The sequence below is a fragment of the Diplotaxodon limnothrissa genome, linkage group LG15 (genome assembly GCF_057381915.1).
Source record: "Diplotaxodon limnothrissa isolate DT_005_m linkage group LG15, D_limnothrissa_male_GT1.1, whole genome shotgun sequence".
In the NCBI taxonomy this organism is placed as follows: Eukaryota; Metazoa; Chordata; class Actinopteri; order Cichliformes; family Cichlidae; genus Diplotaxodon; species Diplotaxodon limnothrissa.
Genome location: NC_140610.1, coordinates 33,931,516 through 34,053,411, shown reverse-complemented (window position 1 = coordinate 34,053,411; position 121,896 = coordinate 33,931,516). Strand labels below are relative to the sequence as shown.

The 121,896-nt window shown below is 39.3% G+C and overlaps 1 protein-coding gene across 4 annotated transcripts; it reads right to left on the bottom strand.

Annotated features, from left to right (window-relative positions):
- Positions 1 to 7,176: 7,176 nt before the first annotated feature.
- On the bottom strand, positions 7,177 to 105,583 carry bach2b (BACH transcriptional regulator 2b). 4 transcript variants are annotated; one of them, XM_085371940.1, is made up of 6 exons: positions 105,440 to 105,499; positions 91,908 to 92,049; positions 46,334 to 46,588; positions 29,812 to 31,323; positions 10,955 to 11,161; positions 7,177 to 8,931 (listed from the first exon to the last, which is right to left on the bottom strand). In XM_085371940.1, the coding sequence occupies exons 2-6, from the start codon at positions 91,944 to 91,946 to the stop codon at positions 8,434 to 8,436; spliced, it is 2,511 nt and encodes an 836-aa protein (XP_085228066.1). In that variant the 5' UTR covers positions 91,947 to 92,049; positions 105,440 to 105,499; the 3' UTR covers positions 7,177 to 8,433. The 4 variants fall into 4 exon arrangements, with proteins under 4 accessions (XP_085228066.1, XP_085228069.1, XP_085228067.1 ...); XM_085371943.1 differs by lacking the exon at positions 91,908 to 92,049 and having other exon boundaries at positions 105,440 to 105,583; XM_085371941.1 differs by lacking the exon at positions 105,440 to 105,499 and having other exon boundaries at positions 91,908 to 92,119.
- Between the last annotated feature and the right edge of the window lie 16,313 nt (positions 105,584 to 121,896).

Sequence of the window (121,896 nt, the reverse complement as noted above, 5' to 3'; positions counted from 1 at the left end):
AGCTTTTGTAAGAGGTATTAAATTCATTTCAGCCGCGTGTTCAATACATTTTCACAGCATCATTTCTCATTATTACCACTAATTTATCAACACGTGGTCTGAGTTCTTTGTATGTGTGGAATTGATGGGTTGTTACTGCCATCTAGTAGGAATTTCATATCAATAGTACCTTTAGAGATACAATTACTTAGAAAATTAATGACATATTCAGTACTTATTTTATCTGCTCTGTCTATAAATTGTGAGCTACTTTGTGGGTAGTTTTGGAGAATTTGGAGAAGTCAGGCATGAATTCAAATGCTATTTGTGTCAAAGCACGTATTTATCAAATCAGTTTAAAAGTCTTCGAAGATATTTGTCAGAATAAACAGGAAATAGGGAAATCTGAAACTGCAAAAAAGAGAAAGAATTCTTGGAATTGGTGTTTATGGCTTATTATTAGTATTATATAATTGTGTACAAAGCAAAAGTGAAGCTAAAAAATATTGCCTGTCACTGTTGAAGATATAGTATCACGTGGTACCACTACCATCTGCGAGAGAAAAATACATTCTTTGAACTTTGTGTTGTTTAGGTTCCCATATCTCCTTGTGAATGCATACCACACATTTTAAAAATGTTATAATAAACTACTAGTTGTCTAGTTAGCTAGCTGGCTACATATCATTTTTTGAAACCATGGAATGTGTATTTTGATTATTGTTTTTACATACTCTTGTATACACCTCCCATCTAGTTCCATAGTAGAGGGGCCTAATAATTGAATCTGATTAATAATAATCAGATACCCTGCTGGGATGGCAAAAGGAGGAGATAGAAACCACTGACATCAAGAGAAGGAAGCTCCTTACTATGGAGGGTTTCACTCCTATACCAGTATCCTGAGACTGTACTGTAAGCGGAAAGAAGGAGGCTTACAGTACAGTACTAGTGAGTGTCAGAACGACTATCCAGGATGAAACAAGAAAGATCATTGTGACACCAATCATGGCAGTACTGGATGTATAAAGATGCTTCTGCGACAATCAAGCATATAACAGCTGAGTGCAAGTGCAATGCTAGCAGGCAGGGCATACATGGAGCACCATAAAAGCTGTCTATCATAGTATACAGGAACATCTGTGCCTGGAAGTCCCAAGGTCAAAATAAGATACGCTCTCTAGGGTGGTTGAGAATGATGGAGCTAAGATCCTGTGGGACCTCCAGATACAGACAGACAAACTGGTGATGGCTAACCAACTGGACATAGTAGTGGTGGACAAGCAGAGGGATATGGGCACAGTGACAGATGTAGCTATAACAAGTGATAGCAACATTAGAACAAAGTACCACAAGACAATAGCAAAATACAAAGGCCAGAGAAAAGTGCTAAATAAGGTGTGGAAGTCGAAGGCAACAATAGTCCCCATGGTAATGATTGCAGTCAGGGCTTTAAGCCCCAAACTGGGTGAGCAGCTACAGCAGATCCCACAAATGATATCTGAGATCTGCACAACAGAGGACCTGAGCTTGAAGGATGAAGACTGCCCACAGGACGAGTGGGGAATTTACACACACACACACACACACACACACACACACACACGCACGCACGCACGCACGCACGCGCGCACACACACACACACACAGGCACTGTTTAGCTAAAACTGAATTTAAAGTTAAGTTACAGTCGCCACAGCATGCAGATTTACCTTTTTTTTTTTTTTTTGATCAGTGCCCAAATCTGCTGGTGTTAAAGTAGCATATAAAAATGTTAGCAGTAGATGTATGCATACTATCAGCTAAAGTAATTTAAATGTGTTTTTTAAGTGAAAAGGCTTAAACACAAAGATTGTTGAGTGGAATAATTAAAGGTAAGGAGACATTTACCTCAAATGTTGACCAAAAACAGAGAAAAACAAAGCACAACACATGATATGCATGTTTCTTTATTTCTTAAAGAGAAATGGTGTCTAGACAAAAAAAAAATCATTTATATAACACTAGCAATAGAAATGAATGAAAATGGGGTTCTCACAATACCGTATTTACAATGGTTATTAAGTCATTTAATTAATTAGGGTCATGTAGCATTTAAAATTAGGTAAGAACTCTTAGTAGAGAATAAGCAAATGACAGTAATTTCAAATTGACAATATTAACACAAAACAGTCATTTAGAAAAATGAGAGAAAAAACAACACCTACAAGCTTAAGAGCTATTACATTAAAAATGATGCACCTACTAATACAATAATCCATATAATCTGTGTAAAAAGCATGTAGAAAAAACACCTGATGCAGTTTGCTGATACAGTCATTGACCAGTTATGAGAGGTATGAAGGATTTCACAGGTAGATAAGTGTGAGAAAGTCCGCACTGGTGACTAAGGGATGGGGGCTCAGGCCCTTGCATACACTCGCTTCACTTAAATGTGAACTATGGCCTCTGCAAGTTCTAAGGCAAATATTGGAGGTGCACTTGTATCCATGTAATGCTGACCCATCCCAATAGTTGGATTAAAGACAAGGTGAGGAAACTCATTCTGTCTCTTCCACAACACCAAGAATCGGTTCAACTGAACCGAGCAAGTTTTACATGGCAAAAATTGATCAAATGTGACATGACACCTATTTGTAAACATATTCTATATTTATACTCTACTCAGTGATCTCAACCTGTGCACTCGACCAGGAAACCAGAATTTTTTTCCTTTTTTTTTTTTTCAAGAAAGTTGAACAATCTGTGAGAAAGGCATGTTTTTGTTCGTATTCTTCAATAGAACAACCTTTGGAGTTAAAAAGCCAGTGTTTGTTTCAGAGAAGCAATGACAACAAACCCCCAAAACAAAACAAATCCAAAATTAAAAAACAACCAAAAAGAGCTACAACAACAGCAAAATTGTGCACATAATTAAAAACTGATGTAATGGCAATAAACACATTGTTTGACTGTAAAAAATATACAGGAAAAGTTCATTTAGCAAAATATCAAATTCATAATTCATTTTACTTGTGTTCAATCACTTTAAAGCTGCACTAATTCATATTTTTTGTGAACATGCAGAGAATGATCGACTGTGCATCTGCCTTTGTTCTGCATAGTTTAATTCATTGTGTGCTATTAGCCACAGAGGGCTGAAATAGACCGTTGGCCACTAGCTGGACAATGGAGCATCAAAGAGAGTGGCTATGTGTGTGTGTAAGTGTGTGTGAGTTTTTAAATTGTGGAGGTGGCGGGGCAGAGTGGTGTGGGTTTCAATTAGCACTGAAGGTTAAATGATATCAAAACCGCTTGAAGGAAATTTTGGTTTGATGCACAAACAAAGCAGGTAAAAACAAACAAAGAAAAAAAAATAGTCTGCTTCAGTACAATGCAGAGAGCAGGTGTAAATGCTTGGCACCCTGAGATATTAAAGGGATGGTTCACCCAAATAACAATAAAACATTTCCCAATTCTACAGATAGCTTTGGTTTGACATGTCAGTGTTTGAGAGTTTATCATCGCATTATTATCATGCAATGAAAGACTGAAATTTTGTTTCCATTATAGTTGAGTGCAGGGAAAAGCACATGCACTAAAATCTGGACAAAATTAAACCAAAACCATCTGTGTGGGTTGATACCAGTAGAGGCAAGACAGCATTTTTTTTTGTTGTTGTGGCATTTTAAACAGCAGTGTTAGCGATAGCAATGGTACAAACTGTGCTGCGTTGATGTTAAATAAAGATGTTTAAATTATCTCACCATTTTTGCTGAGGATGCCCATAATTTGGACCATGCACGGGGAGTGTTGTGTCATCGTTCATTTTCCCTCTATGGGAATGTCAAGTTAAATTAATAACACAGAGAAATTCTGTGATAATATTGGAATTAATCGTCTCCCATGAGACAGCTGTTTGAATTCATTGTGTGCAAACAGCAATATAAAGAGGTTTCCTCAGTTTCTAAACAAATCAAAAGAATTAGAAAAAGAGTTGCATAATGTTTGTAGAAAATGTCAAAATGTCGATTATTTCGCTTTAGTTCTCTTGTTTGAATGTGACAGAATGCTAACATGGGAAAATACTGCTCTGCTTTAGTAAATATGTGCACGCAAATAAAAGAACAAATTAGAAATAAACTGTTCAACAAACAAGAAACAAGCTCAGTTGTAGAGGAGTCACTATTGCTCCACACTCATTCTGTGCCAATACGTGTACGTGTATGTGATCATATGTGTGCATGTGTGGGTCTTTGTACAAAACAGGGACGATTGAACAATTTTAAAACAGGTTTTTAAACTACAGTTACACTTTCTCTGTCTGGCTGTGAAACAGAAATTATCTTACAAACAAGGTCATCATTCAAACTACATCTAGGATTTACATCAGTAAAGGTCATGGGGAGAACTCCGAAAAATGTCATGCAATCTTTAAAGCCCCAATCCTCGAAACATTTGGGTAGAAAACAATAAAAAAAACCCTCAAAATCAGCAAAAAGGCTAGTATGGCTAATTGCTATGCTTGGTATATTAACATCCCCCAAATGTCATGCTAAAATTCTGTTCACTAAAGTAAATTAAAGTGACATTAGAAATGACTTTTGCGATTAAATGAATAAATGAATGAATTTCCTGTCACCTCTAAAATTGAAAAAAGAAAAAGGTTAAGAAAATGAATAAATCACTTTAGTTGTACAAATTTAAATGACATGTTTTAGTCAATTCAATTATTAATATTATTTACTTTTCTTGATGTCAAATGATATATTATTACAGTTTACTCTTCCCCTTTCTGTGTTTTTATTTTATATTGTTAACTGGAATATCTATCCATTCTCTCAACTGGTTAGCCCATTCATTGTTGCAGCAGGGCTGGAGCCCATCTTAGCTGTCAGAGGGTGAGTGTGATGTACACCCTGAAAAGGTCACCAGTCTTTAAGGGCTTTCACAGTTCATGCCCACATTTTAACTGAGGAGGAATCTAGAATACCTCAAGAAAACATACGGAGCCACGGGGAGAACAATTGAAACAAATCGTTAGAAACATGTCGAAGCCTTCCTGATTTTCTAGTGTTTTACATATTTGTCACACTTGTTTCAGATCATCAAACAAATTTTAATATTAGATAAAGATAACCTGAGTAAGCTGAATGATGATTTCATTGATAGAGGTAGAAAAGTTATCCAAAATAATTGCCCCTCTTTTTAAATCATGAATTAAAAGTGATTTACCACATTTTTTGAAAAGCTGAATTCAGTTTCATTAAACACACTCAGGCCTGATTACTGACAGACCTGTCTGACAAGGTGAAGCTGGCTAAAAGACTGTCAAGATCTAAAGAAAATGGTGAAAAACAAAGTAACTGACGTCTGTCAGTCTGTTAAGGGTTACAAAGCTATTTTGAAGCCTTTGTAACTACGGTGAAAGCCATCATACACAAATAGAGAAAACATGGAACAGTAATTAACTGGAGTGACAGGCCTACCAGTATGACTCCAAGAGCAGATCTGTGACCTCCCAGCACTCATCCAGGAGGTAACAGAAGAACCCAGAACAACATTAAACATGTCCATCACATGTTCATGATTCAATAAGAAGAAAGAGACTGGACAAACATCTCATCTTGTGTTATCTTTGTCTAATATTTAAATTTGTTTGATGAGCTGAAACGTGTAATTGTGACAAACATATATAAAAAGGAAATCAGGAAGAGGGCACCACTGTATAACCTGATAAAATACATTTCATATACCTTTTACAGCACTATCAAAAGCTACTGGCCCACTTAAATAGGTTCAAATGATCATATAAAATGGACACTAATATTTATTTAATTTTTGATAACCTAATAAGGAAATGTTTACGGATGGCAAATTAGCTATAGATTCTTAAAACCTGGAACATATTTTTATTAAGTAAAATTATAATCTATTTCTTTAGCATCTTGTATTACAGGTTATTTGAAAAAAACAAACAAAAACAAAACAGAAACACGTTTTATTAATAAAAATGTAAAGCTTTAAAGTAAAGTTTTAAAATGACTTAATTTACTTCTTACATAACTATTGCATTTTCACACATGCATGGAGGAAATTAGGTTTCTAGTATGACAAAGCCAGCTGAATGGCTTTCAGCTAGCCTGGAAGCAGTAAAATAGGGCAATACTGTTTAGACAACAGAGAAAACTTGAAAACGTGAGAACATCAGTGGCTCATAAAAATTTCAAACAAGTATATTTTGTTCAAGTAAGCTATTAAATGCAAATAAGCTTGTGTGTCTCCATAATGTTACTGATTGTACATTTGCGTGAAAGGTCGCTGGCCGGAGACACGGATCCTCTTTGAGGTTGTGTGCGGCGCTACCTGCTATGGTGACCCCTTGTGACAACAGAGCAGCTTTTCAACTATGCTAATAAATGAGTTTAACATTAAGGTTTAGCTTTTAAGGAATTTCATTTTCAAAGTACTGTATTAGATACTCATCTGTTTTAACATAAGCATAGCTTTTTTATAGGAAACATTTGAAAGAAACTACAGTAAAAACATGAACTTCAGCCCTGTTAGGCTAATAGGGAGTGCCAATTTGGATTGGAGCTTTAAAGTGCAATGAACATTTTCATTCAACCTTTGCACTGGAGTGTGGAGCTCTGCTACTTCTGCCTCTAGCAAGGGTTGACATATTTCAGATTCTTTATATATAGAAATGTGAAAATGCATTTTTATAGCAGAATGTTCCAGAGAGAATGCACAAAGCAAAAAAAAAAAAAAAAAGCTAAACCAACTAACTAGGTTTATAGCTATTAGGTAGCATGCATGCACATTACAAAGTAGGGTGTTTAAAACAAATGCACAAGTAGGTTAAACACTTTACTATCTTATATGATTGCTACTCAATCATCTGAACAACACACACACTGCTTTCACGTCAAAGGAACTGAATTAGCTTATTCAATTTCTAAAGAAATAAAAATGTAAGATGAAATATTAGCTTCCTTCGGCATATTTTCATATTCTTCATAGATATTTTTTGCCAATTTAAGTGCTCCAGTCTCTGACTTTTAAGCAGTCTGAAGTAAAGACCCTTACTTGGGGCCAGGAAAAAAGTGCGTGATTTATGTTTGTATGCTTTTTCATTTTTTCATTAGTCAATTTTATCGTAATCAACATAAATTTGAAAAAAAAAAAAAAAAAAATCGGAGAGGCTTTTTGCTGTCTCCTATCATCAAATGACAACATTGTGTATAAACAAATAGGATATATTAAAGTTCTGGGAACAAATACGTTTCCTTAAAAAACAAAAAGAAAACACAAGGATTTTTTTTTCACATTTAAAGAGGTGTCGAAGATTTAGAAGAGCCAGCCTGAGCCACGCTCTCGAAAACACATCTTCAATTATACATGCAAGGGGCTCAAAATGTGTGTGTCGATGTGTGCGTGCCTGTGTGTACTGTGTCTAAATGTGTATCGAGCTGATCTCCTGAGTATAAGAACGCTCCCCTCGTTCGTTAGGCAGGACAGGAAACAGCAAAGCAACAATTTTTCCCTTGTTATAACCCCGGTGAAAAAGAAACATCTAGGCGTCTAGCTGTACAAAATCACTGTTACAGTCATCATGCTATATACACTTCTGCCAAACAAGCACTTGAAAGTCACCAGTACAACATCCAAATACAATGGTATTGCTGATGAGTGGGAAATAAAAATAGCCATTTAACTGCCTGCAAAAGCCTTTTTTTTCTCCTTTCAATTCCACGTGGAAGGCATAGGAGGAATGTTTTCGGTTACAATCTGTACAAATTTCTTCTGTACAGCAATACAAATGAGAGACGTTTGAAGACATTTTTGCATATGAACATTTTACAGTTTGCAACTTCCGTGTGTACAGAAGCCGTTTTCTCATTTTTCATGAATTAGGTTGAACATTCAGAGGATTTTTTTCTTCCTGAGTTTGAATTGCTGTGACCAAAAGTGTCACTCAGATATAGTGAAAGAAGAAACAGACAGAGAGAGAGATGCAGAGTGAGACAGAAAGAGGTAGAAGAGATTGAGAGAGACAGAGTGGCAAGGAGAGAAGAGGAAAAGACAAAGGCAGGAACTGACATACTGCTGGTATGCAGAGAGACAAAGCGAGCTGCAGTTTAGGTCCAATGAGGTTTGACTTTGAGTTGTGATGTGTGACACATGAAGAACAAAGTCTCCACTGTAGAGGTTGCTGCCGGGGCAAGTATAGCACCATCGTAAGGGTTTGGTGAGAAGTTCCACTCTGTCACGGTAATAGGAGAATTCCTGGAGAACAGTATTGCTGTTGTTAAGACAACTTTAGTGTCGACCGTCAAAAAAGATATAAATACAAACAAAGCTTGTTTTTCACTGAACACTGGCAGATGCTGACTGTCTCAACAACCCTGAGAGAGGGTTTGTCAGAAGAGCAAAATTAAATAATGAAAAAGAAAACAAAACAGAGAACGACCACTACTGAGTACAGTCCTTCCTCGGCTGCTCGTCAGTTGTACATTTGTCAGTCATTTCCTGGCAAAAATCCACCGTTACCGTCTGGTTGGATTTTTCCACCGGTGGCCCTGACTTTATATACAAGCTGGTGGCGTCTTGGCCGTTTGTATCTTTGTCTGCCCTGTTTCTGACAGCCACGTCAGGGTCGCTCTCCGAGGGCCCGGGTGAACCGTGAAAGGTTGGTTCTGGTGTGGCTGAGCCCGAGTGGGTGGTAAGGTCAATGCTGGTGGTGGTGTTGGTGCTGAGGGAGGCCTTGGGCTCGTGGGCAGTGTTGTTGCTGGCAGTGGAGATGGCGGGGCGCAGCATGGGACAGTAGTGGTGTAACGACTGGACCTGCTCGGGGCTGAGCTGAACATCCCTGCACACCTCCTGTGACAGGCAGGAGAAGTTCTCCCACAACTCACCCATACATGCCTTTAGCTGGTTCCTCTCAGTCAGCAACTTCTCCTTCTCACACACCTACACACAGACACACATACATAGGTTATGACTCATTTCAAGATGCAATCGATAAGTCTGTGCACAAGAGTACAGCACTACAAAAAAGCTTTCCACTCATTGCCTGTTGAACTTTCCATTCATTCTCGTGCTTTTTACAAACTACTTTTTTCTCTTCTGTGCATTTTTGCCCAGCACTCCTCTTAGGATTTCTGTTTCAGTAAGGCAAATAGATGACAATCTCAGCCAAAGTCAGTCACTTAAACCTACAACTACAGCAATGAAAGACTGTGTCTTAAGTCAACCCCAACTCACCATGGCTTTTGGGCTGCTCCAGTCAGGCTTGGGAATGTTAACACTGATTTAACACAGATTAGTGTGCTAACACAGAATGAGTGAAGAACAAATACACACTCTGAGACAGGATGTTTCTAATTCTAGAGATATTGCCAAAATAGAAGAAAGCAGTCCTACATATTTGTTTAATATGCACACTGACGGACATATCCATATGGTCCCCTCAAAGTCTTCTTTTTGTGTTTCTTTATTTTGATCCTCAAACAAATCCAAGTGTTCCTGGAGGCCAAGGTACTGCCATCCAGAGTAAGCCTGGTTAGATATTTAGGTACAATAACCTCAGTTTTATCTGAATTTAGATGCAGGAAATTAAAGGTCATTATGTGTGTTATCTGGCTTTGTTGATAGATACTCTGCACAGCAGTGAAAATGTATGCTATGCCTTCTATTGATAGAGTTTAAGAGAAGCATTAACGGAAGTCTATCATTAATTTTAGTATGTAAAGATAACACTCTATTTCTATGAAAAAATATAAGTCTGTTAGATAAGTATGATTTAAAACATTGCAGTCTGGTACCTTTAATACCAGCATGCTCTAATCACTCTAATAGGATATTATGGTCAATAGCATCGAAGGCTGCACTGAGGTGTAGCAGGACAAGCACAGAGACGAGTCCAATGTCAGGAGATAGATATCCTATCTGTTTGTGTGCGGCTACATTACATGATTTTGAACACAAGAAATGGTATTATGTGTTGTAATAGATGAACACAGAACCATAATTCATCTGTGATTTTGCTGATAGTTAATTATACTTCATTCCGTAATACTGATCTGGGGTGTCTGTAGGATGGCAGTGAGCGACACCAAAGAGCCACTGATCCAAAAGAATGTCTGACCTAAATGTATGATTTAATAAAAGAAATTGCACTGAATACATTGTGAACAGCAAACAAGGAGTTTTGAAGAGAACAATGTATTTGAATCAAAAGAGAATATGTAAAAATCAATGTAAGAATTAGCTAATGAAATCTAAGTAAGATTGCATAAACTGCATGAAAAATGAACTATATTGATATGTGACTGAATGCTCATATGTAACGGAATCTATAAATTTGAGAATAACATAGAAAAGATAAAAATATGATAAAGTGGTTTTCATGAAGTAACCTTTACCCTAGTTAAAAGTGGGTGAAAGGTTGGAGATGGAGAAGCTGATAAGGTGTGGCTGGACATCAGGTGATTATATGTAAACAGCGTGATTGGATGTCCAGAGAGGAGGACAGAGAAAGGGAGACAAATGGACAAAAAAGTATAAAAGAGGGTGCCTAGGAACATCTTTTTTCGGGGAGTGGGGTGGGGGGTGGGGGGTGGGGTGGGGGTTGTATAGTTAGTAAGTCAACACAACAAACATTGTCGTTAGAAGTGACACCCAGAAGGATGGCTTCTGTAGAAGAGGGATCCCTTGCAGAAGAACAGGATCAGCTCAGTTTAAGCATCAGAATAAATAAACAGAAAGAAGACGGGGGACCACCGCAATCTGACTGCACAGAGAGAGTACAGCAGGGTTAGGGCTCCAGTGAACAGTCATTGGAGAGCAATGGTTTGAAAGTGCTGAGGAGAATAAAATGTTACTGATTATAATGAAATAGTTATAACTAAGGTGAGTCCGTGTCCAAAGAAGAGAGCAGCTTCTCACTGGGTGACGGCTAATGACAGTGTGTTAGAACAATCAATCCACTCACCAGCTTTCTTATCTCGCACTCCAAGTTGAGGATGCAGTCGAGCTTCCTCTTGCGACAACGCTGTGCTGCGATGCGGTTCTTACTCCGCCGCCTGATGTCATGAATAAACTCAAGTTGCTCTGAAGTCAGTTTGTGCATTTTCACCAGCATTTGGAAGTCATTCCTTGGAAGATTTGTGATTTGATCTACAGGAAAAGGAAGCTTGACCTGGCAAAATAAGGAAAATAAAAACACTGCGTAAAGGATAAGCATTTTTTCAGCTTTAAGACCAAAGACTTTCCAACTGTTGTATGGAGTCTGATATGTACCAAATTAATTATTTAACATTAGTTCTACATTCAGTTTTATTTTAAACTAGTATAAACTGACTGAATACTTTATGACTTTAATTAACTCATTTTAAACAAATAACCAAAATAGAAGAAAAGGCACAAAAAAAGCTACTTTCAGCTGCTTCATTGCGACAGATGTTTGATTTGAGAGTTTTTACACCGAATGCCATTACTGATAAAACTCCAAAGGGGATTTATCTCGCTGGCTGGAATCAAATCAGCAACCTTTGCTTGCTAAGCAAACATGTTAATGACTACACAATTAAACAAATAACTAAGATTAAAGACTAAAATGAATGGATATGGGCAATGTTAGTTTGAAACAAATGAATTGTGAAAGAATATTATGCAGCCAACCTAATGAGTGCCATCTACTACAGAGACATTATATATAAACAACATAAAAAGTGTTACAGAAACATGCACCACTGTGGTAAAAAGGAGAAGAAATGAATGCTCTAGCAAATCGCTGTCTGTCTGAGTGGTGTCCAAAAAGCGATGTGGGCTTTATAGATAATTGTGAAACTTTCTGGAGGAAACCTGGTCTTGTTAGGAGAGACGGCATCACTTTGGATGGAGCAGCTCTTATTTCTAGAAATCTGGCCAAATTTATTAAACCCCCAAAACGTGACTATCCAGAGTTGGGACCAGGATGCAGAGTTGCAGTCTTACACGCCTCTCTGCAGCTTCTCTCCTCCTGTTATCCCCCCAAACCCCATCCCCTTAAAGACTGTGTCAGCTCCCAAACAGACAAAAAACAAACAAACAAAACAACAACAACAAATGATTTAAAGATTAATAAAAATCACAAAGAAAGAACAATACAGTATCCACATCTGCACCACAGAGTAAAACAGTGAAATGTGGATTATTAAACACTAGGTCTCTCTCTTCCAAGTCTCTGTTAGTACATGACTTAACAATTGATCAACAAATCAATTTATTCTGCCTTACAGAAACCTGGTTACAGCAGGGTGATTATTAGAATTAGAATCAACACCCCCGAGTCATACCAACTATCAGAAACCTCGAAGCACAGGTCGAGGTGGCGGTGTGGCAGCAATTTTCCACACCAGCTAATTAATCAACCAAAGACCAAAACAGACTTTTAATTCACTGGAAAGCCTGATGCTTAGCTTTGTCCACCCCAGCTGGAAAACTCAAAAACCTATCGTCCACCTGAGCATTATTATTAGGATGTACTAAAAACTCCTTGAAAAGCCTTCAGTTAATCCAAAAGGCCGCAGCAAGAGTCCTGACAGGGACTAGAAAGAGAGAGGATATTTCTCCTGCCTCGGCTTCCCTTCATTGGCTCCCTGTTAAATCCAGAATTGAATTCAAAACCCTGCTCCTCACATACAAGGTCATAAATAATCAGGCCCCATCTTATCTTAATGACCTTGTAGTACCACATCACTCCATTAGAGCACTTCGCTCTCGCTCTGCAGGCTTACATGTTGTTCATAGAGTATTTAAAAGTAGAATGGGAGGGAGAGTCTTCAGTTTTCAGGCCGCTCTTCTGTGAATCCAGCTTCCAGTTTGGATTCGGGAGACAGACACTATCTCTACTTTTAAGATTAGGTTTAAAACTTTTTGCTTCCTTTTTGCTAAAGAATATAGTTCTCACTCACTATGTGTTAACAGACCTCTGAATCACTGAATCATACTTGTTATTAATCTCTGTCTCTCTTCCACAGTCTTTAATCCTGTCTTCCTTCTCTCACCCCAACTGTTCGCAGCAGATGGCCCCGCCCCTCCCTGAGCCTGGTTCTGCTGGAGATTTCTTCCTGTTAAAAGGGAGTTTTTCCTTCCTGCTGTTGCCAAAGTGCTCACTCATAGGGGGTCATATGATTGTTGGATTTTTCTCTGTATGTAATATTGTAGGGTCTTACAATAACATTTTATTTCTAGTTAATTATATCAATAATAAGGGCGCCCTCTGTGATGCTGTTTGTTTCTAAGGTGATGGCTTAGAAATATGACTTAAAGCTCTGAAACTTTAAAATGGATCCATTGAAACATTTAACGTTGATGTGTCCTAGCCTATTAATGTAGCTGTGGAAATTGCTTGCTTGATTGTCCCAGATCAAAGTGTTCTTGCTGTCTTCTGGATTTGAGGAGCCGCAGCTTCGGCAGTGTAAAAGGGACTTTCCAACAGATTTTCTGTTTCCTTAATCACCTAATTAGTACATCCACATTTCCCTGACAATGTTAAAGAGATCTCAGATGGGATCCAAACTAGAGCAACTTGATGTTTCTATCACTTGGTATAGTTAGATCTGTCACTGGTCCTCTGCTTGTCCACTATCACTATGTCCAGTTAGTTAGCCATCAGCAGTGTTTCCTTCTCTTAGCTTGGTCATTCTTGGTCATGACCTCATCTAGTTGCAATAACAATTGCTTCTTTAACCAAAGAAACAATCAGAATCCTCAATGTGCAGCAGTGAGCTTTAGTTGTTTATAATATTTTTCTGGATGTTGGGTGTCGAAAAATCCAAAGATGACATCGCCGGAGCTGCTCTCGTCCCCAAAATAAAGGGAGTATTTGGCAGACATGACCTCCCAAAAACAGTTTGAAGTGACAACAGGGCACGCTACAGCTCATGAGAAGTTTGCAGAATCATTGGATTTTCAGCATGTCACAGCAAGTCCTCAAAGCCCCCAGACCAATGCTTCAGCTAAAAAGACAGTTTAAACTACAAATTGGATATGCACAAAACCCAGAGAGGACAACAAAGACCAGTGAAATACCTACAATCCAAGAGTGACCCCTAGAACAAATTGCAAGCAAAGAAAGCGGCATGCCAATGATGCCAGAGGTTTCAGTACAACAAAGATACCAAATCTTTGTTGTACTGAAACCACAAAACTACATGCTGGAGCGCATATCTGGGTACAGGAGCTCCCGCAATGCTTGTCTACCTGGACCCGATCACATCAAGCCCTAACAAGATATGTAATACAAGTAAATAAGTCCTTGATCTATAAATCACTGAAAGCAACACATACACATATAATACATGTTCAAAAAAGGGGAAAAAAAAAAGAAATCAGTTGTATTTGCATGTTATGTTTTCTTGTGATATACTAAGATCAGTATCTGTGCTATGGTGGATCTTACTGTAGCTTGATGCGATAATATAAGGCTGGGTAAACAAAAATGTGTAGGTGTAATAAAAGCTGGACCTGGATTTACTGGATAGACTAGAAGTCATGATACTTGGTGTTCAGTCCTGATGCCAGTCACTGGGACCCAAACCACCCTAAGGCTCCAAACCAGTGTCTGTCTGTGCCTATTTCCTGGAATATAAAACCAAAGAATAGCAAAAAAGCCAAGACTCTACAAAATGGGAGAAGAAAGTTTGTGGATCAAGAGTACCTGACCAAATCTCGTGAAAAGAAAGACTCATACCAGCATAAAAAAAACCACTTAAAGAAAACGGACTCCGTTCCCAGATGCTAGGGCTCAGAGTGTTTTTTCATTTACATTGGCACACCTGAGCCAATGGAGGAAAAAATGAAAAAGAGGGGAGTACCTTCAGATTGTCTAGGCGTTAAGAGCAACGTAAAAACTACAACTACGGGGAAACTGAGATATCACTCCTGGGAAACAGAAGATTTGACATCACGCCAGTGCTGATAGAGCCACATCAAGTAGAAGTTACGGGGATTTCAAAGAAACAAAGACACTAAGTGAGTGTTCCCTGTGTCTAACTGACACACCAATCAAGAAGGTTCGACGATTGTAATGTAATGTCAAAGAACATGATCACAAAGAAAGAACGAGAATAGCCAACATTTTCTGCTGTACTTCCCATGGTTTCATAGACCATACTAGACACTGTCAGTGCTACTCCTCAGCCTCCTATTAGCCATATCTATGGTATTAATTTCAGAATTCTATGTCGCCTTGTTCTCAAGTTATCACACTCACAAGGTTTTCGGAAAACTTACCCTGACCTTGAGGTCAAGATCACTGAGATTTGAACGTGTCCAGGAGTTTTAGTAAATGCAACTATGGTATCAATTTGAAGTTGAGTTATTACAATCATAAGATTTTCAAAAAACTTGACCTCTGACCTTTGACTCTTATTTATTTAGTTTTGAACTTGTGTAAGATTTTTTTGTAGATGCACCTATAATAGATGATGTTACGTTGTTCTCAGGTCATTGCATTCACAGAATTAGGTGCCCACGCTGTCCACCCAGCAGGGTGACAATAATAACTCATTAGCCTTTTATGGCTGTGAGGTAAAAATGAATACATTGCCTACACTAATATTTCTTTTTTAAATCATGATTAGCTAATAAACCGCTTATCAGCAATAATTAAAGGAGAAATGACAATTGCGTCCTTTCTGTTATTGTAGGGTCTTTACCTTGAATATTAAGCATCTTGAGGCGACTGCTGTTTTCATTTGGGGAGAGCAAGAATCAAGGATTAAATTTCAGGCATTATGGCTACATACGGATACAGGGGGGATGTCTGTGCTTTGCATGGAGGATTAGCACAGAGAAGCACAGCTGTGCATTTTGACTCACTGGTGTAACCCTAATTGTGAAGTATTTGTCATGGTCCTGGGCCATGTGGGCCCAGTATTCTTAGTTTTCATGTATTTTTGTATTTTGTTCTTTATTTAGGCCATGCTTCCTGGGTTGATCTGTTACGTTGTTCCTTATGTGTTTTCCCTTCGTGACTCTTACCCCCTGTGTGCCCCTCTGTGTATTTATGAGCCCTCGTCTCTCTTTGTGTTTTATTCTATGTTTTCCCCAGCCCGTTATGTCTGCGTTCTCCCCGTGCTCTCTCTCCTCCTGTTTGAACCTCTGTGTACTTCCTGTTTTACTTTGCCCATCTCCCATCAGTGTTACGTTCACTCCTGCCGTGTCTTGTTATGATTATCAGTGTCACCTGTGTTCCCCGTGTGCATCCACTTCCCCTGATCATCCCTCATGTGTATTTAGTCTCTGTGTTTCATACAGTCTGGGTCGCGTCGTCTGTGTTCCCACCCCCTGTGTTCCGTATTTCCAGCCATAGCCTTTCCATAGTTTGTCCAGTTTAGGTTTCTGTTGAGCTACTACTCATATGCTGCCTTCACTCTGTTTTGTTCCTTTCATCAGCCATAATAAAAGGCTCGCTTTTGTTTAAATCCACTCCTGCATCCTCGCTTGTGTTCGCACCTGGGTCCACCATACACATTCCAGACCGTGACAGTATTTAGATCAAAGATAAATAAATATACCTTTCCAGTCTTTATTGGGACTGGAAATAAAAGCTTCCAAGAACTTATCTATCTCCACTGCAACATCTTCAGGCATCTAGTAGAAAGAATCCAATAACTTAAAAGCTGAAAGAAAAGCATGATAATTCCACTGGGTGGCATTTGACACAGTTTACCAGTAAAAATGCATAGATGGGTATTTCTTCACCTAAATGTATAGTATTACATAGTTTACGGTTAACATGGAACACCGGACTGTTTCCTCAGGAGACTTAAGACTGCAAGTACGTGAAAGTACTTGGATATCATACCAGTCTGGGACAGAATACTTAAAAAACTAACTTCCGCTTGTTTGTTCATTATGAATACTATCACCATCTTGTTCTACTTAGGGGCTGGCAATGAGTTTCTGGATAAGAATATTGCCTTTCCCTCTTGAGAGACTTGTCTTTTGATATGACTTATGAGAACCCTCTGAATATCAAAAACAAACAAACAAAAAACGAATGAACAATAAATAAATAAACCAAAGGTGGACACAAATGAACCGTAAACCTTCTGTATAGTTATTTGACTGATGTGACTGACGTTTACTTTCTCTTTGAAAAAGTTTATAAAAATAAAGTAAAAAAACAATACAAAAATGCGGAAGAATGCCTTTAATGTTTACGTATGTTAGAACTACAAAATAATATATATCGTGTAGTTCCTAACTTTGCACTGTTTATTTTCTTTAATGATTTAAAAAAAAAAACAGTTTCAAAATTTTAAAATTGAACGTAATTTAAACCCCACAACAGTTAACAATAAAATCTTTATTAATATCTTAAAACTTGGCTTTTGTTACACATCACGAGATTAATGAAGGATTACATTTTAATTTACTGGTAATTTTGAAATTAATCTACCAGGTAAACGATTCTCTCTCTGGGTTTGCTTGCTGTCAGACAGTTTCTAAATCTGACCACAAGATGGCAAAAAAGCCCCACTCCACACGCCTGACAATAAGCGACTTGGTGAGATTTCAGCTCTCTGTGCCTCATATTTAACACACAGCACATCCTCAGCAGATGGGGCAAAGGTGATCCAAGAAAAGAGTCCCCCTCCATCTGTCCCCTAGTACCTGGAAGTGTGCCAGTTTGACAGATTGAGAGGGGCAGTGACTTGTCAACCTGATCTAAATCAGTATCAGGTGAACTGTGGGTGCATGAGTATCTGCACTACTTAGCAGCAGTCCTCTTATGCTGCTGAACAAAAGAATTAATGTGCTAAATAGATCTTTAAATAGGCCAGGAGAATCAAATCCAGAAAGCCACCAGAAGCTTGGTCGCTGATATGACAAGAAATCAAGGTTGTATCTGTTTATTCTCTTTCTCTCAGTCTGGAGAGCAACAATAAGGCAGCCTCTCTCTCTTAGGTGATGGCAGACCTTACAATAAGCATATCACAGGCAGATCCACCCCAGTGGTATCTGTCTGCACCAGAGAGCTGTAGCTTTAGGCAGTGAGGGAAAGAGAAGAGGCATAACAAAGAGCCAGAGGAAGACAGCCAGAGAGCTTGGCAGGGATGAGAGGAGTTGCAGCTCTCCCTTTCTCCTCTCCCCTTCCCTTTCTCTCTCTGTGGCTTCCTCAGTGGAGCACAGGAAGAACAAAGTCAAACAAAGGAGGAAGAGACTAGATAGAGATGCAGCTCCATGCTTCTACTATACTTGGCCGATGGGGCTCGGCAGATGCTCCCTTGAGACCTTTGGACACTTAGATGACTACAGACAGAGGTACGGCAGAGGCAGCTCACCTCTGTTTCTCCACCAGATTGTGTACAGCGGTGGCTGAGGCATCACCTGGTGCAAGTGCTGCACTCAGGGGGATAAAGCACTGTGCCTACCCATGACAGAATCAAAATGACTTCTCACTGAAGAGCAAATTTAGATCTCAGTCTGTCTCTAGGAGAGGAAAAAGGTTTGAGTTTCCTCATTAGAGGTACAGCCCTCTGAGCTGCCAGGGACCCTCATCTCGACTCGACATCTGCATGCAGACACATGAATAAATAATAACGCAAGCTTTCAAGGCCACACTCAGCTCTGTGTGCTCCTCCAGGGCACGACAACGCCTCAAAGACAAAAACAGACAGACCTATGAAACATCAGGAGCAGCCAGGTTCACACAAAGCCAAGGGCAAGATGACTCCTCGTCTATGATTAGAAGGATTATGTACCATAATGTGGAACGGACTGATATTTCTATGTGGCACACAAGCTATTTAAACTACAAGCCTAATTTAACGATTTAGTGAATTTTTCTATGTTCTTTGTATGTAGACTCAATAATTAACCTGACATTCATGTCTTTGGACCGTGTGCTGATTACTCTAGGATCTTTGGCCAAAACAGGCGAAGAAGAACAAGAGGGAAGGGGATGCCATGACCTTGTAATACTTTCTTTCTCGACTACTCACTAGTACACAGGGGATGGATAAATATAACCACTCCACCGCACTAACGAGTTCAGCAGCACAGCCGGGATGACAGAGTACGCTTCAGCCATGGTCATAAATTCACAGCCAACTGCTCTGGATTTACATTTCTTTGCAGCTCTCCTCCCCACCCTTAGTCTACTTCTCTGGGTCATTATGCTGGAAATGGGGTACAGAGTGAAAAGTAGGGCTCATCTGTTATCAGCAGCGGTGCGGTGCCAGGCATGGGCGACGTGTGCTGTTAAACAATAATTGATGTTCCAGTCTCAAATTCAGGATACAAATATTACTTATGTGATGCTTTCGACTAGAGAAGAGACAAGTTCTCTCACAAATTTGGAGCGTCTGCACACCATGCACTAAAATTTGTCTGACTGCTTATACTGTTGTCTTCAGTGCAACATCACCCTATCTGTCTGCTTCTCTGAATATGAACAATCCAGAACATGAAAACAGCAAGATGAACATGACTCAATGTCTTTTTAACAGTGTTGGGACTAACGCGTTATTAAGTAACGCGTTACAGTAACTACGTTATTATTGTGGTAACGAGCACGGTAACTAGTTATTATGCCAAAATCAGGAACGCGTTACTCGTTACTGGGATTTAGATAGGGTCGTTACTCGTTACTTCGTGTGGTGGCATCGCGGAGTTTCCACAGATTCAGTAACATTAGCAAGTGGTGGAGGCAGCAGGTGGATGAAGGAAAAGGGACGCAGAAGGAAAAGAGACCCGAGGCGGCCGCCGGTCCAAGTGTGAACTGAACTTCAGGTAAGAAGTTATGACCTGCAGTCTCTCTGGGTCAGATATAAACCAAGCTTAGGTGGAGTTTATTTTCGTTATTCTGACTTTTTCCGTACTGCGTGCTAGCTAGCATGACGGAGTTTCTACACAGCTGGGTGGTGCTATGAAGTTAATGATGTTGAACCTTATTTTGTTCATAAGTTATTAGAGTTGCCAGCCGTCCCGTCTGGCATTCAGAGAAAATATTACGCGTTTCTTATTGAGGTGAAAAGGAACAGTTTGTCCCGTAATTCAGCTACAATGAAAAAGGCACAAAGCTGGAGTTATTCTGTGTCTTTGCTGCACAGCTGCCTCTTCTTCTTTCATTCTCCCCCCTCCCTCTCCCGTTTCTACTTCAGTCATGAAAACTGATCAATGATCAGCTGATCGGCTCTCTTGTTTGTTTATCGCCCACTTTGCGCCGAAAGAGGAAACCAGCGGATGTCGCGCTAAACAACAGCAGCACGTTTAAGCTTGATCAGCTGTTGTTAGAATTTATTTAATATTAATTTCTAGTATCAGCTGATGTTTGCTGGAGCCACAGCTGCAAAAAAAAAGCTGCTGGTCATGATATGGTTTGGTTATCTGGTGAGAGGGAAACATGAAGATGAAACCAGGAGATGTCCTTACTGGATCATCAGAGCTGAGCAGGTGATGGAGAAACAGGTTTACCTTTTAGATGACATGAATGAGTTGAAGGGAAGTTATGAACTGTTTCTGAGAGACAAATAACCCCAGGATCCTTTTTTAGGTAGCTGACAGCTGGTAACTGTGCAGGTGCGGATCTAGCAAAGTGTGGCCAAGGGGGCATGTAGGGCATTAACAGGGAATGGGGGGCACAAAGAAATACTTTTCTTTCTTATTCTCATTTAAAATGTCTAGCTTTTAAAAAATAATTATCTGAATCTTACAACAAACGATTGATAGATTGATGCATATATACCATCAAAACAGTGAATATCACTGTCACAACAGTGTTTGTTTTCATTCAAAGGCTTTATGATTTTTCCTATAATGGTGGGCCAGTTTCTAGTCAAAATGCCCGGGCCAATTTTCTGTCCCAGTCCAGCCCTGTATGCAGCTCATCTGCAGTCTGGTGTTACCTACATCTTCCTATTCAGAAGGCAGAATTTCTGAGTTCTGAGTACAATCGAAAGCACCACGACTGCAGTTTTTGTGTTGGATGTAAAAGGCGCACATGACTCTGTGACGTAGGCTAGAATCATGGCAGCAGTCAATGACGGTCCAGGCGTGGGATTTCTCTCGTGGAAATATGCACGTTATCATATCCTTTCTATTGGTAGGTGGCACAGTGCACTTGTGGCAAGTAAGCAAGCTAGAAGACTGGCAAAGTTATGGAAGAAACACATTAACAAGAGAATTCTGAGTAAAACCAAAGTTACTTTCCCTAGTAACTAGTTACTTTGAAAGTAACGAGTAACTTGAAGTAACTGAGTTACTTTTGAGAGAAGTAACTAGTAATGTAACTAAGTTACTATTTTAAAGTAACTTACCCAACACTGCTTTTTAATGATGTGAAATGAGGCAGATAAAAAAAATTTAATAAAATAACAATGAGCAGGTGGGTACTCATGTCAGCCTAACAATACTGCCATACAATTGCTGTTGTTTTTTTGTTTTGTTTTTTACATTTGCTACAGATCAGTATCAGTCTCATGCCAGTGCCTTCAGTGTAAAGCAGGATGTGGTAATTTACTTTTTTAATGTTGCAATGTTGAAGCTCTTCATTTGAATAAACACCTCCAACTTCTTAGAGAGTTAACCAGCTCTGTGCCAATGCCAGAATGATAGAAGAAGACAATTACTGTCTGGCCTGTAATATTAAACTGCATTTCCTTTTGTCTCCACTAACTACAGATGTTGCCAATTAAGCTATTTGATTCAATTCGATGCAATTTCATTCATACAGTGCCAAATTACAACTGCCACCTCGAGGTTCTTTATATTTTCGGGTAAAGACCAAACAACATCAGTGGGAAAATCCCAACATTCAGATGACCTCCTATAATGAAGTAAATGACCACAGTAAGAAGAAAAAAAATCCCTTTTAACAGGTGAACGTGAAACATTACACACGCTAAAATGCAATCAGTAGGTAAAATTAGAATTCTTCATTGGTGTGAGTTGTTAATTTTTCCAGAAATCTCTTTGGCTGTAGTGATCTGGACTGAAATAATAATATCTGTATTAAATACATGGGCACGACTGGGACTCAGGAGGAAGAGCAATTTGTTGGATTTTATCGAGAGCTCAGTGGTTTGGTCCCTGCTTTGTTCAGTTACACTTTGCAGGTCAAAATGTGAATGGGCAAGATACTATACAACAAAAAAATGTCCCCAACGTGTGTGTGTGTGTGTGTGTGTGTGTGTGTGTGTGTGTGTGTGTGTGTGTGTAGGGAGTTAAAAAAATGGTATAGGATAAAGTTGATTTGATTTCTTTAGTTTCAGCAACACGCAGGTACCATGAGGAGACCTGCCAGCCAAGCTTGAGTGGGACACCTCGATGGATGATCCCCAGTGGGACAGTTCACTGTGGTCTGCGTTCCACCTGCAGAATCCACCACAACCCTCACTTTACTCCTACACAAATGTATTTGCTCTGGAAGTTTCTTTAAAAGATAAAGCAATTTCCTAAAATTGTCTCTAGTTGATACCTCTGGCATAAGTCCGTGTAATATTTGCCTCTCATGTAATCCAAATTAAAATTGGATTTTATACTGGAATGTGCAGTTTATAATTCTGCATGCGTTTAATTAATCCCATCTCACATGCTTATAAATTAGATTGTAGAGTAGAATTTCCCATGCATGCCATTAGTCAGCATTTAATGAAGATCATGATAATGTTGAGACATTCACTGGTAACTGTTCTGCCCCACTCTGAGCACTCTGCAGTGCCACTGCAAATTAAAAACAATATCAGACATTTAACTGTCAAAATAATGAGTTGCAGAGGAAACAGATATAAAGAAATGGGTTGGCAAATAAGAAAAGTGTGTCAAACTTCATCACAGAAAATCCAAAAACAAACCTTGTAGTACTTGACACTATTACTGGGAATGTGGGTACAAAACATCACAACACTGGTTTGCCAGTGGCTAACAAGTCAACATTGCAAGAATTCTGCAGTTTACCATTGGATGCTAAATGTCTCTGTGCTTCCAGGACCTATGCAAAGCCTCAAAGACGAGAGTCACTGGAGTCATTTCTGTGTCCCAGACAGCCCTGTGTTTTTAGATGTATTGCCCGTATGAAGCATGGAAAGCAATAAACAAACATCCTCCTAGTTGAAACAAGGCTCTCCCATTTTTGCCTACGTAGATGTTCTTACCATCATATTTCTGATTCCATTACAACATTAAACTATAATTCCAAAGAGTACTTTATTTCCAGTTGATGCTAATGTACTGCCTACAATTGCCTGGAGATGGTAAGGTAACAAAGGCACCAGTTACAAAAATTTAATGTGGCATCTTATTCATGTACTGGTATCACTATTGCATGCGCCTAAAAAACAGCTCCAAAGATAACATTATGAATGGCAAATCTTTATTTAGACCACAGCCACATCATATCTAGACTAGAGTAAAGTTTCTTTGGCATTTTGCAAGAGGAGCGGAACTGATATTAAGGTCTGTGCATTTCCTGTCCTATTTTATGTGTTGCCTGACAGGAAAAAAAAATATCAATGTGCTGATGTATCAGGACTACTTCCTTATTCCTCCCACTAGCTCTGAGATCAATATTTGCACTGCTGTGGCCAGACTATACGCGAGAATGAGCTTTACGCCCACACCACAGCCAGAGCTGGAGGTCTGACAGCTACAAGGAGACAAACTGGGGTACTAATGCTGCTTGCGCCAGATGCATGATACATGCTCAGCTTAGATAGTGCTGCTAGTGGAGATTTGCCTGCACTGTCATAAGCAAGTAGGACTGTGGCAACCAACACAGCATTTGAGTGATCGAAATTCTCAGGTCTCTTTATTAACTCAACTAGTGACTAGTCGCGTGGTTCTGGCACGCATACAGCAAAAGAGCTCAAATCAAGACCACTAATGTGATCGCTGCCAATAAATGCAACAATCAGTGACACAATTTCATTTATTAAATATGCTACGAATCTGGCTATGTTCTCCCTGTGTTTGTATGGCTTTTCTCCAGATCCTGGAAAAAGTGAGTGGTCCTGTGAGAGGCTGGCAACACTGTCAGGGGTGCACCCTGCCTCTCGCCCTGTGGCAGCTGGGACACTTTTGTCATAGATGTTTAAGATCGAGCTCACTTTAAACAGTTTGTATTCTGTTTAGTCTACAGAAATGCATTATATCTCTTAAATGATATGCTTGTAGCGGCTGTTATATGTGGACATCAGCTCAGAAAGACAAGCCTACATCTTGATTTCAAAAGTATTTAAAAATACATTAAAAAATTATCTTGATCATTTATTTCAAACATCACAGTTGAAATAAATGGATTGTGCCCTGTGTGATGTGGTTATTACACTGGACACATTATTAATGAAAAAAAAAAAGGCAGAGTAGTAGTGAAACTGCTGGTTAAACTTTGTATATTTGGTCAACCAAGATATTTTTCATACTTTTGCCATTTTTAATTGATGTTGATTTTTTTTATTTCACTAGATAATAACTGCTTGCTTTGGTTACTCTGATGGTGACAGAGCGCCACTGGTGTGTGGCTAGTTGTGTAGTGCGACTTAAACAACGCCGTACGCTGTATGTTCCAATTTACCATTTGGAATTGAAATGTAATTTTTAGGCTGTTCTTCTGGTTTTATAGCTCAGTGCTATAAATTAATCCCATGTTACAGTGGCATATTTAGCAGGCCCTTCAAAGGCCCATAAATCTGATGGTAGAGGCTGGTATGCATCGTGCAGTGAATGTGATTAACTACTCATAACTGCCAAGCTGCTTTATCTCGCAGCTCTGTTTGTGCAGCAGAACAAAATTCTTTCCACAGTAAAGCACAATCCTGTCATGTAGCTCCAAACCTTGCAACGCACTATCTCGCTCTGTGAAATGAATCACCATGGCAACACTCCACTATCTCTCTCTCTCTCTTTTTGCTCTCAAGTTCAACAAAACCAATTCTGCCTACACTTCAAGCAAATATCAGTGAATGTCATATCATAAGACATGTGCTCTTTTGGAGCCTCCTGGAGCCAAAAGGTCATAAGTTCAAACACTGGAGCAAAAAGACTGTACAATCCAGCTGTCTGGGGAGTGTGTCACAGCTTATTTGAGATATATACAATTTAGTGCTATTAACAGCTACTAATCAAAGGTAAAAAAAATAAATAAATACAATACAATACAACAAAATATTTAGAAAGAGACACTTTGGAGATGCAATGTTTTCACCTAACACAGACAGACAATCATTTGCACTCAAATTCACACCAAACAGCAATTTGGAATTACCAATTAACCCAACTCGTAACATGCATGGCTTTGGACTGTACCCAGAGCCACGCTAACACGAGGAGAACATGGAAAAGGCCCTGACCACACCGTGGATCTAAGATTCAAAGCGAAAATCGAAATTTTGCTTGTAAAAAACAGCATTTTTAGGCCATAAAGTTTTTCTCTGAGAACTGATTTTATTATCTTTCTCTCAGATGGGAAATCTCCTCCATGTTATTACACCAAGACTGGACTTTTTCTGAGAATTAAAGAGTCTATGAATGATCTTTACCGGGTAAACAACAGTTGTCTACATTTAGGAGTCTGGTAGACTGAGGGAGGAGGATGTGAAGGGATGGGGTGGGGTGATTAGAGGATTTGCTGTTATGCTTGTCAGCACTGTTGAGCTGTGTTACGGCTCCATCATGAATGTCACACCTACTCACTTCCAACTCACTGCAACCCCAGACAATTAAAAATTTACTGACACAGGACATTGTAAAGTAGTGGTTGAAATTACTTTGCAATATGCAAAGCTTGGTAGAAGTGTGGCCAAAGGGGGCCAGGTGAGGGTCTCTCACTAAACCTTTACTGTCCGCTATCGTTATCATATCAGTACCATATCATATAAGTGGGTAAAATTACAGATCAGACAGATCTATAAAAAAACTATTCTGTCCTTACGTAAATGAAACTACAACAAAATAACAATTCAGTTTTAGCCTTTGGGGATGCACAATAGCAACTGGCTCAAGGCCCCTTATAGGTAAAGACATTAATACAGAGAAATCCCTAACAATGGGAAGACCTCCCTGAGAGCAAGCACTTTTAAATTTCATCTGGATTAAACAGGGAGCAAATGCAGAGAGTATGGGAGAAACAAGCTCTCTCTTTCAAGTCCCTGTCAGTACCCTCACTCTAGCATTTTGGATCAACTGAAGGCTTTTCAGGCACTTTTAGAAGCTCTTGTGCTTGTTAATAGCAGATGCAAAACAAAATATCTTTAGTTTTGAATATGGACTCCCTCAAATCTGCCTCAGTGTTAGTACCACTGGTGGTTACTCACTAGACATTGGACGTCGGCTAGATGTGCGGACTTGTCTATATATTGGTTCTGTTGGACTACGACCAATTCTGGACATCTGTACAACATCCAAACCAGGTCCACAATTTGGACGTCCAACCATGGCCCAACTTTGACGTCAGTATAACGTTAACCATTTGAACTTTATACCAGGCCATTTTTTTGGACATCATCTGGACATCCATGATAGATGCAGGGAATTTACATGATTAGTAAATATAATATTTTTTAATTTACAAATATTAACAATGTTGTTATCAACATGATACATATGAATATGGATTATTTATAAACAAACACAATTTATTATGTGTTAGCCTGCTAAATTATTCAGTACCCATGTTTCTTTGTTGTTGTTATTTTACATTTTCCTGTTTGTCTTTAACTGGTTTATTTTAATTAATAGTCCAGTATGAACTGGACTATCTGCTCAACAGTCTTGTTGATACACACATTTTTCAAGCTGCCTGTGAGAGGCTGAGGAGATTTCTATTTGAAACCCACTGTGGAACTGCTCACTTTTGTTTTTAGCTCAGGTGCCTGCCGTATCTTGGAGATGTCCGCTGATCACACCTTTACACATAACTGTTTCTTTACAGAAAACATGCCCTCCACCCTCTGGAAACATGGCACTACAGAGCCTATAGAAGCAGTACAAAAATGACGTCTAGAATGAGTCTGTTTGACTTTGAAAAGACGTCCACAGCCACACTTTAGCCTGTACACAGAGGTCGTACAATAGAGGCACTTTGGACACTAATTCCCCCACCTCTCCCCCCTCCATAGAGCCATCACCACCTTCAAACTGTTCACCTACAACACCCCCCTCCTCACCCCACACAAAAGAGGATTTCACACCACCTCCTCCCACCACAACTCTTCATATTCATGAAGCAGATGTGAGGAAGCAGTTTAAGAACCTGAATGCTCGGAAAGCTCCCGGCCCAGACGGCGTGTCTCCTGCCACCCTCAGACACTGTGCAAACGAGCTGGCCCCAGTGTTTTCTGGCATTTTCAACTCCTCACTGCAGGCATGTCATGTGCCTGCCTGCTTCAAGTCCTCCACCATAATCCCTGTCCCCAAGAAACCTAGGATCACTGGACTAAATGACTACAGACCCGTGGCTCTGACATCTGTGGTCATGAAGTCTTTTGAGCGCCTAGTTCTCTCCCATCTCAGGACCCTCACGGCCCCCCTCCTGGACCCCCTGCAGTTTGCATATAGAGCCAACAGGTCTGTAGACGACGCCATCAACATGGCCCTACACTTCATCCTGCAGCATCTGGACTCCCCAGGAACCTACGCCAGGATCCTGTTTGTGGACTTCAGCTCTGCCTTCAACACCATCCTTCCAGACCATCTCCGAGACAAGCTTTCCCAGATGAATGTGCCTGATCCCATCTGCCGGTGGATCACTGACTTCCTGACGGACAGGAAGCAGCATGTGAGGCTGGGAAAGAATGTCTCGGACTCCCGGACCATCAGCACCGGCTCCCCTCAGGGCTGTGTTCTTTCTCCTCTGCTCTTCTCCCTGTACACCAACTGCTGCACCTCCACCCACCAGTCTGTCAAGCTAATCAAGTTCGCAGATGACACCACCGTTATTGGGCTCATCTCTGACGGGGATGAGTCTGCCTACAGGAGGGAGGTTGAACGTCTGGTGTCCTGGTGCAGCCACAACAACCTGGTGCTGAATGCCCAGAAGACAGTGGAGATTATTGTGGACTTCAGGAAGCACACAGCCCCACTCCCCCCCATCATCCTGACTGACACCCCCATCACCTCTGTGGACTCATTCCGCTTCCTGGGTACCACCATCACCCAGGACCTGAAGTGGGAGCCCACCATCACCTCCGTCATCAAGAAAGCCCAGCAGAGGATGTACTTCCTGAGGCAGCTGAAGAAATTCAACCTGCCAACACGGACGATGATGCAGTTCTACACTGCAATCATCGAGTCCATCCTCACCTCCTCCATCACCGTGTGGTACGCTGGAGCCACTATCAGGGACAAACAGAGACTGCAGCGTGTTGTGCGCTCTGCTGAGAAGGTGATTGGCTGCAGACTCCCATCTTTGCAGGACCTGTACACCTCCAGGACATTGCGGCGTGCAGCTCGGATCTCAGCTGACCCTTCTCACCCTGGACACAGTCTGTTTGACCTGCTCCCCTCAGGCAGGAGGCTCCGGTCCATTCGCACCAGAACCTCTCGCCATAAGAACAGTTTCTTCCCCTCTGCTGTTGGACACATGAACAATAACCATATGACTGTTCCCACCACTAACACATGACCCTACGCTGTGTTCACTGCATCATTCCATGTTTGGCACTGATCACCACCTGCACTCATGTATATATCTTTCAACGTAGCACTCTTAATTCTTATTCTCATGTATATATCCCATGTATATCTCATGCACATATCTTTCTACGTAGCACTTTTAATTCTTATCCCTACTTTTATTTTTTTTCATGTCTATTTAAGTGCTATTTATGACACCATGTTTGCACTGAAGCACCGCAGCAATTTCCTAATGTTGTAAACCTGCTCAACATTTGGCAATAAACCCCCTTTCTGATTCTGATTCTGATTCGTACAGACGACAACACTAGACCTTCAAGAGATGTTGAACGAAAAAAAGACCTTGCCTGGTGTTACAAAACAACCTCTTCAGTGGACCAAATTTGGATGTCCAAAAATGACTTATAAAAGATGTCACTCCAATGACAGCTATAAATGTTAGACTCATGACACACATCTCTGAAAATGCATAAAATGCATCTATAATATCAAAGCACGTCTAGGTCAGAGACCGAATGATTAACTAAAGGCGGCAGCTTTATTGCTGGAGAACATTCGAACATAAAATACAAGAAAACTAAACTAGGAACTCAAAACAAGAAGCTCAAACTAGAAAACTGGGAAACAGAGAACCAGAAGCACGGAGGAAAAACACAGCATGGTGAAGGTACAATGCAACAAAGGGCAAGGGAAAACACAAGGCTTAAATATACAAGGGAGTAAAGAGGGAATGGGAAACAGAAGGGAAACACAGCTGAGACTAATCAGACATAACGAGACAAGGGGAAGCAAAACTAGATACACTGACATAGGGCACAGAATTTCAAAGTAAAATAGGAAACACAAGACAAGGACAAAGATGCAGACTAGACACTGAGACAGAGACACGACTGACTGGGAAGACAGAAGGAACATGGAGACAAGAGTGACAAGACGAGGAACACGAGAAAGGCAAAGGAACAGAAATATAACACAAGCAGAACCAAAATCCGTGAATAACAATAATCAAAGAATACAACTAAAACACACAAAACACTGGGTCACAGACCCACTACCGTGACAGTTTGTGCTGCTGTAAATCTTGCTTGCAACATTCCTTTTACTACACAATGATTTAATGACCGCTAATGGAGAGCAGGTAAATGCAATATAATTAGTGTTGGTGGACTTGAGTATAATAGTTACACTCTGTGTTAGATGTGAAAAACAATGTTTTATACTCACCTCTGATCCTTGCTCCTGCACGTGGCAGGACTCGCTGTCTCCCTCTGAAAAGGAGCCCGACTCGTCACTAGAGTTGGTGCCATAGGACTGCTCACATTTGATCTTGGGCCTCACCTGGTTAAAAACAACCTCCCCTCCTACACTTTGCTCCTGCTGGTCCACATTGAGACAGCGAGCCACATTAGAGCATGGCGAAGAAGAAAACTCAAACTGGGGCAGGCTGCAGGGAGACCCTCCGCTGCCATCCTCTGCGTAGGAGTATGAGGAGCAGGAGCTGGAAGTTCTGGTGCGAGTCTCACAAGGCGGTGAGCGCGGGCATACTTTGATTGGCACTGGGCAGCTGGTGTTGGGCCTAGGGCGGCACAGGACTTGGGGCTCAGAAGAAGTGGTGCTGGGACAATAGGACTGGGAGGTGGGTAGGGAATGGCTAGCTCCAGCCCACAGCCCCTTTGTCATGTGCTCAGAGAGCTCAATCTCCAAAGAGTTCCCAACAGGGTAGGAATGCGCTGGGTTTCCCAGGCGATTGCAAGCCCCTGAGGAAAATATGACACTGCGGCGGTCGATTTCAACTTCCTGTTTGCAAACCCCATCGCAGGAAGTTGATTTGTGGGACAAACTAGCAGGAAAACCATCCACCTCTTTTGGGGATGCAACAGATAGAGCCACCTCCCCAGTGAAAGGGCCTAAGTCTTTTGTATGATCTCCCTGAGAGTTTCCTTTGTCCTGTGGGCAGATAAGTCTGTTGGCGAATAGCTGCTGTGACGTGTTGGGCAGACTGGAGATGTCAACTCCTTTCTTGAAGAAGGCTCGCAGGCAGGAAGGGGACTTGGGTCTCTTGGTTCTTTCTACAGATATAGGGTTATCCATCTCCATGGCTATTATGACATCCGTATCCCTGGCGTCCTGCTCATCCCCTGACAGGCACAAAGGAATGGCCTCTTCCTCTGCCTGTGGTTCCACTTTGATCTGTGCCAAAGGCAGTGTGCCCTGATTTGCCACTGCCCCACTAATGGTGGTCTCCTTTAATGTGCTTGGAAAACCTGAGGTACTGGTATGTGAGGAGGAGTCATTATTGTGCTTGTTGCAAGCCCACTGGTATTTCCGGTACTTGGGGCATCGCGGCAGATCCGATGCTCCATGGCGATCGAAATCTGGCCGGCTATCTGTGAAGTTACCAGGCATAGCCATCGTTAGCCGATCGTTGTCGGGGTCTCGACACGAAGTAAGGGCATCTGCACAATGTCGGGCCATGGGGGAGGTGGGCCTTTCTGCTTCTGATTGCATGTTCTCATCCTCCAAGTTATTTGCTTCTCCTGCCACCTTGTGGCAAAGCAGCAAGCCGTCCTCCTCACTGCGCAGCTGAGCTTCCAGGAAGCGAAAGCATGAGTCCTCGAGGTTGTGCATGCGCAGGAATTCAGCACAGCGGATGACCTCCTGAATGTTTTCTCTGCTGAGTAACAGCTTAGCAGTGTAGGCAAACTGCAACAATGGGGCGAATCCTCTGGCAGTGACCTGCAAAAAACAGGGAAATTGCCAGCATTACTATCAGCGCAGCTATTGTTCAGAGCACTTGGAGTGTGGTGAGACAAACTGACAGCTCCAATGACATACAAAAACACTGCAAAGTACTGGTTAATCTTTTTATTGGGCCAGCACTGAGCATTCTATACAGAAGTAAAAGAAGATCTGGTGCTATACTGGACGTAGGTACGTTGTGTCCATCTTTGTGCTCATAATACCAATCTGTGGGACATTCCAGCATCAACACGTCTGCTCCACAGTCATACAGAGTTGGCTTTGCCTACAGTCCTGCTACTGCTGTATTTGCAAAATTCTTATTTGCATTGAGATGTATAAACACATGCAGTGGTTTATGTTTAGTTACCTATTTTTACCCTTGACATGAGAACTATAAAACAAAGAGATAGCTGTACTTCAAAGCTATATGATAGTAATTTTTAAAATAATTAGCAATGATCTTCACAAACTGAACAGTAGATCATAGCGAAAGTTTCAATATTGATAATAAATTAATACTTTTTGGATAATAATACATAAAAACACTTTTCCTTTCACATTTTGTATGATTTCCGCCTATTCCCATTGTCACTATGTGGCATTGGCTAATAGAGGGAAGCTTTCCATTCCATGTTTGTATACTTTATGGAGATCAGCATTAGATTCACACTAGGTTGTGTTCAGCTCTTTACTCTGGCTCTACCAACCAATTCCTGCAGGTTTATCCCAGGTTAGGTTAGGTACATGCAGGTTAGGTTACTTCACTGGTGACAAACACAGTGAAGGGAATGTGATAGAAGCTACTTTTGAGTGTCCATTAATGTAAAGTCTTTAGCAGATGCTTGTAGATGAAAAGCATGAGTAACATAATATGGGTTTAATAAGCCCAGTGTTTAGTTGTTTAGCTGTCTTTGCTGGGGGAAGCAAGAAGCTAAATTACCCATGGTATTCGGTGTGCTCGAATAGCAGTAGCTTCCAAAGGTGCTGCAGTCACTGTCAGACACCCCAGAGAGCAGCAGCAACAATCTGTTTTTTATAAGGACTGTTGGGGAAACTGCTTTGACTACCAGTGGCTTAACACTTTACACTGGACTGGTTTTTATATGGCACTTTTCTACTCTCCCTAGCATTCAAAGGGCTTTATACAAGACACCTCATTCACGCCTTTAACACAAGAACCTTTTTTTTTTCTTTTTTTAGCTTAAATGCTTTCTAATATTCACACACATTCACACTCCGATGGAAGCATCAGAGAGCAACTTGGAGTCAGTATCCAGCATCTAAGGATATTTATTAGTAGAGTGGAGCAGCCAAGGTTTGAACCACCAACCCTCCGGATTTTGGCTTACCCAGGTAACTTCATCCTGGGTTTTCTGCACTACAAATGTGGTTCACTTCTTACAAGGGTAGATCCCCATGGATTTTTATTCTTTGTTTTCTTTTTTCTTCTGTTGGCGGCGAACAAATTTATAATAATTTTATTGTTCGTTATGATCCAAAAAAATGACTACTGTACTTGCTGACCTCACATCAAATTTGTACTAATTTGGAACTTTATATTTAGTCTTTACTCTCAAACCCTAAAACAGCACATAGTCTGCAAATGAATGAAGAAGAAAATAAAAACTAAAACTGTCCGGAGCCGGTCATGTTCAGAATTTGGATTTAAAATCAGCTGAAAGAACCAAATTTTCTATGATTCTTTAAAAAAAAAATAACAGTATAAAAATACGTTGTTGCACTTTACCAAAACCACAAAGTGCACTAAATGTGGTATATTAATGCTGTGTTCTACTGAATTCTACTTACCTCTTTCATACTCCTGGCAACAACAATACAGCAATACCTAACCCTCCTAATCAGTCACATTCATTTCACTTTGATGTGCGACAAACCGAGGTGATTTCCATGTCTCTTTTATCAGGCTGTGGGACAGTAAGCTTCAGTGTTTCAGTGGATCCACTTTACATTTTCAGAGCACTTTACATCACCTAAGAACCTAAAGCAACTAAAGCTGTTCATAAAAAGTAGTTCAAACAACTGTAAGAATATCAAATTGACAATGTACTTGTAATATAAACTAGATAGATAGATAATATAATACAATAAATATAATATACCAGCAAATAATGCCACTCAACTGAGTGTATTTCAGACTAAAAGAAAAAAGACACATAAAACAAAAATATTTAACTTTAGTTGTTCATTATGTCCATTACTCAGTTAGCTACTCTGCAGAAAGAAGTCCAAGTAGGAGCAGTGTAGTATGTACATGTACATATATCTTGAGCTCATTTGTTGTATGGAATGAAGAAGATACAAACTGCCATGTATCGGGGTTTTTATCAGTCCAACAAGTACGAGCTAGCAGAACAAATGTCAGAGAGAGTCTTACTCTTGCTTTGGATTATTTCTTGTTATACTACAGACCAACATATTTACAATTTAAGAACTTCCTAGAGTTTTCTAGAATTTTCCACTGCTCACATCCACATAGTTTAAATTAAAATTAGTGATATCTTTGGCACACATCAGTGATAAATCAGTAACTATTTTAGGTTTCAGGTTCTTAACTAAGGACACTTTAGCATATAGACTGGAAAAGGTAAGTCTACCTCATGAATTACAGCACAAGTATGTATTTTTTTATTAGTGGGCTATACAAACTTGTAATCAAATGTAATCAAACCTGTAGAAAATATAGAAACCATACTAAATAAAAAAATCAAATGTTTTGCTGGACTTAGTATTGTATGTTTGATTCTTTTCTGTGCTTATTACTTAGATGGTCAAGTTGGTGTATTCCCTCCGTGTTTTCAATTTTGTTTATTTAGTCTCAGTGTGTTTATTTTATTTACTCAGTGTTCCTGACGTTTCCTTCTACGTCATTCCTCTATGCTAAGATTAGTTTTGCGTCTGCGTTCTCCTGTTTCATTATTGCTTCTTGCTTCCTGTTGTATTTTGGTGCCATTTGTCATTTTTGCATTGTGTTTATGGTAAATGTATGGGTTCTTATACTTCTCTACTCTACTTGAGACCACATTAACCAGACCACATGCCCAATTAATCCATTCATACCAATTTATACAAGCGCTTTTTTCTACACCTATTTGCTTTCTATCTACATTTATACTCTGATAAAACCATTGGGGAGCAACTCGGGGTTCAGTACCTTGCCCAAGTATACTTTAGCATGCAGACTGGAGCAGCCAGATACTGCACTGCTTGTTACTGGTTTGCGATTGATAACTAAATTTTATATTTAAAAAAAGATTGTAATGAAATGAAATACAGTGTAAAATGTTTATTTCATCACTAAATATATTAATGCAGTGTATGTTTTCAATTAAAGTTTATTACAGGTTTCCAAAAGATAATCCTTATTTGGGATTTTATGGAAGTTACATTTTGACTATTATAACAATAACATTTCATCTTTCATGGATCACTCTTCCTTAATTAAAACAAGTCTCTCTTACGACTAAATGACTTCACACTGTAAAAGCTCAACATTCTTCTCCAGAATTTTCAGCTGCCTTTTGCAAGTTTGACTTGCATAATTAGTTTAACTGAGTTTCTCTGTTGCTGTGACATGATTACAAATAGTCTTGTTTATGATCGATAGATATAAGTGTTTAGAATATGAATACCCATTACTTAGGTTACACCAATAATTTATTTTTAAAGTTTTTTTTTTTTTAAATGTGCACATTATCACAGTTTGCAGAAAAAAAACACTGCCCCAATGGTAAAAATTAGGACCAATCATTTAACTTGGCGGCTCTGCAGCTCTTAAAGATACATGACCAGCTGTCACAAAGTCAGTATAGTAACACATTAAAGCAGCACCTGGAGTATTTTCCATCCACCTGAGGAAGCCTGTACTGAGAACAAGCACAAGTACAATCAAAAGAAAGATACATATACAAAAGATGTGTGAATTCTATAATATTTTAGTTTATCTGGTGACTTCTAAGACAGGTAATGGATGATGGTTTATCCTTTTCAAAAAAAAGGTGTCTGCTTATCAAAACTTCAGCACAGTCCCAGAGTTGTCACAGAACTTTCAAGGGTCCTCAACACTGGATTAATGTAAACAGTTGGTGTAGATGTAGTAATAGTTTTAATAGTTTTAAGAAACAAGAACACATTAGTCAGGATATACCCTTAGTTTAAGAATATATCCTGTACCTGCAGGGTACAATGCAACTGCGTCTGGAAGCTATCCCTGTTTATCCAGTCTCCAGATGCCTCTGCTGCAATGCGCCTTAAAGTGGGTTCCTGCTCAACAGACTTCTGAGCACAATCACTGACATCAGTCATTGTTAAAAGCAAACTGCTGATGCTGTATCTGTGATGGTGAGTGTGCCTCTGCTAGAGTAAGTGTGAGTGCGTTCAACTGTGACAGATTGGGGTGGAGGGAGGGGCTTTGACTAGACTATCTGCTAATAAGCACAGCACAATTAATAAACAACATACTTCTGTATTTATCCAATAATGAACTTCAATAATGACAGACTGTGTGTCTTTTACACTGCTTCCGTTCTTGTTGCATCTTAAATCATCTTGATGACAGTATGTTAATTTCTGCATTATAAGGCTACTTTACAGATTTATTATCATAAAGTCACAATTCTGTAGGATAAGAACTTATCTGCCATTGCAGTGAGATAATTACACTTGTAAAAACTTCAAGGCAACAAAAACAAACCATGAACCCTACTCAAACCTCAAAAAGTAAAATAAAGTGCTATATAGATGTATTGTTAAAATGTTGGTGTACCTCCACTTTTGTGCTTGCTGTCTGCTCTGGATGTGGCAGGATTGATTTCACTTTTGGCCAAATAAAAGGCCAGTTTTTTGTTGGAACAATCTGCCTCTTGTGTCCTGCACCTTTACACTCTGCACATCTGCTGTGATAGTGGCAGCCTAAGTGAGGCTGAGTGGCCGGCCTGCTGCATTAACAGCAAAGTTGCTGGAGGAAAAGTGCTGAGTGAACTAGGAATCTATTTTCAGCTAGTATCAGCAGCTGCTGCCTGCAGGAGCACATCTTTATGTGTGCCCTGCACCATATGTGATTACTCCACTGTTACAACCAGCACAGCCACTTAATGAAGGAATGTGTAAAAGGAGCAACAAAGGATGGATGGAGGGAGGGAATAGATACTGAAGGTATATAGAACTAGCACAGAAGAAATGAGATAAAGAGAGACTGTTACTATTGGTAACTAGCTGTTAAAGGGAGAACAGTAGGGGAGGGAAGAGAGCTTCCTTCTCACTGGTGCTGCTAGCAGCTGAAAGTCATGGTAAGTGTACAACTTAACACAAAGAAACAAATTAATCAGTGCAACAGACTGGGCCCATTTTAGGGTAACAGCCCTGCTTTGCATCAGAAGTGGATAGATCATACATTACAGGGCAGAAAATTACAAGCAGTGACAAATCATACACACACGGACAATTCACATGGCACCTTTAGGAAACCTGCCAAATATCCTTTCATAAACTAACAATAGTACACCGGCTCTCTCTCCTTCTGCCCTCACCCTGCACTTGCTCTTACTTTCCTATAATTTATTCAAATGTCCTCCAGTGAATTCCTGCATGTCATGCATGTTAATGAGGACATGGCATAGCATCACAATGAGTGTTTCCCCTGCAAAAGAGAAAAACACTCCATCTCTATTGGTGACAGTAGCTTTTGAAGGAACCTGGCATTATTCTCTGTGTGCTCAAACAAACAGTAAGAAGCCCTAATGGAAATGAAACAGGCCCTTTACTGTACGCTGAGATGACATAAGATAAATCTGAGAAGTGGGAAATTGAGATGGAGATGGAGCACAAAGCTGCAGCATAAACGAATACAATAAAACTATGCTTGTACCTTGCTTTTAGTTTCACTACCCCTTGTCACATTATGAGATTTAGTTCAGCTGTGTCTTGTTTTCCCACTTCCCCTGATAGTCTGCTCAGAGATACTGAGTACAGCATCTCTGTAATTCTGAGACAACTGGTAGCATAAGGAAAGTGTCATCCTCAGTGGCAACAGAAGCTCAGACGTTCCTGGTGCTGAGCTGTGGGGAAGTATACCTCCCCTGACACTGGATTAAATCAGATAGTGTATGTCTAATCTGCTGCCAGTACAGCTTACAGTACAGGCCAGACACTGGGAGGACATGACCTCACCTCCACTGTTTAAGACACAGCAAGATTGTGATTATAGTGTTGTTTTCTAAAAAAATGTAGAAAACCGAAATAAAATGCTAGGAACATGACATTCAGCAAATGTTGTTTATTCACTATGCTTCTATAGAATACTTGCTTAGCCCAAACTGATGGAATGCCTGGTTATGGAGGTTAAAAACAAAGACCATAAACGTGGGGATTATACTCCTCTACTCTCCCTGGCACACTCAAAACAGCATCTTAGGAATGATACGTCTTTGCTATATCATTTCTCGTCCTGGCAGAGAAATTGCCCAAAGTGCCAGTGTAGCTTTAGTCCCTTTGCGCGTGTTGCGATGCAGTTAGGCAGTATTCTCCTGAACAATAGGTGTCATCACTCTTTGCTACCACTAGCACTTTGTCCCGTACTGCCTGGCAAAGGACAAAGGACAAAGCTGTTGGCATATTGACTACTTCTGCCGGTTGTGCACCTCTTGATTTTTGTAACTTGACACATTGTCCTGCTGCTATCGTAGCTGGGTTGAATACATGTTGATTTTTACCAGCATTTTAATGATATGTCAATACCAATTGCGATCGTGGCTCAAGAGTTGGCAGTTCATCTTGTAATGGGAAGGTTGCCAGTTCGAGCCCTGGCTAGGACAGTCTCGGTCGTTGTGTCCTTGGGCAAGACACTTCACCCGTTGCCTACTGGTGGTGGTTAGAGGGCAGCCAGTGTCCGGCAGCCTCGCCTCTGTCAGTGCGCCCCAGGTGGCTACAATGTGGCTGCCATCACCAGTGTGTGAATGTGTGTGTGAATCGGTGGATGTCTGAATGTGTAAAGCGCATTGGGGTCCTTAGGGACTAGTAAAGCGCTATACAAATACAGGCCATTTTACCATTTACCAAAGCTCAGAGATTCACAGATTAAACAGAGTGAGATGTTGCAGCAGTTTGAAAAGATGAACATTTGTGAATGGTGACACTTCTTGTTGAGGGCAATACTGCAGTGGCTACCTGTGGCACAATGGCGAGCTTAGATTGATTTGTCTGGGTGTTGATGCCTCTGGTGGCATTTGAATACAACGGGGCCCAAATAGATGCTCCCTGCTGTATCGAGGGGGTTGGGTGAGCACTACTCCCACTGAAGCTCATTCCCGTAAAGCCGCCTCTTCATCTCCTAATCCCCATCTTTAAGGAAGGCAGGGGTCTGTCTCTGGGCTCTTACTACCACCATCTGTCTAACAAGCTATATATGTGATTGTTCAGCGCCGGTGCTTGGTATGGGGTCAGACTGTGTGAGGCACCTTCAGATGCATTTTGCAGATGGAGTCCTTGATCAAGCTGAGTTGGTGGATGGAGTACCTCAAGACATTTTGCCTTGTAAGTGATTTAAAAAAACAAACAAACTGTAGGCAACAACAACTACTTGGTAAAGCTTGGAAAAAGATGACTGAAGAGCTATTTGTAGTCTTATTCATAAGAAGCAAAATCACAGTGGAACATAATGCTTTTCTGTTCCAGAAGTCACACAACACTGATTTCACCAAACATCTGTCTTTGCTTTCATACCAAGACAGTCAGTTATTGGCATTGCTGCAAGAAGTTGCTTTTAAGGACCAGGTGAACAAGTGTCATCTTAGAGGTGGGAAAATACTGTAACAACAAAACATTAATGTAATTTTCTAGCTGATCATATACTGGGGCATAATTATAATGCCATCTTGCCATAGGCTACAGTAGAGGATGAAATATTCTATGAATTTTGATGCGTCCAAAACTCTCTCAGCCACAGACAGAGTCAAATTTAAACTACGCAAATTTATAATTTCTACATTTATAAGCAAACAGACGCTGCTAATTCATTTCATTCACGGCTCAAAAATGACAGAACCAGTAATGTACTTGGTATACTGCTTGTTTTGTTTTTACTCTCCCCTTATTTTACCTTGACTTGCTGGTTAGGTTTAAGTATTGAAAATGAAAATGTAATGATGTACTGCACATTATTTTTATTTTAAATTTCAAGTGGCATAATGTGATTTTAGCCAGTGGTTCTTTGGGAGTTTGCATGTGCCGTCCAGGTACCCCGGCTTCCTCCCACAGTCCAAAGGTAGCCGGGATAGGCTCCATTGCCCTGTTTTCTAGTGCTCTATAGGTGGAAATGTGCAATTGAATAATACCTATTTCCCCCCCAGAATTATAATACTGCATTAATCCCAGAGGAAATGATTCTACCATTCTAGCAGAGGATGGTTTCCATCAATCGACCTCTGGGTTATGGGCCCACCATGCTTCTGCTTTTTTATCCCTATGATAAACTAGAGTCACCCGTGCAAGCCCACAGTCACATTATTTATAGATGAGAGACCTGGCTACTCCACCTATCATTGGCGGTGGACTTCTATAGCTGAAGAAACACCTGACTGCATACACCTGAGTGTCAGTTAAGTGTTGAACATATGCAGCTAAGCTAAAGGCTGCTGCTTACAGCTGACACAGACAGTGAGGGTTGAGCTAGCAACTCCAGCGACAGAGAAAATGTGGCATTTAAACTAGAGGCAGAGGTGCCTCAGCAGATTTCAGTCACTGAAAGTAAAACAACAGTAATGTAACGTCAAAAAACCCCTGATGTTACATTACAGGAACATCATGGCTGCAGTGTTGGAGAGATATACCATACCATACCATACCACCTTTATTTATAAAGCACTTTAACATAAAACCAGAGTTCACAAAGTGCTGTACATGCTAAAAGCAAATTAAAATGAGATAAGATAAAATAAATAACTAAAAAACTAAAATAAATTAAAACATGTCAAAACAAATTGAGTCAACCCCTCTAATCAATGCCAAAGGCTTCAGCGAATAAATATGTTTTAAGAAGACTTTTAAATTCAGAGAGAGAAGAGGCCTGCCTTACATGCAAGGGTAGATCATTCCACAACTTTGGAGCAACTACAGCAAAAGCACGATCACCTTTAGATTTATACTTAGTTTTTGGTACCTTAAGGAGCTGCTGATTGGCGGACCTAAGGGAACGGGGAGGTGTATATGGTTGTAGTAGCTCCGAGAGGTAGGGGGGGGCCAGGCCATTAAGGGATTTAAAAGCAAATAAGAGAATTTTAAAAACAATCCTAAAATGTACAGGTAGCCAGTGGAGTGAAATTAAAATTGGGGTAATGTGCTCAAACTTTTTTGTTCCAGTTAAAAGACGTGCTGCAGCATTTTGCACAACCTGCAGGCGCCTAATGGACGCATCACTAACCCCAAAATAAAGTGCGTTACAATAATCCAGCCTAGAAGTAACAAAGGCATGGATTACTGTCTCAAAATGCTGTTTCGATAAGATAGGCTTTATTTTGGCTAATTCCCTCAAATGAAAAAAGCTAGATCTTACAGCAGCTCTGACCTGGCTTTCAAGTTTAAGATTTGCCTCTATTTTAACTCCCAGATTAGTGATGACTGGTTTAACATACTGTGCCAGTGAACCAAGATCTATAATAGCCTCAGAAGCGCCACCAAAAACCATCACTTCTGTTTTATATATTAAAGAAGAACCACAGAAAGCTGTTAAAATAAAAAAAAGATGAAAAGACTAAAAAAAAAAACCTGACAAGTGACATTTTGATCTTTTATTGTATACCATTCTACATTACAAATGTGTGTCTTATATCAAAAATACTATAAATACACAAGTTCACAAGTTGACAAATAAAAGAAAAACCTGAAACCCTACAGCGAGGGGATCACCTTTATTCTATAACATTGTCTGATGTTTATATCCTTATTCATAGATTCTCCAGAACAAATTAATGTTCATATATATAAGATTATTCATATTCATGTGTTGTCCTGCCATGTTGATTAAATGTGAATAATATACGATGCGTTATCAAATGAAATAAAAAGGAACAAATTCCCAGTGAGACTCACTCTTTGTGGCACATTTAAGACTGCATTTGAAAGATATTACTTTCTACACTCTGTGTCACACCTGAAACACAAAGCAGCTGGTACATCATTCAAGCATGCAATCATTTAATTACAGGGATGCTGATTTGAACACATGTGAGCTGTTCTCTGCAGTCTTTCTTTGAGTTAAGCAGATAAAAAAAACAGTAAGTGCAGGAACAAAGTCATTTGGCAGGCATTACTTTATTAATGCACGCTAGCACCAGTGAGGAGCTGCAGCACAAGTGGGATGCGCCCCAGTTTTCACAGCACCGCATGTCTATAGGAATATGAATGTGTGACACCAATACATCAGCAAGGTGCTTTTATCATGTGTTTGGCTGAACAGCTCTGAAGTAGCTCTGTTTAAAGCGACAGTGTGAGATCTGAGGTGAGGAAGAGTGAGAAGTGTTGCTGAACCTGATGAGCACAGAACCCAAGGTGGCACTGATCTCACCTCAAAGTGCTACATGCCTCTAGCATCAGTGCCAGCAGCAGCTGCCAGGTGATAATTGGCAATATCAGCACTTTGTACACCTTTCCCTGAATCTTTATCCTATAGCAGGGGTGATTCTAGGTTCAAACTTTTACGGGGGCTCTGCTCCCAATCATAATGTCATGCATGCAGTGCCTTGTAATTAATATTAATGTCTTAGGCTGTTTGCAGATGTCATCAACATGACAATGGTACCTTCAAAACCAAACCTATTTAGCTGGATGACCTATTGTAGTGTCTACAGGGATGGGTATCGAAACCCGGTTCTTGTTGAGAACCGGTTCCCACTGTTTCAATTCCTTGGAATTGTTTGCCATTTTTGCAAACGATTCCCTTATCGATTCCAGTCACCCGAATGAAGTCACCACGTTGCGGAGCGTCATTTACCTGGCAGGAAACATGGCGACTCAGGGCAATACTTGCAAAGTAGATACTTCATTTAAGGGAGGAAACACTACGAATATGCAAAAGCATTTGCTCACAAAACATGCGATGACCTTAAATGAATGTCGTGTTTTTAATTCTGCTCTGGACTCGTGAATCTCAACCCAGCAGCAGCGGTAACGTTTGCACGTCCTCTCCCGTTAATGCCGCAGGTAAATAATCAACTAACAGTGCATATTATGTTACCGCGATCTGCCTTATTACAAAACCTGCCATTACTGTGCATTTAGGTGACCATGATGAGAGAGACAGAGTCTGGCTCAGATGCTGGCAGTTCTCGCTGCTGTCTACCGGTAGCGTCTCCTTTCAGGCCAGGATAGATCAATGTCACCAAGCAGAGACTAAGTTTGTGGTAAAAGGCTTGCACCCATTTGCCACAGCAGATGCCCCCGATTTTCAGTAAGTGAATGTGTTTAATTGTAGGCAGGGACATTACTGGATATTCTTGTGTAATTGCTACAGAATAATTTGTTATACTTTGTTATCGCTACAGAAGAATATTTATTTTATTGTTTTAAAATTAACAATTTTTTTCCTGGGGACCCTGTGACACCCCATTGAAGAGCTGTAGGCTGTGGATCTCTTAAGATCTCACTGTTGGGTTTGTAAGGCCATGTTGCTCCTAAATTTCTATCTTGTTCAAAGAGAAGATATAAAACAAAGTTCTAAGCTAATCGACCTTAGTGCTCTCCTTTTTTTAAAAAAAAGAATCGATAAAGAATCGAATTGTTAAACAGAATCGAAAATGGAATGGTGAAAATCTTATCAATACCCATCTCTAAGTGTCTAAGAATAATAATTCAGAGTGAATAAGCAGACATTTAAATCTAATCCAGCCTTTCGAGGGTGCAGCCTTTAGTTATCAAATGCGAGGCAAAGACGCAGTCTTTAAAGAGGTTAATTAACTATTTGCGGCAAACCCAACAAGATGAGAAACATGCACAACACGCTTTTGAATTCATGCAAACTCAGACTCAGCACAGAGCATTGTGTACCCTAATTTCACAAGTGAAGAATAGATTTGTAGTCCATCACAGCAATGTAGTGGCAGCCATGTTTGCAGTCAATCCTGTAAAACGCTCCCATTCATATCAATGTGTTCTCTTCAGAATGGCCAGTGGCATGTTTTAAGTGTGCTACTGGAAAACACACAAAGCATCTGCGAAATACATAAAAAACGACTTTGTGAAAAATAACTTTTGTTTTTCCACCCGACTTCTCTATTTCGTGTATAATCTGTCCTTTCTTCTCTATCCTCATCACTCAACTAGAAACTAGAAAATATCAAAAATATAATCTTACAATAATTATTATAAGCGCAAGCGGGGATTGCACAATCATTGTGGGTAAAACAGAAGCCAAAGCTTTATCATTTCTGGTGATTTTGACTACGTGTCCACTCTCGCCTGTTTCTTTTGCTCTCTCCGTTTTTTGTGGCATCACCCAAAAGTTAAATGTTACAGTGAATAAAAGACATTAACTGATCCATATCAATTTATAGCTGAATGCAGGCTGCTGCTGGACATAGGTAACATCATTTTGACTTGCTGTCACCTGGATCTGGAGCTGTACTGTAAACAAATGCTGAAGCCCAATTTGATCAGAAAAGGAAGAGAATTTTTTTTAACAAACTAAAATAATAATGTACATCAGTTCCTTGGCTGGCAAATAGCGATGTCCTAGCAGAAGGTTACAATTAGCTAATAATCTCTAGTGATTTAAGCTAAACGAATGTTTAATAATGTTTTTGACGTTATTTTGAGAACAAATAAAAATACGCAGTAATATCTATGTTGCCTATGTTCTACAGCAACAGAACACAGTAAAAAAACAAGCAAAACAAACAAATTACTTGAAGAGAAAATCAGTACATGTGGCCGAGAAGTAATAAATTATTAAAACAGAAGCAGATGGATTTCAGGTGAAATTCTGGGATATTTGATAGTACCACTGTGAAACCCGAAGGGCTGGCCAAGCCCCTAGAGAGAGGGACCAAGATGAATCCAAATCAAGTGACTACTTCTGATTTTTATCTCAAAACATAAAAGAAACCTTCCCCAGACCTCTGCTCTGTCATAATAACTTCCTTCTTTAAATGGCATAAAATAATGCTTTGTTTTTTCCTGTATTTAAACCCAGATGCAACATCTTAAAGAGTAATATCAATTTTTCCTGGAACTGCACTAGAGATCTCCATATTCCTTACTTTGCTATTTGTCCACATGTGCAGCTTCTTTACATGTTTCTGTCATGGAGTCAGGTTTGAAGTATTTTCATTGTGTTTCCTAGTGTTTTACCCTGTGTCTCATGTGAATCTCTCTCTGTGGTCTAATAATGTTTGCCTATGTCAAATTCTTCCTGTTTTATTTTTGGAGTGACTTTCTTTGTGCATGACCATTTGTTTTGCTTCCTTTAGTAATTATCTGCATCAATACAGTCGTGTCCTTTTTTTTACTTTCCAGGTTTCCATGTGAATATTTCTTCAGTCCTTTTTTTCTTTTTGCTTTCCTAAAGTTTTTTGCTTTTGTTCAGTAAACTTTCTTGTTGTGTTTGCATTTGTTGATAAATCTTGAAACAGTATGATTAGCTAGCTGTTGTAGCGTGGCTGTGCTAGACGTGCGATAGCAAATGTTGCATTGTGATAATCAAATACTTCAAACATATACTTTGTGTTGCAATTGAAATGACCTGAATTCAGACGTTAAGGTCACAGACCTCAAGTGTCTTTAAGTTTCCTGACCCTAATAAGTTGCATTTTTCTTGAGCACAACAGCTGAGCCAAGCCACAAAGATGAGATTAGCTCATCTGATCTTGATGCAAGCCTGCATCAGCTGATTCCTCAATAGGTAACAACTCTCACAAAGTATGTGCTACTTAAGCGCACATTTGCACATCTGCAAGCCACTTTGCAAGCCACGTCCAGATGCAAGCCACGTCCATATGTCATACTGAGTCTTACTTTGGGGTGGCTGTGGCTCAGAAGGTAGAGAAGGTCATCAACTATTCAGAAGGCAGGTGGTTCAATTAGGTGCTCCAGTCTGCATGCCAAAGTGTCCTTGGGCAATTGCTCCTGATGTATTCATCGGAGTGACAGAAAGTATTTAGATGTTTTCCATGTATGTATGTGGAAGGGTGGGGAGGTCCTGGGACAGATTCGTGTTCACAAAAAAAATGATATATAATGTATTACATAGCTGCTGTGACATATTACAATATGTTTTAAACACGTAGATAACCTGCCCCCACCCTAGGGTCCTGTTTGAATTTATTTAGCATATTTATTTAGCTTTCAGCTTCCTCCTCATGTTCTGAGGGAACTCCAAAGCAGCTCTAAGTGATCTAGATAAGCATAATTATCCACTATATACACACTACAACATCATCAAGATCAAAGAATGGTTTACTGAACGAAAACAGAATCACACCTGGCCATAAATGACCCCTCCCTCTATGAAACACAGTGGTATTCCTAATGAGCCATGTTGTATATTTTGTTCCTTGTTTGGATCTATTGTGCAGGCATAAGCCATATTTGAATAATAACCATAGAAAATCATCACAGTAGTACTCATGTAAGATTTTGTCTTTTATCAGCTTTATTGACAGAGACAGTGAAGAGATGACAGGAAAGCAGAGGGAGACAGAGAGACGGGACTTGAACCCAGGCCAGCTGCTCAACGCACTGAGCTAAACCAGCAACCTTCCTTGTTGATTTTTACGTGATAAAAACACATGAGTTGTTAAGAGCTGTGTGTTTTAGCTTGAGGTGGGAGTAGATAGAAGGCATAGTCAAAGATTGTCTGCAAGTGTGCAAAAGCTATTGCTATTGTTTTTGTATTTGCACCAGCAAGGAGTTTTTATTGTTGCATTGTCTAAAACGCAGCACCCTTTGCACCCTTGCAACCAAAACCTGTCAGGGGAAACAATACGATAGATACACTTACCTCTTCAGGAAGGCTAACAACCAAGCCATTCTCTGCCTGGCCCACCAACGCCTGGAGGAAATACTCGCTGCACGCAGCCAGCACAGCCCGATGTCCTCGGAATTCCTTGCCTTCCACCAGGACAGTCACATCACACAGGATATCCTGCTTCCGCTGGTCGTTGAGGCAGAGGAGGATATTGGTACAATGAACTGTTGACTCATACACATACATGGGGGCTTCAGACTTCTCATCCACGGACATTCCGCTCACGCCCTGGAAATAGAAGCAAAATAGAGGGGGGGTCAGCTTACAGCCAAGCCCGGCAGGCACATACCGCAGGGCTGACATCAGCCCCAGTGGTCTGCTGTAGCCAGCCTCATGACTGACTGCTGTTTCACGTGCTCACTCCTAGTTCAACATTTAAAAGCCAGTGATTGTTGTTGTGCACGTTTCAATACAAAATATGCATATACACCTGAAATTCACAGGTATTCCCTACATTACTGCTTGTCATGTCACATTAAAATCATATCCAGTCAATAACCAGGAAACAAAACCACACTGTACACTTTGATGCATTTACTTTTGAGGTCTATGAGTGTTTGAAATTACCCTTCCTGTGGACATCCACATGCACACCTATTTTTTATGAAGACACTGACTTAAATTACACTGCACAACTAAGTGTACATCTTTCAGGTGGACTCCAAGAAAACTTGAGAAAAGTAGAATAACAGACATTCATCTAATATTTGTACGACCAAACTGCTCCTATGGCAAATGGGGACAGTTTTATTATCAGCTTTTAAAGATTATTTAACACAATAACCTGGCACCAAAATACTACTTTTCTAGTTTAACTGACTGCACACTTTTAACTACAAGGCACATTCACACAGTGCTTTATTCTATACAGTAACCAGGGGAGGAAAACCAACACAGTCACAGCGAAGAGCTCCACACAGAAAAGCCTTGCTGTCCAAGAGGTTTGAACTCCAAACCTTTTCGCTTGTGAGAGTGTAATGCTAATGATCAGGTCAAGTCGACCCAGTAAAAAAAGTTGGTTAACTCATTATTGGGGCAGGTCTGTTGTCCCCCAGTCCAGTGTTCTTATTTACCACTACTGGTGGTGCTCCTGTTAAAAAACCTTAATTTATACGCCTTGGAGAGAAAAAATAAATTAAAACATTAGCAGAATATTGTTCTTAATTAGTATAAAATGCTATAACAAACAAATCAGTGAACCTTAACACAGTTCAAATAAAAATCCTGGTTCTTTCCCAGTGCTTTCAGTCTTCATTGCTCAGACTGGGTAGATAAGTCCTGATTTCATGCAATAACACAAGGATACACAGTAAGACAGGATTGACTGTCTGACCCTTACAGTTTTAGTTGCCTTTAATCAAACTACCACTAATGTATTTACACAAAGATAACCTGGAGGCAAAGTGGACAGGACAGTCATCCACTGAGCCTGGTTGGTAATCCACGCTTGGATTTACGGGAATAGTTATAAGGGAAGACAGTTACTAGGAAAGCTCTATAGGAGAGCTAGAGAGAATCAGAGTCTTCCACAATGGGTCTTTTGGCCTATCCTATCGCAGTTGCATTCTTAGGTGTGTAAAAGTAAATAGCATCAAATGGGCATGGCCTTTGAGGTTTTGTGCCTGACTGTCATGGCAGTAAGTCTGCCTAATTTCCTATTCAGACCACAAGAAGTTGAACTCTGGGAACATGCACACGCAGCACGTGCCCCTGTGGAAACGTTTTCATGTCAAACGTTCCATTCTGGTCACTCGCCCCAGTGACGACAGACCTAGAGGTATCTTCCTTCACACACACACACAAAAGCAGGAAAGGTGAAAAGCTATCAGACAAATGTCTAAAAAATCTGATTACAGAGAGAAATGCCTTTACGCCTCTATGTGGAATTGTACTAATTAAAGAGTAATGCATGGTGCTGGACGCTGTATACACTGAGATGCTTTTGACTGACAGATAATGTGCCACAGGGCTGTTTTTACAGAAAAGGGTGCTCAGTGGACTTTTTGCTTCTTTTTTAAAACATATACGTATAAAATATGGGAAAACACACAAACTCCTACTGTTAAAATGGCCAAATAATCATGTAAACACAGAAGGAAACTCTAAGTGCCTTACAGCTAAAAAGCGCTAGTGGAGAAAACACAACTAGCATCCTGTAACATTAAAAATCTGCTGATGAGCACCTTCACAATGATTTTGTCTTCAATCACAAATCAGTTTTCTGAGCCTGTTGGATCTTCCCATTCTTTGGGTTATCTCACGGAAAGTGGGAAAGGTGTGGGCAGGTGTAGCTAATTTTACTAGACCTAGCAAGAAAGCACTTTTATGACTTACTCATAAAATACCAAATAACCTATAAACCAACAAAAACTCTAATTGACTTACAGTTTTTTTTGAATGAAAACGCTCTCTGGAAGAGGAATTCCACAAACAACTCCTTCTAACCTTATTTATTTTCTCCATTAACATTCTCAAAGCAGCCATCATATCTATCGCTTGCTCTTTCTTGGCCTGAAACCAATAAAGGTAAATGGTAAATGGACTGGTTCTAATGTAGCACGCTTCTACTCTGGTAGAGCACTCAAAGCACTTTACTTTACTAACATGCCTCATTCACCCATTCATAGAAGAGACCTACTCTACCTCCTGAGCTACAGCGATACCTATGCCTATATCATCACCTCACTTCATAACTCTTTCCCACAGCTTCATGGTATGGCTCATGAATGTATTGTTTTGTAGTTACTACAACTCTCCATATCACCCTGGATCTTGAAAACTGGTACGAGTACACAGTACCATTTCTAAAACATCCTCTCACTCTCCAAGAGTGTGCTATACAATCTGTTCCAAAACCCCCGCTCACTTCCGTCTTCTCCATACCTCTGCAGATATGTAGTTGGGACTACAATCTTCATCCTCTTCTTTCTCCAACTAGCCAACAATAAATTGGGCAGTTGAATTTGACAACATAAATAAAGACATAAATAAAAGGGAGGAAGTATTGCAATTATACAAATGAGTTAGCAACTGCATGACCCGTTTTTGACCTCTGGTTTATGAAGAAACTGATTTTGCTTTAAACCATGTTTGAAAATGAGAAATCACAGCCTGGGGTTCTGGTCTTTTGTGCAAGACATCTGAGGACAAAATACTTGTCAATCACCTATTCTATACTTTTTTAAAGTCTATTAGAAATATCTGATACAAACAAATGCATACTGAGCATACACCACAAATAAGGGAAGTGAAAACTGTGAGCTGCCTTTGCAAGAAATCGTTGCATTAAGGTTGTTTGTGGCCTTTGTTGTGACTGAGTTGTAATAATGATTTGACTGGGGTGGTCAAAGCACACAGTAAGATGTGACAGCTGTTCTTGTTGTTGAAGTATGTCAGTCTAGTCTGGTCCAAATGATATATAGTTATGATACTTTCACTAAACACTTCTCAGTTAGTTTTGCAGGATCATGATCTGTCTTCCAAGAATAATGTTTTCAGATGTAGCTGCAAGGTTCAAGGCCATGTGAACGTGATGTTTGCACCCTAGAATTCAATTCACTTGCAGTCGGAGGAAAATGCAATGATAACACAACACAATGATGCAGCATAACACACGTGTCTGCGCACACACACACACACACACACACACACACACACACACACACACACACACACACACACACACACACACACACACACACACACCACAAAATAGCAGTTTGTGGCAGAAGTTTGATTAGATGCACAGATGGATGTAAAAGATTTCTTCCCTTCTACTTAGCTTAAATGTGTCAGTCACATCTATTTTATAATATTACTGGTATTACTGCATTCTTCTCTAACATTAGCAAATGATTATTCTGCTAATATACTACCAGCCAAAAGGTTTTTAAGGCCTGTTTAAGGCTTCCTGCATCATTCTTTCCTCCGTCACACACATCAATTGTAATCTGTTCAGTAGGTCTCATGATTGTTATGGAGAAACACAGCTAAGTTGAGTAACGTTTAGCCCCTGAAGAGAAAAATCACATTTGCATAGAAAATCAGTGAAGTGAAAAGGGAAAAACAGCAGAATGTGTGAGTCAGCTTCAGCTTGATTGTATCACATGACAGGTTTTGGTTTGGGGGATTTAAGAAGGTGGGATTGTAATGTGTGACAGTGTGCTATAATGTGCTCTATAAAGTGTTCCCCTTTCTCTCAGTGTCTCAGCAGACTAGCTAACATGCAGTGTGGGTGGAAGGAAGGAGACGGACTAAGTTATGATTAGACTGAGCCCTAGTGGCAGATGCATGTTTTTTCCTATAATAAAAAACATACTGTTCCAGAGAACACTATGATATCAGTGCACTCCAGCATTTCATGTGAAACTAGCCTCTTTCCTCTTTAGCTGAGTCTCAAACCATGAAGGAGATGGGGAAATATCATCCATTAAGTCCTAGTTTTAAAACATTCAATTCAGTCCTATTTCAATTACATTTCATTATATAATGCCAGTTCATAACAACACAACAGTTACCTAGGTGACTTTATATTGTAAGATCTCTATTTTAGCAGGACGGCAGCTCCAGAGAAAGCAGAATCAGGATCAGGGAGGGGCAGTAATCTGCTACAACTGGTTAGGAGTAAGGGAAAAGAGGAGAGAGCAGAGAGAGATGGGACAAAAGGCAAACTATAGGAGGAAGGGCCAGTTTATTAATTGCTCCACTACTATATTTAGACAGAGAGTGAAAAGAGGTAAGTGAAGAAGAAATGCTCTGCATCGTGAGAAGCCTAAGCCTATTGAGGCATAACTAGTGCATGGTTCAGGATCACTAGTTATCACTAGTTATATATACAAGGGAATCAAGCATCTCTGATTTGTTGCCTTCTTTCTATCTAAAACCGCACACGTTCTCACAGGCCCCATCTTATCTTAATTAAACACCTCATTCTACCACATCACCCAAATTCAGTCATTTGCTCTCAGACTGCTGGCTTACTTGTAGTTCTTAGTAGTTCTTAGGGTTCTTAGGGAGACTGAGCCTTGAGTTTTGAGGCCCTTCTTCTGTGCTTTATCCTTTTTTGATAAAGCACATAGTTAAGGTTAAGTTCCTTAACTCACTATGTGTTTATACACCAGTCTGCATTTAATCACCTCCACAGTTTATCCCGTCTTCTCCCATCAACCCCAAACGGTTGTAGCAGATGCAACCTCCCTAAACTTGGCTCTGCTGGTGGTTACTTCCCGTTAAAAGGCAGTTTTTCTTTCCCACTGTCGCTAAGTGCTAGCTAAAATGGGATTGTTGAGGTTTCCTCTGTATGATTGTAGAGTCTTTATCTTCCCAAAAAAGGCTTAAGACTATTGTGACTGTGTAAAGGTGACTGTTGTTGTGATGTGGTGTTATATAAATAAAACTATAATGAATTGAATTGAATAAAAAACATGTCAAATTCAGTCAGTAATGGTGCCAAAACTGTACAAGGAAGGCATGGGCAATTTTTATAGTATTAAACCTCTCTGGAATTTACCTTTAAAGTTATCATAACAATTGTCAAGAATATGGAATCAGCCCCACAGGCATGTTCATTAACACCTGCTACAAGTCTGAAAGGAGGCATAGTAGAAAGGCTTTCCCTACAGCTTAGTGTAGGAAGATCATGTCTAATAGGCATTGAGTTGTTGTTTTCTTTCTTTTTATAAAAAATTGTGACCAAGGATGTAAACAACATGACTGTGTCTGAATCCATGTGAGTCTGCACACTGTGGCGTCTTGTAATAAATAAGATTAGTCTCAACTGCTGCTACTACAGTCTAACAGCATTATCTACTGAGGCAGTACACTCAGAGGGAAACTAACATGAAAGCTGTATCATTGTACACAATTAGTGGGGAGCACTCGAGACCGATGACTGTAATCACACTGAGGATAAACACAGTTTTAATTGGAATTATCAAATTAGGCAAAGCGACGGATGCCCCTGGAACTGTTCAAGGTGGCAAATGTCAGCAAGAAGTGTGATGATGATGTTGAGGTAAGTAGAAGCTTCTAATCCAGAGTATGACTATGTCATTAGATAGTCATACTGAGTAAAGTACAAATTAAAATTGCATTCAGTTCTCCTGGAACTCGCAACACTCATCCACATATAATGTCGTTGAATACAACATGCTGATTATTATTGTTATTATTTTAAGAAAGGCTTCACTTCCTTAAATGAAACAGTTTACTTCTCTTTACCCTCATAGCAATAGAGTTTCACTGTCTTAGAAGAGCACATCCATCTATCTGATTTTTAAATACTTCAATTTCTATCTATATCATAGTTAATTGAAGTAAAGGGCAGGGAGGCTGTACACACATTATATTTCAAACGTGATCTATCTGACTGAAACTGTAGATGTTTAACGTTTCCAACCTTTTGTCCTGTTTTGTCCTATTATCATCATTGGAAAATTTTATATAAGATTTTATATAGCTTTTAGAATCTGTTTTAGTTTTGGTGTCACATTAATGGAGTGCCAACCAGGTGCAGTTAGAGTGGATCTAGGATAACACTACAAGCTAGGTTTGGGTCTCAGTTTCAGGCCAAGGCTGATGGCTAGTCTCTTTCAAGCTCCAGAGTGGTCAACCTGCGCACCACTTGAACCACTTCAACACTTCACACATGGATCCTGAAATACTTCGAACTATACAAGCTCAACAGAACCCTAAGAGCCTTCATTGGGAATTAAATGGGGATAAGGAGAACAACCCTAGAGGCCAACTTCAAGCCAGTTGCACAAGTTACCATCGAGTGCAGGATTTATCAAGGAGTGCTCTTTTCCTACTGAACCCCCTTGGCCAGATCATTAGCATGACTGGCTATGGATACTGCCTCCTCTACATGGATGACATCAAGCCAGGAGTGAACAATACATCAATTTTGCTGATCATTCAATGCTGAATGGGAAGAACAACACCTATGCCCTGCCAGTCATCAGATACCTTGCTGGGATAATAGGGCGGTAAAAGCCACTGACATCAAGACAAGAAAGTTCCTCACCTGGTGGGTTTCATCTCAAGTCCAAGACCCTTGCCAAGGGCTGGTGAGTATCAGAACCACTACCCAGAATGAAACATAAAAGATCAATGAATACATCAGGAAGATGGCCACAACCAATCATGTGCTTAGTGAATACTTCACACAGCACAAACCGGGTGATGAATAGAAGCAAGAAGAGGAACCATCGTAGAAGGACAGGCCCCTACATGGCATGTATGACCAGAAGATAGATGAAGTGGCTGATATTGAAAAATCGTACCAATGACTGGACAAAGCTGGACTGAGGCTGCTACTGAGACAATCTAGCACATAACAACAGGGTGCAAGATGGTAGCAGGCAGGGCATGGAACTCTATAACCAAGCGGCTGACATAGTAGGTCCCAAGGTCCAAATCGGATATGACCCAAAAGATGGTGTTTATATGTATTAAAAAAATCGAGCCACAATCTCACTGTTCACAACCCACAGAAATGCTGAGATTTTCCTCCAATTTAAATCTTTTTATGAAAGCAAAGGGGCTTAATTAGGATCTCACTACAACAAAGTATGTTGCAGGTCTGCCCTGCGATGTCCAGGGTGTACCTGCGATGAAAGTAAATAAGTGGTCATGGATGAATAGATGAAAAAGTACGCATGATGAGGTTAGAGAGAGCAATTGATCATCTAAAATAAAAGACTCCGCATCTGACCAACTGGACTTCTGTGTGGAAGTGCCTGAAATAAACATTTAAAGTGAGTAATAAGAATAAGATAAGAAGAAGTGCACCAGAAAGGAAACTCCGTGCTCTTTCATACAAATTCCAAATCTCTGGGATTGAACGATTAGGTAAAGACTATAGTTCCAATATGAGCCACATGAGGCCAATTTATTTTGGCTTTAACAGATAGCTTCCCCCTATGTGACATCACAATGTGCTTGTCCATCCAAAAACTCGGACTTGAAGGCTGCAATTTGTGTAGTAGTTAAAACACATATTCAACATGCTCCCTTGATCACAATGATCTGTGTTACTTATGTTCCAACTTCAGTAGGGCTAATCTATGAATTGATAAAACTCTCTGACCTCTATGGCTCATAAGCCTGTTGCATAACCCGTTGAATGCCATTAAATGGTAAATGGTAAATGGCCTGTATTTGTATAGCGCTTTACTAGTCCCTAAGGACCCCAAAGCGCTTTACAGATCCAGTCATCCACCCATTCACACACATTAAATTCCAGAAATAGTTCAAGAAAAAATACAAATTTATAATTACTCATTCCGTCTTTGAGCTGTTAGTGTCACAGACAAAACATGCTATCTTATGTACTCACAGTAGTGTCTAAACATTTTTAATAGCACTCTCAGTATTCAGCCAACACTGTTAAATCACAAGGTTGATAGCTTTGCAAGCAAACTGCAACACAGGAAGGAACTGAGCATTTAAATGCAAATCCAATTTTTCTTCACACCTTCAAGAAAGATGGATGATTTTAAACAGAACATCCTCTGCATTTTTCATTTGAACACCAACATAAAATCATCCCAGAAGTGAATTGCTTCTATTAAGACTATGAATTGAGATTCTTGCCAAACTGTTTTTTGGGGGCTTTCCACTCTTACCACAGAAAGTTCACAAACATCCATGCCTGAGGTACTGATAAAGCGAACGGCTTTTTATAAGGTCACTAGGCTGCTGATATCGATCCTGAGATAATATATGCAAGACATCCATGTCTGAGACATTCTGCTGATACATACAAATGCTGAGGTATGTGGAAGCGTAATCAGAAAGAAAGACACTTTGCCCTGCTTCCTCACACCTCAGATGTTTCAAAAAGTTGTTTGTGAAATGAATTGATACAACCAAGACAAAAACTGTGGTATTTTACAAAGATAATAATAATGTGTAATTGTGTAACTCTATTAGCAGTGTCCTCCTGAAATGTGCCAACAACATTGAGATTAAAATCCTCATCTCTGCCCTAAATGCTCTCTGGTCGCTATGGTAACACGTAAATATGTCTTTCAAAATAAGACACACAACTACAACACGGGAAAAGACCCAGGGAAACCGAGTTAACGATAAATACCCCGAAAACCATAAATTTCACACCCGATCATCAACTCTTGCGCCGTGGCACCAAACGACTCAGTCACTGAACTAGACTACATCTGCTAGACTACTGATTTCATTTTCTGGGCTGAGGATGAACCTACTTTGTATCCTTCCATTAAACGTCCTCAACAGCTCTTCATCCCAACCCAAGCTCTGCGTCCTCTTGAAGTGTTCTTGCTGTTGAAACTGATTATAGACTACAGACCATAAACCTGCATCAGTCTGCAAACAGCCTCACTAACACCATGACTCTTATCTCTCAGTTTTGGAAAGGTCCTGACAGTGACCTTAGCCACATCACTGAAAAAAACAGACCTTTAAAAGGCCAATAATGTGGAGCCCGAGCTGAATGGAAATCATCAAAGACAATGAGAAGAATCTGATAAGAAGGTCAGCATCTAAATAGAAAGTGCACCGACATCGAGAAAATATTATGAGTGAAAGCTTGAAACATTTGTCTGCTGCATAAAGGCATCTAAACTGATGGTTAACAGTGTTAGCCACATGTTTTCTAACCATATTCTAGACTCTTCTTCAAATACTCTGTGACATTTTGGTTTTATATCACATAAGAATCAAGAAGCTATTTATAGTTGTATTCCACTACAATTGGTCTCGAAAAATCTGCTGAACAAAGTCGTGTAAAGCAACAGAGAATATTATCCAGAGTTATGGCTGCATTTCACCAAAATACAGCAACTTTCACTGAACCAAACACCTGCATAAGAGTTTACTTACTTCTTCTGTCATCTTTTCATTCAACACAAAGACAGAAAAACAGATAATATTCATAACAATAAAGTGGTGCCAGTTGGCATTACCTCAGAAAGGCATCAGCATACATCCAGTCATCTTGTTATTCCACTCTTTGCTCTGACAACTTTGTCAAGTCTCTCACTGTGTGTTACCAACAGAATCTGAGCCTATCAATGTTTGTGGGAGGTGAGTATGACTGAGCAAGTGAGCTATGCGTAAGTGTGTGTGCGTGTGACAGTTGTGTATGTGTTTGTGTGATGGCATGCTAGAATATTTTTGGACTCTGCCTGCTTAAATGCAGCTTGCATGAATCATGACTTCCCACATAGTAGGTCAGTGAGTGGGGTGAGTCATATTGCTGTCTTATATGGTAACACACTGCACATGTGATAGCAGCGCTGGGGTTATCTATAGACTCAGCTTACTGCCTCAAATGTCTGAAGCAGAGCTGCTGCGTCTCAAACCTAATCCCAAGTCTAATCTTTTCTTTTATTGTCAACATTTCAGAATTCTAGTTTTGAGCAATTGCCAAGTATTTTGGTGTGACTCTGACCCACTTTGGTTTCCAGAGGCACAGCTTTATCCTTAAATCTGACGACTGCACAACAAGCACAACAGTTGCCACAGAGCATGTATATGTATATGCACTAAATCTAGAAAGAATATTGCATCTTATGACGATGACAAGGTACACCTGCGCACCCAAAAAATCTGCTTGTCTTAACCTCTTCCTGTGTAATTGAGAAAAACAACAAGGGAACAAGTTTGCAGACTGCTTGCAAGTAACTGATGATGGAATAAAACACCCAAAAAGTGCAGAAAAGAAAAGCAGCCTGTGAGAGATTGGATTAGAGCATGTGCAGAGCTTTCCAACATACATTTTGAGAAGGAACAGATGCACTAATTATGCCAGTGATTGTCAGGAAAAGTGATTGCCCAGAACCAGCCTGTGTTCTCTATTACTAAATAAGCCCAGAAGAACAGATAGAGTGAACAGAAGTGGACGGGCTACATGATACAATAAATTCTATGCGTGCACAAAGAGAAAAAATTCAACTGTCAGGTTCACAAAGACTCATGCGCAAAACCCTCATGGAAATAAAAGCAAGTGGAAAGTCTCCCCACAGGAAAGAGTTGACACAGATGCTTCGCCCACGTCAAAACCTTCAAAAGCCATGGCTGGATGCATGTGGATGTGTATGTGGGCGTGTGTACATGTGTGAGTGGGCTAGAGGGCACAAGCATGCTGAGATAGCAGAGAAAAAACATTTTTTCACACATTGCTCTCGCATGTGTGACATCTCGAGCTTTAAGAATACACATAAGTGATGTTTTATAAATGTTAAGCACGGGAAAAAATGTGCAAAACTATAGTGGTACAATGCAAATATCCAGCTGAGATCTGAGGGGTGAAGAAATGAAAGACACCATGTTAATCATGTGACTGATCACTAATATCCTGCTCAGTGAGCACAAAGAAATGTCCGACATTGCTAAAAAGGAGCTGGACACCATATTCTTCCTTGATTATCTACTTTGTGTCATCATCTTGCTTTTGCAATTTCTGAGTACTCAGAAAAGACCACAGGTAAGCGTGGGAGTAGGCCCCACTCAACTGTTGATCATCCATTCACTCAGTTCATTCGTTTCACAATGCATTTTGCAGGTTTTGTATTCATCCAAATTCTTGTCCAGAGCATTAATTAAACGCATTAGAATTCTGACTTCTTTCAGTCCAGTCCATTTAGGGTCTTGCAGAAATAAATTGCTGTGTTTCAAAAGCAATCTTTAAAGCAGGTAATAAAAATGAAGGCCATCCTTTAGCATCTCTGCTCTGATGTCCAGCAGCTCCATAAGACAATTCTGCTTATTCCAGTGATCTGATCTTGTGTCACTAGTTTTTATGCCAACAGAAATATGATGCACATTACTGCAGTGATGTAACTGAGGTGTTAAGACTAACTGGTCTGAATTGTCCACATTAGGAGGCTGCAGAGATTTTGGACTTGTGCACATCAATCAGGAAGCCCTCAATTTTGAGTTTTGTAATAACTGTTTGTCTTTTTTTCTTCTTTTTCAAAATTGTCAGAAGTCAAAACCCAAATTGAAAGTAAAACTAAGTTCATTGCACAGCAAGACTTATATAAACAATAAAAGGTCCAACACAGCTAGCCTCCATATGTTTGGAAAAAGTCATATTTGTGTCACATGAAGACATTACACCCCAGACTGTCTTCTAACCATTTTCCACAATTCAAAGTGACATTTCAGACAGAACAATAGTCTGGAGATTCTTATTATCTTGTGCTTACTTCTTCACCTTTGACACGCCTACTTCTATGTTATTGGGGTGATCCCTACAAATCTGCTGAACAACCACTGCTGTCAGTTTTCTCTGCCTGCAGTAAAGTCAGTGTGGGGGGAGGCTGCATAACATTCACACACCCACCCGGCGATTGGCCATACCAGGTTAGATGACCTCTGCAGTTTTGTGTGGGAGAGCTAATTTGGGAGGTGATGTTATCCTGAAAACATATGCGCACAAACACACGTGTGCACACGTGCCTTCATGTGCACAAGCACCTTCATGTGCACACACACAAATAAAATTACCACAATACCGCTTACACACAGCTTCTCTGTTGTTAGAGGAGATTCCTTTTTTCTCAGTATGTCTACACAAGAGGTTCATTTTGACTTGGACAGCAAACCACCACTCTTGGTTAGTAAACTAGCTACTTTTTCTAATACTTGTGGTGATAAATAGGTTCACGGACGCACGTCTGAAAGTTGACTTCTTTGATTTTCTTTAGTGGGCTGTGTGCAGACCGATATATTGCGTTTCCTTTACCTTTGCGTTTCCATCTCTGATGTTGATTTTAGATTTTTTTAATCACACGAGTCATGAAAAATGGAATTGGAATTCATTTTCTTGAACAAAAGGAAATGGTACCTTTTGGATAGATCCTGGATTCACTAAACTACTTGATTAAGTTTAGGATTCGATCATTGTTTAGCATAGCAACTCCCCCATATTCTTGGTGCTCTGAAAAGCAGCTGCAGTGGGAAAACAAGAACTTAAAAGAAAAGATTTATTACAAATGTATTTGTGAGTAGTATAAAAAGTAGAAGAAAAAAAAAATTTTCCCTAAAATTTATAAAATAATGCTTTGTTGTATGGAAATGTACTTTTTACACTGGATCTTTTCAGTGTTATATGAAAATGAAAAAAACTGGATACTTGGCTGTGATAAAAAATACGTGTAAATACCTCTGTGGGAAACTCTTGACGCACTCACTAGTGCTTTTCCTTTTTGTTTTCACTTTTAAATGTTAACACGACTCCGCCTGAGTAATCACCATGTGCTGATAGTAGTCTGTCAGAAAACATACTGTGATATTGATGCCACTGCACTGAGTGCAAATGCATTGTAATATATTATAGTATCAATCAGACTGTAGCGCTCACAGCCACTATAGTGCTGCGAAAGTATACTTTTCTCAGTCTTCATATGCAGCATGTATCTGTGGTTTCTGTAACCGCTGATCATATTTCACAGCAATCAGTGATGCTTGGCTGTCTCAAACATATGCAAGATATTGCAGGTTTCACACAAAGCAATCATTAGTCAGCTGATTTGAACGAGTTAAGCTAAGGCATCTCTAAACATGACTGTAAAGTGATGCTGTTGCAGAATGACTCAAAATCTAGCACTGTACTACTTTAGCCTGTGCATACCAAGTAAAAACTAGTAGATACCACTAACAATACAGTATATCCATCTATATATATATATATATATATATATATATATATATATATGCATTTAGGCAAGTGCAGAGGTGTAACATAGTTCAGCCAGAACTGTCAAAATACGCCAACTCAAGTCCCAATTCCCTCACATCTAATGCTATGGCACAGACTGAAAGGTTATGGTTTGAAGTGTGCGCAGATGTGACACAGAGTGCGGTTTAGTGGCTTTTGGGCAGCAGTATCGATGACTCATACTGAGAAGAGAAAGCAGTGCTTATTGATTAGACCCCTTTGCACAACCAAGCACCACAAGTCACAGTGGAAATAGTCATAGGCTGGAGGAACTGTATCTCCAGCCTACTGTGCGTGTGTGTGATGTTTGAGGTGTTATTTGGTTTTCATCATTTGGTTATGAAATGAAAAAGGGAGATATTGGCAACACTGAGTTATAGATATATCTCTAAATCATGGAAATAAACATAGCCCGTGTTTGTGCAGTTGTGCCTGTGATGTTGTCTGTTTGATAGAGACATTTGCACATTTCAGATCGTTCATAACAAACAGGAGGTAAAGCAGTGGCCTCAGTCATACACCCGTTCCAGAGCAATTAGTGTGTTGGTACCAAACCTGTGATTTATCTGCACAGAGGTGGTCCAGCTGTGTCATGGCGCCATTAGAGCAATCTGTTCAAGCAAACTGTAGCAATCTGACTGCTAATATTTGCTGTGCACTTTCACATTATGTTAGTACACAGTGTGGGTATAGAAAACTGACTGCTACTGTGCACTTTTTCATACAATCGCATAGCATTCAATAAAAAAAAGCCTCTTTGATAAGACATTGAAAAAATGTCAACGTAATCACAATCTATTATCTGAAACAATCTATACAAATAATTATGAATTAATTATGAATTAATGAACCACACAAATTATTAGAAAGTAACAGACTACTGTGTGATTTCAGCTGACACAGTTTTTGTTTCTAATTTTGTTTATATGAAATGACATATTGAAAGCTTTGTTTGAGCCCTTACAAAGACAGATGTGTGTCAAGTCATTGAATTTTCCACAGGTGGACAACAAGTTGTTGTAATATCTGACAGATGAACAAAGGAAACAGGAAGCGTCTGACCTCAGTTTTAAGTTTCATGGCAAAGGTTGCGAATACTTAAATACATGTCATATTTTCTAGTTTTTAAAAAACTAAATTTGCAAGGATTTCACTTTGTCATTATGGGGTATTGTGTAGAATTTTTTAATCCGTTTTGGGATAAGGATGTAAAATGACAAAACCTGGAACAAGTGATGTGTGAGTTTTGGGATGCACTGTATGTGGCCTTATAGAAGCAGCAGCAGGCTAGATAACTTGGTTATAGTCTTTGCTCTGCAAAGATCTGTTTTAATCTCTATAACTATGAATTTCTGTTTCATTAAACAGGGCTTTGTAACAAGTTCAAGAAGAATCACAGGCTGCAAAAGCAGGCAGGTATATCGCTTGGGCAGCACTTGAGTTCACTACAACAGTGTACGCTCTGTCCACAGCACAGGGGCTGATGGCATATAGGTTGCACAATAAGTGTGATTGATTTTTCCATCATGGCTTGAAATTACTAATCCAATAATTTGTTGAAAGAACCACATCCAGAGGAAACTGCAGAGCTGTGTGTTTTCACACATTGATCATCTTCTGCTGTAATTTTATATATGATGCACTTTTGTTCTCCAGTATAACATAATGCACCCATACAGCCCCAATGACTCTGCAGCTTGTGAGGGTAAATAAGCCAGTGCTATGTCATTTGTTAGTGTTAGTTTTATAGCTGAGAGCAGCAAGGCTGACTGATGAATATCATGTCAAGCTTTGAGTTCACATCTCCACCTGTCAACACATCCCTATAAAAACAAACACAAAACTATATAATAAAAGAAATATCTCCTGATACGAGAAAACACTTACTTTTCTGGCTGTAAATATTCCTTTCACTTTGATATTAATATAATTAATGTATATATAATATTAATGCCACACTATATAGCATTTTGCATTGTTGGAATGGTGACTATAGTGTTTCTAAACTAATGACCAATGGCTCTAAAATAGGTAGCCAGCTAAAGTTAGCTTCAATTAACTTTAACAATCATTTCAATTTCAATTCAATTCAGTTTTATTTATACAGCGCCAAATCACAACAACAGTCGCCTCGAAGTGCTTTATATTGTAAAGTAGACCCTACGATAATACATACAGAGAAAAACCCAACAATTATATGACCCCCTATGAGCAAGCACTTTGGTGACAGTGGGAAGGAAAAACTCCCTTTTAATAGGAAGAAACCTCCGGCAGAACCAGGCTCAGGGAGGGGCGGGGCCATCTGCTGGGAGATTTGTCGTCCTTATTAACTATTCTAGCTAAAAATACATAGAACTGCATTGCTTTGTATGCTTTCAACCAGTGTATGAGGTGCTATTTTCCAAAATATATAAGGTTTGTAAAACATAAGGGCTTAAACATATTCAGTTCAATGTAGTGTCCAGTACTGGAGGAGTTGTTTCCCCCTTTAGAATGTGCAGCTTTTAAGCTAACATCCTATAGTATTATGAAACCCACAAAGCTAGCTAGCTGGCATTTGTGGCTTCTGTGCAGATGTGCTGTGGCTGATTTGTGCAATATTGTGTTATATTGGTGCTTTTTCAGTCTGAGACAGTTCTGGGTTAAATGATTCATGATTTAAATTCACATTAAATGACACACATTACACATTAAGTCCACCAGCTTTACACTTAAATCTCTTAAGACTATTCTGTTTCTCAGTGGTCACTCACAAATACTGAAACGTACTGTCCTCCATCTTAAAGGTCACCTTCTGCTGCCACTCCCACTCAGCCTCAAGTCAAGTGCAGAGCAAACACTACACTGATTGATGGAGTAGGAAAGCTTTCCTCCCAGATCAGCCCCGTTGAACCCCTGGGGAAGAAAATGCAGACGCAAGCTGCTGCTATTTGTGGATGAGAGACAGCGCTGGCTAAAATGACATGTTGGACCACAGTCTGCGGGAGGAGGTTAGCTTTTCTAGTGGCACACAGTTCTTGGAAGGCATGATTGATGCACATCTCTGCTCGACCGTCTTAATCGTTTTAGCCTGTCTGTGGCTGTGTAGCCATAGTGTCCATGTAGCCACAGTGTCCATGGCCTGTGAGAAGGCCACTCTTAAGCTCCAAATGGGGCTAAATGGCCCTTCTTTATTCTGCTGCTGTTTCCTGACTGAGGTCAGCCTCTCTCCACACCGCAAATTACTCCCTAAAAAGCTGGCAGACAGGGCTGTGCAGAAATTGCCATTTATTTGTTTATAGGTTGAACTGTGCACTAAGACCCCTATAGTAAAGGCTATTTTTAGCTGCCTAATCCTTCAATAGATTTATAATCACTCAGGCTTGGCCAAACAGCAAAAATAAACACAAATATGTAGACTGGGTTTGTAACTGACCTGTCATCGTTTTTGCACTGCTGCTTTTATTCAAGAAAAAGACCCTTTGCATCATATAGACCTACTTATGAACTGCCAGATGTCAGCCTTATTGTGGAACCCGAGATAATTTCTGGGATATAAACCATGATTCTGAACAATAAGTAACTGGGAAGAGTAGCAGTGTTTGTAATGGCGAGTGCAGACTGTATAAGGTTTACAACTGTTTCATTTTCTCTCATTTTAAATGTATTTGTGATAGATGGAGGCAGTCGAAACCATCCAGTAAAAAACTTAAATACTACTGACTACTGATGCCTTGAGGCACAATGATTGAAATGTAAACTAGTGATGTCATCAGTCAACTCTTAAAGGGAACCCCGACTACTACTAAGTTACTCTAAATATGTTACAAATGATCTCCACTACATACTTGAGAATAACTACAATTTTTTTTTGTTATTCATTAAATCTTTGTTGTTTAAAACTATTTTGGAGCCGTGGGAGTGGCCATGTTTTTTCGCACACAATGCATTCTGGGACGATGACGTGTTTTGGTTGTCGGCAGTATAGGTGCTTTCGTTCAGATAACCGGTTTTGTTTTTATAGTGTAGCAACCGTATTAATTAACTTGCCTATTAGTGACCTGGTTACGACTTGGTAGACCAGCACTATCCGGTCTTTGAGTTTGACGTTATTAGCCATGTCTGGGCCCAAACTCCGCTGCAAAAGTCAAATGATCACTGCAGCATTACTGAGAGTTGAAAAACTGTCTAAATGTGTTCATTTGTAATAAAATGATCAGTGTGCCTGCTCTGCCAGGTGTAACAATTAAGTTTAACATCCAGGCATCCATGAAAACTGAATTTTTGACATTTAACTGAGTTAGAAGTTAGCAGGGAGTTACCTCATTTGCTTCCATCTAAATATAATATACCATGTTCTGACTGAGAGATTTATTAAACAAATTAAAACGTACAGCTCTGCTATCACTTCCAACATAAATGACGACAGGAAAGTAAACAGCAGCGACGTTTGTAGGGTTACTGAAGTTGGGCTAGCTGGTATATAATGATGCGCTACGTGACCGCTAGTGCGACAAGCTATGCTAGCATAACATAAACAATAAAGCTGGAGGACGAATGCTAACGAACGGAGGACTTTTTCCACTCGATAAAAGTTAATGTGAGCGTCCCCACATTAGGGGCAAATGCAATCGCATGGCAGGATGCTGTAAACGGACCAAACGTCAGTCAGGAGAACCACCGAGATAATCCATCCACAATACAAGGTTAGTCATTAATATACTGCTGCATGGCTGTAGTTACATCATAAGGGTTTAAAAACTGAGCTTTAAAATGATTCGCGGTAATAAAAACCATGAGAAGCCAACAGTGATCACTGACTGTTTTTAGGGGCTTGTTGAGATTAAATCGAACAAGATACAAAGCATTAAAACATGTTAAAAACACAAAAGTCTTATTAAATGCAGAACACTTTGGGCCCAGAAGCAGGATTCATAATGTTATCACTTAAAGACTGGATACCGGTCATGGAGGCTAACAAGGGCTGCCCAAATAACATCTGGATTAAGACATACGGCTTCAAAAAGTTTTGGTGCTTTACAACAAACCTTCTCAGTCGTCGTTGCCATTGGCAAGCAGTAGCCGCATAGATACCAGTAGTTTTCCCTGACTCTCGCATCCTCGTGTGACGGATTGTTTTCATCTTCATCTAAACTAAGTACTGATTGACTATTTTCATTCTCTCTCTCGGATTACTCTGGTTCAAACTGGAAAGGTTGAACAGAAGCCATTTCCAGTGCGCTGCTAACTGTGAACTGGATGCGGTGCAACCGTATGACGTCACTACCCAGAGTGCATTGAGAAGTAAATAACAATGGTGGCCTACTGGTAAATCGGTTTTATATAAAATGTGCTTAAAAGGAAAACATTTGGCGTATTTTAATACCACATATGTGTTATTGAAAGCACAGTACATATTTTAGCGCAAACATGTCTTAATAGCCGGTGTTCCCTTTAACCTTTTTCAGCCTAGGAGTCCCTACACCAGTCCAGACCAAAAAGTACTTTAATGCATCTGCAGGCCACTACCAAAACAGACATCTACACTAATGATCTACCCTTTTTTGGGTGGATGAGCAGGTCAGAAGAAAGAAGGCAGCTCAAGTTTCACTGGAACTCGAAAGAGGTCATTCATTGGTTTGTGCAGCACACTTTACGGCAAGGTGCCACTTGAAAATTACAAAACCAAACTGTTTGTTGAAGAGATTCTGCACTCAGTCAGTGATTCCAACTCTTCCAGTGTCTGATGGCGTCATTAATTTGCTTGTGCAACTTGTAGAAATGTCTCTCCTGCTTTGCACAAACTATATGAAGCACATTTTCTCCTCTGTAATTGTAACTATTTATCTATGATCAGATATAGACTGTACAAACTTTTATTAGCATCCAGTTTTATCCCTAATTAGTCAGTGTCATCATTCACTGTCAGGAACATTAATCTGCTGGGTATGGTCTGAAAGGACATAACCATTTAAAATTTCCTTACAATGAAACTCCAAAGATACGAGTGTTGTACTGTTGTTTTTCAAGGATGAATGTGTGAGCAAAGTTTACTGCTCACATAGTTTAGCAGTTCCTCACTTGCTTTTTGAGGAATTTTCCACACCCCTCCAGACTATACCTGTCAGAGTAACAGCCCTGAGTGACTCAGAGTCTATTCAACAGACCTCCACTGACTTCAGGTTATTTGAGGGAAGTGCTAATGTGACCTCAACAATAGCTGGAACATTCCATCTTAAATCATCAAATATTTAGAACATGCTTTGCTTGAAAATCTCAGATTTGTCAAAAAATGTTATATTACATAAGTTAAATTATTTATAAGTTTTGACACATGAAATTGTAGCTTCATATATAAAATACTTAAAAAAATGCTACTTCCACCCACTTTGAGAGCAAGTCATGATTCAAGTCAAAAATTCAACATGAACATGACTACTCCTGGATTAAATATGATAACTTGTGCCTGATTCCTGCTTACCTACCTATAGCAGTCACTGCATTATGTTTATACTTGGCTGAGGGAATTCCTTAGTGTGTGTGTATCTATCTATCTATCTATCTATCTATCTATCTATCTATCTATCTATCTATCTATCTATCTATCTATCTATATATATATATATATGTATATGTATGTATATACAGAGGTGTGGACTCGAGTCACATGACTTGGACTCGAGTCAGACTCGAGTCATTAATTTTATGACTTTAGACTTGACTTGAAAAAATGTTCTAAGACTTGTGACTTGACTTGGACTTTTACACCAATGACTTGGGACTTGAATTGGACTTGAACCGGTTTACTTGAAAAGACTTGATATTTCACCCCAAATATAAAATTTAACATGCATATTATATAGAGATTGAAAATGTGACGTCATTCAGGGATAAACCGCAAAGGATTCTGGGAACTCGTGGCAAGAGGTACTAGCGCACGCAGGCTTTCAATTGAAATCAGTCACACAGCGATAAAAAGAAACACAAAAATGTCAAGAAGCTTTTGTATTATTAACTGCAATAGCCGGTCGCATGACAGCCACGGGAAGCCGACGGGTAAAGAGATCGGTTGTTATCGGATTACGTCGTTGAAGAGAAATTGTTCAGCCATGTTTCCGAAGTGACAAACAGGCGACGGATGGCCTGGATTGCAGCCATTCAAAGATCAAATATAACGTCCCAGAACACTTCAGCTCACAGGTTAGTCTGCTCCAAGCATTTACACGAAGGTCAGTGTTTTTTAGTAGTTAATACGTCATTTTCATAACATAATTGGTGATATAGGTTACAAGGAAGTCTGGCGCTGAACAGAAATTGTCGCGCTATGCTCCTTTATTTATTGTGCATAAATAGTGAATTGTCCTGACACAATATTGCGTTTCGCTTCTGTTATTATGGTACATTGACAAAAACATATACTTTTATTCACAGGATAAAACAGGTTTTTTGTATCACTAACTGCCCAGTACGATTACAGCATACAGTATTATTGTCACTGCTACATTTCTGTAACGCGTACCAGAAATTATTTCCACTACTAATTAATTACCCTTGAGCTCAAAGGTCCTATTAATAAACGGTTAACGAATGTGTATTTATGAAGACAATTTGTGAGACTGGTAAACTTATGATAGGTACGATGGTCTTTCGTTCTACATGGTGCATTTCAAGGTCCTGTACCCATCCGGCGGTAAACTGTACCTGGGCTTGTTGCAGTGACCTGAAGTTACTAAACTTCATGAGTGTATGCACTCACTCCAAGAACCATATAATTATAAATATGCATATAAATATGCTACAATGAGATAGCTGACTTCATCTAACTAGCAAATGTTGTCCAGGCTACATTGGTGATGCAGTTTTTTTTAATATGTATGATATTTTTGTCATGCGATTTTAAAGCCGGTCCTACAACCGCATCCAAGAATAACATGCAGCTTATCTCAGAACTGTCGGTGAAAATTATTCTTGGAGCTAGGTTTAATTGAGCTGCATTTTAAAGAGGTGCAATTTCACTATTTTGTCATGTGTTGAGAAAAACACAGATTTAAAAATTACATGGTCTAAGATTTACATTTAGCATATAACTGCAACATGCTTTTTTCGGGTTTTTTTTTTTTTTTTTTTTAAAGACTCGAAAGGACTTGAAATTCAAAATTTCAGACTTGTGACTTTACTCGGACTTTTACACCAGTGACTTGAGACTCGACTCTGACTTGCCTGACATTACTTAAGACTTGACTTGAGACTTGAGGATAAAGACTTGAGACTTACTTGAGACTTGCAAAACAATGACTTGGTCCCACCTCTGTGTATATATATGTAGACAATACATATTCTGTTGTATTTTTAAGTTTTGCTATAATTATGTTTACGTGTGAAAACATTTACATTTTAATGCTTTAAAGTATATTTTAACTGGAATGTTAACCTGGATTATCAGACACTCCAGGACCGTGTGTCTTGAAAAGGCTGATAGATTAGGTCTTGGAAAAAAAATATGAACATTTTTAACTCATATTTTCTCAATTATAGTTGGAGTGAAATCTGAAAACTCTAGAATTTTCTTCTATTTGATAGGGCAATCCACTGATAATGTATTTTTTGCTCAGTCTAGGATGACAGTTAAAACATGTTTTATTAACTGTTGTTAGCAAGAATTCCAAGTTAAAAGGTATTCTATATGCTGTATCCCATTAAAGAATTGTCATTGGTTGTAGAGTGACTTTTCTGACTGGTTGGTTGGTATGGGCTCAAAATGTGGTCATAAATATTTTGTACTTGTAAAAAAGATTTGTATGTGTAAAAAAGATTTGTGTGTGCGTAAAAAAGATTTGTATGTGTAAAAAAGATTTGTGTTAGAAAAAAAACCCCTGCAAGTTACAAGTACGGATTTTTGACCCTATTTTTCTTCCCTTCATCTGATTGGTCAATGTCATGTCAATCACAAATGTAACAATCCAATCAGAGAGCAGATGGGTTTGGCTGTCGGAGGGGCGCTTTTTTGAACTGCAGGTCCTTGAAGGGTGATACCGTTTGAAGCTGGAGGATCGCTATATAAATATCCGATAGTAGCTAGGTCCCCTAACTTTCAGTAGCTGTTGAAAGGAAAAAGTTGTGGTATATCAGTGGTTAGAAATAACATTATTACTTTAGGATTAGTTTAACACAAAGTCAGGGCTGACCCAGGACCATTGCTGTGAGTCACAGTGCGCAGCATAAAAGTCCTTTCACATCGGACGCAGGATGTGCTGCTAATGCTAACTGCTAACTAAAAGCAAAGGATCCAGAATTTGTTATGCTGGCTGCTGGGCTCTGTGGGTTTTTGCAGCAGCTCTACCTGTACTAGATGCACCTGCTCCATGTCTTTTCTATCTCTGACTTTATGTCCTCTACAAGACTTTGTTTTTTTTGCTAGTTCTGCAAATGTTCAATAAAAACATGTATGCTAATTCATAACGAAGAAAGCTTTGTAATGAAGACTGTCATTTCCAAAACACTGCCCGCCCCCACCCCGCGGTCCGCAGCGCTGTTGAAAAGGCTGTGGAAGTCCCTGTATTAAACATGTAGACCTGTGACATAAAAATCACCAAACTCGGACGACCACAGACTGTTTTCCTTCGTGGTGATGAAGGAAAACGCTGGGTTGGCATGTAAAAGGGCATTTATTCCTTTCAAAGACCTGCAGTTCAAAAAAAGCACCCCTCGACAGCCAAACCCATCTGTTCTCTGATTGGATTGTTACATTTGTGATTGACATGACATTGACCTATCAGATGAAGGGAAGAAAAATAGGGTCAAAAATCCGTAATTGTAACTTGCAGGGGTCTTTTTTCTAAGTCCACACACAAATCTTTTTTACACATACAAATCTTTTTTACGCACACACAAATCTTTTTTACACATACAAATCTTTTTTACGCACACACAAATCTTTTTTACACATACAAATCTTTTTTACGCACACACAAATTCTTTTTACACATACAAATCTTTTTTACGCACACACAAATCTTTTTTACACATACAAATCTTTTTTTACCAGTACAAAATATTTATGACCACATTTTGAGCCCATAGGTTGGTTCAATGATTGATTGTAATCTGCAACCCACATGGGTACAGAGCCCATGTGGGTTGCAGGGGATCAAATGCTTATTTCAGTCAATGACGTGTGAATCAATTTATAACTTTTACGCAATATTTTTTCCCCTGTACTTTTGGTCAATATTTTGTCTTTGTATTTTAAAATAAAACTATCATAAAAATTACAAAATGTCCATTTCTGTTTCTGTTTCCTTGAGCAAACTCCCCTTCCCTCACTCTATAACTTTAATACATTTTACATCAGATTATTCTGAAGTCTTTCACGTCCTTTGTGTCAAGTCACAACAAACACTTTATTGCGAGGTGGTAGGGCTGGGAGGCAGGGGAGGGCCTTAAAGTTGACTCATAAAACTCACAAAGCACCAGGGTTGCCATATGACATATATCGCCTACCATTCTAACACACAGAGAAACACACATTCACACTGCTCTGAAGGAGGTGGAAGCTGTGGCAGTGGAAGATTAGTTCGTTTGGACTTTATTTCACTTCCCCATTCCCACACAAATAGCACAGTGCAGTTTGAAGACATTTCTACACCCATGCAAGACATCCCTACTGCACTGCAGGAGCAGCCAGTGCAATCAAATCTCTAGGTTTGCATGAAAGAGATAAAATTAACAAATCAATTAAACTTAGTCACTGGAAAAAAAAGCCTTCCAGGTCATTCTTGTACTGTACTTACACAAGTGTAGTCAAATTTTTGTCCATTTCCAATGCAAATCAGCTGGGTTCAACAACTTTGGGAAATAAATGTACATTTCCTAAAATAAAATTGGTTTATCGCAAATAAGGAACACACATGCAGTTCAAAAGAGAAGGTCATAACAAAAACAAATATGATAGAGCTGATTTTTATCATAATGTTGCAAATCACTTTTTGTTTCTTTTCATTTTACATGGCATTGAACAATTTACTATCATAAACGCCTAATTGGGTGTTTATGATAGTAAATTAACACTAGGTGCTAATGTTTAACGCCTAATTAGGTGTTAAACATTAAACATTAGCACTAACAAATATTTATTTGGATATGTCCAAATCGTGGTATTTACAGTATCAATACTACAGTACATAAATTGACATATTAACTCTTGAAGCCAATTTACTGTATTTGGAGACTATATCAAATATTTAATATTGTATAAATGACTTTATAAATGTACCTGAGGTGATTTCCAGCCATGTGAATGGCTTTACACCCGTTTTCTTTAGGTGACAGCTGACATGTTCCCTCAGTCATACATAGATTTAAATGCATTTGCTGTATTTAAATATAAAGTGAGCTCTATGGTTGTTCTTACAGCAAGGGGATTAGGTACATTCAGAAATATATCTTGGGGAGAATGAAGTTGCTGAAACTCTGCATTCCTCAGCCAGTTAGATTATTCTGTAAACTAACCAGATTTTATATCCTCTATTACATGTCTTGTGAAATTCCGAGGATCAGAATGCTGAAAAGAGTGCACACAAATAGCGGAACACACACACACACACACACACACGCACAAACACACGGACACACACACACACGCACAAAGAATGCTCTAGTGTCTGAAATGTTTTTTTCACCCTGTGCCTCTGAGTCACAATATGAAGGAGGAAGCCAGGAATGAGTCAGAAAATGTTCCACAATCTTAATAGTACATCTCAGAACTGCATGAATGATTGTTAGGGACTGTTTGTCTCTAGATACAATAAATAACTCCAGTGACGAGACAAAAACTTGCAATCTGTTGACTGGTCATTTTCATTCTTCACTAATGAATGTTGCATAATGCAACAAAAGACAAATACAAATTAGACATGTTGTACAGTGGGATAGAAAAATGGAGAGTTTACAACCATCTATAGTTTAATTGAGCAAATCTGCAGATACAAAGAAGATGCATTGTCTGATGCTAATCCTAAATCACTCTCTTGTGAAAAATCTGCAAAATATATATGGCCCTGTGCGCAACCGCTCTTTGAAATTCTACTCTATGCCATAAATTAATTGGCTTTGCAGATGAAAGAAATGTGCATTGTTAAGTGCTAAGTGCTGAATTGAGAGGCTTAGCAGAGCAGCCCCACTTCAAAGCTCCACCGAGTACATTCGGTATCCTCACTCCGCTGAGAGGGCGAGGCATGCTTTGAGGGGGGATGGAAGCAGGCTTTGACTCATGTCTGTCTGTCCTACTGACACGTCACTTGAGAATTCCTTTTGTGTTTGATTAGATTTCAAAATCACTTACACCTTTGCTATTTTAACTGAATTGCAGTGCAAAATTCAGAGCTAGGAGCTGTTGTTCGTCTCTATACTTAAAGATTAGCTTTACCAGATATAGATTTGTATATTCTCTAAATGTGGTAGAAACTTTGCTTTATAAACGAGTTTAAAATGTGTTTTGTTTGTTTTGTTAATTTTGTTAAAGAGCATTGTTGGGGGCAACACAAAGTAGCGCATAACTGTAGTGACATTACACTTTTAAGTATCACAGTAACGTGATTGGTAATTACATTATGGTTACAATTATGTCCTTACTTACGTCACAAAGGTAAAAGTTGTCTATAGCTAAGCTTGGCACTCGCTTTCAGTTCATGTACAAGAGGACGAAAATGGTGGTGTGGTACAGGAGCGGAGATAAGGACATGACTTTTTTGCACAAATGGACAAGAGCACAACGGTAAACTGGAAACTGCATCGATGACAGAAACAACCAGATTATACTAAACCCAAATAAACATAAAACCACTGAGGAATTTATAAACACAATGCACTGTATGAACCTATTCCCTAAAATTACTAGACCTACCAGGATTACATCACATTGTGCAACTCTCATAGACAACATTTTTACAAATGACATTGAAAATAAGACTGTAAGTGGACTCCTGATTAACGACATAAGTGACCATCTTCCAATTTTTACAATCTATGATAGGAATTACAAGATCAATAAAATGGACAGTAAAAAAGAGTACAGACGAGTAAGAACAGAAGAAAGAATGAATGCATTTAAAAAAGATTTATTGAAGGAAAACTGGGGTGAAGTATATCAGGAACAGGACGTTAATAGTGCTTATAATAAATTCCTTAGAATATTTACATTACTGTACAATACCAACTGTCCAATAAAGCAATATAGTAGGAAACAGAAATATATGGACTGTCCATGGATAACAAAAGGTCTGCAAAATGCATGTATAAAGAAAAATGCTCTATACAGAGAGTTCTTAAGAACGAGAACTAAAGATGCTGAAATCAGATACAAAAGATATAAAAATAGGTTAACTAATATACTTAGATTTAGTAAAAAGGAATACTATAAGAAGCAATTAGATATAAATAGAAATAATAATAAAAGATTATGGGAAATCCTGAACAGTGTTATAAAATGTGGGACTGGACAAAAGAACTATCCCAAGTATTTCATTTGTAATGACCATGAAGAATACAATATGGATGTTGTGGCAAATAGTCTCAATGAATTCTTTGTAACTGCTGGACCAAATTTAGCAAGAACAATCACTCATCCTGGGAAAGCACAGGAAAAACCCGATACACTGATTGACAGAAATCCATATTCTATGTTTCTCACAGCCGTTGATGAAAATGAAGTTCTTGAAATTGTCAAAAAATGTAAAAATCACAAATCTTTGGATTGTAATGATATTGATATGATAGTGGTTAAAAGAGTCATTGAGGCTATTATAAAACCATTTACATACATCTGTAATTTATCATTTCAAACTGGTCGATTTCCAGACAGAATGAAAATAGCAAAAGTTATATCTCTATACAAATCTGGAAACAAACACCATTTCACAAACTACAGGCCTGTCTCTTTACTACCTCAATTCTCAAAAGTTCTTGAAAAACTGTTTAAAAACAGACTGGAAAAATTTATAGATAAACATAAACTACTCACTGAGAGTCAGTACGGATTCAGATCAAGCAGATCAACATCATCGGCACTATTAGAGTCAATAGAATACATCACAAATTCCATAGACAAAAAGCAATATGTGGCTGGGTTATTCATAGACTTGACAAAGGCATTTGACACTATAGATCATGATATATTAATAAGAAAACTGGAACGTTATGGTGTCAGAGGGGTAGTTTTAGATTGGGTCCGGAGTTATTTAAGTGACAGAAAGCAGTTTGTGAAAATAAATGGTGGTTGCTCTTTATGTATGGACATTGCTTGTGGTGTACCCCAAGGGTCAGTTTTGGGTCCAAAATTCTTCAACTTGTACATTAACGACATCTGTAAAGTGTCCAAAGTATTAAAAATGGTTCTCTTTGCTGACGATACAAACATTTTTTGCTCTGGTGATGATCTGCAGAATTTATTGGAGGATATGACTAATGAAATAAGTAAAGTGAAGTTCTGGCTTGATAAAAACAAATTATCATTAAATTTGAATAAATCTAAACTGATGTTATTTGGAAATAGTAGTTTAAATACAAATGCAAAGATTCAAATAAATGGTGTTGATATTGAAAGAGTCAGTGAAAATAAATTTCTGGGGGTAATAATAGATGAAAAACTTAACTGGAGAGCTCACGTAAGATATATTCATTCCAAAGTATCACGAAGCATTGCAGTACTAAACAAGGCAAAACAGGTATTCGACAGAACATCACTTCATATTCTCTACTGTTCACTGGTTTCACCATACTTAAGCTATTGTGCAGAGGTCTGGGGCAATAACTATAAAACCACATTACATTCACTTTTTACTCTTCAAAAAAAAGCAATTCGAATCATCCACAATGCAGGTTATAGGGAACATACAAACTCACTATTTTTGCAGTCTGAAATATTGAAAATTGACGATATAGTGAAATTCCAAACAGCACAAATTCTATTCAAAGCAAAAAATAAAGAACTGCCAGGTAATATTCAGAGTATGTTTTTTTTGAAAGAAGGAAGTTATAATTTAAGGGGTTTTTGTAACTTCAAAACAATGAAGGTACGTACTACAAGAAAAGGCTTTTGTGTTTCTGTTCAAGGAGTGAAACTATGGAACAAACTGAATATGGAATTAAAGCAATGTCCAAACATAAAACTGTTCAAAAAGAGTTATAAAAATATGATCTTCTCGATCTATAAAGAAAAGGAAAATATTTAAATTAAGTGAATGTCTCTATTTAAAAACAAACAAACAAACAAAATATTCATGATGTGATATTATAGTATATAGTATATCAGAAATCTGTTCACTATTTTTATTACAAATTATATCAGTAAGGAAGCTGACTAAATATTCACTGATAATTTATGGCAAAGGGGTGGGATTAAATAAGTGTATACTTCTTCCCACTCCCTTTCAACATGTAAATTAATCAGAATGGTTTTTTGTATGTAATTTGTATAGTATTTTTTTTCTCTCTTATTTCTTTTCTAAATGTACTTGTATATTGTTCACATGTTGAAATAAATTACCAATCAATCAATACTGCTACCAGAATTTAGGCTCTTTGCAATCATCTGCATAGACAGCATGTTAACAGAAAGCTAGCCAAGAACCCAGAGTGATTTTAAAGCTGAGTTCATGCCAACCCCTGGCCCAGCAGCCAGAGCCTGATCTTCAACAGGTAACAAAAGCAGCGATGAGAAGTCAGACTTGTAGCCTCTGTTTCTACCGGTAGGATCACTATGGCAACTGCCTTGATGTTTAATCTTTTCTTATTGTTGTCAGTTTTGTGTTCATGCATAAAAACAAAAACAAAGCTCGTATGTGAGTCCTCATTAGGATAGGGATTTGTGTTGGCGTGTGGGACTGTAGCCTCAGGTTTATATTTTTACCTGGTAATTATGTGACAATGCGCTTCAGCTCATCTTATACTGCAAGGAGAACGTAATGCGTAATGAACTGCCAAGGAACTGTCTCTGGTGAGTAATTAAGTAATGCATTACTTTTAAGAAAGCAATGAGTATTATTTAATACGCTACTTCTTGAGTAATGATAACAACAATGTTAAAGAATATAAAACATTAAAAAGTTATAAGAATGAGAAGCAATGCTAGCAACTTGTGGCTGTAATTGAGTGAAATGCTAACGTTAACATGCTAACATGTTTGTTATTGGCAGTGTTAAAATACTAACAATAATATAAAGCTTGAAGTCTCAAGTTGTTACATGTATTTGCTTGAATGGGACCCTTGGCTTTGCATTTTAACAAGGTACACCTAGAGGAATTTTTTTCATAGTTGGTGTCTCATTTGCTGACTGGCATATTTTGCTATTATTATTCTAGCACCAATTAATTATGTTTTGTTTCCAAAGATGTAAGAACTTTGATCAAACTATTCTGTTTGCTGCCAAAACACTGGCCCCTTAGCAGAAGAGACAAATCCTAAATTATTATAATGCAGATAATTTGCAAAACAGTGTCAAACAGAGGTCTTTCACAGACACAGGGATCAACAAATTGAGCACTGATACTCAGAGTATTGGTTCAAAGTGAGTGAATTTATCTACAGTATCTATGTTGGGGACATGGCTGATGAAAACTTAGATGTCAAAGGGTTAACAGGGTATCGGCCCCACCCTTCATCTAATCCCATCCATCACCAATAACCACAATCCGTCAAATCTTCCTCTAGATATTTTACCAAAAATCCAAAGCCTGAACCTTATGATAGAGTTTCAGGGGAAAGAAGTAAATTACTCGTATGGGATGCTCAACAATGCACACTGGCAATGCAGCTGAAGGGACCTATCAATGAGTTTCTTTCTCCCCAGGGAGCTACTGTTTACTCAGCACAGGCTGGGCTGCAGAGCAGCACAATAGGTCTCTGAACCAAGTATTGATGTCATACTACTCATCTCAACATTATCCCTGCTATTGATTAGTCTGATCTCAGCCTGGAGTGCTGGGAAGCAACAAAACACACAGTTCTTTCTCTTCTTTTTTTCCATTGACATCCCACTGACTCCCACATAATCTGCAAAAAACAAAAAATGCTGTAACCCAGCCTCCCTTCTCACACCCCACATTGATCAGCACCACACTGATAGAGCTGAGATTCTAAAGTGTGCAATCACAAAGAGTAAGTAAAAGCTTTTCATCCCTCTTAGCTGAATTGGTTTTGCTGCAAAGCAATCATTAAGGAGACACAACTTGCAGCTCAGAAAGCAGTTGCTCTCAGTCTGCATCATGGATTTTAGAGTAAACCCCTTGATAACAATATTGACATGTTACTGCTTCTGTCAGATTTGATGTTGACTTGAGAAATATAAGTTTGTGCAAAACATTCTAACGGCTTGCAAATTACTCACAGAGAACAGTGAGTTGCCAGAAGATTTACAGTAAGTGGAAAATGTGATTCACCCACTGTGATGCTTCAACCCCTAAAAAAATCAGTGGAAATGTAGGCTGCGCCTACTACCAATCATTGTTTCCACACAGGAAAATGTACAGGGGTTTAACCTATTTAAAAAAAATCAGTCTGTATCACATGCCTGACTGCAGGATATCTGTCTGTGCTGAGGAGGGATGTGGGCAGAATGATGCTTTCATCTAACTCTATGGTATTTGGTGAAAGGATGTATTGATAGACAACAAGGTTTTCTGCAAATTGTCCTTCTAGTGGCAATTTCTGGATTTTATTTTAACCAGAAAGTGGAGAACAAAATGTCATGTTTTAATAGAGGGAATGTTATTTTATGAGAGATGTTTTGTAGTGTAACATAAAGTCAAATCAAGAGCCATGTTCATTGGATTGTGGAGCTTAGATTCTAGAACCTGTGACATGGGGTAACTATTCCCCAGCTCCTCCACTCAGCTGGCTCTCTGCCTGGACTCTGTCACTCACTCAAAGACAATCTAGGGCGGTGGTGTCGAACTGCAGTCCTCGAGGGCCAGCATCCTGAAACTTTTACAACATGTGTCCCTGCTGCAACACACCTGACTGCATGCTGAGGTGGCAACCCTAACCCTACTCGAGTCAATTTAAAGAAATGCAAGTGTTTGGAAAAGTACTTGTTCATTCACTTTATAAATGTGCTGCTGTATCATGAATCAAATGGCTGAATTGCCACCTCAGCATGCGGATGATCTGATATCCTCGTGTCGGTGTTGTTCCCACATCAACATAATAAATGTTGTTCCAGGTTCAACATTGCAAGTGACCAATCACATTGTTGTGACGTCCCCCTTTTTTGCCTTTGAAAAATACCCCCTTAAAAAAATCGACTTCACTTGTGAGAAGAGAAACCGCTTCTGTGCCAATCCAGGAACTTAAATACTTTGCATTTCAGGATACTTTCCTTTAATAAACGGTAAGCATTATACATATTGTCCTTACAGAGGCGGTTTCTCTTCTCGCAAGTTAAGTAGGCGTTTGTTTTTTTTCAAGGTCGCGGATGACGTCAGGAGAAGGTGATTGGTCACTTGCAATGTTGAACCTGGAACAACATTATATATGATGACGAGGGAAAAACACAGACACGAGGATATCAGATCGTCCCTAGCATGCAGCCACGTTCTACGGAGTCTTGCTAATGACCTACTAATTGTATTCAGGTGTGTTGCAGCAGGAACTCATGGAAAAGGACTGGAGGTTTGAATACACTCATCATGGACCTTCAATGAGAATTCACAATGAGTTTCTTCATGATGTAAGAACTAACAGGAGCCATCTCTGAGCTCCAGCCCCAAACTTTGCTACTGTGACGTTGGCTTGTTTGGAGAATTCCTCAAGCAGTTTTCTCTTCCAGATCAAGTTTCCATTTAAACTGCACTTTTTGAGCAATTTTAATTTTGAAACGTCAGAATGTGTTGTCTCGTCTCCTCAAATACCATATACACCTGGCTCACTATTTACATCCCCGAAGGTGGTCTGCAGTCTAGTAGGGGTGCCTGCGTAAGAACCAGTCTTTCATGATTTTATCGCTCAAGAATTCGTTTTTCTGGGCACAGAATCAACATCAGACACGTCATCACAATCCTTTTTGGTTTTAGAGGAAGGGAGGGTAGGAAAGGGCTCACAGAGCAGTTCAACTGACAAACCTACTTGGGAGAAGGGGCTAGGTAAAAGAGGCCTCTGAAAGAGGGGTTGGGGTTTAAATACTGGTCTACAAGGTTTGATGGAAACAGATGTCAAACAGGAACTTGTGTGTTTAACGTCTCCTCTGCAACAAGCTTCCTGATCTGCCTCGACAGGCGCCGGCCTGCAAACTGCTGCCTCATACTTCACCTCGGACCGTCTGTGACCTACTTTCTGCTGGGATGTGGAAAGTCAAAACAAAAAAGTAAGAGAAACAAAAGGCTCACTTGCTTGCAGGATGATTTGGACTGATCATTTTAGGGTAGCGTCTTTTCTAGCTCCTCTGTGCCACAGTGTAAAATCACAGCGTTTAATAATGATTTAGGGGAAACACGTAGTACTGAGTAGCCACAAAAATCAGCACGATATCATAAGCAGAAGAAAAACCTGGTGTACAGTAATACAACATCACATCTTGGAATAAGTTATAGAAGTAAAAAGTTTTTCTGCCGTACAATATTCAGCATACTTTGTTTGTAATCCAAGCTAGTGTTAGATAATGAACTAGCTTGCTAAATTTGATATAACGCAAAATCAACTGCTCTGCTAAAGTCTCAGCAAACAGCTTGATTGAAATCTAGATATTCCCTCAGCTCATGACATTTATCTGAGAATTAGGGAGAAGGTCCTATGGGTAAACTTTGATAGCATTTGTGTGGATAGTGTATTCCATGTGTGCATATCTTTCCCATCAGCTCAGCTCCACAAGCTTTTTCTGACTGATAACAGCTGGACAAGCTTAAAGCCCATTTCTCTGGGGTGGTAAACGTCTGGGCTCAGACACACCTGGGCCCGGTGAGGCCAGAGGCCAATCTACCGATCTATCTGTCTATCAAATCTGAACACTTTTTGTTTTTCAGAATTCCTCGTACTCTTCTACTTCCAGACAGACAGAAAAAGCACACTATGGAAAAAAATGAAGATGATGTTGTGAAAAATGACACAGCAGAGTTCCTAGCATGGATTGCTTCAGAAATTAACCTCCTGACATAACTCCCAGAAATATTTCTGTTTTCATGTTAGAACAACAATGTTAGCATTAATATAAAGGCTAGTAATGTCACTTTTTCCCATGACCAGACACTCAGCTAATATATTATATTTTCAAGTTGAGACGTCCAAACCAACATAATCTTCTCAAGTGGACAACATTTGTGGGAGAACTTCTAAAGCCACTTACTGTTTTAATACTAACTTCAAAAAATCCTAAACATTTGTTTTATACAGCAGGTGGAAGATTTGCTGGTCAGTTACGAGTCTCTGAGATAGTATGGGTCCCTCATTTATTGCATATGCATTATGTATTCAATCAGCATTTTTCCTTTGTTCTAATATAACTCCTAATGTTTGAGTGCCCCCAAGTTTCACACCAGCAAAGTTCACTTTACATTGCTGTTAACTTTGATTATCTTTATAGACCATCTTTACTGTGCCTTTTACATCTTATGTAAACAGTTAAAAAGAGAAATTTGTTTTGTGCCCACTATCGTACTTGTTTTGTTTTTTTTTTTTAATTTAATGAATTACTAAAGTTGTGTGGGCCTGTGTATCTCTCTGTGTGTGTGTGTTATAGTTATGTTTTTTTATTCTGTTTTTAAACATGCTTTTTTGTTCAGCAATTTGTGACTGTATGTCTGAAAAGCACCGAAAAGTGAAAAGCGCTATATAAATAAACTTACTTAAAAGGGGATTTTATCTGTCAGTAGGAATAATAAACAGGAATTCCTGCAGAAATTTACATTTTACAAGAAGATCCTGTCTGTAATACTGTTAATTATTGTTCTCTCACTAGATCAGTGGTCAACAATAAATCATAACATCTCCTCCTATGATGTGATGCTTCTCTGTGTCTAAAGACAAGGATTACTTCATTTTATTTAAAAAAAAAAAATTCATATATACATATATGGACTTTTAGCCAAAAAGTCTATTGTGCACATGAACCTGTTTGAAAACACTTGGAGGAAGGGGTGAGGTCAGATTCCCTGAAAGCTAAATAATATTTTTCATGGAGCTCAAGTGCGAGTGGTACTTCCTGTACCCTGGCTGTAGTCCACGCACTACTGCTTGACTCACACTCCTGCTGACATTAGTTTTATTACTCATCATGGGATTGTGACCTGAACCTCTGCAGCCTGAGGGAGAGCAACAGGGTGACAGGGGTCAGGTGAGGGCATGATTAGGCTGCTTGAAGCACCTCCAAATAGGACTCCCAGTGAGGAGCCAAAAGCATTTGTCATTAAGGGGCGTGTTGTTGTTGGGGGGTGGGAAAATCAGGAGCATTAGGTTAACAAACAAAACAGAGAAGAAAGTAGGAGGGAGAGGTGGGACAGACTGGCCAGGGTGGAAGTGGCTGACTCAGGCAGGGTTCACCGAGTTCAGCTAGTAAATAAGTGACTGACTCTTCCAACTGCATTCCAAGGCTCCACCTCACCCTCCTTCCCAGCGTCTTCTCGGGGGGATTCCTGGGGTTTCTGGGGCTGCTCTGTATGTCAACATTTCCAGACCCTGCTGCCAGCAGGGAAAGGGGGTGGGGCAGCTGCTGCGTAGCTCATTCACTTTTTGTGTGTTTACAGATGAAGAAGCGAAGGTACACAACTCTTGTCCCCTAACAGAAGCATTTTAACAGCCCCAGTCATACGAGGTTGTTCTCTCAGAAAGCTCTTGTAGTGCTGCTGCTGACTGGCTTTTGAGCTTGTATTTGATTGTGTACCACAGCTCTGGTAGGTAGACGTGGCTGTCAGTTGTGATTAGAAGTTTACGTACACTCATCATGGACATGAATGTTATGGTGATTTGAGGCTTTTAATGATTTCTTTGAACTGTTAAAAAAATATAAAATGAAAAATATCAATTCAAATCTGTCCTCCCGATTCTTGCTGCCATTAAAGATGTACGCTCTATAATCATTCCATCCTGAAGAGAGAACAGTTCAAAGAAATGGGTAAAACCAATAAATACATGTCAGGGTGTACGTAAACCTCTGACTACAAGTGTACAGATTAATATGCCCCCGAAGCAATTCAGATTCTGACTATGGAAGCATCTGCCTCAGCTTTTACTCATCATCTCATCCAGATGAGTTAAAGTTGTTTTCCCATTCAAGTAAGACACAAATCTGCACTCCTTTAAAAAAACAACAACAAAAAACTATAAACAGAAAAAGCAGTATCATGGTCAGTGATCCCAAATGACAGAATACAATTATGCTAAACCATTTGGAGAAACCTATGCTACCATTAAAACACTAAATGGGAATGCGTTTGAAGAAAAAGAAGGAGATACTGCATTGTGAATGAGCCTCAGTTTCCTAATGAATGAGTGTCAGCATAACTGTTCCATGTGAACTCATTTGTTTGTTTTTCTGCCACATAACTAAAAGAACAGTATATGGTTCGGGTTGTTTACATACACTCATCATGGGCATGAATGTCAGGATCATTTGGGGGCTTTGACCCTGGTTGGATTTGAGAAAATCCAAAATAAATTCAAACTTGTGCACCCAATTCTTGCTGTTTAAAGTAATACGCGTTGTATGGTTATTCCGCCCTGAAAAACCCCCCAGTTAAAAGAAATCACAAAACAAAAAGCCCAGGATTACCATGACATTCATGTCCATGAGGACTGTATCTAAACTGTAGCTCCATGGTGCAAATGGTTTGTCTGAACACAGCTAAGGTTTGAACGAGTCAACAAAATGACTCATTGTAATTAAGTTTTTCCTATATTAAAATAGAAAATTCAGGGGCACTGGAACCTTACCATTATCACGTCTGTTTATCTGAGATTTCCAGCCTGAGCATCTTAGTTATTGTTTTGGTATCTCTGTGTGGAGAAGGTCTAAAGGTTGAATATTCTTGAGTTCAAGGGCTGAAATCCTGAGAAAACTGCCTGAAGTAAACTAGCTCAGAGACAATAACAACAGGCTGAAGGTGAGAAGAGTTGGGCCTTTGCATCTAGTAATATATTCCAAGGAGATCTGTAAAGTGCTCTGCTGCCAGTTGTCCCACATAATGGTTTCCATGGTGATAGGTCCTCAGAGCTAGGCCTGCAGTACAGAAATGAACTGACAGAACAATGACCCCAACTTTCACCACGTTACAGACTATTTTTCAGAGGGCTCGTTTTCCATTCTGTGTCAGAAGGTAAGTAAACTTTACTTTACAGAAAATAAATTCTGCTTTTTTTCCATCTCTGTTGTTCCCATTATTTCCATGGTCAAAGCACAAACACATGCTAAAGCTTCCAGAGCCATCCTCTCAGCCTATAGTCTTGACAACACAGTTGGAATTTGGGATTTGTATGCATCAATAGTTTAGAAGAAAACAACATTCTTTCCCCAACTCTGAAGAACCATTTCCCTTCAGAGAGTCAATTTCCATTTTAGATAACTGGGAATTTTACAATGTTGATTTGAAGCAGTGCCTTATCTTCCCTATAGTGCAATATAAACTTATTATGAACAAATTTCATCAGTGAACTTTGATAAAGATATTTGTTCACATAGCTGAGCAATCTACAGCAGAAAGAGGAAAAAGCAAATGAAATAATCACACTGAAGAGAAAAGCTCCATAGCTGGTGGCCTATCAGCATGAACATGCGCTGATGTTGGGGTTAGTGTCATGCCTTCTTTGTTTATATTTTCTATGAACAGAATTGACAGTGTGTGTTGACATCACAGACACAGGGGTGCACTATAAAATACGAAAAACCTTTTTCGTATTTTCGTAAATTTTTAAAGTTCTCTACTGTTCTCTGCTGCACTTGTTACTGTGACGTACCATAAATTTTGGGACTAAACCATTCTAGAGACATGAGTGGGTACATACCTAACTATGTAATCATCTACCACATACCATTATAATATTCAAATCTAAATAAGTGTTTATGCAGTTTATTAGGTATAAATGTATTACACCTTCTTAAATGTTAGGTTTTGCTATTAAAAAACAACAACTAATTATTCAGCTATGAAATTAATCATTAATTGCAGCTTATGCCTCAGAGTCATATTAATGATTCAACAATTATTGACAGCCCACCAAGTTTCTAAATGCTCCACTTGTAACTTGCTCGGGTTTTCAAAGGCAAAAAAACCCCAACAAAAAAAACACACAAAAAACACCATATGACAACTTAAGGATACGACAGTCAGCAATTGAATTTAAATAAAAATCTTGCTCAGGACTCCTTAAAGTTGCACTGTGAGTTTGCTCATTAACTCTCCTCTTGAGTGACCTTTGTTGCTCAAGGTGGGCTGGAATGAATTGCAGCCGTGTTTCTGACATCCTTCCAAAGACAGACTGTGCTGATTTATATCCAGTGAGAGCAATGCAGATTTTTATTAACCCACCGAATGTCCTCTAAACACTTTAAATCCATCCACATCAGATAATACCTACTAAGTAAAAAGCCACGGCCTCTTCCTGTTAAGGTAATAGTGCACAGGAAGGAAGTTAATCTATAAATGTACTGTCCCAGCTACCAAACATTAAGTCAACCTGATAGAAGCATCCAGTGACAATTCAACTTCAAAATTACCTTAGATGCAATATTGCTGCATAATAGGTACGCCTGTTCTTTTGACTTGTTTAAAACACCGGAGCAACAGTAGCACCTCTGCAAGCTCTGAGACACAGTGGTGCTTTAAATTCTTATCCCCGATACCCCTTTTTTAAAGCTGAGGCTGTTAGGAAATGGGAATCCCATTTGTGTTGTAGGTTTCTGATCAAAAACCAAAGAACTTTAGGAACTAGCTGCTAATGCTTTGCTAGAACACTATTACTCAGATCACATGCTCTGAGGTACAGAGCACCCAAGAACGTGGTGCTTCAGTTTTGGTGACTGTTCCTTTGCACGAATTGTAGAAAAGGAAATAATTTTTTTTGATCTCCTGCTGAACAAAGAAATTAACACAGCGAAACAGAAGATCTCGGCTCGACCTCTAAACTGAGGATGATTGATAGTCATGTTATAATTCGTACCAAGCTTCTTGCTTCTTGTAGCCGATTGCAGTCTATAATATTGTGCATGATGTCCTTTGAGAGCTGTGCTTGATTGATTGATTGTAATCTGTGCGTCCATGGCTAAATTGTGGGAATGGAATTCTAGCTGGGTTGTAGAGATCAAATATTATCTCACTTCATGATATGCAAATTAATGTATACCTTTTATGTAATGTGCTTTTTTTCTGGATTTCTGTTTTCATATTCTGTCTCTCCTCTTTAACATAAAAATTAAAGAGTGCTTATTTCTGTGTAAGTGAGCAAAAAAAGGGGATCAATGATTATTTCCCCCACTGTATATGTGCGCATTGCAGTACAGTTTTTTAATCCAGCTCACTACCCTGTCAAAATATGGTAACTTCTAGCTCCAACAGACCAACATGGTGTTTCCAAAAACATAACACTATGGTTTCACTATGCAGGTTCCAGAAACAAATGGGTGACATGGATGTGTTTATCTTTTATATAAACCCTACATACTTTTTTTCATGCAAAAAATGATCAGGAAAATTGACAAAGGGAAATGATAAGCAATTTGAACTATACGCATAATCAGTAATGACATTAGCACCAAATCCAGACCTTCCTGTAGTGCAGTGAACACAATGACATCTGATACAGGGGCTATTCTAGCTGTGCGAAGACAGCATGAGAAGAACAAGTGCAAAGAGCATTCGGCACATGGTAAAAGCAATCCAGTCTGATCATGCAGATTAAAAGGTCAAACTCTGCCTCAAACTTGCCTCTTTTCACTGTGTTTTTGTTGCCAGTAGTGGGTTTGCCTACTAAAATGTCCTGTCTTGTCCAAAGTGTGACAGTGGTCCTGGGATAAGCTGGCAGACTCAACACCCCTCCCCCCGCTGGCAGGGCCAGCTGTGTATTAAAATAAATCTGTGCACTTGTCCCACCCCAACACACTCGCTAGACATTACCTTATACAAAGCTAGCTCCAGCATATTCTGCTGTCTGGTGGCCTGTGATCAGATTTTAGCTTCTCCTGCTGCCCCTGGCTTCAACTCTCCAAAGCCCCCCTCCATGTTCAGCCCCACCTCTTGTGTGTTTCTGTGTACACGATCTCACATGACTCAACAAAAGCCCAACCTTGGAGCAGGGCTGTCCAGAGCATTTTTCCTAAGAGGGGAGGAGAAGACTTAGTTTGTGGAAGAGACCTGGAGTGCTGCCCTCAACTTGTCAGGCCTGATGGATTTTGGCTAAAAATAAAAGAAAGAAAGGGGCCCTCGAGATGAATGAACTCAGTAGTGCAGCACTGTTAACCAAGAAGCCACATCATGCAACATCTCCAGGTCCGTGGTGCTTAAAAAACAAGGAACGTTTGCATGGTGGCGAGAGCGCTGGATTTCACAAACAAAACAAACACAACAGCCCAAGAAGCATAGCTAATACAAGATGAACCAAGTCAGTGGGAATTCCTGAGCTCCCCTCTGTTACCCCATCCCACGCACATTCCCCTGCCACATTCTTAACAGCAGAAAAATCAGAGCAAAAAGGAGAAGATAGAAGGATCATAACTGAAACCAAAGCAGGCAAGCCTGCAGGCTTTTAACTCAGGGAGAAGCCCTGATCACTTACTACTACTACTTTTTTTTTTTATCAACCCTTTAACAACATTTTTCAGTTTTTATTTGTCTCAGTGCTTTGCCTGTACAGCAATGCAATGTCACCATTTACAGAACAGCTATTCACAAATGCTGCCAGTGTGCTGTAGACTGTTTTTATCAAGAGAAAACATTAAAAAATAGAGTATTAAGAGTTGGATACAACAAGGAGTTCCTGTTTGCTCTGTAGTGGGTTTACAATTAACAACCATCATTATATTAGATCTGACAAGCCTTAATTAGAGGACAAACAAGCAGATAATCTCAGTTCTGACTGGATTTCTTAGCTAATTATATGCCAATCTTTAACCTTCCTTCCTCCTCCTTCTTGAAAGAGTAGTTATAAAACAGCTAAATGATCTGCAAATGGTTTATTTCAAGAGTTTTAGTCAGGATTCAGAATTTATCACCATTCAGAAACAGCACTAGAGAAGGTTACGGATGATTTTCTTAGGGTCTCTGACAGTGAACCCTATGAGAGATGATATTTCTCCCATATTAGCTTCTCTTCATTGGCTCTCTTTTAAATTCAGAGCTGAATTTAAAGTTACCAATACAATAGGCCTAGACTGCCACCAATAATGCACTCAGCATTACACATGAGTGAGTTGGTAACTTTTGAAGCATTTATAAATGAATTAAACTGACACATTATATGGGTTGCTCTTCAGTATTTCTTCTATTTGCTATATGTATGGCCGTGTGTAAAGCTTGTACAAGGACTGTATTGTGTTCCAGACAGACATCTGGATCCTATCAAAGACCACAAATGCAGATGCAGTGAAAGCAGTAAGTACCAACATAGGCAGATCGGGCTAATGAGTTAGTGACAGAACATTTTCAACCCGTGCAACAGATCACATCTCTCCCTCACACACACACTAACAGAGGTTCTACCTTACCTAGCCTGCCATGCTATCCCTCCCAACTCAACAAAGGAACAAAATGGCAAGAAGGGATACATGATACAGCAGGGTTAAAAATAGCCTGCTGACGGAAATAGAGCTGTATTTCATGACCCCTGCATAGTGCTCTTGGTTTACACTTTGGCTACGTTCACACTGCAGGTCTTAATGCTCAATTCCGATTTTTTGATCAAATCCGATTTTTTTGTCTGCTCGTTCACACTACAAATAAAATGTGACAGCAAACGTGCTCTAGTGTGAACCCTCAAAGCGGCCCGCATGCGCAAAAGAAGACGTCACATACAACGCGCTCTGTTTAGACCCAGACCAAACAGTATTGTTTGACTGACGGCCCTTAATATAAAGACTTGTTTCAGACTTTACGTTTCCCAATTTTGCTTTAAGTTATAAAATTATTTTGTTATTTACATATGGCCTAATAATGATCCTTATTGCTGTTTTAGAGAGGAGCGGTGCTTCAAAGGATAGTTGCAGATTTCTGTCAGAATCTGCAGATTATACAGTACAAATAAAATGTTCATGTTTCTCCAACGTTGTCTTCCCAACAGTTACGCTGGGTGGCCAGGAAGCATTCACGATGTCTTCTCGGGCGCTTCTCCGGCACTGATAATTGGGGTCTGTCTTGTGTCAGTGACGTAAAAGACGGATTTAATGCGACATGACCATTCAAACAGCAGTCGCTTTCTAAAGCGTCAGATATGTATCGGATTCAGTACCACACACGAAAGTGACCTGGGTCGGATTTGAAAATATCGGATCGGGTCAAAAAAGTTGGATTTGATCCGCTTTCGCCTGCAGTGTGAACGTAGCCTTTGAGTAACTGTAGTGAAGTGTCCTAAGATTTTTTTGAAACGGTTTTGCTGTTCTTATTGTTTTTTGCACCACTAGCAGAATCAAACGTTTTCACGCAGGTCAAAGCCAAGAATGCTCTGTTTTGAGGACTCAGAGCCTTATGGTATGTGAAGAATAAATGATCTGCCTGAGAAAACTGAGAACTCTACTTTCTGTTTTGAATTCCACTGCACAGCCATACTACTAAAAAAAAAGAAACAATTACATCTTCACAGAAATATCCATGAGCGGAGCAGCAAATTTTCCCAGCTGTGCTTTGATACACATCACTAAAGCTCAGTAAGAAAAGGAGGGAACTCAGGAGAAAGAATGCCCAAATATCAATTGTTTTCTTGTACAATGTTACCAGTCATCTTAATTCAAAATATCTGAATGTGGTCTCTGCTCCAGGTCAGGGTATGGATGAAAAATGGTCCATGAAGAGGGAGATTAAACGGCGTTTTGCTTTTGATTCAAAAGTTGCACTACTGTTTTCTTTATAATAGTTTTTGCACAGAAAAAGTTGCCTTTTGTTAATTTCACCATTTTATAGGCACCATTTCTTTGTAACTGCTAAAGAGCAGCATGTATTCATACAAACTTGATTGATTCAAAGACATTCCAGGGGTATAATGGGAACAATTTCTCCCACTTGGTGTCATAAGTGCGTGCTACATGCCTCAGAGTGTTAGGAACAATAGCCTCTTTCACTCGTAGTGCCAGGCTGGGGATGGGGAGGTGCATCACTGGAAGCAGACAGGGCTGTACAGTTGAGTGCAGATACTTCAGAGGGGCCTCACACAAACCCGGGCAGCAAGTTGTGGCACTTAAAGCCCAGACATGGGTCGTGTGTGAATTACATGCTGGGATTAGTCCTGCTTTCTAAAACACATGCATGACAAAACTTTGTATCTGGATTAGAACTGGCTATGGCAGCTAAAATATCAATTGTTATTGCTTTCCCGTATTAAGGATGAACTGCATTTTAGCTTTAGTGCATGGATTTTCCAAATAGTGTTGGAAGGGTCTCTGGTTGGGGTAACACGGTCAGGTTTAGAGTTAGGGTTGGAACCGTGTTGCTGCAGTTGAGGAAAAAAGCACCATCCCAATTTTACATTAGGTTAAAACCCTGTGAAATAGCACTGATGTATCCTTGAAGCTGTTTCAGCTGTAGCTCATTTTATGACACTTGACCTTTGCAAAGATTGTGCAGTTCAGTTTGTATTAGTCTTCCTCCTTTTTGCGTGCTAGACATTTGGACCTACAGGGAAAATGGTGTCACACATTTAGGACTTTGGAACAAATCCAGCTGAAAGGAGCGCCTTTAGTTTTAATGTAGCGTAGTAGTAAATGCACAACTGCGCCTTGAACTGCTGTGACAAGTCAAAATGCCTGCTGTGAAACATCTGCTGAGTCAGAAGTGCATTGTAGAGGGGTAAGCTAATCTAATTGTGTTAGATCCAGATGTGACCTCGGCACTGTTTGTTACAGAGTAGCGTAAGGTTCAAAAGTATACATGGTACTTTTACAGTTGAGAATTGCTTTATAGTGCACGTCTCATTCAGCTAGTTACATAAAGTGCATTTATCCATGCCTAAGTGTTTTCTAATATTCACATAGAAACTCAAACTCTTATGGATGGATCTCGCAAGAGACTCGGGGTTCAGTATCTGACCCAAGAATATGATCGATCCACCGACCTTCCAATTGGTATATATCAGGCTACCGTGGGGAAAACACACTAACAAAACCACAATATACAGCCATCTTTTAAAAATCACTAACGATAACTTAAGCTGTCTGAAATAAAGTCACACACACACACAACAAAAGAAAAGAAAAAATCCTAAGAAAATATGTTTTTCACGTCTGTCAGTTATCTTTACTTTCTCTTTTCTGAATGCTAAGACTTCAGCCATTAGAGTACAGAATGACATTAGTAGAGGGTTAGGGTATAGCACTTTTCTATTCTTTTGAGCCACTCAGTTTTTACTAGTACTTTGTGTACCTCACATCCATGGCCAGTTTAGAATTACTGAATGACATGCATATCTTTGAACTGCAACCCAAGCTGGAGTTTGAACAAGGTTCAAACCTGGCGTGGCTTGTGTTTTTCTGCAAAGGACAGCACATATCTTGCAGGTAATAATGCCTCAGTGGCTGGAATTTGTAAAAAAAAAAAAGATTTATCCAGCATTGCCTCATTCACCCAGTCATACAGAGTGATGGCTGTGAACTACCACCCAATTTGGCGGTATGTCGATATAGGACGTAGTTTGGGGTTAGGTATGTTGCGCTATAGAAACATAAGGAAGCGGTACTAAGGATACAGAGTACACTTATTTTAGCTAGATTTTCATCGTCAAATGATTTACAGCAGGAGGTCCAGGCCAGGGAAGCATGTCACTGCTGCCAAAAGTAAAAGTATTCTCAGGGTGTGAAACAGATGCCAGAGCTCCACGTGGTCTGGGCTGAGCCCTCTGACAGTCTGTACTATTACTATAGCAGCTTTAATGCCACCATTTACACTAACCAATGACACTCAAAGAACACATTTGCATTTGCTTGAAGATTGTGAAGACAAACTGGCATAATTGTTCCGTCTTTATGTTCATACGCAAAGCACGTGAGAGCTGCAACATGTCACTTCAGAGTTACCGTTTCCCTTCTAACAAGCATGTATTGAGAGGGAAATTGGACATAAATCAAATTTGCGAGAACAAGGTTAAAGTAGAGGTTTCTTTGACTTATTTTATAACCGGAGTGATCATAACGATCGTTGAAAGACCGACTCCAGCACAGGAGAAAAAGTTGGATTAATTATCACTGAATATTAAATCTTCTACAGCTGCTACTCTACCACCTGCAAAGGAAGTCAGAGAAGGAAGCTGCATTTCCTTTGCAATAGTTTGTTATAAATGGAAATATGAACATTGTAAAGAATTTATTAGTTTTGAACCGTGTGGTTTTCTTGTTTGAGAACGTCAAGGCAGTTCGTAAGCCTTTCTGAATGGTCTGATTTAAAGCAAGGTTTTCGGTTTTTGAGTCCAAAAACTCTGTGTTCAAGGGCTAGACGTATGTTTTTGTTGTGTTTCTTTTTGCTTTTGAGACTCTAAATGATCTATTGAATATAAAAAAGGTAGGAAGTAAACATAAACAACTACAAAACAGCTCCGCCTGAAGTTTTGTTTTTGTGTGTATCACTATGACAAATGTTTGCCTCGGCTTCAGCAGCTTAACCACAACAGGAAAAAACAGCCTTCCTGCCAGCAGAAAATCATGTTTTGACATATAAAACCAAAAGGTGAGCATGTATGGTAACAGTTCTACTTACAAAATTGTCCTTCATCTTCTTTGGCTGATTAGTGATCATTTATCCACGAGCAGCAGACGGACACATCTACATCACTATCAGTTAGAAAGGTGCGAGGTCAGAGAGATGATTGGCAGGTTGGTGGAGCGTGGGGAGGGCGTCCCTGCAGCATGAAGACAGACCCTCCTATCATCCACAATTACTCATTTTTTCTTTCTACGCAAACATGTGCACCATTGTCACGTCACACACACTTCGGATACAAAGATTACAGAAACAGAGACTATTCACAAAATGTTGGACACAATGGCACATTTACAAGAAAGCTTTTTTTAGAATGTTGCAAAAAAAAAACTGTTTTAATACGAGAAAATTCAAGAGAAGTCAAGAAATCTGTTAATTAAGCACAAGTTTAGTTTTTCAGGATTTATAATAATAAACAAAATTTATTGCAAAAATCAAAGTAAAAGAAAGCGTACTCTTACAAATTAAACCACAAACAGGAAAACTTTAGATGATGAACAAATGAACTTTTGATTTTTCCTTTCATTACTATTTGGGCAAAGCGCTTAACCCTATAATCCCCTTTGTATCATATTTGATACATGAATTTCTGAGACCTCTATCTCATCAGCGTGATAAATACTTGCCATAATTCCAAAAATGTTATGGACAAAACTTTTTTTTTTTGTCTAAAATTAACATTGTTGTTAACAAAAAGTTGCTAAAACATCCAATGTATCAAAAGCGATACAAAAAACATATAATAAATATATAACAAAAATATATCATACACAACATGATATAGCAAAAATTTTGTGGATTTTGTTATAAGGGTTAACAAAATCTAAGTTCCCCAAAATCTGAATTTTCTGGCTATTTTTTGATGGGTTGGGTCTCACAGGGCAAAGTACACAAACAAATCATATATTACTTTTTTTTTTTTGCCTGACTGATGTAAAACCTCGGTTATGTAAACTACATGAAATCCCTATTTTACTAATGCTGAGAAAATAATAGCAGCTCACAGATTTTTTTTTTTTTTTAAAGTAAGCAGTTTCCTCAAATATTTAATAATTAATTAAAGTATATGGATTTTCAGCCTTTGGTTTGGCTATTTAATAATCACTCCAGGTTTTATGTTTGTTCTGCTCTTGCCGTGCTTTCATTTGTGCCAGGAAAAAAAACATCTTTAAGAAGAGTCTTTCAGCTCTTCATCATGCTGCGCAAATTCAGTAAAATTGCAAAATTTCACCCCTTTTGCCAACAGGTAGATAATAATCTGCATGACAAATACTGCAAAAATTGGTTCACCCCCATTTCCACAATACATGTTTTACAATGTTTAAAATTTAAAAAAAATCTTGATTCAGAATTTTCTGTTTTGCTTCACATCATTAAAACAGTACGTTTGTTTTTATACTGCAGTGGTTTTATGTCACCAGCACAGCAATTTTATATTGCATCCTTCATTATTTCATTATTTTATCTGGTTTTACTATTAAACACTTCATATTATATAATTTCATTTAACAAACACTAATTCCTATTGCTTTTTAATTTTAATAAAATAATACAACTGTACTGATAGTAAAACTACTCATTAGCTGCAATCACATATAATAGTTCTGAGATCTTCGAATAACGTGCCAAATCGAGCAAACCCTGGCCAACTGATGGGAAGAAGAGGATTTCTGACTCTTTGATAATGTCACATTACAAACTAACCAGAGTCACATTGCTGCCATCACACAGCTGCTAAAACCCACTGGCTGTGTTAAATGGTAATGTCCTGGCTGTAAGAGTTAAAGGCACCGTGCCTGTAAAATTTTTCACTTTCACGTTCACATCAATTGAGAAAACTTTTTTTCTTAGCATGGCCAAGTGTGTTTGTCACATAAATATGATAATGATTGTGCACAGAGCAGAGAACGAGAGATTAGCCAATTTGTTACTATAATCCATCTAAATTGCTAACTGCTTTACAGCCTTTCATTCAGCTGCTCTCACTATCCCACAGTTACTCTGTCCTCTACTTTTGTTTCTCAGACATCTTCTCTGCTTTTCATGGGAAAATCTATGTAACTTTAAAAACGTGCAGCACCGTCTCCATTAGGGCTCCCCTGAGTTTTGCCTCTCACTTAACCTCTGAAAAGCTGGAAAGAAACATCTGCAGAACTGAAAAGCCGCCAGGATGTCGTTTAATTTATATTATTATTCTCTAGTCATTGCGTAAAATAATGATATTCAATAAAGACAAAAGGACTGAACATCTGACCAGGATTAGTCAGGAGAAGACACAGGAGCACCAAAGAAAATATGTCAATATTAAATTAGACTAAAAATTTAAGTAACACACGAACACGCAGCATTTCACATAAATGTGTGCAGCTAGAAGATGGCACAAAGTGTTGACCAACTCAATTAAAAAAGTTTTTAAAAATCATCATTTACAGTAATTTTATAAAAATAGAAAGAGAACAGCATATACTGTTGATATGCTCAACAAATTAATGTTAAAAAATATATAAATTAAAAACTAAAAAATTTAAAAATCCTTATTAACAAACTCATACTGAACTCATATTTTCACCTGTCAGGAGTAAAAAGGAACCTTTGCACTGCGCAGAAACAGTCATTTGATTCATATTGCTATATACATCGATATTACCTGTAAAAGGAATTACAGTGAATTTTTTTTTACACCAAAAAGCCCTAGGCATGTAGACACTCACACGTATATCGCACACAATCAAGCTGGTATGGTTGCTTCAAAACTGCATGACTGCAAGAAACCAGTCAAGACAAATTTATGTGACGTCTGACCATCGAAATGAACTCTTTCCAGTAACAGAGGAACATATTCTTATTAAGAATAATATCCATTTTTTTAATCTGTGGGGAAGCATTTAATGTGTGTTGTGTTGTGTTGACATGCTGATGAACTGTGTTGATGATGATGATGATGATGACAAGATGATGTTGTGTTGTGACTCAACCGTGGAACAGCTCTGCCTGGCTGACCTTTTGCCATCTGTCCTTAATGACAGAGTCTGGCTGGTGGACTGCAGGCAGGAGCATGTGACTGCTGCAGGTATACAGCTGGTGCCTGCTTACTCACTGTAGACCATGGGGAGACACAAGTGGACAACCACTGACACCTGGACCGTGAACTCAAATCATACCCACTTCTGGTTTCCCTTGCTGGTTTACAATTAATTTGGGTCATTGATGCTGAGGCTTGGAGAACAGACTAACCAGAGCTTATACTCGTGTGGAAAAAATTTTTTTTTGCCATTATTTAACTTTTCTGGATGTCGCATAGACTATTTTTTAGACTTTTTTTTTTTTTTAAACTTTTCAACAACGAGGAACGGCAGACTATCAGATGTCGACATCCGCTTACGTTGAGGTCATTTCCTCTAGTTACCCTGGATTATATTGTGTCACAAGTAGGGAGTGATAATGATTTTTGCATTGTTTTTTTTTTTTATTACAAAATCAGAACAGTTAGTAAACAAAAGAAATTTTAGCATGTTTTCTTATCTTCTCAGACTCCACCAGGTTTGCTTTGCATGATTCATAGTTGTAAATCATCCTTTATCTTACACTGGGCTTTGGTGCAGCCCTGCAGTTCATCCCCAGTCTAAAACAAATTATTTTACCACCTCTGATATTAATGTAATTAACCTTTCAAGCCAAAGAAATTTGGGTTGAAACGTTCTTCAGACTAGCTTGTAGAGACTCATAAAGAGAAAGTCAGAACAGCAGGTGGGTGGGGCTGCTGTGCCTGAGATGATTCATTTTTGGGATGTCGGTGCTCTATGACATCACACGTGTTAAAAACTTGGTAAAGAATATTGAAAACTGAGTTTTTGACTTATTTACCATATTTTTAAACGTTGGCCCTTTTAAGATGAACAATCAGTATTATAACAGAATGTATATGACAATACACTAGGAAAGGAACAAGAAGAAGAACTATCCAGTTTAACCTAAATCAAACCTAACCTTACTAACATCATAAGTTTGTATGTGTTGTAGCCTGGCTGCCCTGTGAAATGAGCACATCTCTAAAATGAACCCATAACAAAAACATTTAATCTTTCTGGTTATCGGAAAAAGGTAAAAATCAACACATTTCGACTTGTAAAGCTACGAGTAACTCAAAGCTGTCAGACAAATACTATATTGTAAAAAAAAAGTGAGAGAAATATTAGTCTGCATAATACATAAAAATGAAAAACTACCTACATCTTCTACTTGTTGTTGTTATTACTGTAATTTCCAGCTCTCTTCCATGGTGTGTCTTTTGTCCTGTCTTCCTTCCCTTGACCCCAAACGGCTGCGGCAGATGGCTACCCTTTCCTGAACCTGGTTCTGTTCTGAGGGAATTTCCTGTTAAATGGGAATTCTTCCTTCTCACTCTCGCCAAGCACTTGCTCGTAGGGGGTCATCTGATTGTTGGTGCGTCTCTGGTGCTATAAATATAAATAAATAAACTGGAGTAAAAGAACTCAATTACTTTATTATTAGTGGAAGCAGCGTCCATAGGGTGAACATCACGTTTTCAGTTTCATCGTGTCAATTCTCAGGTTTCTCTCGCTGTATAATTTCATCTTTCTCTTTTTTCGCCTCCCTTTTATGATTAGAAAAAAAGTCAGCCATGACTGCCTGCTGTTAACTGGAAAAAAAAAAGGCCAAGAGCAGCAAATTGTGCTGATCTTGTTGTAACCTCATGGTTTTTACAGTGCTGCGCAGGGGTTTGATGCAGGAAGTGGGCACATTACTGCACTTCCACGCCCACAGCAGCCCTATTCCCTCCCTCCATTACACCAACCCCCCTCCTAACCACCTGTGCTGGTCTCACAGGATGAACCCCCCTCACCCCTAAAGCCTTCTTTCCTCCGCAACACAAACTCCTTTACAGCTGCACGTCTTTGCCAAACCACATACTGAATGTGCTCTGTTGTTTTACACTCCACTGCTTCAACAACATCAGTGAAGATTTGGTTTACTGTAAACTGTCTCCAAGTGCAAGCGAGCACTCGTTAAAAGATTGGGCTCCTCCCAAACTCATCTTCTTCTAGAATTTTCTATACAGACGTCTGCTTCAAAGATACCCATGTTCATCAACAATATTTTTTGTACAAAAGAAATTCAGTGTACGGGGATTACCCATCATATTGGGATCATAATTTCGGGAAAGATATTTTTTGCTATATTTCTTTTGATATGTCAGTATTCTATTCTGTGAGTAGCTGAATAAAATAATTTTGGCAATATAGATTATCCAATTAACCTATCCCCACAAGCTGCATGTCTTTGGACGGTGGGAGGAAGCCAGAGTACCCGGAGGGAACCCACGCAAACACGGGGAGAACATGCAAACTCCACACAGAAAGACCCCGGCCTGATGGTGGAATTGAACTCAGGACCCTCTTGCTGTGCGGCAACAGTGCTAACCACCGTGCTGCCACCTCTTAAATTTACATTTTGATATAATTCAGTTCACTTTTATTCATACAGGACCAAATCACAAAAACAGTTGCGTTGAGTCGCTTTATATTGTAAGGTCAAGACCACTATAATAAAGTATTAGACTAATACACACAGAATCCTTAAACTATACATAATCATTTAACCATATATCCATTATATTGGCAGAAATCTTCAACGATATTTTCTGTGTTGTTACATCGTTGCATTTAGGTGAAATGACAGTTATTTTATATTGTGCTTTGTGCCAAATTAATATTATTCGTGAAGATATATATTAATTATTGAACTGAATTGAACTATATTGCCAACACGGGAATCATTTACATGCTTGAATACAGCCTAAGGTCCTATTGGTTGGTTTATCATCTAACAAATGGCTGTTAGATATGTTTTAATAACATATTAATGTTGCAGTCCTGAGTATTTATCAGGAACTAGTTTAATGTTACACCAATAACTGGGCAGAAGGAGGAAGGCAGTGTTGCAGCAGCACTGGCGAGCTTTTCAATGTGTAACCTGTGATGTCAGCGTGTGGAATAAAAGGGTGCTACACAGAACTAAATGACCTCAGGCTTCAGAGAAAAAAGCACACAGCAGCGTTCTTCTTCTAACGCGGGAGCACGAATAACCAGCCAAAACCAACACGTCTCATTGAGACATCCTTATATTTCTAACCACAAATGTTTGTGGTCAACAGCCAATATCAAATTCAGGAGTGTAGAAGAACCTTTATAGCTGGAAAAAGAATGAGTTAACTCTCATTGTGCAGACTGATTCTTTTCTACTATACATAAAAGCAAAGCAAGGTCATTTTACTGGATTGATAAAATAAGTATAATTAATTATAATTAACTAGTTTTTTTTTCTGTTAGCCGCTATGTTAACTATTTAGCAGTTCAGCTCAATATCTTAATTTGGTGGAATATTTACTGATGATAAATTTCATAGTTTCAGGCTTAATTAAGTGAGCCTTTGTAAGATTTAAAGCTTTCCTTTCCCTGATATATTTATAACGAAGCTCCCATTTGACGTGTTTTCATTGTGTGAATCATTAATATCTGTTGAAAAAGTATATTTTTATGAATTTACAAGATATAATAATTAGTAAGAAATGTTAAGAAAAGTTTATTTGGTTGATTCTGTACTTATAGAGCCATTCTGGATCTTTACTCCACATTGTAAATAAATTATGGACCTTTTGTGGTTTAAAAAGGTAATTTTAAAGCTTATTGCCAAATCGAAAAACAAAATCCGTATGCTAATAAACATCAGGGGAACAAAACAGAAATTAGGTAAAATAGTTTTGTCAACCAGAAATATAGGCTGGGACAGCGAAAGTGTAATCATCAGATCTGCCATGAAGAACATCCTGATGAGTCAAAAGAAAACAGCAAAGACAACGTATATATATACTGAATATATACACTTCACATGTGACTCAGCAGCTCCAGAGAGCAACCAGAAGACTACTTCTGTGCTTCAGTGTTCCCCGGGAGGACTACGAGGGGGCCTAACCCCAGAGAAATTCTCTGTCTACGTTGCCTCATTTTCACCACAAAGTGCTCTAATGTGATATGGTATGCATAGCATTTCTATGGTGGCAGCAGGGGGATGGGCTCTGGGGACCACACAGACAACAGTCCTTACTAAGAATAACCCAAGCAATGCTGAGAAAATCCAGCATTCTTATATGGAGGAGCTGTTTAAGCTGGACACATCCATATAGGCTCTGTTATCGTCACCGTGGTGAATATCCAGACGCTGCAAAAGCACTGGATGAGGCTCTCTAGCCGCCATTTTGCCAGTTGGCCCAGGGGAAGAAACACTGTAGCGCACATGTCATTCACATTTAGTGATGCTTGGAAAAAATAAAACAAAGACCACACACAAGTCAGTGGAATTGAAAAACAGCGTGCAAAAGCTTCATCAAAGAGCTTGTTTAAATGTGGAGGCGTGTGTTTCACATGTGCATAAATGAGAATGCGTCAACTGTAACACATAGCTATTTTTATCAAACTATAGGCGCACTCGTAAGTGAAGTCTCTACATGAGAGCAACAAAATGAGACTTCTTTTCCACAAGAAAAGGAAAAAAGGAATATTATTTAATAAAATCTACAAAGAAAATTTGAGAATTGCCATTAAATATAAAAGGAAAAAGCTGAAAGAAACCTGCAACTAAAATGTCTGTTTCCCTCCCCCCAGAATTTGCTACACATCCTTGTGGTTTTGAATGGTTTTATGAAACTATTTGATATTTGAAACAACTGCTAAGTTATTTTAGGAATCAAGATGTGAATGAAGCTAAGTTTATGTAAGTGTTACGTCCCTCTGCAACCCGTATTCTCTTAAGGTTGCCTGGGCTTCACTGCTAATTAACCATATTTGGTAAGGTGTGGATAAAGGCAAGACTGAGGGTCACTCTACAGAGACACACACCAGTTTTGTCTTTTTGGGGTACCAGTTGTTTTAGCTAAGTTATGATGTCATTTAGAATAAAACTACACTTCTTAAAACTCTAATGTCAGTTTCTTGTTGCTTCTGAGCTGAGTCGTAATGTAAATGGGCGTCTGGGGCGTAACTGTAAATTTTGTCTCATATTCTCAATTTATGTTTAAACTTGTGACAGATAATGGAACACATGTACGTGAGAGAGCTGAAAAAGTCAAACTGTGACAAGAAAATAAGATTGAACAATTTCCAATTTACAGTTTTACAAAACTCTTTAACTGATCAATGGTGAAATCAGACTTTTAAGGAAAGGTTAATGGGTTTAAATCTAGGTTTTTTATTTATTTATTTTCTCAGATTGGTTTCTGAGATTTAAGATTTCCAGAATTAGGTTAACGTGAAAATTAAACTTTAAATATGATTATAATTTGAACTCATGCCACTTTAATCAGTTCTTACAAATGCAGATAACACATACAGTACTAGTTAAATGTCTGAAGACTCATTCATTGATATGAGTGCATGACTGTGTCCAAACTTCTGACTGGTACTGTTTAACGGATGAATTATAAATATACTTGGACTTCTCTGTTGGGAAATGTCTTTTAACAGAAATCAGAAAACTTTACTATATTACAACCATTTTACTACACTGAGGCTAAGTTTCCTCCCTTGTTCAGAGCACTTCAAGGTTTTCTCTAAAGCAGCTTTCAGCCTCGTTCTGATGAGTCAACTGTGCCAACAGTAACAGTGCTGCAATAATCTAATATAAACAGGTTACGCTAAATGATTTCTTTTTGTTTACTGAATGCTACTTTACATTCTTCTAAACACCAAACCTCCCTCCTTTCCCTTCACTGAATTGAGTTTTCATTCACAGCTCAGAAGGTGAAGTCCTCCACTCAGGGAAGAGGTCATCAAATAGGTGGGTCATTTACTCCATCGTTTCTAACAGGCACACAAAGGCACAAACACAAACCAAAACAATCAGAAAATTGACTGTGGTGGTTTAGTTTTGCTAGCTTCTTGGCAAGAGTCAAACACACACAGACAGGCCCTGACTCTGCAGCCGCAGACTGATGGCAGCTGGGGCTGGGTGTATAATGCAATCTGATTTCACACAAGTGATGAGAACACCAGTGCACATCACTACTGAGAAAAGTGGGAAAAGAGAAGAAGAATGAGCAGCCATGACATGACACGGGGAAAGAAGGGATCACAACAGGGAGAAAAGGAGAAGGAAACAATAGCTTTTGCTGTAATGTACAGAATCTGAGATTTCTCCAAGCAGTGCTTCTCCAGCTATGCCATCACTGGCAGATGCCCAATCACCTGCCTTTGAGAGTGCAATAGCAACATCTTTTTTTTTCCCTAGCCAAGGCAGTGACTTGGGATATTCAACTGAGCCGGTCAGGGGTACTCAGATACCCTTAGTGATGCAAAGAAGACTTTAAAGATGCAAAGAGAGGAGAGATGGGACCTGCTGCATACACTATCTGCTTTTTTCTTCACATAAATCAGAAATAATAGACCTTAAAAGGCTGCTGATATTGTGAATTTGATCACTTCATGTTGTCCTACTCCAGCTGAAATTTCATGAATCAATAACCCACCAGTACTTGGTTCATTTGGAACACAAGCACCTTCTCCAGTCATTTATTTCCAGTCATTTTTTAATTAGCTGAATAGCAGGATGATTACATGTGGCTCAGCAGAAACAATGAGGAGCTAGCCCTGGATGTTTTAGACTGTTTTAGTCTTCAGGATCCCTTCATGGTCACATGACAGGAACTTGTTGTTATTCGGAATTTTAGCTGTCGAAGACAATCCTGAGGGACTCGAGCAGATCCCCAGAACAGCACTGTTCACAGTGAGATGTTCTGATATAATACCAGTGAGATGGTCCTATGTATTTTTAAACAGATTTCAGAAGGGCCTTCTTCATTTTTCATTTGGATGCACATAGAGATTAAAAAAAAATAGAAAGTATTTAAAAGTCCAAAATAAATCTGGAAGCTTTAAGCAAAGCACAAAAATTCAAAAATCTAGCCATTTGGGGGTTATGGCAAACTAATTCAACTATTCAATTAAACATTTACAATGGTTTAACATCATGATACCAATGTCCTTCTGTTTGCTTTGTTTTTGTTATTATTTATTTCCTATTTCCTATTTAGTGCCATGGAAAGGAAGGGATCTTAATATAAAAATAAACTATTTACCCTTTGACATCTGAATATTCCTAATCCTAACCCCAAAGCACCTGCCATTGTAGTGAGCTGACTGTCCATAGGTAATATGCAGAGCTTTTACTAACCCACATCTATACACTGTGCTGTAGTTGTGCACTGTCAGTAGTGGGAAATACCTGAAACACAACTTTTCAGTCAGTCAGAAATCTACCTACATGTCATGTAGCATTATCAACATGAGGCTGCATGCTGTTGACTTTTTAAAGAGGCTGTACACAAGTGTGTCTCCTTTTTTGGGCTCAAACACAGAATTAGGTTTAGGTTTAGGTATCATCAGTGATGTCATTGTCCTCACAATGTTCTTTCAGCTCTTAATCACACTCTGAACAATTAAGAAGTACTGCATTGTGATGACATTAGCCCCATCTAACCACTATTTATTCTACAGACTCTTTTCAGTCCTTTTGGATTGAATACAAAATTTGATGGAAACAAGGATTACAATAAAACAAGTAACAATTGATCATAAATTACATCTCATGGCATTACAGAAAACATATTACTGAACATATGACTAGTTTGTACTTTTTGTTCCTATTACAGATGTATTATATCATATAATAGCAACCCTGAATAAACAGAAGAAGATGGGTGGATTTTATATATTACTTGCACATTAAAATAGGTAGAAACAAGGCTTGCGGTTACAAGCTACAGCCTGTGCACTGGTTTGACTTTCAAGCTGCAGGTTTTTGGGGTAATTAAGGAGGCAGAAGGGAGAGAGAAATTCAAAACGTGATGCAATAACTGTGCAACAATTCAATATTCCTGTTTTACTGTTGTCTGTGGGAATTACAGTGTGACAAGACAATTCTAATTTTGTGTAGTGATGCTGCCAAAATTAGAAGAGAGTTTAATAAAGAAACAAACAAGATATGGTAGTTTTTCATCGCAGTCATTATTGCTGGGTTTTGTAAGGCTGCAGATAATTGATAAGCATTATTGTAATCTTCCAGGTCTATTGTGACTGTACTACTGCTCTGATCTGTTACAGACACCTAGTGTAAGTATATTTGTATATATTACAAATAAATTGATGCTTATGCAGTGCAACTTATTAGCTGTGGTAAAACTCGTCTGGGCAGTTACTATGAATCATTACTTAAATGTAAGTTGTTTTTGGGACATAAAAACTACAAATATAGAATCACAAGCTGAATATAATAATAATAATAATAATAATAATAATAATAATAATGGCTTTAAAACTTTGCAAACACTGCCCCATCATAAGGTTTTAAAAAGCTATTTCACCATCTCTGCTGTTGTGAAATTTTCCTCTAGATTTCATTCAAGGATCTTGAATTCTTTGGTTCTTATAAAGTCTGTAGTTTTTTCTGAATGCACAGTCACTGGTTTACACATATCATTCCACATGGTAAGAACACGAGACTAAACGCTGGTCAGAGAACAGACCAGCTGGAACTGAAAATCTTCTTGCTGTTAATGATTGTTGAGTGATGTAATAAAGAGATTTCTCAGTGGTGATCTATTAAACTGATCGTGCTTACAATAAAATGTGACACGCAATTATGAAAGTATTATTTTTATGCGATTCGCGTGTCTTGTTTATACTAATGAGCAAAGAAACCAAAGCTTGACGTAAGCTGACAAAGTCACTATGAGGTTTACAGTATGGACTCCACCCCCTCTCCTCCTCACAGTACACAGAGGACTGCCATGCCTGGGAAAAGAAAGGCAGGGGGTTACTGTAGAGAACAAAGGGTTCCGTGCGTAAAACTGCGCATGAGTGCCACTGCCGTGCACGCGTCGCCAAAGCAGCGCGTTGTCTGTGAAAATGTGAGTTCACGTCAGCTGCCTTTACACCACCAGTGAGATCCTATTAGCTCCTATTACCTATGCACCTGCTCTCGGCACAGCTTAAACCCATCCCTGTGGCGGCTGCGTGGAGTCAAGGCGTTTCGGGCGTTTCAAAAGAATGCGCGACGCATCATGACAAAGGTTCTTGATCATGATGATGGAGGATCCATCCATGATGCTGCGATCGTTCCGCCGTTTGCTTTGCATCAGCACTATCAGACAAAGAGGATGGTATGCTTCCTCGAAATGCTGCATCACCGCATTTATAGCAGCATCACTCCGCTCCCTTATGATTCCAGGCTCCTCCGCTGCCGAGGCAAACACATGGCCATCAAACAATAGTCATGACGAAACAAACACTATTAAGAAAAAGCCCTGCCTGCCTGCACACACGCGTCTCTTTAACGACAGAGGGAAACAATGCAAACGCGAGTGCCTGCAGCCACCGATATGAAGCCAACTAATCTTACTGTAAACACAAACGAAGCACATTCTCATAAATCATTTAAAGGTCGTAATGCATGGCAGCACGTGAGACTACACTGTTTATATATATATTATCCACGATCACAATTTTTTTTAAGAGTCACCTTAAAAATGCCCCTTTTTATCGACTGAGGTGCATCTCAGCACATTACTGACTCAAGATTGAATAAGACGCGATTGCAGCATCTCCTCACATGACAATGCAGCTCCGCGCACAAGGGTGCAGTTTGATTTAAAAATGCCTATTTTATATTCTCGAATATGATGGCAGACTAAGAAATATATATGTGTAATAATGAAATATGGGTTTAACGTCAAACGAGGGATTGACTGTTATAATGTGGATTAATGATAAGGTGTGCTTATTTCAGTTCAGTTTATTTTATTTATATAGCGCCAAATCACAACGCCCAATGGGCTTTATATTTTAAGGTAAAGACCCTACAGTAATACAATGATTTCACACAGAGTGAAATAAACTGGAATAGCGGTAGTAACAGTTCTAATGAGCTCCACATGAACTAGATGCACACGTATTGAACGAGGAAGGTGTTTAATGACTCTGCATGTGGCAGCTCATCCTGACGGATCACCACCGACTACTTTACCATATTGGATAAAAAAACAAAAACAAAAAAACAACAGTACAGAGGAGCACACAGAGAGCGGTGACTCAAAGCATAACAGGATGCGGTACAGAGTTGTGTTTCACTCCTGAACCCGCGTTCACACCCCATCACATTACAGGCTTCAATATTCGTACCACGCGCCAGGCTTTCAAGATTCATGCGTGCGGTTCTGCTTTTTTCCCCTATAAAGTCGATTTTTTTATGCATCTCAGCAGGGGGCTCTGTTGGTAGTAGCCCACTACCACTGCGTCACTTATGCAAGTTTGCGTCTCGGTTATGAGAGCATCAACAATAGACCGAGATTGAAAGCTAACAAAAAGAACAGCTAGAGAGCGAGAAAAGGATAGAGAGAGAGCGAGCGAGAGAGAGAGAGAGAGTGGTCAGAGAGGAAAAAGACGTGCACGCCAGCTCACCTTTTCCGTCCTATTCTGCTCGTACTCCAGCCCTTTTGTCCGTTTCCCACAAGTTCTTTCACATGATGACTCGGTTTGCCGTTTCCTCAAACCCTCCTGATTGCAGATGGATGACTTCTCTCGCTGCCGCAACTCGGTTCTTTGTCACTTACAAGAATGTTTATTTAAAACACACACACAGACAGACACACACGCTACAGTGTCTGTGATTTTACGATTTGTTGTGTACGTGTGCGCGCGCGCGTGTGTGCGTGTTGATCCTGCACGGCGTGCCGCTCCTTCTCCGCTGTTTGTTACACTCGACTGGAACGCCTACTCTCAGTCGCTACATTGTTGACATTCGCCCGCTGACGTCACTCATCCTCTCATTCACAACATCGTTAGTGCGACGCGGCGTTGCGTTGAAGCCGGCGGGAAGCGGGTGCGTAGTCCTTCGAAAGTGCGCAACGGAGCTTGGAGAATCGCACTATTCTGACTTTCTAGCTCAAATCCCTCCCCCTCGGCTTTCTGGACTCCCTCCCTCCCTCCCTTGCACACCATGCTTTCTCCTGGTCCTCCCTCCCCCCTCTCGTGAATGCAGCGGGAAAATTACGATTAATGATGACACAAGGCATTTTTTTCGCATGTGAGAACAATTAAAGGGGATGTTTAGCTGACTTATTTTCCGATCGCATTAAAAGCCTGATAAGGGAACACTGAAACCTATCTATTTTCTTTTCAAGTGTGGGAACTATTTTCTTTAATGTTTTTATTATTCACACGCTCCTCTACCATTTCTATTTATTAATGTGTTTTACTGAACTCATTACCTGACACACATTTGCAAAAAGAATAATTAATAGTTTCAGCTCCCAACTTCCACGTAATTAACAACACAAACGCCAGTGTATCAGAAAATATACTTAAAAGTACCCAAAGTAAAAATAATCATTAGGCAGATTCAGCCTTTTCAGAATCACATATTATTTATTTATAAATTATTTATTTATTTATTTACTTATAGCTATAATGTTATTAAATTACTTGTACATGGGATAACTTTTAATTCATTTAGAATTTATCTGTACAGTGCCCAACAACAACAACAGTTGGCAAAGACATTTATCTCTTATAACTTATATTAAGAAGACTGATATTTTTAAATGTGGATAATAATAAGTAAGAATAATCTTAGAAAATAAATGTTGTGTAACACAAAGCTCACTGGCCACTTCATTAGATACTTGTTCTACTGTTTGTTAAAGTAAATATCTAATCAGCCAATTACATGGCAGCCACTGAATGCATTTAGATGTGTAGATATGATCAAGATGACCTGTTGAGGTTAAAATTGACCATTAGAATGGACCGGAATGGTGATTTAAGTGACGCTAAAGCTGATATGGTTGAAGGAGCCTACTCTTAGTATTTCAGAAAGTGCTGATCTGCTGTGAATTTCCTGCGCAACTATTGAACAGTGTGAAGAAATAGCAGATATTCAATGAGAAAGCAGTTCTTTGAGCAAAAATGCCACTTTTAATGTCAGACATCAGAGGAGAATTGTCAGACAACTCAAATAACCACTTGTTATGCAGAAGAGTATCTCTGAACACACACAACAGTAAACCTTGAAGCAGATGGGCTACGGCAGCAGAAGAATACACCAGGTGCCACACATGCCAGCTGAGAACAAAAAGTGAGGCAACAGTTCATAAGGACTCGCTAAAATTGGTTAACAGAAGATTGGAAAAAAATGCTGCCTGCCATGACGAGTCTTAAATTGTACTGCAATATTCAGTGCTGGTGATGGTCTTTTGTCATGGCATGGTTGATATTTTTTGGCTATTTCCATTGCCTTTAGTACCCAGTAAGCATTGTTTAGTTGCCACAGCATATCCGAGTGTTCTTTCCGACTATAGCCATCCATTTATGACCACAGTCAGAACAAACAGACATTTGGGATGTAATGGAACAGGACATTCACATCTTAAAAGTGTCGCCAACAAATTTGCAACAACTGTGCAATGTTATCATATCACAGAAATACAGTAAAATAGCACTACACTAAAACTTTACTTCAATAAAGTGTTTAAACTTTATTAAAAGTTATATTCCATGTCCTGTCATGACAACAGTTTGACAGTACTGTAGCACTCTGGCTAGTGTAAGTTCTTAAAAAACAAAAATGAAATCATGAAAAACTAATGAAAAATTTGTCACCTAAGAAATTCAGTGTTTTTATTCTGTGATCATTTTAATTAATGTTTATAACGCACATGTTTTGTGTGCAGTGTAAAGTGGGTCTCTACTAAATAACTTAGCTACTAAATAAATAAATAAACAAATAGATGTAAGCATCTAAGGGATATTGTGCAAATGAAGTTCAACTATGCCAAGCTTTCTTTGCATTAGCTGGCTTGAAAAAACCTAAAACTCCAGTTGGAGATAACAGGTATCACAGCAATTAAGAGAAAGTTATTAACTTTCCATCCTACTCAAAGGAGGTTTGGCTCAGCATGTGAAGCAGGGCATCTAGTAGTTGTAAAGTTATTGGTTTGATCCCTGACTAACCCAAAGTGTCCTTAGGCAAGATAATGAACCCCGAGTTGCTCCTGATGCTCCTGGAGTTTGAATCTGCGAGAGAAAACACTTTGACATAGAAAAAATTGGGTGAATGAAAAGCACTTTGAATGCTAGAGTAGAAAAGCAGTATATGCGGACCAGTCTATTAACCATTTTCAAATTCAAATTTTATTTGTCACGTACGCAGTCATACACAGTACGATATGCAGTGAAATGTTTAGACAATTGCTCGTGACCTAAAGAAAAAAAAGGGAAAGGCTATGAATAAGATAGGAAATAAATATGAAAAATTAAAAAGGGTAAATTTAACTAGGAAGGAATAAAATATAAAAAATTAAGGTTAAAAATGAAATAACTGTACAACAAAATACACAATACACAGTATAGAACTATATAAGAATGTATGAAGAAATATATATATATATATATATATATATACACACACACACACACACAATAACAGCAGCTGTACAAGTATTAACTGGAAATGAAGAATATAGTGACCAGTGTTGTGCAATCCACATTATGTCTTGTGCAGTGCAAATATGCTTAAAGTGATTTAAGTGATGAAGTGAAAACAATGTCCAGAATGTCCAGTGTGTGTAAGAACTATATGTGTGGGTCAGTACTGTGTGGTGGTGTGATTGAGAGACCGTATCGCCTGCGGGAAGAAGCTCCTCCTCAGTCTCTCTGTGTTGGTCTTCAGGGAGCGGAATCGCTTTCCTGACCTCAACAGAGAGAACAGTCTGTTGTTGGGATGGCTGAGGTCCTTCACGATCTTCCTGGCTTTGGTCCAGCACCGCCTGCTGTAGATTGAGTGCAGGTCAGGGAGCTCGGAGCGGATGGTGCGCTCAGCTGACCGCACAACCCTCTGTAGAGCTCGTCTGTCCTGCATGGTGCTGTTCCTGAACCAGGTTAAGATGTTTCCCGTCAGGATGCTCTCTATGGTGCACGAGTAAAAGTTCCTGAGCACCTTGGAGGAGCCATTTATTCTTCTTCACACAAAATGACCCTTATCAGTGCAGCCTTCTCAAATCAGAGACATTATCAGATAGCGATGAGAAAATGGTGATTGGAAATCTCTAAAGAACATACAACAGTAAAAAGCAGTGATGTTACAAATAAGACAAAAGATTAATGCTGCAGAAAATTGTTGCTTTTAGAATTGATCAAACATAGTGGTAAAAAGACATCTTAATTCCAGTTAATTATTTTATAGTTGAGTTTACTCTCAGTGCTACTGTTTGTTTCGAACATGTGGCTCTGAAACTTCATTGCGTGTCTCATATTTTAAATATAGTTAGTTTCCTGGTAACACATTGGCATTAAAAAAAAGATTGTACAATAGGACGGACAGAAGACAAAAGAATGTCTCTATTTTCTCCTCAAACAGCTGACAGTATTATTTCATATGTTCTTTAAAAACAATTCAGATGTATTCAAGTTGCTCTTTTGTTGAACTGCAGTCAACTGTCAGTTGGGCCACAACTTATTACAAAAATTCGATCAACTCCTCACATCTGACACAGAGGAGGTCTTAGGAACCAAAAAGCGTCAGGCTGTGGGGCTGTTGCCAGTTTGCCTTGATGGTGGTGAATATGAGTGCTCATATTTCTCTTTAAGGAATATATTCTAATATTGTAATGTGCACACTCAAACCTGGAGACTGTAATTAGTGCAAAAACCACTTCGTTTTTTCTCGCGAACGGAAATGCAAATGAATGGTGCTTTATGAGCTGAGCGAAGTTGTGAAAGGGGAGTAAGCTGAAGAACTCTGCTCAGCTTAAATACCTGGAAGGCACTCGCACCCTTTTTGGACAAGTAAACACTCACTGGAGATGTTTTAATTTCTAACGGGAGAAATGTCCCCTGGGGAGTTTGCATATAATTATGAATTATCATTGTAAAACATACAGCCCCTTCTTTGTGGGGCTGTATGTATCCAATATCCAATTTACTTGGATATTGGATACTGGATATTCCACTGAGTGGCATTCAGAGAATAGCATTGAACCAACAATCTGAAATTGTACTGTTCCTGACATCAAAATAAAAAAGCCAGCAGTTTTTAAGGTGTTCAGATAAAAGGCAGGGAGATATTATACTTTTGTACAGTATGAATAGGGAGGTGGTGATAATAATTCATGACTGTGAGTTCATTTTATAAATTTTCTTCTAGTATAACTCATAAACAAGAATTTGTAAATAAGTAAGCCCTGATCATGAACACTGAACATGCAATTAACATGTAGAGAATAATGAAACAGTCAGAGATGAAACATGGACTGTCTTAATTAAAGGATATGTCAAGAAATCATCCTTCTGATGATCAAAGCTGCAATGCCTAGATAAGAAATAAATATTTTGGCGGGCTTTCGAACTAAATAAAGAAAAAAATCATAAAATTAACATAAAATGTCAAATAAATAATCAAATAAACAAAAACCCCACATACTAAAAGCCACTCCATCTACCTTGTTAGGTTTGGAGGAAAATCACGTTTTAGCATGCATTACTCATAATTTAAACGTCAAATGTGGAAGAGGAAAATGAGGGCACCCATAAATAAGGAGCTAAATGACAACTGAAAAGCAAAGAAGTCTGTCAAAGGGTGATTTTGGGAGTCTAAAGACATTGTTTGACAATGCAGCAGCTAATCCCCCAGATTAGTAAAGATATTCATATTCATATGAATCTTTGCAAAAACCTTTAGGACATATGAGGATTTTTAGCTCCTATATGCAAAGCCGTGGGCCTTCAAAGCCGGGCCGGGGGCCTTCAGGAGGTGGGAGCAGCCCTGTGTCTAAAGGGTGTTGGGAGATGAGCGTCACGTCTTTGTGTCTCAGTATGCATTTTTGACAGTCATCCATATGCTCATTCTCCCAATGCATACAGAGAATTTAATTATAGAGTATTAATTATAGAGTACACACACACACACACACACACACACACACACACACACACACACACACACACACACATTGCCATTCCTGCACCCAATGACCCGATCTGTTCAGGACAGGCAGATGACTGAAATGGGCTGAGTGGGGGAATTGGAGGAAACCGTGGCAGATTAACGCAGGAGTGGTAGTGGAAATGTTTACAATGTACTAGCCTTACCACACAGAGCCTACACAGGAATAATCTAGGAAGTCTAAGTGTTAGACCTAATAAAAACAGCATGCCGTTTTTTCATGACAGAAAAAAGAAGGTCCATGCAGTGATGTGTAGTGAGGGGATGCTAGTGGAACCTTTGGAACCCTCAGGCCTGATCCGTAATCCTAAAACACAAGAATACCGTTCAGGCCTGAAGGTAACACGAGCCTGACGGGTCGGTCTGTGGAAGCCCCTGTTATGAATGGTGGTTAGCTGGGTCTTTGGGTCCCTCTCAGACTTGCAGCTATTGATGTAATCAAAGGCATTTGGCTTCAAGGCATGCTTGCTGGCTGACAACAGCACTGCATTTACGTGATTGTGCCTCTGTCTGGACTTGCCCCACTCCTTATCCAGCAAATTCATGGAAGTTCTTTTTGGCTGGCGGTCGTATTTGGGTGACCGCAAAAGTCTGATGAATCACTTAGAAATGAGTCACCCCAGCTCTCGAAGTAATGACTCTTTGACCGACATGTCTTTTGTTCTGAGCAGAGGCTTTTTTATGTGCTTTTGGATTTGCTTTGAACACTTTTCTTATGAGTCATTGCTTTGAGTGCATGCAGGACTGTACATGTACCTGTTTTGCTCATAGTGTAAATTTACTGAACTGCACTAGATAAAAACCCTCGACTATATAGCTGGTATTGGACGAAACACTTTGTTGAACAAAAATACAGAGATTTTCCAAACTGTCCTGTGTTCTCATTTAACAGTTTGGCCATCATGGGTGTTTTCTGCAAACAGGCCCTTGAAGAACCTGACTACTGATATCATTTATGTGTGATTATATATGCATAACTAGAACACTTCTGTTATACAGCTTGTACCTCCTTCAAATCCAAATCTTTCTGAAACAGCAGATTTTTTTCTGGCCTTGCCACGTTAAATGTGCATATAGACTTAGCACAAGCGTGCGAGTTCTGCAAAAATTATGTTTTAAGGGTAATTTTTCTTTTCTTTTCATTGTAACATGAATTCAAATTCCTTTCCCAAAATGCATCTTAAATGTGTAAATCATAACTGACCTCAGTGGTGTGAATACATTATTTACAGCTGCTTTATTGGTCAGTTAAAGCATAGCGATAAGGACAGTTTTGCAAACAGCCATCATCAAAGAAATGATGTTTTATGCAGATCAAGTATGTATTACCTGCCTCTAAGACTTTATATATTTAAATGGAATTATTGTTTATATCACTAAACCTCTTTGCAGACTTTATGATGCTGACTTAAATGATGCTGACTTAAATACTCCTGAAGGAAATCTGTTGGCAAATTCTGTAGCACAAGAGATGAAGCATATGCCTAAGTTCAGTAAGGAAGACCTGTAATCACCAATCCACCTGCTTTACTGGATGTTTAGTCTATTCTTTACATCCATGCTTCTTGACTACCTTCCCTATCATTTTGTCTTTCAGTCTCTTATATCTGCAACCTGCTTCTTCCCCAACTCCACTGAGGCAAAATAAATTAATTGAATTTTGTTTCTTAGAAAATTATGTCCAGTTCTTCCAAATGACCTCTCCTCATTAAAAGGCAGTTATCTGATATATGCCCTACCAACAAGTCATGTTGTTGCAAGTTAGCATCTTAACTTTGAGTTGTAGGTGGTACTGGTGTCAATAGACTTTCTAGACTCTGTTTCAAAAGAGCATGAAAGAAGAGGACATCAGAGGTCAACAAGGCCTTGACTTAAATTTACTTGCCTCTGTCGATACACTATATCTACACTTTAGGGATCATTTTAGACATACGTAGACACTGAACCTTTTAAAAAACACATTTAGATCTTCAATAACACACAAAAGGCACAATATAGCACATAATGCAGCTGACGCACTGAGATACAGTTTGCAGGTCTCTCAGTTTCTCCCAAATTAAAAGGTAAAAATCTGAGCCACCACCAATGACAGGCTGTCAGTGTGTGTTTGTCCACTGTCTATGAGTGTGCATTGCATGCATGCATGCATGTGGGCGGAGAGCTGGAGAGTTCACATGGGTGGGAAGCCAGTTTCTTGCCACATAAACACAACAATTATAGTTTCCCACCATCAAAAATGGGCTTACAAACTAGAAGTACAACAGTCTGTAGCACAGCTTTGTTTGCTGGCTGCTTTTCTAATGGTTTGGCAAAATAAGAACTTATAATATAAATCACAAGAAATAATTCAAACAATAATAATTGCACAAGATCATGTCACAAATTCAAGTTACAAGTTTTCAGAACTTTTTCATGTGAAGTGCGTTGGCAGCCTGCACCCTTGTTCACAGCACGCCTGTTAAATATGTCTTCTACATCCTGCAAAAACCACAGAGTTTTGTATCACAACCAGCAAAAAGTAACAATATATTATCTTAAAATCATATTGCCAATTTCTATTTCTGTCACATATTTGCAGTATTAATCAACATTGCGTGCTAATCAGTATCATTAATCGTGTATTAGCAAGGTGGAAATCACATCCTTCAGGTAAAAATATAGTGGGATTTAAGTTCCGTCGGGCTTTTGATAATGCTCCCTAAATTTGATCTCATATACATTAATTTCTCATCTGCTACGTCAACATCACTGTACTGTAGCCACAACATTAAAAACAAAACTCAGTGGAATGGAGTCAACAGTATTCAAAGGAACATATAAATGTCTTCTGGACTTGTCTAGAAATCTAGGAGTAAAGCAATACATACACTCAACAAAAATATAAACGCAACACCTTTGTTACTGCTCCCATTCCCCATGGGATGGACGTAGAGACCTAAAATTTATTCCAGATACACAATATAACCATCCCTCCCAAACAGTGGTCACAAATCAGTCCAAATGTGTGGTAGTGGGCACATCTGCTATATTGAGATAATCCATCCCACCTCACAGGTGTGCCACATCAGGATGCTGATCTGACATCATGAGTAGTGCACAGGTGTACCTCAGACTGCCCACAACAAAAGGCCACCCTGGAATGTGCAGTTTTTTGCGCTATTGGGGGTCTGGGGACCCAGAACCGGTCAGTATCTGGTGTGACCACTATTTGCCTCATGCAGTGCAACACATCGTCGCATGGAGTCTATCAGATTGTCAATTGTGGCCTGTGGAATGTTGGTCCACTCCACTTCAATGGCTGTGCGAGGTTGTTGGATATTCGTGGGAACTGGTACACGCTGTCGTATACGCCGGTCAAGCACATCCCGAACATGCTCAATGGGTGACATGTCCGGTGAGTATGCTGGCCATGCAAGAACTGGGACATTCTCAGCTGCCATCTGCCCTGAACAATGTGAACCATGATTCATCTGTGAAGCGCACACCTCTCCAACGTGCCAGACGCCATCGAATGTGAGCATTTGCCCACACAAGTCTGTTATGGCGACGAGCTGGAGTCAGGTCAAGACCCCGATGAGGACGACGGGCATGCAGTTGAGCGTCCCTGAGACGGTTTCTGACAGTTTGTGCAGAAATTGTTTGGTTGTGCAAACCAATTGTTCCAGCAGCTGTCTGGGTGGCTGGTCTCAGACGATCTTGGAGGTGAACCTGCTGGATGTGGAGGTCCTGGGCTGGTGTGGTTACACGAGGTCTGCGGTTGTGAGGCCGGTTGGATGTGCTGCCATATTCTCTGAAACGCCTGTGGAGACGGCTTATGGTTGAGAAATGAAGATTCAATGCACGGGCGACAGATCTGGTTGACATTCCTGCTGTCAGCATGCCAATTGCACGCTCCCTCATTGCTTGTGGCATCTGTGGCATTTTGCTGTGAGACAAAACTGCACATTCCAGGGTGGCCTTTTGTTGTGGGCAGTCTGAGGTACACCTGTGCACTACTCATGATGTCAGATCAGCATCCTGATGTGGCACACCTGTGAGGTGGGATGGATTATCTCAATATAGCAGATGTGCCCACTACCACACATTTGGACTGATTTGTGACCACTGTTTGGGAGGGATGGTTATATTGTGTATCTGGAATGAATTCTAGGTCTCTACGTCCATCCCATGGGGAATGGGAGCAGTAACAAAGGTGTTGCGTTTATATTTTTGTTGAGTGTATATTCTAACTGGCCACATTATTAGACACACCCAGGTTGTTGAGTGGTTCCAAATTTAATCTAATCAAAAAACAACTTGGGCGCAAACCAGTGCAGGTATGTAGACATGGACAATTTGAACGCTACTTGGTTGTGCCAGATTGGCTGGTCTGCATGTTTCAGAAACTGCTCATCGGCTGGATTTTCCTACACAACCATCTCTAGGGTTTACAGACAAAGGTATGAAAAAGAGAAAAGCTCAGCGAACCTGAAAGGAGATGGGCTACAGCAATAAAAGACCACCCTGGGAACCATTCTGGGTACTACTAGAACTGGACAATAGAAGACTGGTGCAACCTAGTACTAGCAAGGTATACCTACTAAAGTGGCTAGTGAGTGCAGCTGCCAGGCTTTTATGAACACAAACACCTTAGAATATCCATCAAGATTAAAAGTAAAAACCTTAACAATACTTTGTGTGTTAGTTGTGGAGTAAATAAAAAATCCAGGGGTGAATAAATATGATATGACCTTGTCAGAGTTGTGTGCATGTCTGTGTGTTTTAAATAAAAGTCTTCTGGCATGTTTTTGTTTTTACTATAGGAAATATGCTTGTAAGTCTTGTGGGGAATTTGTCTTCGTATTTCACTAACACCAAATGGCAAAAATAGCCCCCAAAACATACATAGCGTCACTTGAGCTGGATTTTAGTGACCTTGGCTATTCTGCAATAGGCTTAGGCTGCTGGGGGCTTCACATAATGCACTGGGCACTTCTCCTTCTCTTATAAACTCGAGGGTTTATACACCTCTGTGCATTTAGTAATGTGTTATTATTAATCTCTGGCTCTCTTCCACAGTGTGTTTTTTGTCCCATCTTCCTTCCCTCACCCCAACCAGTGAGATGGCTGCCCCTCCCTAAGCCTGGTTCTGCCAAAGGTTACTTCCTGTTAAAAGGGAGTTTTTCCTTCCCACTGTCGCCAAGTGCTTGGTCTTAGGGGGTCGTCTGATTGTTGGAATTTTCTCTGTACAATATAATGAGCCTTGAGGCAACTGTTGTTATAATTTCGAATTTGAATTCAACTTGAATTTAATCTTTCAAATAGACAATCAGACTTTATAATCTGGAGAGTAGTCAGTCGCTGGGGTCCCATGACCTTAAGTTTCATGTTTGTTTTATTTTTGTGTTATAAGCACTGCTTATGATTCTGGATGACGATTTGCTCCTCTGGGTCATAAACAGAGGTGGTTGATATCCTATGTGAGCCTCTACAGGGGACACGGTGGCTAAAGAGATCATTCAGTTGTGTGTATACTCAGCTAAAGCCAGGTTTATGTGGACTAGTTTAGCTGGACCACACACTGTAGTGCAGACTCCAGGTCATGGTAAGTCTCTCAGTTTGGCTGTTTGATAGTGGAAACCAGAAGACAGACTTACCTTGTCTCAATGGAGCAAAACTCCTTCCAAACTTGAGAGGTGAACTGCTCAGAGACAAAGTCAGAAACAAAGAAAAATAGTACGCTGTACAGCTGAAAGACATGGTTAATGAGGAGCTGGGAAGCTTGGGAAGTGCATTTAAATGTACAGCTTTGGAGAAACAATCAACTACAGTCAGATTGGTTGTGTTGCAGACAGTTAATTTCCTGTGACAATACTTAATAGTTGGGTCTCATCTGCATAGCAGTAAAAATGTATGCTATGCCTTTTAATGATGCCTAAAGCCTAAACGAAGAATGCATAATGTAAATAGAACAACATCTTTAATACGGACAGCATGCTCTCATCACTGTAATAAAATACTATAGTCAGTGGTATTGAACGTTGCAATGTGGTGTAGCAGCATAAGCACAGAGATCATTCACAGCATTCACTAAAGCTGTTTGTGTACTGTGATTAGCTTTAAAACCTGACTGAAACTCTTCAAATAAATCATTCCTTCGCACACGATCAATTACCTGTTTTTTTTCTCCACAGGTGATGCTTAGGAGAAAAGAGAGTGGACTTTTTGACCAGACTCTATAACACAATTCCAGAGACTGAGAACTGGTATCTATTTTAAAGAATTCTACTCATTTTTACTGATATAGAGCTGTTGATACCAACAGTTTCCTTAAGGTGCTTTATATTGTAATATGAAGAACCTTCAACCATACAAAGAAAACTCCAACAATCAGACAACCCTCTATGACCAAGCACTTGGTGACAATGAGAAGAAAAAACTCACTTTTAACATGAGGTTTTTTCACGAAAAACCAAGCTCAGGGAGGGTCAGATGGGCAGGAAGGTAAGTAACTACAGGAGGACAAAGTTGATGAACCATATTATGAAGCTATACTTCAGCTGCTGAAGTTAAACTGAGAAAAGAGTGATGATCATTGAGCGTCAGTAGAGCAGGTCATCTACTGATCGGAAGGTTCGTAGTTCAATCACTGGCTCCCCCTAGGCTGCATGCCAAATATCTTTGGGCAAGATGTTAACCTAATCTGACTGGAGTATGAATGTGTGTGAATGTTACTCAGTAAGCACTTAAATCATAGAAGAAAGTGCTTGTGTCAGTGGGTGAATGTGGTATGATGTATTAAGTGCTTTGAGTACTCGGGGAGAGTAGAAAAGATCTGTATATTAGAATCAGAGAAAGCCAGAAGGGGTTGCACTGGGGTGGGATTATATAGGGATCGGCTCTGACTCCCTTTTTTTGTGATGGTGTTAGATGACAAAAGTATTGGAGATTATGTATCGGAATTTCAGGAGCAGGACCACGCCTCCAACCACACTCCTTCTGGTTGTCCCAGTTCTGCAAGCTGTTCATTCTCGTTTACGTGCCCCACCCTCCCTCCGTCACCCTACTATACTGCTGAGTGACTGTCTTCTGCTCTTCAAATACATTTCATTGCAATGTTGACCCTGTGTTAACTTGCATATGACAAATAAAAATGATAAAACTGAAACTGAACTGGGGAGCAGGTGGAAGAGTCTGGAGAGGTGGAGGTATGTCCTGGAGAGTAGGAAGGAAAGTCACTAGAACCAAGACAGAATATCTGTGTGTGCATGAGAGGGAGACAGGTGGAAATATGAACATACAAACAGCAGAGAGTTTAAATACATGGTGTCAACCATCCAAAGCAACGGACACATACAAGACAAGTAAAGAAGTGAGGGGAGGCAGGGTGGAGTAGCAGGAGATAAGTGCCAGAAGTGATTTGTGACAGAAGGATAGTATAATGCAAAAACACAAACAAACAAACAAACAAAAAACAGGATGCTGACCTGGAGAGAGACAACTTAGGTTGAGTGGTTTGAAGACAAAGCTAGAGGGACAAGGTTAAGATTGACATGTGACATGTAACACTGTGACATGTCACTGTATCTTTTCTGCACATATCAGTGACATGTGGATAGTGGATATCAATGAGAAAACATGCTGAAGATGGAGCTGCCGAGAGGAAAACGGGAAGACCTCAGAGGAGGTCATGGATGCAGTGAAGAAAGACATAGACGGTTGGTGTGAAAGAAGAGGCAGATAATCTACTGTGAAACCTAAAGGAAGGAGCTACAAGATGATGATGATAATGATAATTATTATTGCTCTTATTATGAACAGTGTCTTTATTGAGGATAGATTAAAAATGAGGGGACACTTCTTAGGGGTGTCCATCGTAGTGCCAGTTCATTAATTGAAAGCAATGCATATACTTTTAACAGTATAGTATCCACAATGAATAAAAAGCTTAGCATCTGGCAGTTTATTTTAGGAGCCCGGTTAGTAGATGCAGACACGACTGACTCTCTTTCTCAGTGCAGTAAATAGAAGCTTAGAGTCTGCCAATTCTGGAGGCTGTTTACACGGGAAGCGGACCTGGATCTAAATAAGCCGCTTGTCCTGAAGTCTAAACAGGTGAAATCCTTTAAGACGGCCCAGTCACTGGGTGACAGTCCCTTGTCTGTCAGCACTCTTACTCAGGCTGCAGAAGAGCAGAGTAAACAAACAAGAGGGAATGGTTTGTGAGAGATGAGTCATCAGTTCTGGGCTGCCTGCACCTTCTCTGTGCGTTCTGTGTGCCTCAGTCTGCTCAACATCCGCTCCCCTGAAGGCCCTCGTCACCACAGGCATACTCCAGCAATTACCTTCTCGCCCACACACTGTCAGTCACATGGACTGTAATAACAGGCTGTTGCCAGCACTCTGCAGCTCAGCCCAACACGCCCCCCCCGAACACACACAAACACGCACATATGTGTGCACCACTGAGAGCGCTCACACTGTACGCATCCTAAAAGTAGTCATTCTACATTTGAAATCAGTCTTACTGAAAATCTGACTACATGTTGGAAATATGAACCAATACACAGTTTTAAATTAACTCACTACCTAATTTTAACCTCGCTATATATTTTAAAAACTACAGTAATCAACCTTTTTAGACAACCAGTGGATACATGATATGTTGCTTAAAACAATGAATTCACGGAGCGGTCCAGCAGTTTTATTTGATCTTTTTTTTTTTCATTATTTTAAAATGTCAGATGACTTTCTCAAGAATTGGTGGAAACAAACAGCTAAAAGTAGAGTGAATTTTGTTGCACTACTATACCAACTTTACACCCAGACAGAAATAAAACATCTACCTTACTGCAGCTTTAAATGTTTCTGTGCATTTTTTTCTGGAAAATAAATTGTAGTAAGTAACACTACCATTTCTAATGAACTGATCCCTACTATCAGAAATGCAAACATTCCCAGAAGACTGAAATTTACATTTTTGGACTACAGCTTCATGGGACAGTGTAATAGTCCTGGACAAGTTCTTTGGTTCTTTGGCAGGAGGAAGAAAAAAAGAATGAAGGGGGTAAAAAATATGAGAAAATATAATAAAGGGATAGAGCACAAATAGAAAAGCACAATGTATCACAAACTGCTGCAGCTGTAAGAAGTGAGCAAGTGTCTCTGTATGTGCCTTTGCCATAAATTGTACTTGATAAAAAGGGTGGGAAAGCACAATAATGTCCCCAGGAGCCAGAGGCAGACACAGATAGATCCAGGAGATCCGGGCCAACTGCAGCCCCCCCTGAGGCCTCACATCCTGATGACAACCGCACGTCCATCCCACCATGAGGAGGAGGAAACCCCCAGACGGGAGCCATGTAGGTGTTCTCTTCAATGTGAAGTCCATTAGCTTTTCTCTGATTTATTCACCTTCAGAAGTGAATTTTTTAAAAACAAAACAAAACATTAGTGCTCTGTTCTCAACCACTGCAGAATCAGAGTATTTTTGTAGTTGGAATGAGTTGTACTGAAAGTCTAGGGGCATACAAGTTGAACAGGAAGACAGCCATAAGGAGCTCCTGACATGTTCATCTCCAAATCAGACAGAGCACTGCCCAGTCTCACATATTGTGGCCTGTTAGGCAGAAATTAGTCAGTTTGATGGTAGCGTTTACTGACACACACATATATATATGTATATATATTCCTTCCGATTAGTAGATGAGCTACTCAACCTCATTTTTCAGAAGTGATGAAAAACAGCAAGAAACACAACAGTTGCTGCAACAGACTGCCAGTTACCACAGAGCTCCTTTTTTATGTATTTATTACTAGGATTATCATGCTGCTGCAGTCTTTTTCCCCTCCTAGCAACACCAGAAAAAGTAACAGTTTAGCAGGTGATAGCAAAAGGGAACCTAAATAAAGAAACACCAGTTGCGTTCAGCACTTGCCTTTGACTACACTGGTGTTTTCACTGACACAATAACCTCTTTTAGAAAGTTAACTCATTTTGGGACTTTTCAATGAACACTTCAGATCATTTACGCATTTAACTTTCAGCACTGGCTTCACATGAGACTTCAACTACTTCCAGCCTTTACTTGAATTCAGTACTTGTGTGTTTACTAACACTAACTTCAGCTCATATCAGTACTTTCTCCTGTGTTAATGAAACTTTCTTTCAGTATTTTCTTCTATTGATTCTTAAATACCAATCAATAGTTGTTTAGGTTATCACCCATCTCTTTGCTGTGATTTTGAAATGTATTCCATGGTCTGTACCTTAACATCAGTGTTGGCTGAGCTTGCACAAGACACATAATAGATGCTTTTAAGTCTGCTTTGCTTGCTGGCTTGTTAGCAGCGTCTTGTCATTAAGGAACCATAGTTTGTATATTCCAGCATGCTGCACAGACTTTGACCTTTTTCTGCCACTATAAAATCCCATAGACGTTTCTCAGATGCTCTTCCATGAAAATTAATTAAACAGAAACAAACCACTGATATGCTAATAATCACAGAAAATTTGTCAGAGCTTTTCCTTGCAATTCTGCATCAGAAACTAGAGCAGCTACTGTTCTTTCCCTCCCTCACTCTTATTAGTGCCCCTCTAAATAAACCTGCAGTGAAATTATGAATGGGAAATAATTGTGTTGAGTGCTATTCCAAATAGCAAAGTGATTCATGATCTCAATTACCATGCTTAAGCTGTTAATGTCGCTGAATTGCAGTATGTAATTACATAAGACATGAAGTAAACAAAGAAAAAAAATTGGTGTAAGAACATGTGGCTTTTTCCTCCTCTAACATTGCTTTAATGATTGCAAGGAGACATCACTCAGTTCTTAAATGACTGCCTGCAGCTGATTTGAAGACCAAGCAGGGATTCATGCAAATTAATGAAATTTTAAGTGGCACATGATGCAATTTATGGATCTAACAAGATCAGATC

What these genes read in the sequence shown, in the direction of transcription:
- bach2b (XM_085371940.1), bottom strand. Translation starts at nt 91,946, where the DNA reads ATGATCACTAATCAGCCAAAGAAGATGAAGGACAATTTT. An exon ending in TTGTTAGCCTTCCTGAAGAG is followed by an intron (nt 31,324 to 46,333) that starts GTAAGTGTATCT and finishes TGTTTTTTGCAG; the next exon opens with GTCACTGCCAGAGGATTCGC. An exon ending in TGCAGGAGCAAGGATCAGAG is followed by an intron (nt 11,162 to 29,811) that starts GTGAGTATAAAA and finishes TTATTTTGCCAG; the next exon opens with GTCAAGCTTCCTTTTCCTGT.